The 121,896-nt window shown below is 42.3% G+C and overlaps 1 protein-coding gene across 1 annotated transcript; it reads right to left on the reverse strand.

Annotated features, from left to right (window-relative positions):
• Positions 1–55,386: 55,386 nt before the first annotated feature.
• Positions 55,387–121,481, reverse strand: sf3b3 (splicing factor 3b, subunit 3). The gene is made up of 27 exons (XM_080187239.1): positions 121,277–121,481; positions 117,893–118,030; positions 116,414–116,569; positions 114,760–114,930; positions 114,394–114,566; positions 112,693–112,834; positions 107,386–107,498; positions 106,082–106,219; positions 98,990–99,093; positions 98,064–98,229; positions 97,665–97,760; positions 96,952–97,024; positions 92,014–92,165; positions 89,553–89,708; positions 88,895–89,050; positions 86,450–86,593; positions 84,926–85,048; positions 84,007–84,161; positions 82,076–82,250; positions 75,160–75,365; positions 74,147–74,303; positions 70,516–70,641; positions 68,429–68,641; positions 62,892–62,990; positions 58,986–59,129; positions 58,050–58,154; positions 55,387–55,903 (listed from the first exon to the last, which is right to left on the reverse strand). The coding sequence occupies exons 2-27, from the start codon at positions 117,960–117,962 to the stop codon at positions 55,763–55,765; spliced, it is 3,654 nt and encodes a 1,217-aa protein (XP_080043365.1). The 5' UTR covers positions 117,963–118,030; positions 121,277–121,481; the 3' UTR covers positions 55,387–55,762.
• Between the last annotated feature and the right edge of the window lie 415 nt (positions 121,482–121,896).

Genomic DNA, 121,896 nt, shown 5'->3' on the forward strand with positions numbered 1-121,896 from the left:
GACCTTATTGAAACATATAAGATGATTAGAGGTTTAGATAGGGTGGACAGTGATAGCCTTTTTCCTCGGATGGAGAAAGCTAGCACAAGGGGACATAGTTTTAAATTTAGGGGTGGTAGTTATAGGACGGATGTCAGGGGTAGGTTCTTTACCCAGAGGGTGGTGAGGGATTGGAATGCCCTGCCTGCTGCAGTTGTAAATGCGCCTAGTTTGGGGGCGTTTAAGAGATCTGTGGATAGGTTTATGGATGGAAAGGGATTGGTTTAGGTTAGAGGGTCATTGCTTTTTAACCGGTCGACGCAACATCGTGGGCCGAAGGGCCTGTTCTGCGCTGTAATGTTCTATGTTCTATTTGTCATCTTTAGAATTTGTTGTTTCTGCACTAAAGAAAAGTTCAGATTCAGTGTCTATGTTGTCATCTGCAATTGTGTGCATTTTCTCCGATTTACACATTTTAGCTAAGTGATTTAGTTACTCAGCTCTTAAACTGATTTCCCCAGGGTTGACAATTATGTGGTACGTGCTGTGTTCTATGTCGCCTGTATTTAAATATTTTAGTATCAGTTTTGTATTTTTACTTTCAGGCTGTCTATTGTTTTTTTTGCGCAGTTTCTGTTTAACTGCACACAACTATTTGATGCATGCAGCATGTTATCTTCCACCATCTGTTTAATCTGACATTTTGTTATCTCTGCTGCTCTGCAGGTATTTATTGCTTTCTCTTGTGTGAGATCCATTTCTCCCAAAAGCCATTCTCTCAAGAGAAATATTTGTGATCCTACAAGTTATTCTACCTCAGATAAATGATTCTTAAAACTCTCCAAATTCATACGACTTAGCTCATTTTCTCAGCTCAGTTACGTACTGACTAAGGTTTTCATTACCTTGCATGCAGGTAAAGAATTTGTAACTTTTATGCATGATGTGTCTCTTAGGGTTACAGTAAGCTCCAAATTTTTCCATTTTTTTTTCAAATCATTTTATCTCATCATTTTCAAGCATGAATGTGTTATAAACTTTTAGGGTTTCTTCCCCTGTACATGAAGAAAGATGGAAGACTGTACCTGCAGGTCAGTCTTATCATTGCCCATTGCTGTGAGGTACAGACTGAAGCTACTGGAGTTGCCTCCAATGGGGACCTTGGTGGACCTTTGCCATGCCACATCTCCCATCATGACCCCTTGTATTACAGAGTGTACTGTACTAGATTAGAACATAGAACATAGAACATTACAGCGCAGAACAGGCCCTTCGGCCCACGATGTTGCGCCGACCAGTTACAAAAACAATGACCCACTAGCCTATACCAATCCCTTTTCGTCCATAAACCTATCCAGAGATCTCTTAAACGCCCCCAAACTAGACGCATTTACAACTGCAGCAGGCAGGGCATTCCAATCCTTCACCACCCGCTGGGTAAAGAACCTACCCCTGACATCCGTCCTGTAGCTACCCCCCCTTAATTTAAAGCCATGCCCCCTCGTGCTAGCTTTCTCCATCCGAGGAAAAAGGCTATCACTATCCACCCTATCTAAACCTCTAATCATCTTATATGTTTCAATAAGATCCCCTCTTAGCCGCCTTCTTTCCAACGAAAACAACCCTAAATCCCTCAGTCTCTCCTCATAGGACCTCCCCACCATACCAGGCACCATCCTAGTAAACCTCCTCTGCACCCTCTCCAACGCCTCCACATCCTTCTTGTAATGCGGGGACCAGAACTGCACACAGTACTCCAAGTGCGGCCGCACTAGAGTAGTGTACAGTTGCAACATTACACTGCGACTCCTAAATTCAATCCCCCTACCAATAAACGCCAAGACACCGTACGCCTTCTTAACAACCTTATCTACTTGATTCCCAACTTTCAGGGATCTATGTACACACACACCTAGATCCCTCTGTTCATCCACACTATTCAAAGTCCTCCCGTTAGCCCTATACTCGACACATCTGTTGCTCCTACCAAAGTGAATTACCTCACACTTCTCCGCATTAAATTCCATCCGCCACCTCTCGGCCCAGCTCTGCAACCTATCTAAGTCTCCCTGCAGACTATGACACCCTTCCTCACAATCTACCACACCTCCAATTTTGGTGTCATCAGCAAATTTACTAATCCACCCAACTATACCCTCATCCAGATCATTAATAAAAATTACAAACAACAGTGGCCCCAAAACAGATCCCTGAGGCACACCACTCGTAACTGTACTCCATGATGAATATTTACCATCCACCACCACCCTCTGTCTCCTATCTGATAGCCAATTCCTGATCCAACTTCCTAGATTACCCACAATCCCATACATCTGCATTTTCTGCAGAAGCCTACCATGGTGAACCTTATCGATTGGAGTACTGTGTGCAGTTTTGGGCACCGCACCTGCGCAAGGATATTTTGGCCCTGGAGGGAGTGCAGAGGAGGTTTACTAGGCTGATACCGGAGTTGAGGGGATTGAGCTATGAGGAGAGGCTGAATAAACTAGGCTTGTACTCGTTAGAGTTTAGAAGAATGAGGGGAGATCTCATTGAGACGTATAAGATGATGAATGGGATGGATAGGATAGAGGTGGAGAGACTCTTCCCGCTCAAAAAAGACACTAGGACTAGGGGGCACAGCCTCAAGATAAAGGGGAGGCGGTTTAGAACGGAGTTGAGGAGGAACTTCTTCACTCAAAGGGTGGTGAATCTCTGGAATTCTCTGCCCGTTGAAGTGGTGGAGGCTGCCTCGCTAAATATTTTTAAGAAGCAGGTTGATGGGTTCCTGATAAGAGAGGGGATTAAGGGTTATGGGGAGAGGGCGGGAAAGTGGAACTGAGCCACAACAGATCAGCCATGATCTTATTGAATGGCGGGGCAGGCTCGAAGGGCTAGATGGCCTACTCCTGCTCCTATTTCTTATGTTCTTATGTTCTTAAGTCTGCTACCACAATCATTGATTATCGTGACACAAGTCACTCACTACCCGGACTTAGAAATATATCGCTGTCGCTGAGTCAAAATCCTAGTACTCCGTCCATAACAGTGCTGTGGACATACCTATACCAAATGGACTGTAGCTGTTCAAGAAGGCAGCTCACCACCACCTTCTCAAAGGCAATTAGGGATGGGCAATAACCGTTGGCCTAGCTAGCAATGCCCACACCCCATAAATGAATACAGAAAAAAGCTCTTCATTCAACCATGAAAATATGCCTCTTAAAGTAATCCCAAAATAACTACTTGTTTCCAAAGATAAAAACATGTCTCTTTCGTCAGAAAACATGTGGTTGTAATTCAGCCTAATTATACAGGAATAAGATCAACTCTAATTCACAATCATACAAATCTAATAATCTCAAAAATGTAGAGGTGGTTTCTTTTTCAACCAAATCTTGTGATCTAAAATGTCTGCTCAGAATTGTGATCACTTTCACAAGTCTTCTCATTCATTAACATTCAGAACTTCTGTCAACTTCTTCTTCATCTGAACACAAGGCATCAGTGTCCTAGCTGTCAAATCTTGTCCATGACATGCCAGCAGTATCAGATGCGGTAACATCATATTCTCGCTGAGTTGGCTTTGGTTCCATCTGAGTACAACACCCATAAATCCAGATTTTCCAAGGTTTTTGACCTTGGAAAATCTGGATTTATCACACACCCCCATTAACCTCTGTAGGATATCAAGTTCCAGATGATTGATTGAGAAATCTGACCCTCAGCCAAATTGAACAAGCACCACCTCTAGCATTTCCTCCAGTTTGGCCATTACACTGAGCATTTTCTTCATTTATTATTTAAATTTGTTTGTGGATCACCATATTTTTATTGCTATATTTCTGTTCTCTCAAGCCACATAGTGGTGATGTTTCTTTATTTGGCTATAATGTGTTCAGCTTTCCAATTTACAAGTGAAGATTCGTGTTGGCAGTCTCCAGCTCTGTAAGCTGTCACCGAATATTTTGCAGTCTAATCGTCATAGTATGTTCAATTGTGTCAAATCTGTCCAGACAGAGCAATTTCAACTCTCGGGACTGATGTAATGCAGTCAGTGTGGCCTTCTGTACATTTTAGTGTAGTGCTGGCTTTATGCGTTGTGATGATCCATAAACCTTGACATACTAGTCCTGCCAACTCTGGGCCAGCTGTGACCACAATATAAATGTTGTAGTACTCATTCTGATTTCCCATTGCTACACTGCAAGGTTATTGTTCCAATGTATTTGATTGGTGAGCCATTCTCGGCAGTCAGCCCAGCATGATGGGTCATTCCATAGATTCCCTTTTCCTCAAAATACATGGCCTTCAACATTCAGTGAGGCAACATATTAGTATTGTTCTTGAATCAATTTTAATCTTAAACAAATGCTTACCACTCTTCTGTGGACATACAACCCCATTAGTGACAAATTTTTAAGATTTCATTATAGCATCAACATATTGTTTCTGTTACAGTCGGGGGCGGGGGGGGGGGAGTTGTTTAATTTTTGCAGCTCTAAATTTCTTCTTTCATCACCCATCTGTAAACCAAAAAATGTTTCTGATTTTTGATTTTTCCTTTTACAAGTGATGACATGCTTCCTAACCCCTCAGTTTTCTCTGGTAATTTTCCATGAATAACTCTGCAGCAAACTCAAAGTAGCATGAACTAAAAAGAGTTAGGCTATTTGCACACACTCAAATGCAAAAAGGAAGGTAGCAACTTGGTTTCCTTTTCCTTCAACAAAGAACAAAGAACATCCCAGCATGGGAAACAGGCCCTTCGGCCCAACGAACCCGCACCGCCGCATCTTCCCATACCTACCCCGCTCTGTGTGTATGTGAGTGGAACCCCTAATGTAGCCAGATTCAGGGGAGAATAGTGTAGGGTCAATTTGGTACACCAATCAGCCTAAGAGCACATCTTTGGGGTGTGGGAGGAAACCGGAGCGCCCGGAGGAAACCCACGCAACCACAGGGAGAATGCACAAACTCCCACAGACACAGGCCCAAATCCATGTATCTGCACAGCTAGCAGCGATAGTCACTGAGCTGTTGCGGTGCCCGTCTACCGGTCCACGATCAAGCACACACAACGACACGAAGTACTAGGCCACTCCCGGAACCTCCAAGAGCAGCCCACGCACGACCCACCGTGTGCATGCCCCTCGTTTGACAACAAGGTGGACCTCCACCTGCGGAATAAAAAGACAAAAACGCTCATACAACAAAGGCAGGATAGAGAAAAGAAAAAGGTACAAGGCAAAGACCACAGACAAAATAAGAATGATTGTTTCAATGAGTTCAGTTCTGGACAAGAATTAATGTCCAATGTTGAATTCTTTTACAGAATTGGCAGGTTGAAGTCTGATGCTGGATAATTCACTTTACCATATGGAGATGCTGGCGTTGGACTGGGGTAAACACAATAAGAAGTCTCACAACACCAGGTTACAGTCCAACCAGTTTATTTGATAGTAAACCCACAAGCTTTCTGAAACGGTGTTCCTTCGTCAGGTGTGTTACAGGATTCAATGTGTCATGGCTCATATGGAGCCAGCACAGACTTGATGGGCCGAATGAGCTGATTCTGCCATTCCAATGACAGTGTTGGGATATTCAAGGGGAAACTAGATATTTGGTAAGGAGCACAATTCAATAGCACAAGATTGAGTAATTCAAGGTGACCCTTGATCCTTGGAATGGGTTAAACAAATGGGTTTGATCTGTTTTGATCATGTAATTGTTACATTTGATGGACATATTTACCTATTAGTTTCAATTAACCTAACGCAATGCAGAAATTTTATTTTCAACACACCATTGGAAATATGTTCAGCACTATCATTAAAATAACAAAACCAAACCTCAGTATAATAACAATGCATTCTTTGACATTGTGTCAGTGATCCCAGTCATAAACAAGTCTATCTGACTTCCTCAAGTACTATTTGAGCGATGGTGAGTTTAATCTGGTGAGCATCAAATAGGGCACTATCATAGTCACAACTAGTTTGACAATATTCTGCCCTTCCAGTTTAGGATCTTGCACCCATGGGTCTCTTTATAGGCTGCTAACTAACTTTGCCTGAACTAATCAAAACACATTACTGACCTCAAAAGGGTGGTGTCAGTGATCAAAAGAAGCAACAAGGAGGCTCCATCTCAATGGAAGAAGAATTCGACACAGCCATGACTTCCTGAGTATATCATTGGACCTTGAAATATGGAGAGTTTAGTTTAATATAATCACAGAATTTTTACAGCACAGAAGGAGATCATTCAACCCATTGTGTCCACATCAGCTCTCCAAATCAACATTATGACTTAGTGCCATTTATCTGTCTTTTTCCTGTAGCCCTGTACCTTGTTACCATTCAGATAATCATTTAATGTCCTCTTTAATGCCTCGATCGCACCTGCCTCCACCACACTTCCAGACAGTGCCTTCCAGACCCAAACCATTAATTGTGTGGAAGTGTTTTTTCTTAGCATAGTTGCACCTTTTGCAAATTACTTTAAATCTGCACCCTCTAGTTCTTGATCATTTTATGAGCAGGAACGTTTACTCCCTATCTTCTCTGTCCAACGCCATCATGGTTTTGAAAATCTCTATCAAATCTCTTTGTCTTCTTTTCAAGGAGAACAATCCCAATTTTTCCATTGTATCCTCATGACTGAAATTTCTTATCCCTGGAACTATTCTTGTAAACCTCTTCTGCACTTTCTCCAATGCACAAATTTCCTACAGTGTGGCACCCAGAACGGTACAAAATTTTTCAGCTGAGGTCTCACTATGTCTTATATAAGTTCAGAATAACCTCCTGGCTCTTGTACTCTCTGCCCCTTTCAATAAAAATCCTCACAACACCAGGTTAAAGTCCAACAGGTTTATTTGGTAGCATATGCTTTCAGGGTGTCACTCCTTCTTCAGGTGAGTCACTCAGTAGCATGTTGATCATATCATTAGTGATTCACTTGGTAGTACAAGCTTTCGTTTGTAACATTCCGAAAGCTTGTGCTACCAAATACACCTGTTGGACTTTAACCTGGTGTTGTGAGACTTCTTACTGTACTACCCCAGTCCAATGCTGGCATCTCCACATCATGCCTTTCAATAAAGCCCAGGATGCTGGATGCTTTATTAACTGCTCTCTGCACCTGTCCCTCCACCTTCAATGATCTATGTACCCAGGTCACTGTGCTCTTGCAACCCCTTAAGACTTTTACCCCTTATTTTATATTGTGTCTCATGTTCTTGCCACCAAAATGCATCACGTCACACTTATCCTGGTGGATTTATTGTCCTGGTTATCGCAACTGGTTGAGGGATAAATATTGATAAATCTTGGTAAGAACATGGGGGAAATCTCTCCTGCTCTTCTTCTATACAGTGCCATGGGACCTTTTATGCCTACCAAAGAGGGCAGACAGAGCATTGCTTTAATATCTCATCTGACAGATACCTTGGAACTATATCATGCGTCATTGGAACTGCATCATTGTGTTCAGTGATAAACTAAGTTATAATAACATACGTATAACAGTTATGAAGCGTTGCTTCAAAAATATGTTTAGGGGTCTCAACTGATGCACTTCCAATCTAGAACAAGTTGTTTTTTTTACAACAGAGCAAAAGATGAGAGCAAGTGAGGTGGTTTTGTCCTCAAGCCCAGGGTTGCAAGAAAATATGTAATTAGAAAATAAAGTAAAGGGAGAAACTGGGCTGAAATAATTAAAAAATGCAGCCCTCCAAGCAACAGTGGATCACCTGCTCCCATGTCAATTTTAATTTTAAATGATTGCTTACTATTCTTTTGTGCATGTACAACCTCAATCATGGTCAATGCCTCAGATTGTACAATAACATCAATATGTTGATTCACATTGACAATGTGCAACATTTGTTCAAATGGTATCTGAACATGGTTCTCATTCAGATCTTATTCATATTTTAATTCCTCACAACTTGCCATATTTTCTTAGGCTTCTGTGTTTTGACAGATCTTTCACTGATGTTGCTGCTGTGCCTTGGGATGCTTTTCCTCTGTGTGTGGCCCACCACCATTTTTAGACGCATGCTCTGAGCTTGACCTTCTGCATTCTCTTAGCCAATATCCACATATGCTTTACATACATCCTGGTATGCCAGACACTTGTGTCAGCCACACTTATCAAAAGATTTGGTATATTTCTGAGTTGTGGTTAACGTACTATTGTTGTAGCTACCACCAATGCTTGTCATGGTTGACCACCATCCACAACAGATTCATAAGAACATAAGAACATAAGAAATAGGAGCAGGAGTAGGCCATCTGGCCCTTTGAGCCTGCCCCGCCATTCAATAAGATCATGGCTGATCTGTCGTGGCTCAGTTCCACTTTCCTGCCCTCTCCCAATAACCCTTAATCCCCTCTCTTATCAAAAACCCATCAACCTGCTTCTTAAAAATATTTAGCAAGGCAGCCTCCACCACTTCAACAGGCAGAGAATTCCAGAGATTCACCACCCTTTGAGTGAAGAAGTTCCTCCTCAACTCCGTTCTAAACCGCCCCCCCTTTATCTTGAGGCTGTGCCCCCTAGTCCTACTGTCTTTTTTGAGCGGGAAGAGTCTCTCCACCTCTATCCTATCCATCCCATTCATCATCTTATACGTCTCAATGAGATCTCCCCTCATTCTTCTAAACTCTAACGAGTACAAGCCCAGTTTATTCATCCTCTCCTCATAGTTCAACCCCCTCAACTCCGGTATCAGCCTAGTAAACCTCCTCTGCACTCCCTCCAAGGCCAAAATATCTTTGCACAGGTGCAGCGCCCAAAACTGCACACAGTACTCCAGCTGCGGCCTCACCAATGCCCTATACAGCTGCAGCAAGACCTCCCTACTTTTATATTCAATCCCCCTCGCTATGAAGGCCAGCATCCCATTCGCCTTCCTGACCACCTGCTGCACCTGCAAGCTGGGTTTTTGCGACTCATGCACAAGGACCCCGAGGTCCCTCTGCACCGTCGCCTGCTGCAGTTTTTCGCCCCGTAAGTAATAGTCCTTCCTACCATTCTTCCTACCAAAGTGGACCACCTCACACTTGCCAATATTAAATTCCATTTGCCATTTCCTGGCCCATTCGCCCAGCCTATCTAGATCCTTCTGCAGACTCTCCACACCCTCCGCACAATTTGCCGTTCCACCAATCTTGGTGTCATCTGCAAATTTTGACACCCTACACTCGGTTCCCTCCTCCAGATCATCTATATAAATGGTAAAAAGCTGAGGCCCCAGCACCGACCCCTGGGGCACTCCACTAGTCACCATCCGCCAATCCGAATAGCACCCGTTGACCCCCACTCTCTGCCTCCTATTTGACAACCATTCCTCTATCCACGCTAACACCCTACCCCCAACTCCATGTCCCCTTACCTTCTGCAATAACCTCTTATGAGGTACTTTGTCAAACGCCTTCTGAAAATCCAGAAAGACCACATCCACCGGCTCTCCTCTATCCACTGCCCTAGACACATCCTCATAGAACTCCAGTAAATTTGTCAGACACGACTTCCCTTTAATGAAACCATGCTGCGTCTGCTCTATCAAGCAACTCCCTTCAAGATGCCTCGCAATTTCCTCCTTAATGACGGATTCTAACATTTTACCTACCACAGACGTTAAACTAACCGGCCTATAATTCCCCGCCTTTTGCCTGGCACCCTTCTTAAACAACGGCGTAATATAGATTCAAATTCCTTCCATTGTTAAACAGCTCTGACCTGTGGACCTGGAAGTTGATCTTTATTTTGAGCAGACCTTCCTAAAGTGTCCGTATCTTGTTAGGATCCTTCTGATCCTCAGCCATCACTTCAGACATGTTGATCCATTGTAGTCCCTCGTTGCCTAGTGAGATGCTGATTTTTACAGTGGTTCACTCATATCTTGATCCAGGAAATGCTGTTCCATTCATAATGAAATACTTGATAATATATTCCATCTTATGAGTGGGCATTTGCCTTTTTGAAGTGCCAGCTCCTTTATAAATACTAGCATCTTCACAGATTTTCCTCCAACAGGCATAGTGTTTCCACAGACTTGCCCCTTTTGTTCTGCTCTTTTCTCCATAGGTGATAGTGTTTCTTTAGAAGATTGTACCTGGTGTTCAAAATATTTCCAGTGCTGTCACATTATTGTACATGTTGTTCCACAAAAATCACACCATTGCCACCATGTTGTATAATTTGCTCCTTGTGTGTGACTTAATTGGAAGTCACAGGAATACAAAGGGTACACAAGAAATATGTGAGTTGCTGTGATTTTAACTGGGATATATATGCATACCACATGTAAAGGAGCACATACTACACCTGTATTAGCCTATCAGTCTAAACCCATAGCTCTCTGGTCTTGTAACATAACATGCTTCAGTGACTCTCCGCATACGGCCTCTTAAAGTGATCCCTCAACAGGTTCCTCTTTGTGAAGTACAAGCAGAGTCTTTGAACCATTCTCAGTGAGCACATGAACCAGGATGAACACAGAGCATTCAATAGGGTGTCACAACTCTACCCAAAGAACACAACGGTAATTTAATTCTCAACTTGTAAACTTCTGCTCAAATATTCTAATGTATTAGGTCTTACTTGTTACAAATAAAAGCTACCCCTGTGGCCAATATGTCATTAGTTTTAGGTAATTGGTAAAGTCCTAAAGGGCTACAAACTGAAGCTAATTTTAGTGATTAACAGATGCAACGGTTATGATAACTGACTGATAAATGCAAGACATTCCCTATGCATTGGATTTTAAGGGGAGTTCAGAGCTGGACACCATAAATGTAAGATTGTCCATAATAAGTCCAATAGGAAATTCAGGAGCAACTCCTTTATCCAGAGACCAGTGAGAATTAGGAATTCTCTGGCAAGTGGAGTGATAGAGGTGAATAGTATGGATGTGTTTGAGGGGAATTTAGATATGTAGGTGAAGCTGAAATGAAAAGAAAAATATGTTGATAGGATGAAGTGAAGGGATTAGAGTGGGAAGTGACAGCTGTGGAAATAAATAAACACTGAGATTGACCAGTTGGCTGAATAGCCTATTTTTTTGCTGTAAAACCAAACCAGTTTTACGTACCACTACTCTGCGCAGTAGGGAATTAAACACAAATAGCTGATCAACTAACTACACACTTGATTCCTTTCTGTGAGCCGAAAAGACTGTTTGATCTTTAATTGCTTTTATTTCAGTCTGAGTGGTTGGATTATTTAAACTGCTGGCTAGTGTTGGTCAGCAATGTTCTGACCGACAGCTTGGGGTTGAAAGTAAATTAATTTTAAGACCTCTCTCACTTTTGATGAATATTCACATTCTTAGTCTACATGGAGGAGAATCTGAGCAGTATATTGGACTAGAAGTTTATTAATCAACTATCTCCTGCTTTAACTGTTTACAGCTCAACAGGGAGTGCATTAGATTGCACAATCCCACTATATCTCAGAGATTTGAGAGATGTCGAGATGTTGGTTGCATTAGTGGTCATCTTCCAAAATTCTATAGTTTGTGGAGTAGTTCCTACAGATTGAAGGGTGGCAACTATTTAAGAAAGGAAGGAGAGAGAAAAAGTTGAACTACAGATCGGTTAGTCTGACTACAGATCTGTTAGTCTGACATGAACAATAGAGAAAATGCTAGACTCTATTATAAAGGATGTGATAACTGGACACTTAGAAAATAACAGTAGGATTGGGCAGAGCCACCATCGATTTATGAAAGAGAAATCATGTTTGACAAACCTGTTAGGGTTTTTTGAGGATGTAATTAGCAGAATAGATAAGGGAAAACAAGAGGATATGGTATATTTTGATTTTCAGAATGCTTTCAATAAATCCCCGCACAGAAGGTTGGTTGGCAAAAATAGGGTACATAAGACTGGAGGTAATATACTGGAATGGTTGATAATTGGTCAACAGACAGAAAGCAGAGAGTAGACATAGACAAACCATTCACATGTTGGTGGCCTACAATTACTGGGGTATTTGGGCCCCAGCTTTTCACAATCTATATCAATGATTTGAATGTGGGGACAAAATATAATGTTTACAAATTTGCCAATGACCAAAACTAGGAGGGAATATGAGTTGTTTGGAGGGTACAAAGAAGTTTCAGTGAGATTTGGACAGACAGTTAGCAATTACATGGAATATAATGTGAAAAAATGTGAAGTCATTCACTTTGATAGCAAAAACTTCTGACAGCAATTCTCCCAAAAGGAAAAACTGTTCTAAATCCTGATGGTTTGTCAGTTCAGCTTCTCACCTGAATCTCCACGCTATGTGTACTGCAGAGGTCCCAGTTGTGAATCTCATTAAAAACCCAGAAGGGGCGGAAACTATTCTCACCAGAGTCTGTCAGTCCTGGAACTCTGTATGTGCAATGGTCCCAATTTGTCAGACTCTCCATTTGGTGGCCAGCTTAATCGCTGGCCAATCTGGGACCTCCGCAGTGTTGCCCCTTCAGCACACCCCCACAGCCCAATCACAGCCCCCACAACAATTCCCGGGGCAGCCCTGACCCCCTCCCTGTCTCAGAGCGTCCCAGTGCAAGTCCACCACCTTCCCCAGCAGTGGCGATCCCCCGGCAGACACCCCCCCCACCCTCCAGGGTCAGACTCCCCCCAGGAGGCAAACACACCTACCCAGCCTACCCCAATCACTGCCCTCCCTCCATCCCAGACCAATCCTTCCTGCAGAGTGGCGGTGGGACCCCCCCCCCCCACCCCTACCGATCGCTCCTAGGCCCCATCCACAATAGGCCCTGCCTCCTTGGCACTGTCCAATGCCCAATGGGCAGAGCCAATGTGCTCCCTGGGCATGGGCACTTTGTCCTTTGGGCAGCGCTGGGGGCACTGGCTAGCACTGCCAGGGTGCCCATGCGCAGGAGGCACCACCACCCTGACCCCCTTCATAACAGCGGGGTCTCCCGCTAGTTCCCCGAGTGTGGGGAGCTACTCTAAACCCCGCCAGAATGAAGTACTCCTGGTGGGGTGGGACACTGAGTCAGGACCTGAAAGTTCCTGATACTGAACCACCAAACATAATTAAAATATATTAAAAACAGATTTAAATGACTGACCTGTCTTCCCGCTGGTTTCCAGCGTGGACTGTTTGTCAGCTCTGGGAGATATACATTGCATTCCCTGCACATGCGCAAATCCCGGTACAAGGCCGGCAACATGCATCTCCCACTGCAACCTGCCAGAAAAGTTACGTGTCGCGATGGGAGAATCATGGCCAGCATTGCAGATTATTTCTTAAATAGTGAGTGATTGGGAAGTGCTGATATCCAGATGGACTTGGGAGTCCTTGCTCATAAAGAAAGCTAACATAAAGTCAGCAAGTAATTAGGAAGGCAAATGATATGTTAATCTTCATTGCAAAAGGATTTGAGTCCAGAGGTAAAGAAGACTTACGGATAATGTATGGAGCCTTGTTGAGACCACACCTGGAGTTTTGGTCTCCTTACCTCAGGAAGGATATACTTGCTATTGAGGGAGTGCAACAAAGATTTACTGTATTGATCCCTCAGATGGCAGGATTGTCCAAAGAAGAGACTGTATTCCTAGCATTAGAAGAATGAGAGGTGATCTAATTGGAGTAAATAAAATTCTTAGGCCGGAATCTTAACACCATTCATGCCGGTGGGATTTTCCCCTCCCACTGCAATGAACGGAGATTTGGTTGGCCGCCAAATTTTCTGACCTCACTACAACAGTAGCGTGTCATGAACAGCAGGTAAGCTCGCATCCCTTGTGTTTAACAAGGTAGATTCAGGAAATAATTTCCCTTGGTTAAAACCACAATCAAATCACAAAAGACAGATCCGTCCAATCATTATCACATCACTGTTTGTGGGAGCTTGCTGTGCATTACTATCTGCTTCCACCATTAGAAATGTCTACACTTCAAAAGTACTTCATTAACTGTAAACTATTTTGGGTTGTGAAAGGCGCTGTATAAATGCCTTTCTTTCAATATTATTTGAAAAGCAAAGATCACCAACAACATCATGGGTTGCAAATCCCCCATTTACAAGTCAGGTGAGTTATCGAAGCCTGTTTGACTTGTCTAACTCATGATCCTCATTCGCTGCAAAAGATCAATTGTAGTTGTCAACAGCTAGTTCAATAGCCTGCCAACTGTACAGAGATGTGGCTCACATACCTCTAATTATAATTGATTAAACCTTGAGAGAAATTTATTTCTTATTAGAGGTGCTGAATGATGAGATTGTTTCAAATTTACATTCTGTGTAAGTGACGCATTTGATACCTGGGAACAAAGTAATCATAGCTTAGTTATAACAATAACTAAGCGCAACACAATCAAACATGAACAAAAACAAAACGTGCTCAACGATCTCAACAGGTCTGGCAGCATTTGTGGAGAGAGAAGAACAGATTTATTGGTGGAGTTTTGCAGATCCAAGAGTGGTGGGTTTAATGGTGGGTGGCAGGGAGGGGTGAGGGTGCAGGGAACAATTCAATATGAGCTAAAGAATTCCACCTGTATGAAATAATGTTGTAATGGGCGTTCCCACCCAACATTAAGTCCAATATCACTCTCCTACAGAAATTTCGAAGAAGGTGATGGATTCTCCCATTGCTTCGACGGATGACTTTTCCGCAAGTACTAAAAAGACTAGGTCAGTGTTGACTCATGCCCTATTGCATCAAGTTTCAATTTATTTAACTGATTGAAAATACGGCATATGAAGTCAGTGTGGGAGAGATGGATGGTAGGTGGCATTGGCTTTGCGCCATGCTCACTTGCTTTGAAGGCACTTGGCACCATTGTCCTCAAATGTCAAAATTGTATGCTGTAAGGGACTTCCCCATTCTGATCTGTCCAAGGTTGTCTTTCACGTGTATTGGGATTTGCTTGCAAGCTCCAAGATTAGCTTTCAGGTTGTCTTTATACCTGAGTTTGGGATGTCCTGTGGTGCGGGTTCCCACGCTCAGCTGGCTGTAGAATACTGCCTTTGGTATGCGGGGTTCCTCCATAGAACTAGATAACTGGCTCAGCAAAACTGAGCTCTGATGAGCGTTCTCTCAGTGTCAAGTATGCAGCACTTGGCAAAGACCTCCATGCTTGGGGATTTTATTCTGCCACTTGATGTTGACATACATACCGATGAAAGCTATATAACCCATTGAATCCAATATGAAAAAAACTCCTAAAATCTCACCTATTTCTTTGTCATCACCCTCTACTAAGAACATAGAAGCATTAGAACTAGGAGCGGGAAAGGCCATTCGCCTCCTTGAGCCTAAGATCATGGTTGATCTAATTGTGGTCTCCACTGCACTTTCCTGTATGCCCTATATAACTCTTGACTCCCTTGTCAAAATTCTGTCTAATAGAGCCTTGAGTACATTCAATCACCCAGCCTCCACACTTTCTGAGTGTAGGGAATCCCAGTCCTCTGAGAGAAAAACAAGAACCCTTATATTCTCAGTCTTAAATGAGAGAATCCTTCTTTTGAAATTGTGCCCCTTATTTCCAGATTTCTCCATTACAGCATAGAACATAGAATCTCCACAGTGTAGAAGGAGGCCATTCGGTCCATTAAGTCTGCCACCAACTCTCCAAAAGAGCATTCAACCCAGGCCCTCCCCTCTATCCTCTCCCTCAAACCCTATGTACTTATTACAGCCATCCACCTAATCTGCATATCTTTGGACATAAAGGGCCAATTTAGCATTGCCAATCCACCTGCACATCTATGGACTGAGGGAGGAAATCTGAGAAAATCCAGGCGAACAAGGCCAGAATCAAACCTGGGTTCCTAGTGCTGTGAAGCAGCAGTGTGCCGTTGTACAAAAATCAATATCCGGGGGGTTACTATTGACCAGAAACTGAACTGGGCCAGCCATATGAATACTATGGTAACAAGAGCCAGTTAGAGGGTAAGAAGTCGTGGCGAGAAACACATCTCTTGATGCCCCAAAGCCTAACCGTCATCTACAAAGCATAAGTCAGAAGTGTGATGGAATACTCTCTATTTGCTTGGATCAGCACAACTCTAACAACTCTCAAGCTCAACACCATGCAGATTAAAACACCACATTCCTCCAGTATCAATGCACAGTGGCAGCAGTGTGTACCATATACAAGATACATTGCAACAAGTCACCAACGTTTCTTCAGTACGACTTTCCAAACCCATACCGTTTACCAACCAAAAGCACCGGTGCAGCAGATTATGGCAACACCAACACTTGAAAGTTCTCCTCCAAGCTACACAACATCCTGACTTGGAACTATATTAATGTCTCTTCATTGTCGCTAGGTCAAAATTCTGGAAATCTCTTCCTATCAGCACTGTGGGTGTTCCTACACCAACGAACTGCAGTAATTTGACAAGATGGCTTTCCATTACCTTCTCAAGGGCAATTAGGGATTGGCAATAAACGTTAGCCTAGCTTGCGATGATTGGATGTCCACACCCTGTTAACAAAGAATAAAATACTGATGTTTGCAGAATTTTGTGCCCTTTCCTTCAATTTAATACAATTCTTAACTTCCTTAGTTGACCAAAATCCAGGCAAACAAGGCCGGAATCAAACCTGGGTTCCTAGTGCTGTGAAGCAGCAGTGTACCGTTGTACAAAAATCAACATCCGGAGGGTTACCATTGACCAGAAACTGAACTGGGCCAGCCATATGAATACTATGGTAACAAGAGCTTATTTTTTATAGCGTCTTTCTTTCTTTCTCAATTGATTATATCTTTCTTTAGAGTCATCTTTTTAAATGTCTGTCACTGCTTTTCTACCACCTTAGCTTTTAGTCTATTTCCCCAGTCTTCTTTAGCCAGCTCAGTCTCCTTGGGCGTGCGATCGACCACTGCGCCCTGCTGGCACTGGATATCCGGAGAGGTCATTTCCAGCGCAAAGCTGAATAAATTATTGAAATTAAATTTAAATATAATTTGAATGAAATTAGTGTTATACCAGAAGGTTATCGTCCAGAGTCACTTACCCCTGTGGACTCGCTGGGAGAGGTTCTCTCCAGCAAGAATCATAGTTGGTCCCCAGCAACAGGGACCAGGCCTGATGGCCTCTCTGGTAGAACCGGAGGCCATTGAGGCTCCTCCGGGAGGCTGGGGGCAAAGGGGGTGCCCTTTGAGCACTGCCAGTCTGGCATCCTGGCACTGCCCATTGTGCATCCTGGCAGTGCCAACCAGGCACCAGGCAGTGCCAATAGGGCAGGGCAATGAGGGGATGGGGCCTACTGAGTTCTGAGCCAGACTGGGGAAGGGCGATTGATGATGGTGGGTGGGGGGCACCCGCTGCCACTCTGCAGACCTGTGATCGGTGGGGGAGGGAGAGGGGGATTGACCTGGGTGGGGACAGGGGGTCGTTGGGTGGACAGGATTACGGTCAGTAACAATGCAATAATTCAATGTACTCATACTTAACATGTGCTTGTGATACTTAACTGTGCCTAATTCCCTCAACTTAAGTAATGCACTCCTTCACCCATGCTCTCTTGGTCACCCGACAACTTCTTAACCTTAAGTGGCCCTGCACTATGTCTAGGTGTCCCCCAGGATGTACATCGGAGGTGGAGGCAGTCAGCTGCGTTCCATGTCCCCTGGCCTGTGATGCCCTTGGTGGGTATCCCATGGAGGACCAGGGCTTGGTGGCCCCTGGCCGGTTTTCTGGTGTCATGGACGTATCCATGCCTTGATATTTATCCCACTACCCTTGGCTCCTGGGTGGAAGGCCCCAGCATGGACTGCAGTTCTTCCTCCTCCCTTGGAATACCAATGGGCCCATGGGTCACTCCATGGGATGGTGGAGCTTCTAGAATGAGCTCCTGGAGGCCCACCTACATCCACCCTCATGGTATGTGAGCCCTCAGCGATGGCACTCTGAATCTAGGGCCACCTGACAATGGCAGCAGCAAATGACCTCTGCGACTGGGCCATACTCTGCAGTCTCTCAGCCATACCTTCTGTGAGTGAGCTAGGCTCTCAAGGGCTGCAGCCATAGCCCACTGTGTCTCACTGTTGTCCTGTTGGGTTTCCCGGAACCTCTTGAGCCTCAGTCATGGGGAGATAGCTGAGGAGGCACTGATGGCGATCTTTCAGGATTCACTGGAATCAGGGGAGGTCCCAGAGGACTGGAGGAAGGTTAATGTAACACCCCTGTTTAAGAAGAGAGGGAGGCAAAAGATGAGAAATTACAGGCCAGTTAGCCTGACCTCAGTCGTGGGTAAGGCCTTGAAGTCCATTATTAAGGATAAAATTGCAGAGTACTTGGAAATGCTAGTAAAATAGGGCTGAGTCAGCATAGCTTTGTCAAATCTGTCAGAACTCTTTGTAGAGGTAACAAAGAAGTTAGACAAAGGAAATCCAGTGATTTATTTGGATAAAGCTTTTGACAAGGTGCCTTACAGAAGGCTGCTAAAAAAGCTAAGAGCCAATGGTGTTAGAGACAAGGTACTGGCATGGATAGAAGACTGGCTGACAGGCAGAAAGCAGAGAGTGTGGATAAGGGGGCCTTTTCCAAGATGGCAACCGGTGACTAGTGGTGTTCCACAGGAGTCAGTGTTGGGACCACAACTTTTCACTATTAACATTAATGATCTGGAAGATGGGACTGAGCACATGGTTGCTAGATTTGCAGATGATACAAAGATATGTAGAGGAACAGCTGTGTTGAGGAAGTGGGGAGGCTACAGAAGGACTTGGACAGATTGGGAGAGTGGGCAAAGAACTGGCAAATGGAATAGTGTGGGAAAATTTTGAGGTTATGTACTTTGATAGAAGAATAGAGGCGTAGACTATTTTCTAAATGGGAAAAGGCTTTGGAAATCTAAAGCACAAAGGGACTTGAGTCTTGGTTTAGGACTTTCTTTAGGTTCTTTAGGCTATGTTCTTATGTTCTTAACATGCAAGTTTAGTTGGCAGTTAGGAAGGCAAATTCGCTGTTAGCTTGGTTGTGAAGTTGAGTAGAATAATTGTAGATTGATAAATATGTTAGAATAAGAATGTTAGAGTTTGGCGTTTGTGAATTTTTTTTTAATTGTCAAATGCTAAGAGGTGAAAGCATTGTATGGTCCCTTTAAAAATTGGTGCTTTTACTGTGCTTAGGAAGTTTTAAAAAATGCAAGTTTATATAGAGAATTCAGACTAAAACATTTGTATTGGAAGGCCAAGCAGCAGGGTTACCTTGGTAACAGGCTTCTGAGTTTTTTTGAATTTAGCCAATCAATTTGAAACAGAACAGGCTTTTGAATTGAATAAACCAGTTTAAAATCAGACACTTAGATACCTGCAACCTATTAGATTTGTATTTGATGGTTTTGACAACCTGAGACCAATCCTATTGTGGGGGATGTTGTTATGTCATCACAGGTATAAAAGAAGAGGGCAGTGAATCATAGAATCGTAGAACCCTACAGTGCCGAAAGAGGCCTTTCGAGTCTGCACCGACCACAATCCCACCCATGCCCTACTCCATATCCCTGCATATTTTACCCGCTAACCCCTCTAACCTATTCATCTCAGGACACTAAGGGGCAATTTTAGCATGGCCAATCAACCTAACCAGTGGGACAATAAGCAGAGAGAGCAACTGCCATTTGCCAGAGTAACAGCCTCATTTATGTCTTCAGAGAAAGCACCATCTTTATTAAAAAGAAGGTACCAAAGGAGACAGAAGTTCCAGACAGAAGAATCAACAGAGAAAGGCCAGAATATTCCGGAAGATGCCAAAACTTGTTATAATTTAGAGACTGACTAAAATTCTATCTTTGTGAATAAGTGGGAATTGTATTTATCTAAATAACATTCTATTAGAATCTTGTTTCATTCAGGTTTATTAATAGTTAACTAGTTTACTGTTCGTTAGATAAATATATTGTTACTTGTTGACTTTAGAGAGAGTGTCGCAGTTATTTTGATTTAACCACTAAAAGTTGCTGAAGCGCAGGTTATGCCACGTCACACTCACTTTTATGGATTATGAGGTGAGGCACTCCACTTTATGTGGTTAGGTGTTAGTTCTCAGAGGGGGATCTACCTCTGCTTCATAACAGTATCCATTTCTAGAGGGCTAGAATACAAGAGCAGGAATGTACTGCTGAGGCTGTATAAGGCTTTCGTCAGACCCCATTTGGAATATTGTGAGCAGTTTTAGGCCCCATACCTAAGGAAGGATGTGCTAGCTTTGGAGGGAGTCCAGAGAAGGTTCACAAGAATGACCCCAGGAATGAAGAGTTGGTCACATGAGGAGCGATTGAGGAGTCTGGGTCTATACTCAATGGAGTTTAGAAGAATGGGGGGATCTAATTGAAACTTACAGAATACTGAGAGACTGAGATAGAGTGGACATGGAGAGGAGGTTTCAACTGGTAGGAAAAACTAGGATCAGAGGGCACAATCTCAGAGTGAAGGGCCACTCCTTTAAAACTGAGATGAGGAGGGATTTCTTCAGCCAGAAGGTGGTGAATCTGTGGAACTCATTGCCACAGAGGGCTGTGGAAGCCAGGTCATTAAGTGACTTTAAGACAGAGAAAGATATGTTCTTATCAATAAGGAGATCAATGTTTATGGCAAAAGGGCAGGAGAATGGGAATGAGAATCATATCAGCAATGATTGAACGGTGGAGCGAACTCGATGGGCCAAATTGTCTAATTCTGCTCCTATATCTTCTGGTCTTATAGGCTGCAGAATCTTGATAAGGCTCCTGAGGACCTCAGTTGTGGCCTGCTGGGACACGGCCATGGCCTGATGTGCTGCAGCCATTATCACTCATGGCGATAATTTCCTGCCACAAGCTTTCCATCATGGACGCCTCCATTGCAGTGTTGGCCTGTGTACCACACAATACCAGCAATAGCTACTGCACTTGAAGGCTGTGGAGCTCTTCCCAACAGTGTCACAGTTGCTGCAGTGTTGCCGACTTCCCCACCTGAATTCTCCAGCTCTGCTGCTGCTACTGCATCTCTAGCAGCTGAGGGAAAACTAACCACAGAGGCCCAGCATCCAGCCTGGGCCACTGAGTCCTTGGCTCCAGCAACCCCCGGCATGCCAGAGGCCTCAGATGTTCCTGCCCCCACTTGATGCACATCAATAGCTCTGTGGTGTAGACCAGAGAGTGATCCAGAAGCCTCTCTGCTTTGACCCACCGAAGTTATGGTCTCTGGAATGGTAAACTGTGAAGTAGAAGCACGTGTCGAAAAACTGGTGCTGGCCTTGGAGATTTCCTTGTGCCCTTCCTCCAAAGTGTCTTCCAAACTATCCTGGAGAGTGTCAGCAGGAGCAGGTTGTGTGTGTGTGTGTGTGTGTGTGTGTGTGTGTGTGTGTGTGTGTGTGTGTGTGTGTGTGTGTGGAGGCAGCGATGCCAGACACGCCAGGCACATTGGGTCATTCTCTGTAGCATGGAACACAAGGTTGAGGGCAAGGGAGGCAAAGAGTCTAGGCTGCCTGCAACTTACTTGAGATGTCTCAAACAATTGGGGGAATGGCAGATGCTCACACCTATGGCACAGCCCAACCTGGCTGTTACTGATGGTGCAGTCATCAACTTCCTCTGGCAGATCCAGTGCCCACTCCATGAATGGCATGAGGACTCCGATATCGGGCACACAACACCCCAACATTTTTCACCCCCAATGTTGGGAGAGAAGGAGCCATATGGAGCCTGATGGCGGGAAGTCTGCAGGGTGTAGGGGGTGGCGGGGAGGGGGTGAGATGGGATGCAGATATCATGGGTCACAGAGTGGAATGTTGCAAGGACAGGATGTACACTTGGCCTTGCTGCCCAAGTGAGGCCATTGATTGTTTTGCCTGCACTGGTATCCGGTCCTCCATGCTGGTGCATGTGTATTGACTCTTACTGCCATCAACTCCCAGGCCGCCCTGCCTTCCCTTGTCCTGGTTTGATGACCATCCAAGGGAAGAAAGTGTCCCTCCTCTCCTCCGCCACATCCAGGGGATGTCCCAGTTCTCCCTCAGAAAATCTAGGTGCTGTTCTTCTGACAGCCATCTTCCTGCTATGCTTGCTTGAATGTCCAACCTTGGGGCTTGTATGGAGAGCTCCTGTGTTAAAGACAATTCAACTGCAGGCAGTTTGGGTGAGTCACTTGTCCATTAGTTTGAAGTTCATTTATTTATTAGCGTCTCGAGTAGGCTTACATTAACACTGCAATGAAGTCACTGTGAAAATCCCATAGTTGCCACCTGTTCAAAACACTGAGAGGGAATTTAGCATGGCCAGTGCACCTAACCAGCATGTCTTTTGGACTGTGGGAGGAAACCGGAACAGCCAGAGGAGACGGGGAGAACATGCACAGACAGTGACACAAGCCAGGTCCTTGGCACTGTGAGGCAGCAGTGCTAACCATATGAGATTACATGCATGTTGCTTTGTCTTAATGAGGGGGAAGCCAAGGCAAGATTTGCAGGTGTGCTGACTGGGGAGGTGGTGGGGAGCGGAAGAACGTGATCCGGTGGTAACCGGGGGAGGGGGTGTGACATGGACAGTCTGCATTGGATTGAGGATTGGCTATCTATCAGGGAGCAGAGAGTTTGGAATAAATGGGTGCTTTTCTGGTTGGCAGTTGGTGACTAGTGGCGTGCCGCAGGGGCCGGTGCTGGGGCCTCAATTGTTTATCATATATATATATATAGACGATCTGGAGGAGGGGGCTGAGTGTAGGGTAACAAAGTTTGCTGATACCACGAAGATGAGTGGAAAAGTGAATTGCGCGGAGGATGCAGAAAGTCTGCAGCGAGATTTGGATAGGCTGAGCGAGTGAGCGAAGATCTGGCAGACCTGACGAATAACATTGGCAAATGTGAGGTTATCCACTTTGGAAGGAATAATCGTAAAATGGAATATTATTTAAATGGTGAAAAATTACAACATTGCTACGGTGCAGAGGGACCTGGGGGTCCTTGTGCACGAATCACAAAAACCCAGTCTGCAGGTGCAGCAGGTGATCAAGAAGGCGAATGGAATGCTAGCCTTTATCGCGAGGGGGATAGAATATAAAAGCAGGGAGGTCTTGCTGCAACTGTACAGGGCACTGGTGAGGCCGCAGCTGGAGTACTATGTGCAGTTTTGGTCGCCGTACTTGCGGAAAGATATATTGGCCTTGGAGGGAGTGCAGAGGAGGTTCACTAGGCTGATACCGGAGATGAGGGGATTAGCTTATGAAGAGAGATTGAGTAGATTGGGCCTGTACTCGTTGGAGTTTAGAAGACTGAGGGGTGATCTTATAGAGACATATAATTAATGAAGGGGCGAGACAGGATAGCGGTAGAGAGATTCTTTCCACTTAGAAAGGAAACCAGAACTAGAGGACACAGCCTCAAAATAAGGGGGAGTCAGTTTAGAGCAGAGTTGAGAAGGAACTTCTTCACTCAAAGGGTGGTGAATCTCTGGAATTCTCTGCCTGTTGAAGTGGTGAAGGCTGCCTTGCTAAATATGTTTAAGTCACAGGTAGATAGATTTCTGATCAATAAGGGAATTAAGGGTTATGGGGAGAAAGCAGGTAAGTGGAACTGATCCACTTCAGATCAGCCACGATCTTATTGAATGGCAGGGCAGGCTTGAGGGGCTAAATGGCCTACTCCTGCTCCTATTTCTTATGCAATCAGGGGAAGGGGGTGAGTGGGGAGTGAGAGCCTCTAATCGGGGGAGGAGAGAGAGTTGGGAGTGGGAGACTGCAGTTGGGGAGGGGAGAGAGTGGGAGATTGCAATCGGAGGGAGAGGGTGAGGGACATTGTGCAATTGGGAATGGGGGTCATTGACACTCTGCAATCAGGGGAAGGGGGTAAGTGGGTGATGGTGGTGCACAGAGTAGCATGGCGGGGGGGGGAGTGATGTTAGTTGTGTCAGGGAGGGATTCTGGTATCTGTGAAGGGGACAGGAAGCCTCTGGTTTATGTCTGCATTGGGAAGCATTGGCAGGAAAGCTGCAGTTTTGCTGCTTCCTGTGCACATGACCATTTGAGCCCTCCAAGCTGAGTAAGGCAGAAAACAGATTGAGGATTATTTTGTTGCAGAGAACATCATAAGATTTGACTGGTGGCTTCGCCAAAATAACAGATCTGAAACTCTCATGTTTTCATGTTCGTTTAGACTTAGAATATTTTGGTAAGATCACCCCCATTGTGGGTCTGAATGCACTCCATGAACCCATCTGCACATTTACTGATAATTGATCATCTTCTGTTGCTTTTTAAAACAGTGGACCCAATTTTACTAATCAGAGCCTAAGGGCCGGATCCGGGCATAATATGGATCCGAGCCCGGAATCCTCCGTGCAGTACGCCCATACCCTTCTTGCCGGCTCCGATTCGGTCCACACTGTGGGTGGGACTTAGCGCTGCCTGAACGATCGGAGCTCTGAACTGCCCAATTCGAAAACAAATCTGAAACAGCGCGCCTGGGCACGAAAGAGAAAAACAGCAGAGAGAGCAGAGGTGGGGGGTGGGGGGAGGATGAACCGCGATCGGACCCCCCCCCCCCCCCCCGGGAGGCAGGCCACCCCGGCAGACATTTTCCCGCCCCCTCCCAGATCAGACCCTCTTGGGAGGCAGGCCCCTGCCCCCCCCCGTACGATTGGACCCCCCCGGGAGGCAGGCCCCTCTGGCAGACCCCCCCAAAATTGGGAAAATCTTGCAAACTGAGAACAATATACCATCTCCTTTGTGCTGCCTAATTATCTGTGTCCTAGTGAGCAATTAGTGACTGTATGTCCCTGTAGCGATGAGCTAGGTGCTCAAATGTTCAGAGTCATGTGGTGAACCTGGAATATTTGTCCCTCTGGTGGAACTTGGTTGGAAATAAGATTCAAGGAGATTTCTCAATGTGGGAAATCAACCATAGTGAAAAGAAGTTTGTATTAGCAACTCTTCTCTCACATTCCATGGCAGATGTGCCCCTACTTATGAATGTAATTTGCACGGGCAACGTTGGGTGCAGCTAATCCGCCTCTCGAGCAGCCTGGGATCCTTTCCTTCATCTTGTTTTCATCTGAACATTGCACAGAATTAGAGGAATTCCCTTTGGAAGACAAAGTCAAAATTATAATCGCAGGAATAAATTAGGCTTGTACTCGTTAGAGTTTAGAAGAATGAGGGGAGATCTCATTGAGACGTATAAGATGATGAATGGGATGGATAGGATAGAGGTGGAGAGACTCTTCCCGCTCAGAAAGGACAGTAGGACTAGGGGGCACAGCCTCAAATAAAGGGGGAGCGGTTTAGAACGGAGTTGAGGAGGAACTTCTTCACTCAAAGGGTGGTGAATCTCTGGAATTCTCTGCCCGTTGAAGTGGTGGAGGCTGCCTCGCTAAATATTTTTAAGACGCGGGTTGATAGGTTTTTGATAAGAGAGGGGATTAAGGGTTATGGGGAGAGGGCGGGAATGTGGAACTGAGCCACGACAGATCAGCCATGATCTTATTGAATGGCGGGGCAGGCTCGAAGGGCTAGATGGCCTACTCCTGCTCCTATTTCTTATGTTCTTATGTACTAAAAACCTGATAGTCAAAAATTTGGGAAACTATTTCAAAATATATGTCCCCATCCACATTTTGAAATATTTTCCCAAATTTTCGACTGTCAGGTTTTTAGTTCCTGCGATTATAATTTTGACTTTACCTTCCAAAGGAAATTCCTCTAATTCTGTGCAATGTTCAGATGAAAACAAGATGAAAGAAAGGATCCCAGGCTGCTCCAGAGGCAGATTAACTGCACTCAATATTGCCCATACAAACCAATTTCATAAGTACGGGCACGTCTGCCATGGAATGTGAGAGAAGAGTTGCTAATATAAACTTTTTGGTTTCCCACATTTAATAATTTTCTTGAATCTTATTTCCAACCAAGTTCCACCACGGGGACAAATCTTCCAGGTTCGCCATATGACTCTGAACATTTGAGCACCTGGCTCATCGCTACAGGGACATACAGTCACTAATTGCTCATTGGGACACTGTAGTTTAATTACCTTTCCCATAGATAATTAGGCAGCACAAAGAAGATGCTGCATTATTTTCAGTTTGTGAGGTTCTCCCAAGTCCATCCTCCCCCCCATCCTCCACCACCCTCCCCTTGCCGGGGTGGTTAGCAGCGGGGTCTGTGAAGGATGTTCAAGGAGGATGGGCTTCAGACTTTCCCCTGCAGAATCGGGATCGGCTTCAGATTTTTATTTTGCAGGTTGCCTACAGCACAGATCCGGAACAGACCAGAAGACGGTAAAGTGGGATTTGGCAATAGAATTGGGCGCGCGGTTCATTAAGTCAATTTAAATAAATGCTAATGCATTTAAATCGTCGGGCCGCCCGATTGCTCGGATTCGGGTGCAGATCACATTAAAGGCCCGACACCCGAATTTACCATGATTTCACGCCCGAAAATGGGCACAAATGTTTGGTAAAATCTGGCCAAATATTTTTTCGTCCTCAGGGTGATTTACAATATCTTCTATTTTTACACCATCTGCAATTATATTAAAAAAAACTGTCTGAAGCCCTACACCCAAATCATTCACAGTTAGTGAAAAGAAGCAATCCAAGGACATAGCCCAGTGATACACTGAAACACTTCTAACCATTGAGAAACTGCTAACCCTGCTCTTCAAATCAGGTTTTAATTCAATTTTGTCTCCATATCTGAATTTTTAATCACCAATAGTGTCCCTTGTGGTACCTTGTCCAAATCTTTCAAAATATCCGGCATATCCACTTCATGATCCCACATCTCAAAGGACTGAATCACATTTATCAAGCAGCTTCTGTTCGGAAATTCATTTTAGCTGCCTCTAACTATTTCCTCTTTATCAAGACAATAAATAGTTTCAGCTTCAATAGTACTGAAAACTTGTGTTCCAAAACTGGCCACATTCCTAACTGAGATATTCCAGTACAATTACAACACTGGCATCTTCCCGGCCATGTGGAAAATAGTCCAGGTATGTCCTGTCCATGAAAAGCAGGACAAATCCAACCAGATCAGTCGAGTCACAATCATCAGCCAGGTGATGATCATTGACAGTGCTATCAAGTGGTACTAATTTAGTAATAAGCTCATTGACAGCTTGTGTTCCATCAGGGACACTCAGCTCTTGATAATATTTATGTGGTTGTTTCAATTCAGCTTCTGGTCAATGGTAATGCCCAATAAGTTACTAGTGGGGGATTCAGCAATGGTAATGCCATTGAATGCCATGTCATAGTTACATTACATCTCTGTTCCAATGTGGACAAAAGAGCTGAACTCAAACGATAAGGTGAAAGTGACTGCTCTTGATATCAAGGCAGCATTTGAATGAATAAGGCATGAAGGAGCCCTAGAAAAACTGAAGTAAATAGGAATCAGGAAGAAAACTTCTCACTGGTTGGAATCATGCTTGGCACAAAGGAAGATGGTTGTGGTTGTAGGAGATAAATTATCTCAGGCTCAGGACACCTCTGCAGGAGTTCATCAGGAGAGTATCCTAGGTCCAACCATCTTCAGCTGTTTCACCAATGACTTGTTTCATAAGATCAGAGATAGGGATGTTCACTGATGATCGCACAATGGTCAGCACCATTTGTTAACCTTCAGATACTGAAGCAGTCTGTGTCCATATGCAACAACATTTGGACGATACTGATGAAATAATGTTTATACTCACTGGTTTCTTTAATAATTTTGGCAAGATCATTTATAGAGCACAGGCAAAGAAACACTGCACTTAATATTAATGACCCATGCTGCGTATTGTTTTAATGATATTTGTACCCAGATTCCAACAACGTACATTATCATTTTCAGTTTGACCTTTCTGTGATAATTTGATGAACTTATTGGTGAATCTTTAAATGTGTGATTGATTTGAAGGATTAGTGGGAGAGAGTGGGGGGGTGGGGAGGCTTGGGTTTGTGTGGGTGGGATAGGATTGCGTGGGGCAATAAGGGATTTGGAAACAGGAAAAGCACCAGAGGACATGATTTCTCTCCCTGACACTAAATCCTGGGAACAGAATATTCATCCAGTCCAAAAAGCATCCAATAAACACCAGTCTCTATTTCCTGTTTCTTGTGCGGTACTTTATCAATACCTTTTTGGATATCCATGTCTACCACATCACCAGCATTACCCTCACCAACCCTCTCTGTTACCTCATCAAGTAACTCCAGCAATTTAGTTATACACAATTTTCTCCGAGCAAAGAAATGCTGGCCTCTCGTGACTAATCCATATTTGCTCATGTGACTATTAATTTTGTCCCGAATTGTTATTTATAGAAACTTCCCCACCACCAAGGTTAAACCAAATGGCCTCTTGTTATTGGGCTTATCCATGCACTTTTATTTTAACAAGGGTGTAACATTTACAATTCTCCAGTCCCCTTGTACCACCTGAGTCCAAGGAAAACTGAAAAATTATGGCCGGTGCCTTAGAAATTTCCACTCTTACTTGCTTCAGTATCCTTGGATGCATCTCATCTGATCCTGATGTCTTTTCAACTTTAATGTGGAGATGTCGGCTTCAGACTGGGGTATGCATAGTAAGAAGTCTCCAACATCAGGTTAAAGTCCAACAGGTTTATTTGGTAGTACAAGCTTTCAGAGCACTGCTCCTTCATCAGGTGAGTGGAGAATTGGGTTCACAAACAGAGCTTATAGAGACACAAACTCAATTACAAGATAATAATTGGAATGTGAGTCTTAACAAGTAATCAAGTCTTTACGGATGCAGACACTGTGAGTGGAGAGAGGGTTAAGCATAGGTTAAAGAGGTTGAATTGTCTCCAGCCAGGACAGTTAGTGAGATTTTGCAAGCCCAGTCAAGTCATGGGGGTTACAGATAGTGTGACCCGTCTCATGTGTGTGGAACTTGGCTATCAGTTTCTGCTCAGCGATTCTGCGTTGTCGTGTGTTTTGAAGACCGCCTTGGAGAACGCTTACCCAAAGATCAGAAGCTGAGTGCTCTTGACTGCTGAAGTGTTCCCCAACAGGAGGGAAACACTCCTGCCTGGTGATTGTTGAGCAGTGTCCATTCACCCATTGTCGTAGCATCTGCATGGTCTCGCTGATACACCATGCCTCGGCACATCCTTTCTTGCATTGGCCAAGTCACAATAGTATGTACCGTGTACCTGGTGGATGGTGTTCTCACGTGAGAGGATGGCAGCAGTGTTGATGACCCGGCACATCTTGCAAAGGTTGCTGTGGCAGGGTTGTGTGGTGTTGTGGCCAATAGTCTGTTTGAGGTTGCGCAGATGTTTGAAGGCAAGTAGTGGAGATGTGGGAATGGCCTTGGCAAGTTTTCAACTTTAACCTATCCAATATCTCCTCTTCAACAATTTTAAAACTTTCAAATTCTGAAATACCCCATCATTTACCATGATCTGTGCAGCATTTTCTTCCTTACACAACACAGATGATGCAAGGTATTCATTTAATACTATGCCCCTGGCTCCATGCATAAATTGGTCCCAAATTGATCCCACTCCTCCTTCTGTTATTATTATTTTTATATCTATAGAAGACTTTTAAATTCCCTTTATGTTATCTGCCAGTCTCTTTTCAAACACTCTCTTTGTTTCTCTGATAATCTTTATCATTTTCCTCTGCACCTTCTTTAATCAGCTTGCTTTTTGGTTGTATTATTCACCCAATGTGTCATAAGCGTACCTTTTCTTCTTCATCTTAATCTCTATCTCTTTTTTTCATTAAGGGAGCTCTAGATTTATTTGCCCTGTTTTTCTACTTTGTGAGAATACACTTTGTCTGTACTTGAACTATTCCTCCTCTAAAATCAGCCAATTATTCAGATACCCTTTCATAATTTTGAAAATCTGTATCAGGTAATCCCACAATCTTCTCTGTTCTAGACAAAAGAGTCACTTTCTGATGGGTATGTTCTCCCAGCTATGGTGTTAATCTAGTCTGCACCAAACTGTCAATAACTGTTTGGTGCAGGCTCAATGGGCTGAATGGTCTTTTTTTGTTCTGTAGGGATTCCATGATAATTTGGAGATAAAAATTGGCCACCAAACTCCAAGTACATCAAGCTATAGCTGACAATGTAAAGAGCCCTCACAGAACCTCCATCCCATTACATCAAAATTACCACTTTGTTAAGTAAGTTTTTCTTTGAAGTAGGATTTATCTATTCATCTGAGGTGGCAGGTGGTCAGTGTCATGGCCTAGTGTGGTGGATGAAGAAGTCCAACACCAGCTGTAGGCTGCATTTTCCTTTGGGGTTGCATCAACTTAATTTTCCACCTGTCTCTAACTATATTAAAAAAATCATTAAAATTACTTTAAGACACTGGGAAATCAGAAACTAACAAACACATTTCAACTTGAAAATCTCTCTGACCAAAGAGTTAAACTGTGAGCCATCTTTGTTTGCTAATAATAATTCAATTTTCTAGCCTCAAGTACAGGCCAATTTAAACTCCAACTTAAGTATAATATTTTAAAAAATACGACCTGTCAGATATTTCTCGCGCAATCTCTGCTTAGAATCATGGAATCCTACAGTGTAGAACATAGAACATAGAACATTACAGCGCGGAACAGGCCCTTCGGCCCACAATGTTGCGCCGACCAGTCTTATTTTTAAAAAAAAAACATTGACCCACTAATCTAAACCAATCCCTTTTCGTCCATAAACCTATCCACCAATCTCTTAAACGCCCCCAAACTAGGTGCATTTACAACTGCAGCAGGCAGGGCATTCCAGTCCCTCACCACCCTCTGGGTAAAGAACCTGCCCCTGACATCCGTCCTATAACTACCCCCCCTTAATTTAAAGCCATGCCCCCTCGTGCTAGATTTCTCCATCCGAGGAAACAGGCTATCACCATCCACCCTATCTAAACCTCTAATCATCTTATATGTTTCTATAAGATCCCCTCTTAGCCGCCTTCTTTCCAGTGAAAACAACCCCAAATCCCTCAGTCTCTCCTCATAGGACCTCCCCTGCATACCAGGCAACATCCTGGTAAACCTCCTCTGCACCCTCTCCAAAGCCTCCACATCCTTCCTGTAATGTGGGGACCAGAACTGCACACAGTACTCCAAGTGCGGCCGCACCAGAGTTGTGTACAGTTGCAACAATATTCGATAATAAGAGATATTCGGTCCCTCGAGTCCTCATCAACCGCAATCCCAACCAGGCCCTATCCCATAAACCCATGCATTTACCCTAGCTAGTCCCCCTGACACTAAAGGGCAATTTAGCATGGCCATTCCATCTAACCCATACATCTTTGGACTATGGGAGGAAACCGGAGCACCCAGAAGAAACCCATGCAGACACGGGGAGAACCTGCAAACTCCACACAGACAGTGACCCAAGCCAGGAATCGAATCTAGATCCCTGGTGCTGTGAGCCAATAGTGCTGGCCACTGTGCCACCATGCCGCCCCTACAAACTTAGTACCTCTCCACTCAGATGTCTTTTCTCGTTTATATTTACTTATCACTTCACTGCAACACTTCTTGAGATGTTTTGAAATTCTCTTACTATATTGTCTTTATCCCTCTCTTAACCTTTTTCTGTACTTTCAGATTTTTAATTTCAGCAATTGTCTTCAATTTTAGTTTGTTTCTAATCTATTTATTCTGAAATGTTAGTTCACATATTTATAGAACATAGAGCATTACAGTACAGTACAGGCCTTCGATGTTGTGCCGACCTGTGAAAACCAATCTAAAGCCCATCTAACTTCACTATTCCAATATCATCCATATGTTTATCCAATGACCATTTAAATGCCCTTAATGTTGGTGAATCCACTTCTGTTGCAGGCAGGGCATTCCACGTCCTTACTACTCTCTGAGTAAAGAATCTACCTCTGACATCTGTCCTATATCTATCACCCCTCAATTTAAAGCTACGTCTCCTCATGCTAGCCATCACCATCCGAGGAAAAAGGCTCTCACTGTCCACCCTATCTAATCCTCTGATCATCTTATATGCCTCTACTAAGTCACCTTTTAACCTTCTTCTCTCTAATGAAAACAGCCTCAAGTCCCTCAGCCTTTCCTCAAAAGACCTTCCCACCATGCCAGACAACATCCTGATAAACCTCCTCTGCACCCTTTTCAATGCTTCCTATAATGTGGCAACCAGAACTGTAAGCAATACTCCAAGTGCGGCCGCACCAGAGTTTTGTATAGTTGTAACATGACCCCATGGCTCCGAAACTCAATCCCTCTACCAATAAAAGCTAACACACTGTATGCCTTCTTAAGAAGCCTATCAACCTGGGTATCAACTTTCAGGGATCTATCCACATGGATACTGAGATCTCTCTGCTCATCCACACTACCATATATCTTACCATTAGCCCAGTACTCTGTATTCCTGTTACTCCTTCCAAAGTGAATCACCTCATACTTTTCTGCATTAAACTCCACTAGCCACTTCTCAGCCCAGCTCCGCAGCTTATCTATGTCCCTCTGTAATCTGCAACATCCTTCCACGCCGTCCACAACTCCACTGACTTCAGTGTCATCTGCAAATTTACTAACCTATTCTTCTATGCCCACATCCAGGTCATTTATAAAAATGACAAACAGCAGTGGCCCCAAAATAGATCCAGTACACCACTAGTAACTGAACTCCAGGATGAACATTTCCCATCAACCACCACCCTCTGTCTTTTTACAGCTAACCAATTTCTGATCCAAACCACGAAATCACCCTCAATCCATGCATCCATATCTTCTGCAATAGCCTACCATGGGGAACCTTATCAAATGCTTCACTGAAATCCATATACACCATATCAACAGCTTTACCCTCATCAACCTCTTTGGTCACCTTCTCAAAGAACGCAATAAGGTTTGTGAGGCACCACCTACCCTTCACAAAACATGCTGACTATCCCTAATCAAATTTTTCCTTTCTAGATGATTATAAATCCTATTCTTATAATCCTTTCCAAAACTTTGCCCACAACAGAAGTAAGGCTCACTGGTCTATAATTACCAGGATTGTCTCTACTCCCCTTCTTGAACAAGGGGACAACATTTGTTATCCTCCAGTCTTCTAGCACTATTCCTGTAGACAATGACATAAAGATCAAAGCCAAAGGTTCTGCAATCTCCTCCCTGGCTTCCCAGAGAATCCTAGGATAAATCCCATCCGGCCCAGGGAACATATCTATTTTCATACTTTCCAGAATTACTAACACCTCCTCCATATGAATCTTAATCCCGTCTAGTCTAATAGCTTGTATCTCAGTATTTTCCTCGACAACACTGTCTTTTTCCTGTGTGAATACTGACGAAAAATATTCATTTAGTGCCTTTCCTATCTCTTCGGACTCCACGCACAACTTCCCACTACTATTCCTGACTGGCCCTAATCTTACCTTAGTCAGTCTTTTATTCCTGACATACCTATAGAAAGCTTTAGGGTTTTCCTTAATCCTATCTGTCAAAGACTTCTCATGTCCCCTCCTGGCTCTTCTTAGCTCTCTCTTTAGGTCCTTCCTGGCTAACTTGTAACTCTCAAGCACCCTAACTGAGCCTTCACATCTCATCTCAACATAAGTCTCCTTCATCCTCTTCACAAGAGATTCAACTTCTTTAGTAAACCATGGTTCCCTTGCTCAACCACTTCCACTCTGTCTGACAGGTACATACTTCTCAAGGACACGCAGTAGCTGTTCCTTGAACAAGCTCCACATTTCAATTGTGCCCGTCCCCTGCAGTTTCCTTCCACATCCTATTCATCCTAAATCTCGCCTAATCGCATCATAATTTCCTTTCCCCCAGCTATAACTCTTGCCCTGCAGTATATACCTTATGGCACAATATTTGACTGCTGTTTTAACATCAAACATTATGTTAGTGACCTACATTCCTGTGTGAGAATTTCGCTTTCCATCTCACTCCACATCTTTCTAAAATCTGCCCTATTCCAATCTGATGTTCTCGTTTTTTTTTCCTTTACGCTTCCGTGGAATGATGAGCTGAGCTTTTTGCTGCCCATTCCTAACGACTGTTGAACTGCTAGGCCATTTCAGAGAGCAGTTAAGAGTCAACCATGTTGCTATGAGTCTGAAGTCACATGCAGGCCAAACCAGGTAAGGACGTTAGATTTCCTTCCCTAAAGGACATTAGTGAACCAAATGGGTTTTTACAATATAGAACATAGAACATAGAACATTACAGCGCAGAACAGGCCCTTCGGCCCACGATGTTGCGCCAACCAATTAAGAAAAAAGCACTGACCCTCTAACCTAAACCATTCCCTTTCCATCCATAAACCTATCCACGGACCTCTTAAACGCCCCCAAACTTGGCGCATCTACAACTGCAGCAGGCAGGGCATTCCATTCCCCCACCACCCTCTGAGTAAAGAACCTACCCCTGACATCCGTCCTATAACTACCACCCCTTAATTTAAAGCTATGTCCCCTCGTGCTAGCTTTTTCCATCCGAGGAAAAAGGCTATCACTGTCCACCCTATCTAAACCTCTAATCATCTTGTACGTTTCAATAAGGTCTCCTCTTAGCCGCCTTCTTTCTAACGAAAACAACCTCAAATCCCTCAGTCTCTCCTCATAGGACCTCCCCTCCATACCAGGCAACATCCTGGTAAACCTCCTCTGCACCCTCTCCAAAGCCTCCACATCCTTCCTATAATGTGGGGACCAGAACTGCACACAATACTCCAAGTGCGGCCACACCAGAGTTTTGTACAGTTGCAACATGACGTTGCGGCTCCTAAATTCAATCCCCCTACCAATAAACGCCAAGACACCGTATGCCTTCCTAACATAAGAACATAAGAACATAAGAAATAGGAGCAGGAGTAGGCCAACTAGCCCTTCGAGCCTGCCCCGCCATTCAATAAGATCATGGCTGATCTGTCGTGGCTCAGTTCCACATTCCCGCCCTCTCCCCATAACCCTTAATCCCCTCTCTCATCAAAAACCCATCAACCCGCGTCTTAAAAATATTTAGCGAGGCAGCCTCCACCACTTCAACGGGCAGAGAATTCCAGAGATTCACCACCCTTTGAGTGAAGAAGTTCCTCCTCAACTCTGTTCTAAACCGCCTCCCTTTATCTTGAGGCTGTGCCCCCTAGTCCTACTGTCCTTTCTGAGCGGGAAGAGCCTCTCCACCTCTATCCTATCCATCCCATTCATCATCTTATACGTCTCAATGAGATCTCCCCTCATTCTTCTAAACTCTAACAAGTACAAGCCTAATCTATTCAGCCTCTCCTCATAGCTCAACCCCCTCAACTCCAGTATCAGCCTAGTAAACCTCCTCTGCACTCCCTCCAACGCCAAAATATCCTTGCGTAAGTACGGCGACCAAAACTGCACACAGTACTCCAGCTGCGGCCTCACCAATGCCCTATACAGCTGCAGCAAGACCTCCCTACTTTTATATTCAATCCCCCTCGCTATGAAGGCCAGCATCCCATTTGCCTTCCTGACCACCTGCTGCACCTGCAAGCTGGGTTTTTGCGACTCATGCACAAGGACCCCGAGGTCCCTCTGCACCATCGCCTGCTGCAGTTTTTCTCCACGTAAGTAATAGTCCTTCCTACCATTATTCCTACCAAAGTGGACCACCTCGCAACAACCTTATCGACTTGATTTCCAATCAATGATAGTTTGCTCACCATCACTGAGATAAGTTTTCAACTCCACATTTATTAATTAAAGTTTCACCAGCTGCCATAGAGGGATTTGAACTATGTCTCCACAGCATTGGCCTAGGCCTTTGGATTATTAGCCCAGTGCAGTGACATTACCACTAGGTCAGCAAAGCCCTACCATATTTGGTTTCTATTTGAACTTTATAGTTCATTACATCCTCGTCACCTATTTAGCCTGAAAGATATTGGGTGTGCTTTTTCTCCCTTTTCCCGGTATGCTTCAAGATGGATGGAGACAGCACACTGCCCACTGATGGCAGGACCTTATGGCCCCATTATTGTCAACGGGATTTCCTGCTAACACATCTCTCAATGCCAGGAAACCCACAGCAGATGTGCACTATCCGCAGGACCATAAGATTCTGCCAACTTGAATGGCAACAAGATTTTGGTGATTATTTCTTGTAACTGGACCTAACAACACCCTTGTGGGTACACTACTGAAATGTTCTGCAGGAACTCTTAGGAATGTAGGAATTCTTATTCCATCAAGCAGGCAGTGAAAATCCAATCAAGCAATTCCTCCTCCCCCTAATCCAGTGAAATGTTATTTCCTTCAATTTCCATCTGTTTCCAATCCAGGATTCTGTCATGCATCCCATTAATATTAACCCTCTTTATCTTTGCTCTTTACCCATATTGACTGTCGGAAACTCTTTGTGCACATCAGTCATTGCAGCACTTACTCCATCCTTCACTAATATTGACATTCCTCCTCCGTTTTTACCTACTCCTGAAACTATTATAATCCTGATGTTTATTTTCCGTTCCTGCCCAGTTGCAGCCAAGTTGCTTAAAAAGCTATTAAGCCTACATCTTCCTGTGATGTAATTGCTTCCAATTCCCCAGTTCATTTCTCACACTGATGCAATCCATGCACTTTATCTTTTTTAATAATAGGGATTTAAAGCTTCATTTTTATCCTTGACTTTTTAAAATTCCATGCTAATACCTCATTCCATTATTCATCCTTTTTCCTCCTTATAACTGATCAATTTGTTTTTCCTCTTTCTGCTTGCTGTTTAAATTTGTATTGTAATCTATCTCTACATAATCTACCTCCACTTTCTATTTGGTTTAATTTTCTGTGCTACCTTACTTTAGTTTAAATCAATCTTCATTGACCGTGTCATTGTGGTTGATCAAGAGTGACTTCATGATGCTTTAACTATATGAAGGCTTTATTTTCAGAAGAGTAGTTAAATACATATACAACAAGATTAGACTACAAGTCTGATTGCTCTTCTGGACTCCCAAGTTCTTTCCTCTGCCCATGATCTGTGCCCTCCTAACAATTAGTTCAACTTCCTGCCAGAGAGACCCATAGGGTCCCCACTGGTCACAATCAAAGGTTCAAATGGTCCAGGGCTTTCATGGCTTGATTACAGGCCCTGGCTTTGGTGGCAAGCTAGTCTGCATTTAAAGGGCCAGATGAGCCAACAAGAACAGCAGGCCCATTAATCTTGGATTTAGTGGCTCTTCAGCTGCTTCTGGCTCCTCCATCCCCTCATCCATGGGTTGCTCAGGCCTCACGTTCTCCCCTAGAATTCCAGTAGCCAGACTTGGCAGCCTTGAAATAACTGAAGGAATCACCTGTGTATACCTTGGGTCCATGACTGCTTTCCTCCTCAGGTACTCTATGAGTTTCCTACAGTCTTGGACCTCCACAAAGTAGGATCCCATTTTACTAGTTAGGGGTAAGTTTTTCACTCAGAGGGTGGTGAGTGAATGGAATCGGCTGCCGTCAGTGGTGGTGGAGGCGAACTCGCTGGGGTCTTTTAAAAGACTTCTGGATGAGTATATGGGGTTTAATGGGATTGGGGGTTATAGATAGGTCTATAGATTGGTAGGTGTTGATGTGTTCGGCGCGACTCGTGGGCCGAAGGGCCTGTTTGTGCTGTAGTGTTCTATGTTCTAGCCACTGATGACAGGCCTACTGCAAAGTAGCTAACCATGACTGAATCCTCCACTTTAAACACTCTGTTTTTCCTTCCTGAATCATGATTGACTTTCTGAGAGGCTTGTTTAGCCTCCACCCTCGGCACCAAATTTGGGAATATCATGTCCAATCAATGTCCCATCAGTAACTAGGTTGGTGTGACCCCTGTGGTGGTGATTGGGGTAGTCTTATATGATAATAGAAAATCCACTATGCGTAAAGGAAGGGAACTGTCCACTGGTTTTTTATCGACAACTTTAATGTTTGTAGCACATGCTCTGCCAGCCTATTTGATGTGAGAAGTCTCACCTCACAGCTTAAAGTCCAACAGGTTTATTTGGTAGCACAAGCCACAAGCTTTCAGAGTGCTGCTCCTTTATCAGGTGAGTGGGAGTCATGTTCATAAACAGGGCAGAAAAAGACACAAACTCAATTTACAAGATAACGGTTGGAATGCGAGTCTTTACAGGTAATCAAGACAGTGTGAGTGGAGAGAGGGTTAAGCACAGGTTAAAGAGATGTGTATTGTCTCCAGCCAGGAGAGTTAGTGAGATTTTGCAAGCCCAGGCAAGTAGTGGGGGTTACAGATAGTGTGACATGACCCCAAGATCCCGGTTGAGGCCATCCTCATGTGTACGGAACTTGGCTATCAGTCTTTGCTCAGCAATTCTGCATTGTCATGTGTTATGAAGGCCGCCTTGGAAAACACTTAACCAAAGATCAGAGGCCAAATGCCAGTGACTGTTGAAGTGTTCCCCGACACGAAGACAACAGGCAGGATTGCCGTGAATAGTATGAGAACTTCTGTATTGCCATGAATAGCAAATATCTTCCTTAACTTTTCGATGATGGCTGCGGCTGTTGTTGACTTCATCGCTTGCACATCTTGAGCAGTTGGAATGTGCATCCACCAGTATAAGAAACTTATGACCCATAAATGTCTCGGCAAAATCAATGCGTAGCCTTGTCCGTGGTCAGCCTGGGCACTCCCAAGGATACAAATCCACTGGTGGTGGTAAAAGCTGTTGAGCTTCTCAACTGAGGCATTGACCAGTCATCTGTTCTATTTGTTTATCAATGCACGGCCACCACACATAACTCCTGATCAGGGCCTGCAATCTACTCTGTCCTGGATGAGAGTTGTACAAATTTTGTAACAGGGGTCATCTCTCTTGGGGTGGGACTTAAACTCTGGATCCCCACAGTAACATTCCATCTTCACAAGTTATGTCTGACCTTTACTTTGGGAGGGTTTTAACAAGTCGGACTTCTCATTGTGCCACCCTTTGCAAGACCATCTTCTTTATCTTCACCAACACAAGGTCTCTTTCTGTCCGTAAATTTATGTAAAGCTAAGACTGGCAAGGTGTTTTTTCAGTTTATTTATTAGTGTCACAAGTAGGCTTACATTAACACTGTAATGAAGTTACTGTGAAAATCCCTTTGTTGCCACACTCCGGTGCCTGTTTGGGTACACTGACGGAGAATTTAGCATGGCCAATGCACCTGATCAGCGCATCTTTTGGACTGTGGGAGGAAGCTGGAGCACCAGGAGCAAACCCACGTAGACACGGGGAGAAGGTGCAGACTCCGCACAGACAGTGACTCAAGCCAGGAATCAAATCTGGGTCCCTGACACTGATGTGGGTATGCCGGCGTTGGACTGAGGTAAACACAGTAAAAAGTCTGACAACACCAGGTTTCAGTCCAACCGATTTATTTGATAGTAAACTCACTAGCTTTCGGGTTAGCCCCTTCGTCAGGTCACCTTTGTTGTCAGACTTTTCCCTGACACTGAGACAGCAGTGCTAACTACTGTGCTATTATACTGCCCTCAGGTGTCTAGCAAATGCAGCGCCAATATAATCTCTTGATGAACCAGTGGTAATGCTATTGTTTGTGGCAAAGGTAACCGACTCAGTTCGTCTGCGTGCAATATGTGTTTCAGGGCAATGCTGAAACATTTAACTGTAGGCCACTAACAAAAGAACTCATCTCTGCACCCTTGCAAAACATAAGAACATAAGAAATAGGAGCAGGAGTAGGCCATCCAGCCCTTCGAGCCTGCCCCGCCATTCAATAAGATCATGGCTGATCTGTCGTGTCTCAGTTCCACATTCCCGCCCTCTCCCCATAACCCTTAATCTCCTCGCTTATCAAAGACCCATCAACCCGCGTCTTAAAAATATTTAGCGAGGCAGCCTCCACCACCTCAACGGGCAGAGAATTCCAGAGATTCACCACTCTTTGAGTGAAGAAGTTCCTCCTCAACTCTGTTCTAAACTGCCCCCCCTTTATCTTGAGGCTGTGCCCCTTAGTCCTACTGTCCTTTCTGAGCGGGAAGAACCTCTCCACCTCTATCCTATCCATCCCATTCATCATTTTATACATTTCAATGAGATCTCCCCTCATTCTTCTAAACTCTAACAAGTACAAGCCTAGTTTATTCAGCCTCTCCTCATAGCTCAACCCCCTCAACTCCAGTATCAGCCTAGTAAACCTCCTCTGCACTCCCTCCAAGGCCAAAATATCCTTGCGTAAGTACGGCGACCAAAACTGCACACAGTACTCCAGCTGCGGCCTCACCAATGCCCTATACAGCTGCAGCAAGACCTCCCTACTTTTATATTCAATCCCCCTCGCTATGAAGGCCAGCATCCCATTTGCCTTCCTGACCACCTGCTGCACCTGCGGGCTGGGTTTTTGTGATTCATGCACAAGGACCCCGAGGTCCCTCTGCACCGTCGCCTGCTGCAGTTTTTCGCCATGTAAGTAATAGTCCTTCCCACCATTATTCCTACCAAAATGGACCACCTCGCACTTGCCAACATTAAATTCCATTTGCCATTTCCTGGCCCATTCGCCCAGCCTATCTAGATCCTTCTGCAGACTCTCCACACCCTCTGCGCAATTTGCCGTTCCACCAATCTTGGTGTCATCAGCAAATTTCGACACCATACACTCGGTTCCCTCCTCCAGATCATCTATATAAATGGTAAATAGCTGAGGCCCCAGCATCGACCCCTGGGGCACTCCACTAGTCACCAACTGCCAATCCGAATAGCACCCATTAACCCCCACTCTCTGTCTCCTATTTGACAACCAATCCTCTATCCACGCTAACACCCTACCCCCAACTCCATGCCCCCTTACCTTCTGCAATAACCTCTTGTGAGGTACCTTGTCAAACACCTTCTGAAAATCAAGAAAGACCATATCCACCGGCTCTCCTCTATCCACCACCCTAGACACATCCTCATAGAACTCCAATAAATTTGTCAGACACGACTTCCCCTTAACGAAACCGTGCTGCGTCTGCTCTATCAAGCAATTCCTCTCAAGATGCCTCGCTATTTCCTCCTTGATGACGGATTCTAACATTTTATCTACAACAGACGTTAAACTAACCAGCCTATAATTCCCCGCCTTTTGCCTGGCACCCTTCTTAAACAACGGCATAACATTAGCCATTTTCCAATCTTCTGGCACTTCCCCGGAATCCAGCGACGTCTGGAAAATAACCACCAAGGCATCCACTATCACCTCCGCCATTTCTTTCAGAACCCTCGGATGCATTCCATCCGGTCCTGGGGACTTGTCCACAATCAGTCCCTCCAGTCTGTCGAGCACCACCCCTCTAGTAACAATAATGTCATTGAGACCCTCCAGTCCTATCACCTTTCCATCGCTAACACCCGGCAAATTATTCACGTCTTCCTCCGTGAAGACAGAAACAAAAAAGTTATTCAAGACCTCAGCCATTTCCCCATCCCCTACCACTAAGTCCCCCCTCTCATCCTCTAAGGGTCCAACGTTCACCCTAGCCAGCCTCTTCCTTTTTATATATTTATAAAAACTCTTGCTATCCTTTTTTATATTAAGCGCTAGCCCAGCTTCATAGTTTCTCCTACCCTTCTTTATCAATTTCTTTGTCAATCTTTGTTGACATTTAAACCTCTCCCAATCCTCTTCTTGCCCACTACTCTTAGCTACTCTAAACGCCTCTGCTTTTAATTTAACACTTTCCTTCACCTCCTTCATTATCCACGGCTTATTACCTCTCCTCCTACGATCCTTTTTAACCATCGGAATAAATTTCTGCTGAGCACCAAGGAAGATCTTAAAGATCCTCCACTGTTCCTCAGCAGACCTACCTTCCAACGCGTTCCCCCAGTCAACATTCGCCAATTCTTCTCTCATCCTACCGTACTCCCCTCTGTTCAAACAAAGGACGCATGTCCGGGAACCCACTTTCTCCTCCTCCATCTGCACCAGAAACTCCACCATACAATGATCACTCTCCCCAAGAGGATCCTTCACCGCAAGGTCCCTAATTCTACCCACCTCATTACATAACACCAGATCCAAGGTAGCTCGCTCCCTCGTCGGCTCCAACACACACTGTTCAAGGAAACTATCCCGGCAGCATTCCAAGAACTCCTCCTCGAGCCCACCGCGTCCAACATGGGTCGACCAATCTATATGTAGATTGAAATCCCCCATAACTACGGCCGTCCCATTCCTGCACGCCACACTTATTTGCGCATTAACAGCCCACCCCACCTCCAGATCATTATTTGGGGGCCTATAGACGAAGCAACTGGTGGCACTGGCTTATCGTCTCTGAAAAGATCTAACAATGGCTTGTACTCTGAGAGTATTGTAAAATGCCAGCATAAACTATCTGATGGAACATTTTGACCATATAAATGACAGCTAAACTCTGCATCAGACAGCATTCATGAAGCAAGGTCAATGGGCCTTTCTGAACCATCAGGCATCCACTGGAACAAAACAGTTCCCACTCCATATGGTGAAGCATCATAGGTTAGTATTCAGGGTTTGTTTGGGTCAAAATGCACCAACAAAGCACATGACTGCAGAGCCTGTTTAACTTTTGTGAAATCTTCTTTCTGTTCTTCTCTCCATTTCCACTTTTGATGTTTCTTTTACCATCTCTTGCTGTGGTTCTGGAGGTGTGTATAGGCCAAGCCAGTAGGTGTGTCAGAGTACATTCCTGAGAGGGCATTAGTGAACTAAATAGTTTTTTCACCACAATCAACAATAATTGAATAGTCATCATCAATGAAACAAGCTTAACAATTCCAGATTTATTGAGTGAAGTTGAATTCCAGTAGTTGTCATGATTCGATTTGAACTCATATCCCCAGAGCATTAGTCTGGGCCTCTGGGTTAGTCCAGCGATATTACTACAATGCCACTGTATCCCCAACCAAGTCAATACCATCCATTGAGCATGTACAGGTACAGTATAAAGTAAACCAGTAAAGTTGCTTCATAAATGGAAATTCGGCTCATGTGGGAATCGTGTTAGGAAGAGAAGCCAAATAATAATTAATAGCCAAATAATACGTTTTTAAAAATTTGCTTTAGGAGTTAACCATGCCCAGAAATGATTTCAACTTGGATACATATGTCTTTTGGCTGTGGGACCTCCTTAATGGCTTTTACCTTTTCTTCCAAACTATGTAGGCCATTTGAATCAACCCTGAATCCTAAATAGGTAACTTCTTCTGACTGAAATGTACATTTCTCCCAGTTCAGCCCATTCCTTAAAATGTCTCAACACCTCTTCTATATTGGATCTGTGTTCTTCAGGTGAGGTTCCAGTGATTAGTACTTCATCCAGATAAACCATTACATTGGGGCTGCTTTGCAAAAGGCTCTCCATCGTATGCTGGGAAAAGGTTCAGGCTACGAGACTCCAAAAGGTAATTTGGTACAAACCCTTGTGTGTGTTGTTGACTTTTGTGAATCCTTACCCAACTCCAGCTACTGTTAGGCATGACTGAGGTCCAATTTAGTATAATTTAAACCTCCAGCTCATTTAGCATGGAGATCTTCAATTCTGGGTGTGGGGTACCTATCTATTATTGTTCCTTTATTGACAGTTAATTTGTAATCCCACAAATTCTGACTGTCCAAAATGGGGACAATGGATGCAGCCCATTTGGAGAAATGTACAGGTTTTATAATGCCCAAATCGTCCAGCCTGTTAAGCTCAATTTCCACCTTCTGATGAAGGGCATAAGGTACCAGGCAGGCCTGAAAAAATGTAAATGTCACATTTTGATTTAGACAGATTATAATTTTAGCTTTCCGTATATACCCTAATTCATCTCTGAAGTTCTGAGTATTTATAGGGCTTACCACAGTCTCCTCTGGCTCACAGATTGTCGAATGAAATGATTGTGGGATGGGGGCAAGATGATTTTTCACCAGCTCCACAATCTTGTCAAATGACTTTGTGTCTGGAGCATCTGGTGATGCTAATGTTCTCATTAAGTCGTAAGTCTGTGAGCCACAGGCTGTTAGCAAAATAACCTTTCTCTTGCCTTCCACGGTTATTTCATTTACAATGAATATCGCAGACTTTCCATATGTTGTTCCAAGTCATCAGCATCTGGGTTGAATGGCTCAACCTTTCCTATCATCGGCGTTGCTAAATTATTATACCTTACTCCTTTTTAGTCTCGATGCTCAAGTCTCCTTCTCTTGCTGGACACTTTGTGCCCCGAACAACTTTGATGTTTGTCTCATCACCAATGTAATACATCGAGGGGAATCGAGGCAGCTTTAACTATAAAGGCTTTATTGCCAACAGAATATTGATGTACATGTACAACAAGATAAGACAAGTATGACACTCTTCTGGATTCCTGGGCTCCAACTGCCAGTCCTCCTTCAACCCGTGGTCCATGCCCTCCTATCAATTGGCTCAGCTTCCTGCTGGTATGGTCCATAGGGACCTCGCAGATCACCTGGCTCTCAGCACAGGCCCGCCTTTCAAGGGCCATGCTACTACAGTCATTATTTTGCAAATTGATTAACTGTTTGTTCAGATGTTGTCCGTACTCAAGGGATGACATCCCATCTTCCCCATAACTGATACAAAAGCCTCCTAAAACATAACTCTTCTTGACATCATTTCTTTAGCCTGTGCTGGGCTTCCTAACTTTCTCTATTCTAGTATGTGGTTGTGGGAGTAATCTAGAGATTACTACCTTGGAGGCTCTCCTGTTAAGACAGCATTCCTTCACCTGCACTCTGAAAGATTTCAGGCTTTTCCTTTCCAGTATCATTGGTTCCTGTATTGACCACAATGACTGGCAGCTTTTCCCTGAAGTCCTTCCACAGCCTTTCCCACTCTTCCTGAAACATCCCTCACCCTGACACCTGAGAGGCAGCAAAGTAACTATGACTCAATTTGGATTGCAAGAGTATCCACCTGTCTGCCCAGGTTACATCTTAGCTAAGTTTTTAATTTTCACACCCACCAATTTCATTTTGCCCTCTTCCCTGCCCCCAAGTCATATCTTTTTGATGCCATTGTAATTTGTTTCAGGGTCCTATCTAGAATAATCATTCTTCTCAGAGGAAACCAGTGCTCCCAACTTAATGAGGACAACTTACTCTGCATGTTCTGACACAAGCCAAGCTTTGTCCAACCCACACATAACCTCTCCTGCACCATGCACTGCCAGTACAGCTTCCATTTCCCAATAAAGCAACTTCCCTCAGAAACTCTCGTTCAAAATCCTGTCTCCCTCCCAAATGTCTTGGATTGTCCTTAATTCTGTCTCAAGTTACAAGTTCTTTGAGCTCAACCATTTCAATCGGAGACACTTCCCACAAAGGAATTTGTACCAAATCACAGCCTGCTACTCAAAACTCCCACATCTTACAGGAACTGCACATTACCATCTCTTCCTGTGCTGTTAATATACCTAAAAATAGAAGTTGTCATAATTAACTTTTATATTCTTTATCTACTTAAGATTTAAATTATTATTTGGCTTCTCTTCCTAACACGATTCCCACATGAGCCGAATTTCCATTTATGAAGCAACTTTACTGGTTTACTTTATACTGTACCTGTACATGCTCAATGGATGGTATTGACTTGGTTGGGGATACAGTGGCATTGTAGTAATATCGCTGGACTAACCCAGAGGCCCAGACTAATGCTCTGGGGATATGAGTTCAAATCGAATCATGACAACTACTGGAATTCAACTTCACTCAATAAATCTGGAATTGTTAAGCTTGTTTCATTGATGATGACTATTCAATTGTTGTTGATTGTGGTGAAAAAACTATTTAGTTCACTAATGCCCTCTCAGGAATGTACTCTGACACACCTACTGGCTTGGCCTATACACACCTCCAGAACCACAGCAATAAGGGAATACTCAGCTGAAAGGGAATTAGGGATGGGCAATAAATGTTGGCCTTGTGCTGATGCCCACATTTTATGAAATGCTTGAGGGTAGAGATGGAAAGGTTTTTCAGAGTGATCATAGATCCAGATGCAGTAATCAGTTGCTTTCATCACTAACAATGCTTCTACATGAAAACTGTAATTGCCCTGTTGAAATTATCTACCTCCCTGGTCAACCTGCACCTTGGATGCAGTATTCAGTTTTGTTCAGGAAATTATTCAAGATGCCGAAGTTGTGCTGAGAAGGGGCTACAATACTGATTCTCCTGTGTCAGGGCAATGAGTTACAGGGGATGATTTAAAAAAAGCCTCGTATTCTTCAGCCTTAAAAGATGAATAAGAGGGAGTTCCGCTCACTAAATGCCAAAGGAATTAGAAAAGATTAATCCAGAGGACCACTTCAAATTGAACAGAACTGCAGGAAGAACACAGTGTGCAAGTTCGTAAAAGACAAGTTCAGGATTGAACTAAGGAAATGTTCCTTTAGAAGAATGATTAATAGCCAATCTTAACTATTATAGGAGGCAGCTGTTTTTCTAAACTTAATGCACACTCTCTTGACACGGCAACATTTGGATTCTGACTCAGATTTTAAATGGTACTTTAGTGTGCTAACAACAGAGAGCTCCATAGAACCATGGAATCCTTACAGTGCGGAAGGAGGCTGTTTGGCCCATTGAGTCTGCTCTAATTCTCCAAAAGAGCATCTTACCCAGGCTCACCCCCTTGCTTTATCCCTGTCACCCCATGTATTTAACATGGTCAATCTGCCTAACCCACATATCTTTGGACTGTGGGAGGAAACCGGAACACCCGGAGGAAACCCACACAGACACAGGGAGAATATGCAAACTTCAAATAGACAGTGACCTGAGGCCAGAATCGAATCCAGGCCCATGGTGCTGTGAAGTGCTAACGACTGTGCCACCATGCCACCCTCACCTGGAAACTTAGGAGGGTTGACAGCAGAGGGCAACAACAAGCCAATTGAGATAAAACATGGGGGAATAACTTACAAACTATGGTCCATAACGTTTAGACATTTGCTACAAAACTATTCTGCAATTTTACTGATCTGAGTCTTAGCCATAGCTCCAGTGCTCCCTACTTCATATTTCCATTCCCAAACAAGCCCTCTCACTGCAATCATCAACTTATTTAGAATAAATACAGTACTCATGTCCTGTGACTTAGCTTGCTCCAAGATCCTGCCCAAACGAAAGACGATAAGTGGCACAGGAGATAACCTCAAATGTGTCCTGGAGCAGTTTAAAAGACCCCACCAGAAATACTAAACCCCTGGGGAGTGTCAAAGATTCTATCTCCTGTGCCATTAACAAGGTATTAAGACAAGCACTTGAGGAGATGGGATGTTAAATCTAATCAGTTGGGCTATGACACAATGACTAAGATAACTTTGTCAACATGATAGTTTTTGGAGTACACACAAAACAGCCTTATTGGCATTCACTCACCCACCCCCCACCACCAACCCCCCCTGCCCCCCCAATCGCCCTCCCCACCAAAACACTGGAGACAGCAAGTCACATGACCAGCAAACGTTTCTATATGTCAATAAAGAGATTTTTGCAGAGAGTTTATATTGAGATACTGGTGAGCTGAAAACAAGCAGCTGAAGCTATTGATTCTTGCTGTCTCTGTATCCTTTCTGGTGAGCTTTGGATCCTGTTTGCTGATCGAGGCCAGCCACATGTATGCTGACATTTTAATGGCTGGGAATGTCGATATTTGAAAAAGCCAAGCTCACATAAGCCAACGTTTTTACTGATCACTCTTGCACTAGGATGTAGGGGAGTTAGGTAAAACTTGCTACATGCCAGGTTGTGGGGAAGCATCTACATCCCTAATCCACATATCAGCTATTGATGATCCACTGGATTGTGTAGGACCCCTGCCAAAAAGGGGCTACTGGTATATTTTCGTTGTTATGAATGTGGCTACTCAATTCCGAAAAGCCATTCCCCTTAGAGTTATTTCTGCCATGGAAATGGTGGAACAGTTAACCCAATTCTTCAGCCGGTATGGACTGCTGACTGAGAACCAGCCCGATCAGGGCACAAATGTAACCTCCAAAATTTCTCTTGAAGTCATGGATTAATTTGGGCACAATCTAGCTGAAGTCCTCAATTATCCATTCACAGGCACAAGGACCTTTATTCCTTTTACTTACTGACTCTGTTTTGATCAAACTACTCTTTCTCACACTGTAATCATTACGCATATGAGCCCTCTGAGACAGAGAGTGAGAGAGAGAATGTAAAGGTTGCTGAGTTTGATTATTTTACCCAGATCAGTTAAGTACAATAAACCAAACCTCTTTGTTAAACTCATGAAAACCTGTCCAATTGGTTATTTTATGATCACAGTGCATAAACAGCTAAACGTTTACAGAATTGCCTCGTACATCATTTTAAATTTTAGAAAACTCCTTTACAATCAAACCAATGAGAAGATGAGGCGAGAAATTCAACCTCACCTCATCTTCTTCTTAACAGTATGACAGCCAATACCCCAATACTCATCTTGCAGCCTGCAAAGATTTAGAAATGTATAGAATAATTTCCCCGCTTTTGTTCTTGATGTCTCTATTTATGAAACCTAACATCCTATATGGTTTCCAAACCACTCTCCCAATATGTTCTGCCATCTTCAAAGTTGAATGCGCATGTACCTTCAGGTCCCTCTTTTCCCGCATGCTCTTTAGAATTGTATCATTAATCTATATCACCTCTCTCCATCTTTCCTGCCAAAGTTCATCACCTCACTCTTCTCTGTAATAAATTCCATCTGCCGCTTGTCTGCTCATTTTGCTAGCCTATATCCTGTTGCAGGTGATACATTCACCATGTTTTGCCACTCCACCAAGTTCAGTGTCATTGGCATTTTGAAATATTTCTCAGTATTCAATATCATTTCTTTAAAGCAAAAAAAACAACAATCCGTGCAATTACATTTTGGGAATCACCCTCTACAACTCGCTGCTTTCTGTCATTAAGTTATTTTTTATCAAATTGGGCACTGATTCTACGAGACTCTATTTTGTTATCCAGCCTTTTTTATGTGCCACCTTTTTCTTAAACTCCATAGACAAGACTCACTACATTCTCTCCAACAACCTCCTCTGAAACTCGATCAAAACACTCCATTGGTCAGATAATTTGCCTCTTTCAAAACCATGCTGTCTCTCCTTATTTAACTCAAGCCTCTTCAAGTGCCCAATTGTGGACCCGTTCATTCCTCCCAACCCTCCCATTATGGATTTCGAATCCTTACCCACTGCTGATGTTAAACTGGTGGCCTCTCATTCCTAATACTATCCTTGCATCTTTTTCACATTTTCTCCAATCCTTTGGCACTTTCCCCATATCCATTTTTAGTCAAAAGATTAAGGTAAATGCATGCGCCATCTCTACCCACTTTCTTTAGCAACCTGGGTACAAGGCATCCAGACCAACTGATTTATTTACTCTTAAGCTTGGCCAACCTTTCCAGTTCTTCCTTTCGCACTATTCTTTTCACACTTCCTTTTCTTACTATCCACTGTCTGAATTATCTCCCCTCCTGTTGATAATTTGTATGATTCCTCTTTCTTAATAACATCAATATAAAGAATTCATCAAGTATTCTAGCTTTGTCATACATTTCTAAACATACACTGTCTTCTTTGCTCCCACAGGACTATTTACATGCTAACAGACTTTTTGGATCCTTTTTATGCTGACATTCTCAAGCTCTTCACATCCTCTGCCAACCTATTATATTTGACTTGGTTCTCACTTAAAGAATTCACCTGACTTACATTATACACCCTCCTCTTTTTCACTGTAATCTCCATTTCCTTCATTATCCAAGGAGCCTGTTTTGCTCTCTTCCCTTTCACCCTTGTTGAAATGTACTCAGCTTGTACAAATCACCCGCTGTCTCATTATTGTCAGTCTCTGACTCCATTTTACCCTGGCTACATCCCTTCTCATCTCATCAAAGTTAGCCTTCTTTCTAACTTAAGGTTCTTATTAGATTATTCCTTGCTCTCCTCAATTACTAATCTAAATCTTATGATACAATGATCACTCTTATCCAAATGCTCCCCCTTAGACACTTGGTACATCTCATTTCCTAGCACCAGTGCCTGCTTTCTAGTTGGGCTGAGATTAAGAAAGTTCTCCTGAAACATCAGAAATTCCCCCCACTTCTTATCCTTTACTCCACTGTTATCCCAATATTCAGATGATTTAAGTCTCCAGTGTGGCTGGGTGGTCAACGGCCTGAACCAGAGGCCCAATGGGCAATTGGACATAGTAAATTAAACTGTTGTAGCAGACAGCTCCTATGGCAAGGATTGTTGGGAACAGGCCAAGATTAAAAACAGTACAGATCGGGAAGAAGCAGTACATGGCCCAAGAACAGCGATTGGAAGGACTTGATCCTGACTATATTTGGCAGATAGTTGCATATTCCCTGGTTTCGGCTAGACTCTCTGGTGCCTCAGGTTCCCCACAACTTTATTTGGAAGAAGGCTACATGGAACATGCTCAGAATTTTTGGTCTTTAAGTCGAAACATAGAAAAATGCTTGCTGCAAACGTAGCAATCAAAAACAAAATTTGACCTTGGAATCAATTATCAAGCTACATTTGAGCTCCTGTGAGTTAGCCTTACAAATCTTCCAAAGCGGTCTCTGCTCCAAATTGGGGAATTAAACCTGACATTTAGCATCCTCCAAACAAGGGATTTGCAACCTCAAGGGGTGTCATGACCTCCAGCCGATAATCCCGATGGCTGAAAACTTCCAGAAGGATGCAGAGCAGGCACCTGGAGACCATTACCAGGGAAGACTTGGCACAACCCGCAACGAAGAAGACTACAGACAAGACTTGGTGGCAACTCAGAGAAAGACAGAAGAGGGTGTATAAGAATCACCTTCAAAGACGAGGACCCTGAGACAGCAGAGGCTCAGAGAATTGGATCCACGACGCAGTTAAGTTCATCAGCACAGGTAGTATTAGAATCTTAGGCAAATTGGGTTAAGATAATTTTGGAATAGTAACTGTTTGTTAATGTTTATTGAACTTGTTAACAAAATTGGTTGAACTATGAACCGAGTCTTGTCCTTTTGTTCATCTTATAAATAAGGGCATCAGGGTAAAGTGTTTGAGACATACAAACTGACCGAAGTGCTGTCCGTGTTTCACAGACAACACCAGCATCACCACTTTATGTTTCTTGCGCATCTCTGTAATTTCCTTGCAGATTTGTTCCTCTCGCTTCTCACTGTTTAGAAGCCTATAGAATAAACTCAGTAGAGAGATGTTCTCTTTTTAGCTTCTCAAGTCTAACCATATGGAGTCGGTCATTGCTCCCTCAAGGACATCCCCTCTTGCAACATTTTCCTTCAATATTGTCATCTCACCTCCCTTTCTTCCTTCTATTTGTTTCAGAACACTTTACACCTTGTATATTAAATACTGAGTCCTCACCATTTTATTCCATGTTTGTCATTGTCACATCATATTCCACACTATTTTCATATAGTTCACCAACCTTTATGTACATGCATTGTGATTCCTATCTTTGTATTTCTCATCGTCTTTTTGTCTGGTCCTATTTGATATGGCACTACATCTTTCTCCAGTGTCACCTAATACTCTCATTTTATATATCTTATTCCTCTTATGCTTCTATGTGCTTATGCCCACTGGCCTGCCAATCAACTTTAAACCTTCTCTAACTGCACTAGTGAACTCCCTGTGAAGACATTGGTCCCAATCCTGTTAAGGTGCAACTGTCCCTTTTGAATAGGTGCCTTCAGTCTCAGAACTGGTCCTAATGCCCCAAAAAATCTTTCCGTCTGCATCATGCTCCAAGCTTACATTGATTTTCCCCCCCACTTTTATTTTTTCTACTCTGGCTAGCAAGTGGCACTGGAAGTAATCCAAAGATTACTAACCTCAAGGTGTACATTTTAACTTCCTTCTTAGGTACTGAAAATCTCACCACATGACCCCAATATCTACGTCAACACATGCGGCTCCTGGTTCACTCCCTTCCCCTTTCTCACAATAACCTGTACCCTCTCCATGATATCCTTTATCCTGGCCCCATGGAGGCAATACACTGAGGGATTTTCAATGATGATTACCAAATGTCTCCCAATTACGTAATCTCCAGAACTGCTGCTTCCTCCTGTATAGTCCCTTACCTAATGGTATTGTGATTTGGACTGCACTCCCTTAGGGTCTTATCACTCCCAGCAGTCTATTATTGAGTTTTTGTTTGCGAGTGCCACACATCACAAAGACTCCTGTACTATTTGTCACTTCCAGATGGCAATCACCTCTTCTGTGATGTGACGACAGCCCAGGAAACTCATGCTCACTGACACACTGCAGTGAGCCCACCTGCCCAAGTTTGAAAATCCTGCGTTAAGCTGGAGAAACTTCTTGCACATGGTCACCCAAGACACATCTTTACACAATGAGAAGAGTTATGTCAGGACACAAGCTGCCTGCTACTTAATTTTGCATCAGTTTTTGAAGACTAGTGCAGCAAAGTTGACAAATAAACAGACTCAATACAAACTTTCCTGATCAGAATGTACAGGAAGAAAGATACACTCAAAAGAATGAGGAGGCTCTCATTTATAAGTGGATGTTCTGCCTCATTCATTCAATATTTGAACATAAATAAATTTGATTCAATATTTCTGATAAATGGAAAATACGAGCTGCAATGCCCACAACATCTGGAAGCATTAAATCCAGATTAATAAGCTTTATATAGGTCTCCATCACCCAAGATGGAAAATCCCAAATCTTATTTCCAATTAATAGTTGAGGCAGTAGACAAGGGTTGAGGGGATAACAAAGTGACCATGCCTACTGGAAAAGTTTTTGAGAGTGTGCACAGTGGAGCCTAATAGTGGTTCTCCTATCATTGATGAGAATATCCACAACATAAATTTACTAAAGAATCTGTGGCAGATTGAGTATGTTTGTGAAACAGTTCTAAGCATCAGTAAACCTCAAGCAAGGACTGCCATAAAAACTGAAAGTCAACAGGAATATAATTCCATTAGCTCATATTAGGTATGCTCAGCCTATTAATGGATTCAGCAAATAAATCAACCTTCACCCAAACAGGGTCTTCAGAACCAAAGTTGTACAATGCAGAAAAGGCCCTTTGGCCCATCACATCTGCACCAACAGTTATTACCACTGAAGTCACAATCCCATTTTTCAGCACTTGTCCCATATCCTCAAATGATATATTTCAAATACTCATCCAAATGCTTTTTAAAGGTTGTAAGGTTTCTAGCCTCCACTACCCTACCAGGAAGTGCATTCCAGGTTCTCACCGCCAAGGGGAAAAAAATTCCTCAAATCCCCTCTGAATTTCCTGCCCTTATCCTATAACTATGCCTTCTTGTGCTTGACCCATCACCCAAGGGTAAGAACTGCTCCCTGCTCAACCTGTCCATACCCCTCAATTTTATACACCTCAATCATGACACCCCTCAGCTTTCTTTGCTCTAAAGAAAACTAACCAATTCTATCCAGTCTCTCCTTGGTGTCATCTGCAAACTTATCATTCTCCCCATCTATGCCATTTATTTAAACATTAAACCTTGTGGTACACCACTGGCCTCCAGTCAAACAGCCTTCTGCCACTACCTTTTGTATCCTATTACAAAGCCAATTTCAGATCCATCTCACCAAGTTTCCCTGAACTCCATGTGTTTCAACCTTCACATTCAGACTCCCATATGGGACCCTGTCAAAGGCTTTGCTAAAATCCATATAACCTATATCAAATGAACCTCCCTCATTCACTTTTTTCAATACATCTATCAAATGTTAATTTTCTCCACGTCTGGAAGAAACTTGAACCATACCATGTTGTGGTTGCTATCACTAAAATGCACCCTCACTGCCACATTGAACACTTGTCTGGCTCCATTTCCCCAATCCTGCCCTGATCTATCCCTTGTTGGGCCTTCTACATAATGACACAAAAAACTCCCTTGAATATATTTCAAGAAATCCACCCCTGTAAACCTTTATACTGTGACTACCCCAAATTATGTTAGGGAAGTTGAAATCTCATTGTATAAAGTTACCCAATTATTATTCTTACTTGTGGATTATCTAAATATCTGCTCAGTTTCTTGCTGAAACCCATTATGGTAGCCCATAATACGCTCCCAGCAATGCGATTACCTTTTTTTATTTCTAAGTTCTACTCAGTCTTCATTTGAAGATCCCTCCAAGATATCATCTCTCCTTATGCAGAAATTAATACTCCTTAATAGTGCAATTTTTTTAAAACACGCTCCTGACTCACCTAAAGATCGTATACCCTGGAATTGAGTTGCCAGTCCTGCTCTTCCCTTAATTATGCCTGTGAGAAGGTAATAATATCACAGTTCCACGTGTCAACTCACACCTTTAATTCATTAGTCTTACCTATTACTCTTAGCACTAAAGACCATCCAGCCTTGCTCGACATAGCTGAACTCAGACTTGCTTCCTTTACTATAGCAGTGTCGCTATTTTACTAATGTGTTGCATCCCCTCCCCCACCAAACGGGTTGAAACTTCTCCCTTTAGCAGGAGCAAACCTACCCAAAAGGATGTTGGCCCCAATCCACGTCCTTAACTAATCAGCCTTACCTATTACATTCCTAGTATTAAGACCATTCTGCTTTGCCTTACTCTTACCTCCTTTACTATAGCAAGGTGTGTCTCTATTTTACTAGAGTGTGTTCCCCTCCCCTGCCAAACAAGTTGAACTCCTTTCTACAGCACTAGCAAACCCAGCCACAAAGATGTTGGCTCCAATCCATGTCTCAATCCACACGCTTAACTCATTAGTCTTATCTATTACATTCCAACATTAAGGCCATCCAGCTTTGCCTCACTCCCTTGACACTCAACATAACTGAACTCACTGACTTGCTTCCTTTACTATAGCATGATGTGTCTCCATTTCACTAATCTTCTGTCTCCCTCCCCTGCCAAACGAGTTGAAACCTCTCCCAACACCTATCCACAAGGATGTTGGTCCTAATGTAGTTCAGGTGCATACCATTCTGTTTGTACATGTCCCAACTTCCCTAGAAACGATCACCCAGAGATTGATACGTTCCTGATATAACATGCTATGATCCTAGGCACCTTATATGAACCAGAATGCATTTTCTGATCCCAGCTTACAGAATAGCCCTCGTCAGCCTTGAGATTAGTGTGGGCTAGAAAAGGGGTGGGAGAAGCAGCCAGGGTTGCCTCTTATTGCTATTCAGTGAGATTATGGTGACACCAAACTTACCAAATTGGTTTTGATGATTTAACATGATTAAACACATTTCTTCAAATGCAGGAGAGGCTGACATTCAGCATTCTTAGCTTTTCCCTCACATTATATCCTCTCAGAAGTCATGTCACGTGCCTTTTCAGCAATTCTGCTGACCAACGATCTGTTTAGTAAGGAACTGGCTTGCAGCTTGGAAGCAGGACAAAGCAAACACAAGATTTATTAAAACAAGACTTTTATTCTGCCGTACTAAACTGGAAAAGCAACAGGGTTTGTATTTTCTTTAAAAATTGGTGCTATTCACACAGCAGTCTCAAAATCATTTGCAAAAACATTCTAAGCATGCCCCAAGCCTCCCTCCCAACAAAACTTTTAAACATTTTCATGTACAAAACTATATTTACAAGAGAAAGTTCCAGTCCGTTCAAAAAGTGAAAAGAGCTTTGACTGAGTGAACACGATAGAGGTGTCAGTGTAATCACACTCTGCTACAGGTACTTTCTGGCACAGTACAATGCCATTAGTATAAGTAAAAGTGAACGTGGTTTAGATTCCCAACCGAGGGCCAGGGAGGTTGGGGCTGTGTACGCGCTCCTAAAATGCATAACGAGTTCGGATATCTTCCAGCTTTTTGGACACCTCAGCTGGTGTTCTGTCAAGCTCCTCTGCCACACTTTTTTGTTTGATTGGATCCATCGAGTTGAACTGTTCACATAAATCACCATCAATTACATTCTAGGAGAGAAGCAAACACACATTAGCTGTACAAGCTAGCTCTATTTTTATTTATTTCTTTAAGCTAAGGCCATGGACTTGGGGATAAAATAAAGAACATGAGCTGAAGTTTTGTTGCAAATCTTGAACTAATCAGCCAATCTGAGCCAGTAGCCCTACACTAGGGACACTTGGATCAAGAACAAGGTTATTCCCAAGCCACACACCCCATTATCCACCATTTCACACTCCTTTCTGGATAACGTAAGGATCCAAGAACAGCTGCACAGTTCCATGGCCTTAGTACCTACATCTGTTTCACATTGTTCCAACTTAAAACTGTGCTGCAAAAAAGCCTCTAGACACTTGGAAGACTTAGCCAGACATAAAACAGATCCTTATTCCCCCCAAGCAAGAGCTTCATTACAAAAAGTGCTTATTCTCACGTGGTCAATTAGCGTTATCTGTATGATTGGGATGGGAAATGTGGGGGAGGGGAAGGAGAGAAACAGTAATCATCACAAACTATTTATTAATTGTGTCAATATATCTGCCACATTGCATCCTCTCCATCCATGATTATATCTAGCCCAAATCTGCTTTTGAGGATATGAGAGTGAGCAGACTGGGTCTATACTGACTGGAATTTAGAAGAATGAGGGAAGGGGGTCTTCGAGAAACATAACATTATGAAAGGAATAGACAGAAGCAGAGAGATTGTTTCCACTGACAGGTGAACATACAACTAGTGGGCATAGCCTCAAAATAAGGGGGAGCAAATTTAGGACTGAGTTGACGAGGAACTTCTTCACCCAAGGGTTGTGAATCTTTGGAATTCCCTGCCCAGTGAAACAGTTGAGGCTACCTCATTGAATGTTTTTAAGGCAAAGATAGATAGATTTTTGAACTGTAAAGCAATTAAGGTTTATGGTGAGCGGGAGGGTAAGTGGAGCTGAGTCCATAAAAAGATCAGCCATGATCTTATTGAATGGCAGTAGGCTCAAGGGGCCAGATGGCCTACTCCTGCTCCTAGTTCTTATGTTCTTTCACTCCCTGCAATTGGAAATCTCAGCACTTGCAGCAATTACATAATGCCCAATGGACAAAACATACACAAGGGAGTATGGCTCCTTGGAGCATTAATGTTTTTCTAAAGGTGAAATGCTGACTTTTAAACTTTTAAAAATATATTTTGCACCTCATTCAATACAATTTTCAGTTTTATAGCTCCATGAAATAATTTCATTAATTGATCATTCAACATCAGTATTAAATAGAAGGAAGGAATATGAGGAAACAAGGGGTTTTGCTGGTTTATTGGTAAGCAACCCAAGCTGCATGAACTCAAAAATCATAGATTGGACAGCCTCAGATATGATCACCTAGTCCATACTGAGCAGGTAAGGAAGCAGTATGAGGAGTGCTGTATTTGGCCACAACGCCACAATGCACACTAGGATCGGGAAGGGAAGTCAGCTAGGACTCCCAGTGATCCCAAGTGGAAAGTCTACACCAGGTGAAGACCAAGCTCAAGCTCAGTGATGACAGCTGTATAGATAAATAGCCTACCAACTTAGTGGTTCCACAGGGCTTCTCTATAACCAGCAGAATTCCGGAGAACAACAATAAAGTTCACTTCTAGATTATAATCACAAACTTATGATGTGTTTTTCGTGGTATTTGCAAGATACAGCCTGTGAGCCACACACGACCTCAACGTAGCTTACAAATGGCTGGCAACTAAGTTGTATGTATGTGCGTGCTTCTATTTTCTGTTCACTGGTTTGTCCCATTTTGGTTTTCCGTGGCTGTGCAATCATTGATGCATAGATATCAAAATCAGGCCATCAAGTTATCAGCTATTTGAAATCTATGTAAATGAATAAGAATATGCATTTAAAGCATTAGTTGTGGTCCCTTTGCTTCATAGTGCTATCCACACAACTTGACAAAAAAGCCTAGACGTTGCCTTAGTTACAGGTCTGAATCTGATGCTTTACAAGATATGTAGCAGACATCTAATCAATTACCTTAATTTAGAACATCTAGAATCTTTACTGGTGAATATGGATAGTTGGTGCAAAATGAAGCAGTTCAATTTTTAATGTGCAGTAATTCAATCCTTAAAGCAAATGCTGGCAGTGAGAGCAGCTGAAAGAGCACCTACCTTCACAGGGAAGTAATAACAGCGAAAACTAAGGTGGTCACGGCCACAGAGCGGAGGATGTTCAGATCTCATGTGCATCTCAAGGTGCTGGAAGAAATCATGATCCTGTGAAAAAACAGATCAATTGTCAGAACAACAAGAGTTAAATGCATCTTATGGAGCACAAGATCTACATGAGCAAATGTCCTTCCTTAACATCAAGGTGGGGCTTACCATCACTCAGGGTTTTGGAAGACATGGCTATTCAAAACGCAACAGGAAACAAGAGTCAACATGCCAAGTTCACCAATCAGGGCACAAGATTGTGCTTAAGCCCAGTCATTGGGAAGCCATTCTCAATGGATTTACCAACATGCTGAATTGGACCATTGCATTTATTTAAACTTGCTGTTTGTTATTTGGGCCACCAATGCAGAGTGGAAAACTACAGAGCAAAAGTTCACTCAGTAAGTCAAACCACAAGATTCACTGAAATCAAACAACCTGGAAATCCAAAGTAGCTGAACAAACTAAATAAAAAAATTAGCTAACAGTGCAACTTATAAGTGGTTACATATGGAAACACCAAGCTTTATTCAGGTTTTTTTTAGTTACTAAGTCTCACATGCTCGAGTATGTGCCAGGTTTGAACTGAGTAAGCTGGTCTCATTCAGCACAGCAGGTGACCGTGAACCATAGTCCGCTGATCATGAATTTTTACGTGGGTTTGGGGACTAGGGGGAGAACCTGCCAACGTCGTTGTTCCTGGCGTCATTAAACAAAATCTGCTATTGGGTGATGCGATGAAAGGCCAGATAGGTTGATGATGATTATTTAGGCCATTTTGCATACTCCAGCAAGAGTCTTCATCTTCAAGGGAAAAAAAAATTGAGATCCAGCATCAACAACCTAACTCCAAAGGAAAGCTAACAACGATAACAAGAATATTTGACCCACCTCATGTGACGTGAATGGGACCAGGATCCCGATGCCTCCAGACAGTGTTGTGTACACAAGCGATTCGGAACCACCAGGAATTAATGTGGTCTTCTGCAGTGAAAGGACTGATTCTCCCACATGATAATTGACAATGATCTCAGCCTGAACAAAGAACACAATAGCAATTATGCAAAGGTTGCCTCCTTTTACTCAGGCCCTGATCTCACAAGTAACCTACCCTACAATGAGGCTAGCATCTGATTCCACAAACTGGCAGCTTCTCATTTTTTGTTGTTTTCAGAGGCACTGAATACTATAACAGGAAAGTTGTCTGACTTGTCTTCAGACAGCCTAGCAGAGAAACATAACCAAAAACCCAGACAGGAGGCTATGAAGGAGTGTCATGAAGAATACTGGTGGATTACATTGCACAAATTTAAAAATGTTTAGCTGCTCAAATATGGATGCTGTCGTTCCACATTTGGGCCACGAGAATGTACGACCTCTGGGTGAATCCAATGGTTCTATGCCTGTCGCAGGTGATGGCAGGACTAACTTGAGGCAATGAATGAACATCATGAGAAAAACAGGTTAGTACAACTTTGAAGTGCGTTGGCTGAGGCCATTTGTCTTATTGAATCCAAAATAACAGGCTAATGCCAACATTATCAACCTACCACCTTAGATGGGAAGTGGCGACAAAAAGAAAACAAAACCACATCAGCCAAACACTGAAGGTCAGAGGCACAAGCCCAAGACCTGGGGCTAAGGGGCCAAACCATTTTCCATAGCAGCATTGCATGCATCTTCCTTATAATAATTTATTACTACAGCGGTATACAATATATGATTTTTGTCGCACATCTCCATTCCACCTATTTTCAGCACATTTTCTGCAATGTGCATCTCCATTTAGAGGTCACCTGCCTAGCCTCTGGATGTTGACACCATGTCATTCGTCTCAGTTTTTCTTACTTCAAAAAGCTATTCAGAAGCAGGCCAATCTCAGCCTCTTTCTACAGTTTGTAATGGAACCTATAAGGGAGCAAGCTACCGTAGATCTGGTCCTGTGTAACGAGACAGGAATAATTAAGGATCTTACAGTTAGGGATCCTCCCAAAAGAGATGATCACAGCATGGTTGAATTTAAAATACAGATGGAGCATGAGAAGGTAAAATCCAACACCAGTGTCTTGTGCTTAAACAAAGGATACTACAAAGGGATGACGGAAGCATTGGCTATGGTAGACTGGGAGCAAAAATTTTATGGTGGGACAATTGAGGGACAGTGGAGGACTTTCAAAGCTATCTTTCACAGTGCTCAGCAAAAGTGTATACCAGTGATAAGGAAGGACTGTAGAAATAGAGATAATCAGCCATGGATATCTAAGGAAATAAAGGAGGGTATCAAATTGAAAGAAGATGCATACAAAGTGGCAAAGATTAGAGGATTGGGAAATCTTTGAAGGTCAACAGGAAGGCACAAAAAAAAAGCTGTGAAGAAAAGAAAGATGGATTATGACAGTAAACTAGTTCAGAATATAAAGATAGCAAAAGTTTCTACGAATATATAAAATAAAAAATAATGGCTAAAGTAAACATTGGTTCTTTAGCAGATGAGAAGGTGGCTGTAATAACTGGAAATGATAAAATGGCTAAGGCATTGAACAGGTTTTTTGTGTAGGTCTTCACAGTGGAAGACACAAATAACATGCCAAAAATTGATGACAAGGCAGCTATGGCAGATGAGGACCTAGAATCACGAAAGAGGTAGTGTTGGGCCAACTAACGGGACTAAAAGGTAGACAAGTCTCCTGGTCCCGATGGAATGCATCCCAGGGTACTAAAAGAGATGGCAGGGGAAATAGCAAATGCACTAGTAGTAATATACCAAAATTTGCTGGATTCTGGAATGGTTCCCGCAGATTGGAAAACAGCAAATGTGATGCCACTGTTTAAAAAAGGTAGACAAAAGGCATGTAGCTATAGGCCGGTTAGCTTAACTTCTGTAGTAGGGAAAATGCTTGAATCCATCACCAAGGAAGAAATAATAAGGCATCTAGATATAAATTATCACATTGGTAAGACACAGCATGGGTTATGTTTAACTAATTTGGTGGAACATTCTTTGAGAACATTACATGTGCAGTGGACAACGAGGAGCCTGTGGATGTGGTGTATCTGGATTTCCAGAAGGCATTTGACAAGATGCCACACCAAAGACTGCTGCATAAGATAAAGGTGCACAGTGTTACGGGTAATATATTAGCATGGACAGAGGATTGTTAATTAACAGAACGCAAAGAGTGGGGGAAAAGGGTGTTTTTCTCGTTGGCAATCAGTGACAAGTGGTGTGCGTCAAGGAGCAGTGTTGGGACTGCAATTGTTCGTGACTTACATAGATGATTTGGAGTTGGGGACCAACAGTTTGCGTCAAAATTCACAGATGGCACTAAGATGAATGGCACAGCAAACTGTGTTGAGGACATAAAGTCTGTAAAGGGATACAGATAGTTTAAGTAAGTGGGCGAGGATCTGGCAGATGGAGTACAATGTTGGTAAATGTGAGGTCACCCTTTTTGGTAGAAATAAAACCAAAATGGACTATTATTTAAATGGTAAAAAATTGCAGCACGCTGCTGTGCAGAGGGACCTGGGTGTCCTTGTGCAAGAATCACAAAGGGTTGGTTTGCAGGTGCAGCGGGTAGTTAAGGCAGAAATGAGATTTTGTCCTTCATTACTAGGTGGATAGAATGTACAAGCGAGGTTATGTTGCAGCTGTACAAGGTGCTGATGGACCACAACTGAAATACTGTGTACAGTTTCGGTCTCCTTCTTGAGAAAGGATATACTGGCACTGGAGAGGGTGCAGAGGAGGCTCACTAGATTGATTCCAGAGTTGAGAAGGTTGGCTTATGAGGAGAGACTGAGTAGACTCGGACTATACTCTTTGGCATACAGAAAAACGAGAGGAGATTTTATAGAACCATATAAGATTAAGAAGGGAATAGGTAAGATAACAGGGAAGTTGTTTCCACTAGCAGGTGAAACTAGAACTAGGGGCCAAGGTCTCAAAATAAGGGGGAACGGATTTATGACTGAGTTGAGGAGGAACTTCTTCACACAAAGGGTTGTGAATCTATAGAATTCCGTGCCCAGTGAAGCAGTTGAAGCTACCTCATGGTGTTTTAAGGCAAGGATAGATAAATTTTTGAACAGTAAAAGAATTAAGGGTTATGGTGAGCAGGCAGATAAGTGGAGCTGAGTTCACAAAGAGATCAGCCATGATTTTATTGAATGGCGGAGCAGGCTCAAGGGGCAGGATGGCCTACTCCTGCTCCGAGTTCTTACGTTCTTAACGTGCAGTGTGACAAAGAATGTTAAAATAAACTTTGGTCCTTTTATCCATCTGCTGTGGGAAACAATGTTCCATTAGACTGTGGTTCACGTTGCATTTCTACATGGTGCAGAGTAATGCAGGGTACTCCAACTCAGAATTATGGCTGAATAACTTTCACTGTAAATATGAATCCATACAGATTCTTACTACTAATCAAAAGCCACACCTTCCCAACAAATCTCTAACATTGTGCATCAGACTGCCCTAGACAGATTCACACTGGACTGTGGGGAGGCCAGAATCAGCACAGAGGGGAGATCGGCGCATGCACACTGCACCCCAAGTTATCCCCGAACCACCACCACCATGATCACTGGCCTCCCAACCTTTGGGAGGGAGTGTTCGCTAGCAGGCCGAGAGAATACCGTCCCAGGCCTGCAAATCATATGGAAATGTCAATGACTATGCTGCAAAAAGGGTCTCAGACTCTGAGCTGGATCTGGGAGAATCCTGACCTATATTACCAATGTTGTGTTGTAGGTCAACACCAGAAACCATTTGCGCACATTAAGACACTGCCTTACCTTCTGGGAAGCTCCATTGAGCAGACCTCTGTCCCACAATGCTTTGTTCCCTGTAGGATCCTCGTCAACATCGTCACTTGTGTTTGGAGGCAATCTCACCTGCAACAACCAAAGTTTATTTTTAATACACGATAGCCCGCTCTCAAAAAGATACATGACCAAGAATTCTGACTGTTTCATTGTTTGGCAGGCATACTTAATCTAAACAATCACTGCAAATAATCTGTCAATTGCAACATAACTGCAAACCAGTGGCAGAAGCAGATTTAAATGATATTAGCAGTTCTGACCATGTAAATAGGGGATCTGATCACTTATAACAGTCTGTGCCACTTAAAACATCTGGGTTTAAAATTAACAATTATCTATTAGCCATTTTCATCAAGTTGCAGGTTTCAGCGACTTAAGCTGTCCAGTTATTTCAGGCAGAAACAGTGCTTATTTGCTATAAGTTTGTGTGTACCTGTTCCAGACCAAGCAGGAGGTTTTAGGTTAGGCAGCACAGCTGCTTCACAGTGCCAGCGACCCAGGTTCAATTCCTGCCTTGGGTGACTGTATGGACTTTGCATATTCTCCGTCTGCTTGGGTTTCCTCTGGGTACTCTCGTTTCTTCCCACAGTCCAAAGATGAAACGGTTAGGTTGATTGGCCATGCTAAATTTCCTTAGTGTCCCAAGATGTATAGATGTATATGTTAGGGGAATTAGTGGGGTAAATGCATGGGGTTACAGGAATAGGGCGTGGGCAAGATGCTCTGTCAGAAAGTTGGTGCAGACTCAATGTACCAAATGGCTTCCTCCTGCACTACAGGGATTCTATTGTATGAATCTCTCAATTACTTCTGCAGCTGATAAAAGTTCAAAAAGTTGGGATGAAACTTAAAAAGACAAGCGGACAAGGTTTCGCTCCTGCTTAGATTGTCACTCACAAATAGTGATAACATTCAGCAACAGGGGCTAGCTAATCGACATTATCAACACACAGGTATCTCTTCCGGATACTAATGTTGATTCTAAAAAAAAAGCCATCGGCCCAGATCGACACGCTCCCAATTTTAGCCTCTAATATATCAATTTTAATCGTTCCATCATTTGCAGCCTGGAAATTCCCTCTCTTTTAGGACTCCAAAACCTACCGCTCTGCCCCTATGTCTCATGCAGCTAAGCATCCAATTTTATTTGATAATGCTTTGAAACACTATCGGACCTTTCAATACATTAACACTGCCACATAACTACAGACTAGTCATTGTTATTTAACCTACCTTGCACAACCAGATTCTTTTTTAAAAAGGGGCAATGATAGGTGATCATCAAAACAGAAAACTAAAAATCTTCTCCACAACCCAATATTAAGGAAAAGTCCAGATATAAATTACCCAAAACTGCTTTCTATTAATCATTCTTCAACTATTAAGTGATTAAATTGGGATAAATATTTTGTATATTAATGTTCATCTGCCATTATGTTTGTCCAAAGTTATAAAATAATTGTCTGCTTTTGTTTTGAAGAGGCTAAAACCAGAAAGCATTTGTAACATTTGTTCTACCAGCTATCTAAAAACCAGCAAATCGCATTCCAAGTGAATGTGTTCACTGTAAAGCTTATACATATTTCGTAGATTTGGTCATTGTAATAACACTCAACAGAACAGTTCCCATTTACTCACCCAATGATAATTCAAATACATCTGGGATGCTGGAGGGAGGTGTAGAATAGATAGCTGTCCTGCACAAATCTCAAACAATTCCTTAACAACTGGAGTTTGCACATTCTCCTCTTTTATGCGTGGGTTTCCTCCCACAATCCAAGGATGTGCATGTTAGGTTGATTGGAAATTTTAGCATGGCCACTAAGTGTCTTGAGATGTGTAGGTTATGTAGCCAAACAGGCCATCTAAAATGGCGTTTTGTAAAGCACTCTGGGATAACCGGGCAAGAAACTAAACCGACAGGCTGCAGTTTAAAGACAGAGACAAACAGGCTGCAACCCTGATGAGTGAATACACAGGATATGGGCCATCTCCAGGATGAAAGAGACTTTCTGATCACACTGGGTTGTGTGCCAGACGTAAAGGCACCGTGAATCCTTATTTAGGAGGAAGGTATGTGACCTATGTGCCTACAACACATACAGGCATGGCCGCCGGGGACACACCCAGAGATCGGTGTGGTAGCACCTGATTGGACTCTTATCGATCAGGGTGATCAAGTCCTGATCGATTGATTGGCAATGGCCAAAAAAAGGGCGTGAAACCAAACGGGGCATAAAGGATGCTGCACAACCAGGAATCTCTCTCTCTCTCTCTCTGATCCCACGAACGAGCTACAACAATGGTGAACATCGCCAGCAAGAGGAGAGCCACCACACCCAAGAAGGAAGAAAGAGAGACTACAGCCAGAATGCCAGACCAGAGCAAAGGACCAAATTACACAGACAACTACCAAGACCAGCACACAGATAAAGGCCAGTATCTGTTTGGGTATTTGTCAGTCACACACAGTTAAGTCAAGGTCTTGTATTGTACTTGAATTCTAGTATTTTCTGTAAGATAACTTATGGTTGGTCAGGTGGGTGATTATTGATTGTGTGGGTTTAAATAAATATTGTTTGTACTAATAAGACGTCTACTCAAAGTTATTTGTCCACTGTATAAGGGTTAAAACAGGCTGATTTTTTTTACAACAGTTAGAAGGATTAGCAGGTAAATGTGTAGGGATATGGAGATAGGGCCTGGTTGGATTGTGGTCGGTGCAGACTCAATGGCCAGATGGCCTCTTCCTGCATGTAGGGTTTCTATATATAAAAATAACTCTGCATAGATTTCCTCCAGGTGCTTCTGTTTCCTTCCACAGTCCAGAGATGTGCAGATTAGGTTGAAAATGCTGAACTGCCCCTAAGTGTCAGGGGATTAGCAGGATAAATAAGTGGAGTTATGGGAAAAGGGCCCAGATGGGATTGTTGTCAGAAAAGGCTCAACGGGCCAAATGGCGTCTTTTTGCACTGTAGGTATTCAATGAACAGCCAATTAATCTAACAATCTATGCGGGTCAGAGGCAATTTTCTATGTGAAGATAGTGAAGACACATGGAACCTCTGCCCCGATCGGGAAGCATTTGTGCTTTACAGTTAAGCAAAGGTCCTACCATGCCAGTGGACATGCTTTCTGTAATTTGTTTAGAAACAATTTCTCATGGTCAAGTATGATGTGGAGATGCCAGCATTGGACTGAAGTAAACACAGCAAGAAGTCTCACAACACCAGGTTAAAGTCCAACAGATTTATTTGGTAGCAAAAACCGCTAGCTTTTGGAGCGTCTGCTGTTCCTTCGTCAGGCAAGTGGGATTTTAGTTCACAAACAAGCATATAAAGACACAAACTCAATTTACAAAATAATGGTTGGAATGCAAGTCTTTACAGGTAATCAAGTCTTAAAGGTACAGACGATGTGAACGGAGAGAGGGTTAAGCACAGGTTAAAGAGATGTGTATTGTCTCCAACCAGGACAGTTAGTGAGATTTTGCAGGCCCAGGCAAGTTGTGGGGGTTACAGATAGCATGACATGAACCCAAGATTCTGGTTGAAGCTGTCCTTGTGTGTGAGGAACTTGGCTATCCAAGGAACCTGACTATTTGATAGTCAAGTTCCACATACATGAGGACGGCCTCAATCGGGATCTTGGGTTCATGTCACACTGTGACCCCCAGGGCTTGCAAAATCCCCCTGTCCTGACTGGAGACAATACACATCTCTTTGACCTGTGCTTAACCCTCTCTCCACTCTCACTGTCTGTACCTTTAAGACTTGATTACCTGTAAAGACTCGCATCCCAACCACAATTTTGTAAATCGAGTTTGTGTCTTTATATGCTCTGTTTGTGAACTGAAATCTCACTCACCTGACGAAGGCACAGCAAGCGCTCCAAAAGCCAGTGGCTTTTGCTACCAAATAAATCTGTTGGACTTTATCCTGGTGTTATGAGACTTCTTACCAAGTAAATCTAGGCAAGGCTCGTTATCTACACCCATTCCCTCAATAACCACCAGTTTTCATTTGCTGGGAAAGTCTTGTGAAAGCTCTGATTACGGTAACACTGGACTAATAGCCTCGAGGCCCAGGTTAACGCTCAAGGGATATGGGTTCAAATCCACTGCAGCTGGTGGAATTTAAATTGCATAATTAATAAATCCAAATAATAAAGCTAGTCTTAGTACTGGCTGTCATAAATGTGCCTACTAACAAACAATACCAAAACTGTAACAAAATTAACAGGCAGAAGCCACCAGCATTTCAAAACGTATTTCACATGATGTCAAATCTCCCAGTAATAAGATTAGCAGGTTTTAGACAGAATAGGAAACACCTTGGTCAGACAATTAAACCATCAAAAGGTGTCATACATGTGTTAATTTTTAGAAGCTGAGAGGACAAACAGCAAGCACAGAGAGAACAAAGGGAAAATAGTGTAATTGCCAAGACTCGGGTGAGCAGAAAGGCAGGTTGTATCTGACTGCCTGTAACTGTTCTATTGAGTAGAAAAGATGCGAGTGCAGAATCCTTTGTAGAAGCAGTTTAAAAACAGTATCTTTGTTGAACCAAGAAAAGACGTTTCCCCGAGTAACTCCTCAATCGTGTACAGCGTGGTAACTATAAGTTGGTCTTTATTTATAGATTTATCGAAGTGGATGTTGTGCGGAAAGAGGGAAGTCCTGAAAGTTCAGATCCCTTAAATATATTTTGGATCAAAAAAACGGTTTAATTTCTACATAAACTGTGTGGGTGCATATAGTTCCTATACATAACTGTGTTAGGTCACTGTAATCCTGGTCATGTATATATGTCTTTTCTTTATTGTAATGAGTCTTTAATTATTGGTTACTTTCTCACTGGGTCTTCCACGTGACTTCTTGCACCATCCCTGTAAGCAAAACTATAGAGCACCAAAACCGCTGTTGCAAGTTGGGACACCCTCATACCAAACATCAACCAGGTATGACACAGCTGTCACAAAAATCCTACCTGATTTACTCATTACTTTCAGGGAAGGAAATTTGCTGTCCTTATTCAATCTGACCTACATGCAACTCCAGATCCACAGCAACATGGATGATTCTTAACTGAATGAAGCACTCAGGATCAACCTTGGGACTAGAAACAACTAAGGCTCATCCTACCCACTTGACCCTCAAACGTCATGCTTATGAACATATCAGGCTGTCGGTCAAAATTAGGAGAGCTGTCTCATAGATTAGTCAACAACACAGTCACACTCACCAAATCACATCATACAGCCAACGTCTCAGACTCCTTCATTAAGGATGGGCCTTGCCAGCAATGCTCACATCCCAAGAATGAATATTTTTTTAAAAAAATGGTCTGTAACTAGTTCATTCCATTGCTGTGGTTCTATCTTCAGTCAGGAAAATCAAATGCCAGCACCATCAGGGTGCACCCAGACTACACTGTGCCCCAAAACACTAAGTATTCAGCTGGCTGCAGAAGTTTGCAGGGATAGGCAAAGTCCAGTACACCACCTACCACACTAATGTTGCCAAATTTATCAGCACCAGCCATGGTTTCATAGTCCAACAGACAAGCTGTGGTGATCCAGCGGGGCAACGTGTCATCAGCAAAGATAATCAGCTGATTCTCATTTCGTTTGTAGCGAATCCAGAAGAAGCTTTCCTGAACATCTGAGACAATGACTCTGTGTCCTATGGTGTGGATTGCCACTATGAAGTTTGGAATGTGCTGAAGAAAGTAAAACACAGCAAGTTACAACAGATATTCATTTCTTAAGATCCTTAATGTAATCCCAATGTAATATCCTAGCATTTTGCCACCACCCCTCTTTCCCCTATACACCAATCCTGCAGGTTGCACTGCATTAGCATAAAACCACACCTTGCAAAAATGCATTTGAAGGGCTTTCGATTTCTTTGTCTCTACTCCTCTTTCCCCCATCACTTTTTCAACACACCAACGGAGCGAATGAGGGGTTTTGAGCATTCGATCAGCATCCCTTCCCAAAGTACCAAAAAAATTGGAAGCACCAAAAACATACAAGAAGAATCTATTTGAGAAACATTGCAGGAGAGGTTTAAGTTCTAATTCTATCTGGAAACTGAAATGCTGGTGCCTAGCATCTTAGGGAGACCAGAGTACACAAAAATGGTTCCTGCATACAGCAGCCCTTCTGATATCCAAGTCATCTACATTCAAGGCTCTGGTTTACAATTTTGTAATCTGAATATACAGATGTTTACTTTTGAAATCATTTCAAGCTGAGAAGCAGATACATTTCCGTTTTATTCCATTGGAAGTGTTTTTTAAATTAATTCATGGGATGGAGGCATCACCACCTAAGCCCATTTATTTATTGCCCATTCCTAAGTGCCCTTGACAGTCCATGTACCGGAGGAATACCCAGAGTGCTGTTAGGCAGACAACAGCTGGGGCAAACATGTGCCACAATTTTCCAGGTTAGATCATTATCTTTTAAAATACAGACTGCTGTCTTTTAAAATACACACTGCTGTCTTTTAATGTTGCAGCATAGACATCTTCTTAAATCTCAAGAGAGCTCAGGTCTCCATTTATAGTTCAGCTTGGTGAAGAACTGTTGCACTCGAGCTGGGTGCTCAGGAGCTAAGAACAATCACCTTGCATATCTCAGTTGTAATCAACAACATATCCCATTCTGCAGACACAGTTAACTATGGTGCAAGTGGAGAAGAGTTCTACTCTGAAGATCAAGGTTCACAATTGTAAATATCCCCCTCCCAAATTCCTTATTCAATGCTGTGTCTCAAGCTCAATCCAGTGTTATGCTAATAAAGGGCATCAGGTATTAAATGACAGTGTCCACAGCATCAATCCCTGAGACAGACCATTCAATCTGAGTTAGTGCTTTCTGAAATAAAGCCAGAAAATGCTGGATAAACTCAACATCTCTGGCAGAATCTGTGGAGAAAGTTACTGTTGAGTCCATCTGATTCTTTTACAGTATGGGTGCTATGTGAAGAGTATAAAAGCCACAGCTTTCACAAAAGCTGCTGCCAACTTACATTGATCTATACATTTAACCTTATAAGAACATGTAGGCAGAGATGGTTGCAAGAGGAAATGCCAGTAATTCCAAATCAAGTGTAAACTTCCAATACTTGCAACATGCTCCACACTGTAAAAAAGGCTGGTGGCACTAAAGGTTGGCTGTACTTCATAATTTGCAAGTGTCTATGGTGTCTCCAAGAATTTGCACATTTTACCACACAAGTTTTTCAGTCTCTCAGAAAATGTGCCTTTTGGGAATGTCCATTTATAGGTGCTTTACTGTGTTTTTTTAAAGCCACATGTCTGTTTTGTTGCCTTCTTTTTGTTCCACTCTTGCACTATTGTTATGCAGTAACAACAGTGTCCAAGGTCTCCTCCAATACTGTCCAAGTATTATATGGAGTCAATTACCGTTCCTATGATTCAGTGTTTTATCTGTGCCCTGTCCCTCTCATCACCACTGCAAGAATGGTACTTAGCGCTTTTGTACCACCTGGATCATCGATTGTCACCATCAGTTCCAAGCATAATCACAAAAACCCACTACCTTTAGAAAATAATAACAGCTCTACCTTATTTTCACATTTCCTCAGTAGTTTCTTCTTCCCCAGGTCATAGATGCGCAGAAGTTTTCCCAATCCAACCAGAACACGGCCCTGGAAGGGGGCAATGGCTGTTGGAACGTCTTCAATGGATGTCTGTTGGGGATGGGGTGTAAAAAAGAAATCAGAGATAAAGATACAAACAGAACAATCTAATTTATAAGAACATAAGAAATAGGAGCAGGAGTAGGCCATCTAGCCCTTCGAGCCTGCCCCGCCATTCAATAAGATCATGGCTGATCTGTTGTGGCTCAGTTCTACATTCCCGCCCTCCTCCCATAACCCTTAATCCCCTCGCTTATCAAAAACCCATCAACCCGCGTCTTAAAAATATTTAGCAAGGCAGCCTCCACCACCTCAACGGGCAGAGAATTCCAGAGATTCACCACCCTTTGAGTAAAGAAGTTCCTCCTCAACTCCGTTCTAAACCGCCCCCCCCCCCCCCCCCCCCTTTATCTTGAGGCTATGCCCCCTAGTCTTACTGTGCTTTCTGAGCGGGAAGAACCTCTCCACCTCTATCCTATCCATCCCATTCATCATCTTATACATCTCAATGAGATCTCCCCTCATTCTTCTAAACTCTAACGAGTACAAGCCTAGTTTATTCAGCCTCTCCTCATAGCTCAACCCCCTCAACTCCGGTATCAGCCTAGTAAACCTCCTCTGCACTCCCTCCAAGGCCAAAATATCCTTGCATAAGTACGGCGACCAAAACTGCACACAGTACTCCAGCTGCGGCCTCACCAATGCCCTATACAGCTGCAGCAAGACCTCCCTACTTTTATATTCAATCCCCCTCGCTATGAAGGCCAGCATCCCATTAGCCTTCCTGACCACCTGCTGCACCTGCAGGCTGGGTTTTTGCGACTCATGCACAAGGATCCCGAGGTCCCTCTGCACCGTCGCCTGCTGCAGTTTTTCGCCATGTAAGTAATAGTCCTTCCTACCATTATTCCTACCAAAGTGGACCACCTCGCACTTACCAACATTAAATTCCATTTGCCATTTCCTGGCCCATTCGCCCAGCCTATCTAGATCCTTCTGCAGACTCTCCACACAATTTGCAACGGCAATTTACAACGGCACAATTTGCCGTTCCACCAATCTTGGTGTCATCAGCAAATTTTGACACCATACACTCGGTTCCCTCCTCCAGATCATCTATATAAATGGAAAATAGCTGAGGCCCCAGCACCGACCCCTGAATTACTCAATTTGCTTTAATGCCAAATTCAGATGTTTGTCTTGGGCTGGGGTATGCATTATAATTAAGATTTACATAGCCAAAGATACTCTAGGTTTGTTGTCAGTGCTGAACTACAATAATTAATTTGTGGACTTTGGTGTCCTGTATTTGAGCCACAGGCTCATCTCTTTGTCTTTGATATTCTGTCAACACAGCTGAGCTCATCACTCCTGTGAGTTTTGTTAATTAGGGCTGTGGCTATACTGTCCAATTTCTAACTTTATATCACCTAAGAATGTGGTCTGAACCAGCTAATCATACCTTTCATCTGTAGCCCCAAGTCCACCGCTCCAATCTTTCCACAGACATGTTGTGAAAATGTCCAGTACAAGACCAGACACACATTGCTAATTTGCTTTATTTCACAAAGTGAAGGTACAGAGCGTAAGTTATGGTCAGAATCACCGATTTCAATCGATACAATTTATTCAGACCATAACACGCACGCTGTGTCTGACAGCATCATTAAGTCACCTTGCCTGACATGAAGTAAGTAGCCTCTATTGGCTCTTCTCAACTAGACAAAATTTTGGACGGATAGCTTTTATTAAATCTGACCCTTGCAGTATGTTTTTGTTTCTGCTTTCCTGTGTTCACAATGTGAGGGGAATGGCCCTGGACCAAGAACTTTCCAGTATAATACATTGACGATATTCATCAATTATCAAAACCAGACAACTAATTAGGAAGGTCACTTCACGATCTGGCCATTTAGAATTTTAATGACATTTTTGTCTCAGTATATTTTAAGCTTCATGAATTTAATTTCTTCAAAAATTCAGCATTTAAATGCAGCCCTTCCCACTCAAGTTTGAGAGATTTGATTCTCCAGGCTTGCCACTAAGATCCACACCCATAAATTATCTGCCTGCTGCACAGATTGCTCATTTTATTTAATAATAGTCTTGGATTTAAAATTAAACTGCAAAAGTATCACTGGAACCAGGGCAGATCTAATTATTTACAATTTACATAGATTTGGAGTTGGCGGCCAAGTGCAGTGTGTCAAAATTCGCGGATGACACTAAGACGAGTGGCAGAGCAAAGTGTGCAGAGGACGCTGAAAGTCTGCAAAGAGGTATAGATAGTGTAAGTAAGTGAGCGAGCAAGGGCAGTACAATGCTGGTAAACATGAGGTCATCCATTTTGGTAGGAATAGTGTCAAAACAGACTATTATTTAAAATGGTAACAAATTTCAGTATGCTGCTGTGCAGAAGGACCTGGGTTTCCTTGCATATGAATTGCAATAAGTTAGTTTGCAGGTACAGCAGATAAATAAGGCGGCAAATGGAATTTTGTCTTTCATTACGAGAGGGATGAAGCTTAAAAAACAGGGAGGTTATGTTGCAGCTGCATAAGGTGCTGGTGAGGCCACACCTGTAATAGCGGTTTTGGTGTCCTGACACTGCAGGGGGTGCAGAGGAGATTCACTATGTTGATTCCGCAGTTGCGAAGGTTGGCTTATGAGGAGAGACTGAGTAGACTGCGACCATACACATTGGAAATTCAAAAGAATGCAAGGAAATCTTATAGAAACATATAAGATTATGAAAGGAATAGATAAGATAGAAGCAGGGAGATTGTTTCCACTGGCAGGTGAAATTAGAACGAGGGATCACGGCCTCTAAATAAGGGGGAGCAGATTTAGAAACAAAGAGGAACTTCTTCACCCGAAAGGTTGTGAATCTGGAATTCTTGCCCAGTGAAGCAGTTGAGGCTACCTTATTGAATGTTTTTAAGGCAAGGATAGGCAGGTTTTTGAACAGTAATTAAGGGTTATGGTGAGCGGGCAGGTAAGTGGAGCTGAATCCATGAAAAGATCAGGCATGATCTTTATTGAATGCCGGAGTAGGCTCGAGGGGCCAGATCGCCTAATCCTGCTCCTAGTTCTTATGCTATGTGTAATGACAGTGACGTAGCTATCAAATTAATCATCTGATAAGATTTAAATGGAACCCCACATTGGTTGACTGCTGGTTATGTTAATTGATCTTAGGCAGTATACAGCAGTGGATGATGCTCCCACTAACTTCAGCAGTCTAACAAAGGAACAAATCAGCCTGGATTTCTGCTCCTCATCACTGGTCAGTAGCTGAAGATGCACATGCATAGTATGCAGGTGAGGCAGAGCTGTGAAACTCTTGTTATATACATTAGGCTCACACATTAAGAATGACCACTGAAGCGTGTTACCGGGTGAACAGGAGCATAGGGAAGAAAACTGGAGAACCTCCACAAAAATTACACAGGCTGCTTTTTGAACTGCGATGGGGTCACTAAGCACACAGGACATTCAGGTCACAACAAAGCTACAATCCAAAACCTCTTACCTCCAATTGGTACCAATGTCTCACCTTGTGCACAAATTCCAGCTTTTCTCCACTGTTGATTAGCTTGTAGGTGTAAATATATCCACCTCCAACTGAACGAGGATTGAGGATCAGATCCTTGCCAACTCCTACCAGCACATACCAATCATCGCCACCATTGCCAAACTTACAAACAGCAATACTGGAAACACAATACATCCACATTACTACAACCTAACTTCAACAAATGCCCAATGCATGAATGATTCATGTTGTGCACAAGTACAAGAAATAATTAGTAAAACACATGAGCCACAATCTATTATTACAGCCAAAATCTTCAAACATCTTTTTGTGAAAATGTGTTTCTAGTAATCAAAGACATTCTCTTCCCAGCAGCTAACTGTGTCAAAGAGGCACAGAATGGTTAAACAGATACCCATGTCAGTAATAATAAACTTTTGAGCTACTAATAGTCAAGGAGGCCAAGGCTTATTTTATGACTTGCTGGATTTTCACACAGATCACAGCTGACATCATTAAGTATAGATGCACAAACAAGTGCTATAGATGAATACCAAGCCAGCAAGCCATGTTCATGGTTGGAATAAAGAATTCTGATTAAGTGTGTACAGGTAGATAAGACATATATCTGGATGAAGTCTGGTCACATAACCTAAAGCATATGTATTTTATCTATAAGGTTGTTGTGGCAAAACCTTTTTTTTGTTCTTCATGGAACGTGGGAATTGCTGGGAAGGAAAACATTTGTTGCGTATCTGTTGAGAACAATTAAGTGTCAGCCACATTGCCAATGGCAGGTAAGTATGGCAGATTTCCTTCCCTAAAGAGCATCAGCGGTCCGAGCAGATTTTACTTCAATCAACAATAGTTTCATGGTCACCATTACAGAGGCTAACATTCAATTCCAGATTTTTTTAAATTGAATTTAAATTTACCAGATGTCAAGATGGGCTACATACCCACAGCATTAGCCCTGGCCACTGGATTATTAGTCCAATCATATTACGAGTAAGTCATTGTTTCCATTATTATACCTGAATGCAGCTTCATTCTGTTCCAATTGGATCTGATCATACACGTTGCCCTGGATAGGGTTCATTACTCGAACAACAGATGCCCATTGCCCACTCCCTGCCTTAGGGGATCCAAAAATGGATTCAGGTAAATTCTCGTTCAAGAAGGCAGCTGCCATCTCTGCTGCCAATTCACGCTCATCCTCTCCAGCTGCTTCCACCATTTCCTTAACAGATAAAATGGCAGCATTAACATCCTGATGACATGTTAATGTTATGAATGCAGTTCATTCCAAATATGCACACACCCAGCATTTTCTGCTTTTCAACACATTAAAAAAAATGTACAAGAACAAAGTTTGTAATTTAAAACTTCCACATTGTTTATCTTATGCAACAAAGTCAGATATATGTCAAGAAACAGCTTTGCTGTCAGCGTCCAATAATCTATCTTGGAATCAGGTTACGCCTTTCAGCACTGACGAAGAAATTCGTAATAGGTTAGAGAAAATTCAAACAATTAGAGATTTAAGACACTAATAAATTATTAGTAGAGTAAAATTACCTCAGATCAGACTCACAGGAGAACTGTCTACGTGAAGACAGTATGAATATGGTCAGAGATTTAAACAAATAAAAGATTTGAACAAGTATTTCTGATTTAAGTATGTATTTTGGATTTTAAAATGTATTTTAGCTGTATTTTTTTTGAAGTAATTTTATACTTCAGCCAAAGGCAGGCTACTCTGAGGCATACTGGTATGAAAACTTAGTGAGATGAACCACATTCTTTGGAACAATGAAACCACAGAATGCATATAGTTTTATCAGAAAAAGTTGCAAATGAATATGATGCCCAAAGCCATTGTATGAATAGGGCTATTCCAAGATGTCCTGATAAGACAGCACTCCTTAGATACAAGAACTTCAGCCGGCTTGTTCAGCCATTGCGTAAATGGGAGGTGGTGGAAACAGTAACTTTGACCTTTGTGTCTGAGGTTGCTAAGCAACAGGGCAAACCAGCATCTGGACTCTACGGACCAATGAAATCCCATGATGTCAGAGGGTAGAATGTAATTGACTAAGATATATGACAACTGCTATGTGATTGACTTGTACTAATGTTGACTGGTTCATAACTACCGGAAAGGCAGGAAAAGTAAAACTTGAGGAATGTATAATTGATCTGAATAATGCACTGTAACTTCACAGTGGAATGCTCAGGCTCTTCTCTTTAGAGGCGCGTTGGAATGCCCAATGCTAATCTCTCTCTTTGAACATTGTCCCATTTAAAGACGTACCTTTATTTGGCCATTGACTTTGAGAGTCTTTGTATTGGCTGAAGTTTTTGGTGATACCTAGTTTCTGAGAAACCCCACAACTTTGGCGTTGTGCAAGCAGGGCCGAGTGACAAGAATCTGGTCGCAGGGCACGTCTCTGCACACGCGGGGTTGGGGATTGGGCGGAACATGACTCCTGCAACTCTCCTGCACAGTACAGCGAAACGCTACACGGAGGACAAAGACGTTAAGTCTTTGATACACTTAATGCGGGGGACCAGGGACGGACTCCTGGAACACTTCCAGCAATAGAACTAGAAGCCACACACCAGGGAGGCATCAAGGGATGGGGACCAGGCCCAGAAGCGTGGCAGAAGGTCCCAACATAGAGGTCTCATGTCTCTAGAGAGGGACTCAAGAAAAACACAGAAAAGCAGCTTGTCTTACGGAATTGAATGGGAAAATTTGAAAGTTTGAGCAAGTTTCTGTATTTCAGTGTGTTTGTGTGGTCTGGAACTCCATCAGTATTCTTGTAGAGGCACGGGCAGACAACATCCAGTGTGGAAGTTGAGACTGCTGTGAAATGAATGATTGAAAGCTTTCATTTGCATCTGAGATGCAGATATTAAATTTAGTTGGAATGAGATTGGATTAAAGTATATAGCAGAATAAGTTCTTGAAAATCCTCAATCTTGAGAGCAGTCAATGGCCATGGTTGTCTTTTAAGAAAATACAGAAATTTAAAAAGATATTGAGTTCAGTCACTTTAAGAAGCTGGAAGTGGGAAGTGAAAATTTATGAGCTGCAGCAATCTCAAAATGGCATTACGTTCCACTTGAAAGGCTGCAGGGAAAATTAAACTTTAACTATAAAATCAATGTAATTTGATTTTACATTGCACCAAAACTTGTGCCTGCATCAGTTTATAAAGGCAGATTGGTGGAGAGAGAATTAAGTGCAGGCCTTTTCTGATTTAAAGCAAGCTATGGCAAAGGCTCCCACATTAGGATTACCAGATCTCACTAAGCTATTTCATGGAATACAAGCCGCTTTAGTAACCCAACAGTGTGGGGATAGCTTAAGACCAGTGGGGTACTACTCCGCCCAAATAAATTCGGTCTCCAACGGTATGCATCGATGTGTAAGAGCACTAGCGTGCACCTCGTGAGCAGCAAAGTGTTTCAGAGCCTCTCTGAAGGGGAAAAATAATCTCCCATAGACCTCACACAAAAGACCAGTTCCTGGAAGCTGGGAGATTGAAAGGGGTTTCTGATGGAAGACATTCAAAATGGGAAGCGAAGTGCAAGGAACAAAGCATGAATGTGTTGCAAAAGTGATTGAAGGAACAAGTGAGAGTTTAGCAGAAGAACAACTTGTAGGAGAAGGGGTAATTAACCTATGTAGGTGGAGCGAGAACCCTGCACTGCGTGGGCAGTGGTAGATGAAGAAGCAGTAATTGCAGCATAACCAATCCCCAGGAACAATTTAGCACCAGTAGCAGAGTTGTTAGCTCTAACCAAAGCTTTACGACTGGGGCAAAGGGAAACAAGTTCATGTTTATACTGACAGCAAATATGCACTTTGTGTGGTACGTGACAGCCCAGAGTAGATGTGGTTTTGTGACCTCTAGTGAAGGATACATACAACCTAAGAATTTAATCAAAGATTTAATCCAAGTTGCCCTCAGCCCTCTAAAGGCAGTTGTAATAAAAGTGCAAGCCCTTAGGAGAGCTGAAAGCCAAGCACAGAGAGGTAACAGCTGGGCAGATTAAGCTACAAAAAGGGATTGGGAATGGATACAAAGTCCAGGGGTAGATGCATTGCAAGTTAGGTATAGCAGACATTGATGTGAAACAGATATGAGAACAGGCATGACGCAGCAAGAAACAGAGATGGGAGAATTACGGAGGACAGAAAGGCCATGATGGAGCATGGAGAAGGGAAGGAAAAGTAATAGCCCCAGAAGCAGTACAGCAAACTTTGTTAAAAGCATACCATGGACTAGCACGTACAAGAAGAGATAACATGACCAAATTACTTCGAGGTTGTTGGTGGTGGAAAGGTATGGGAAGGGACATAGCCAAATTCTGCCAACAATGCATACAGTGGAACCAGGTCAACCCTCCAAGATTGAAATGGGCAATCAGCCACAACCCAAAGGACCTTGGGAAAACTTACAAATGGATTTTACAGGACCATTGCCCCCTGTGAAAGGGGAAACGTACTGTTTAATAACTAGAGGTAAGTTTACCCGTTGGGTAGAAGCATTTCCGTGTAAAGATGCCACAGCCAGAACTATGGCTTTGATAATGGCAAATGAAATAATACCAAGGTGAGGAATGCCTCTTCACTTAAAGACTGACTGGAGAATTCACTTTACAGGAAGTGTGTTAAGGGAAGTTTATCAGATGTTAGGGATAAGACAAATGTTTCATATACTATACCACATCTGGAGTTCAGGAATGGTAGAACGATTGAACTGAACATTGAAAAATAGTTTAACTAAAACTATTTTAGACGAAGGAAACAATTGGGTACAGGCTTTGCCTGCAATATTGCAGCAACAGAGAGCTACTCCTTCTCAAGGAACAGGATTAACCCCTTTTGAATTAATGACAGGAAGAGCAATGCAGCTCCCAGAGGAGGCAACAACAGCAGAGGAGAACTTGAAATCAGCCAAGGAGCAGTACTTCAATGTATAAGGGATTTAGTAGACCACCTATATTCTCTCAAACATCATTCACAGACTAGTTGAAAATGGCAGAGGAGAGCACCCCTAAGTTACCCATACCAGGAGATAAGGTAATGGTGAAACTTGTGACAGACAAGAAAGAGTTAGGGGTTTGATGGGAGGGACCATATGAAGTGGTTGTCACAGGACAAACATGTGCCCCAGTTAATGAAAAATACAGTCTGCGATGGTGGCACTGAACACAGCTGAAACCATATCCTAATGAGCAATCCAGTAACAATAAAATTGCCCCAGTGGATGAATGATCCTATAGAACAAGGCTTATTATGGCTTTTATAGCTATCATAATGATAATAGGAATTATTTGGATCTGCATAAGTTACTAGATTAGGCCAGATCATGGTACAAGAAAATCAGGAGTGTATCAGAAAACAGGAGTAGAAACAATTCAGGAGATAAGATACTAATAAAGCCAAAAGGCACTTTCTATATATTTACAGAAACTCACCGGTGCTCCAAGGATTCTGAATCAATAACAATAACAAGCAAGAATCAACAGACAACACCCAAGACAGATAGCAAGTAAATAGCATGTAATAAAGTGTAAAGTGGTTGCTATGCAAATCTGTAAGTTTCACTTGCTTGACCAATGGCTGGGATATTTTAAAAAAAAGGAAAGAGAAGGCTGTAGGAACTGTTATGTATTTTTAATATTGGCTATACAGATTCTGGCTCAGATAGGATCACCATCTAAGTTCATTCAATGTTCCCCTCAGGAAATAAGTGTTAATACTTACTATTAACTGGCACATACATATGCTAAATTGTCCAATCAAAGTGTTGGATTCGCTCACATATCTCCATCCATGCAGGGTCGGTGCAGAGAGGGACAGTAAAGGGTGGAAATACCTTTACAACCATTACCTCTGGTCAGAGTTAATAACAGCTGACCAAACAGCCCAGAATTCCAAATTTCCTGGACACTGAATACCAGGATTCTCTAGCATAGAGATAGGGCAGGAATTTCACAGCAGTGAGCCTTGTGCAGGACAGTTAGGCTATTTGAAAAGATACACACGTATCTATAACCTAAAAAGTTCCCAGCTAGCTAGTTTTAAAACAAACACCAAAACCAAAAGGGATATATTGTGCTAAGAATATGGAAAGCTCCAGGAGAAACTTAGGCATAAGTGAATGTCGCTACACAATAGATCAAACGAGCCAGCTATGCCTGAGTCTTCCCAGTAATGACTAATCTTGCAACATCTCATTGTTTTAAGGGAGGCAACACTTACCCAACTCTCAAATGTACATACTGGATTTGTGGGGATAGGGCATACCCTTGGCTCCCTGTCAGATGGAAGGGATCGTGTTACCTTGGAATGTAATCCTATACGTATACAAAACTCCCTCCCTTTGCAAGACATCGACGAGTTATTATAGAGACAGAACAGTTTCCCTTAGAGGTTGGGAGGGTGATATGAGAAACTAAGCTTATACGTTTGATTTGGGACCATATACCCAATGATGCAGCCACTGCCTTTACTAAGGTCAATATTGAGATGATTGCCATGCGCACTGTGGCACTTCAACAATTAATGGCATTGGATTAGGTCTTGGCAGTCAGGGGTGGAACACATGCAGTAACTGCACATACATTCTAGATAATACAGAAAACATAACCAAACTGGTTGCCCACATCAAAAAAAAAGGAATGGAGAAACTTAAGCAGCCTCAACCATTTAGTCTAGATGGTTGGTTATCAGGCTGGCGAGGCTCCCTGGGAATATTAATCCTACAAGGAATTGTACCATTTTACATTAGTGGTAATTGTAAACCTACTCAAATGTGGGTCTACACAAGTAGATAAGTCCACAAAACATACAACATCAGTGACAGCAGTCAGAGTAAAGAAGAAAGGATCCCAGAGGGCAAATCACCCTTCCGGATTTAGGGATATTTACTTCGATACATCTATATAGTAGCCTAGTCTTGGGCTAAAGGACAGTAGGGGGGAAAATATGTTGGAGAAATTCATAATAGGTTAGAGAAATTTCGAACAATTAGGGATTTAAGATACAAACAAATTCCCACACTTAGCAAAATGACCTCAGACTAACAGGAGAATTGTCTGCATGAAGACAATACGAACACAGCAAGAGATCTGAACAAGTATTTCTGATTTAAATATGTATTTTGGATTTTAAAATGTATTCTAGCTTTTTTTTCCAAGTAACTGTATATTTTAGCCAAAGGCAAGATGCTGCGGGGCATGATGGTATGGTAGCGAGATGAACCACATTATTTGAAACAATGAAACCACAGAATGTGTACAGTTTTCTCAGCAAAAGTTATGAACAGTATGGTTCCCAAGGAATAGGGCTGTTCAAGTTGTCCTGATAAGACACCGCTTCTCAAACATGAAACGTTCAACCGGCTTGTTTGGACATTGACACAAATGAAAGCTGGGGGGAACAGTAACTTGGATCTTTGCAGCTAAGCATCTGGGGTTGCAAAGCGACAGGGGAAGGAGCATCCGGACTCTACAGACCAATGAAATTCCATGATGTCAGAGGGTAGAATGTAATTGGCTAAGGTAAATGGCAACTGTTATGTGATTGATTTGTACTAATGATCATTGGTTCATAACTACCAGAAAGGTGGGAAAAGTAAAACTTGAGAAATGTATAATTGACCTGACTAATGTACTGTTAACTTCAGAGTGATATTGGAATGCTCAGAGCCTTCTCTTTACAGAGGTGTTGGACTGCCCAATGCTCATCTCTCCCTTTGTTGGTCAAATAAAGATAGGTCTTTAACCAGGTCACTGACTTTGTGAGTCTCTGCATTGGCTCAAGTTTTTGGCAATACCTAATCTCTGAAAAAGCCCCACAACAAGCACATTATGCAATAAGAACTCTTTTTCTGTTAAATTGTGAATTTGTAATCAGTGAGTACAAATTACCTCTGCCATTTGCTGTTTGCGCTGGGCTTTGGTAGCCTCTGTGTAAGCATTGTGATCAGTTTCAATGGCGATGATGTTGTTGCTCTCCGGGTGAATGACAAATTTCCTTGGAGTATATTGCAGAGAGAAGGAAACCTGGTTGAACACTGCTCCCAGTTTCTCAAGAGCCAAGATTCTGGAAAGATATTAAAAGAAAAAAAAACAAATGGAAACCCACTCCTCTGCCACTACACCCATGCAATAACAAAAACTTAAAAGCATCCTGAGCCAAGATAATGTGATTTATGGAGTCATATTAAACAAACAGGAACGACACCTATTTTTGGGAATCTCGTGTCTATACTATTCTGCAGATGAACAAGTAAGTAAACAATTTCCCATTCTTTCCTTTTGAGGGAATTGTTCAGGAGATAAACGAGATGCCCTTGATATTTACTGGAAAGAAATGGAAACCATCATAAATACGTAACACAGCTCCCTGAAAAAAGTATATTGTCTTATAAATTTGATTTGAGTGGATATGGGAAATTCAGTAGATGTTGTTTATTTGGACTTTCAGAAAGCCTTTGCTAAGGCTCTTCATACTAACACACTGCCATATACACATTCTACAGCCATTTAAGGAATCGTCAGATTGAAATGGGGTTAAGTTCAGCTCAGTCATGGCCTACTGGACATAGCCGAAATTTACACCACAAAGGACATGCACGGTCAAAACAGTGAAGGCCACTGAAAATCAGCTTGAGATCAGTGACAAGTCAACTTTTAATCAGAAACATTGCAGTAATCATAAGACATCAGGTGAAACACGAACTGAATGGATCATCATTTTAAAAGTTGCTCACCTTTAATTCTATGCTGATGCAACAATTATCAAAGCTAAATGCCACTTGCCACAGAACAGCAAAATGTCTTCGCATTTGATTGTATTCCTCTATCGTCCTAACCCACACGCAGCTTCTGGTATCATTCAGAAACTTTGAGATACTCTCAATGCTATTATCTAGGTCATTAATAAAGACTGAATAAGAGCAGGCAAAGAACAATCCCTGGGGCCACAACTTGCAGCATGCTTCCAGATTGATCCACAATTGTAACCATAACTTAGTGGCCATGGGATTGAAGCAAATTCCTAATGTAGCTTAAAAAAATTGCTGATACAAAGATTGCTTCTTAAGTGACAGTGTATGTCACTGCAACATAGAGCTTCTCCAGGATTTGCTCCTAACAGACGACCTGACAACTGTAACCATGCGGGGTGGCAGTGGTTACAGTGCTGTCTCGGAGTGCCAGGGACCTGGGTTCAATTCCTGGCTTGGGTCACTGTGTGGAGTTTGCACAATCTCCAAGTGTTTGGGTTTCCTCTGGGTGCTCCAGTTTCCTCCCACAATCCAAATATGTGCGGGTTAGGTGGATTGGCTATCCTCAATTGCCCCTTGGTGTCAAGGGACTAGCAGGGTAAATACATGGGGTTAAGGGATAGGGGCTGAGTGGGATTGTTGTTAGTGCAGGTTTGATGGGCTGAATGGCTTTGTCCCACACTGTAGGGATTCTATGCCTCCAGGATCACAGCATCCATGCCAAGCAAGGCATATTTTATTTAAATTATAAAATTTAAATTATATGCATACATGTCAGGGATCTTATCCATGAGGCTGCAATCAGCAGCAAATAGGAATTTACAAATGAGCTCTTCTTGCGCCTTTGCTTTAGTTTGTACTTTAAGGCTGAAATGCTGCCTTTCAGCCCTGAATGTAATTTTAGATCCTATTTTGAGATTATTAAAAACTATGAGAAATATACTGTCAAACAAAACTCTGAAGAGTGATGGTTCAACAACAGATCCTTGATTGACACTAAATGGAGAATAGTGTCCATTACTAAGCCATTATGAAATTGTTCCACTATTTTATTGTTCAGGTGAAATCTACCTCAGTGTATTCGTGGAGATTGCCACAATACCCTCAGGACACTGTTCAGAGGCAAAGCCAGATGCATACTCCAGAGTTTCATAGGACAGGGGTGTCAAGTGGAAGCGGGACTGGTATGAGTAGCTCAGCCATGACCTGCTGGACATTGCCAAAACCTATATGGGTTAAAGGAAACAAACACAGAATCAAAAAAAAACAAATACCAATGAGAGAAAGCACTGCTTGAGATCAGTAACCACTCAACTTTAAATCAGAAACATTTCAGTAATCATAATTTATCATGTGAAACACGGACTGAATGTATCATCATTTTAAAATTCACTTACAAAGACTGGACGATAATAACTTCACTGGACTTCAAACTGCACCAATGTAGCACTGTTTCCATACTCCTCCCTTGCACAAATATACAAGATCACACAAAAAGGTGCTCCTGGGACTCTGCCAATTTGTTTTTAAATATCCAGGTCTGAATACAAAGGCAAATCCAGGTAGCTAAAGATACACTGCTGTGTTCAGAAGCTACATTCCATCAATGCACAGGCAGCTAACAAATGATTTCAGCTCCCAGCATTACTAAAACAGCGGAATACATTAGGGATAGGATGAAATCCTTCATAGTAGTGCATTAAAAGTAACTAGGAAGGAAATTGTGAACAATTAATCAAACTTTGTGGAATGCTTAATGCAAAGCAAAATAGTAGAGAAGAAATATTATTGTAAGTGTCAGAATTAACTCTGACATTTTCCAGTCATGTCATGCATTTTTCTTCAGGCTGTATTGGATTTTTGACAATCCTTTGCATAAGATTACAACCCATGATCAGCATGTGCAACCAAAAAGTGACTCAATTTTCATGTTATTTATCGTCCAGTCCATCAATTTGTGACGGTCAGGAATATAACTGTGCGCACTCACCGCTTCTTGCCCTTGCATCCTGACTCTGAAAAGCTTGACAGGCCGAGATCCAAGATACCTGGTCCTCGTGTCAGACAAGTCTCCAGTAACTGGGTCCAAAACTGTTCTTAATAATACTCCATTCTAAGTTAACAACAGAAGAATCTTAGAATGTACTTACTATACCAGGAAATAGATACTCAGCTAAGAATAAGGGACACAAAAATGCAGCAGCACATTCAGAATTCGTATTTATATATGAGACTTGTTGCCAGTGCCCTTACATAAATGAAGCAGCTCCTCACCCTTGCAAACGACGCTGTGTTGGAATGAATCCTGCCACATTGTGATAGAATTAGTGTCACAACTAAACAGTCACACAGCAAACCCTGATTTCAACTGTGTACCTGGGCTTTGGTGTTGGCATGAAAAGGTTGGAGCAGATGCCAAGGACGTGGTTCCAGTGAGAAGATGGGGAACCAAAGAGTCACAAATCAGTCACAAGCATCTCCAATCTCCAAGCAGCAGGTTACAGATCAACTTAAGACGAGGGAGGAGCAATTAGTCTCTCTACTTTCTTTCAGCTGTTCACTCCTTGCCTAGTACCGCTCCACAATTTACTCAAGAGTTCCAAGGTCTCTTACAAGTGAGCATCAAGTAGTTTATTTGAATCCTTAAGTTACATCTTCCATAAAATGAATAGCACATAGTGCACTGGATAAACATCAGTTATATCAAATGACCAAAGTCCCTTCCCACACCAGTTACTTAAATACACTCCCACAACACATCCTTCAATGCTTTTATCCCCATTCATTTATCTAACATCCCCTTAAATAAATAACTATTCACCTCAATTACCTGTGTAGTACAAGTTTTACATTCTTGCCACTCTAGTTCAAGAGTTTTCTGTTAAATTTCTAACTGGAGTTATCAACATCTTTTACATATGTGGTCCCTAGTTTTGGATTCCCCCCAGCAAGTGGAAACATCTTCTCTACACCTAACCTACTAAACTCTACATTTTAAAAACCTCCAAAAGGTCTACCCTTTTCTAGAGTCATAGCCTATAAATGGTGGAAAACTGAAGCCAATGTTTAAGTACAAGAAGCCAATGGAACCCTTCTTTCCCAACTCATCCTGTGTTTCCGCACCCCCCATTTCAACTATACGAAGAGATCGCATACTGAGAGGCTGCAGCCAGTCCTGAGAATGATAAACACAAGTTAATAAAGCTCCCTAAATAGGATAATCGGTGTGGCACTAGCAATGGGGACTAGGCAATAGGCTCCAACTCTGGTCTATGCAGTTAATACTGTGAAAACTGTTTCCATAGCTTGGACATTATCTCTTGCTGATAGCAGGGACCATCACTGACATACTGCTAAATTTCACCTGTAACTGCAGCACCATCAGGTCTCTCAGCGAATGATTAACTATACTGAATATCGTCACACATTCAGGTTCTAACAGAATACAGGATTATGCCACATAGTTCGTACCCAGTAATATTCCTTGGCCCAGATGGCTGTTGCATTTACTCACCTGTAAACCAATGTTTAAGTACAAGAAGCCAATGGAACCCTTCTCTCCCAACTCATCCTGTTTCTCCGCACCCCCCATCTCAACTATACAGAGAGATTCAGGTTGTGCAGGAAGAGCTTGCATACTGAGAGGCTGCAGGCAGTCCTGAGAATGACAAAGACAAGGTTAATAAAGCTCCCTAAATAACATAACCGGTGTGGCACTAGCAACGGGGACTCGGTCCTAGACTCCGTCTCCGGCCTATGCAGTTAACACTGTAAAATAGTCCTAATAACTTTGGCAAGTTTCTGAACATTATAGTCCAGTTCCTCATGCAAATGTTTAAATATCCATTAGAGGCAGAGTGCAAAGTTACAGTCTAAGAGTTGCAGGCAATGATTCCTCTATTTGTCCTTTGTGCACACAGCCTGTTTGCTACACTTTAAGATTATTGCGTGCACCTTAATGGAAAAGTTGGTTGTGTGCAGCCCGTCTGTTTCACTGCATGGCTACAGGGAACACTGACTAATGAGCTCAGTGAGAGAAGGGAGCTGAGGGCCAACAGATCCTCATTGCATCATTGTGCATCGGGGGACAAAACTAAGACAATAAAATACGCAAAGGAGGTCACAAGATCAATTCAAAAAAGTACGTGACAAATCTATTTTCTTTCTTACTTTGAGAAATCATAGTGGAAGATCAAAGCTGGCAGCACTTGGGCAAAACTGATCAGAAAACAGCAATTCAAAGATACCAAGCTTAGGTTATAAAAGTTATTAAGAATGTTTGAGGGATTGCTTTCCAGTACTGCAACCCAGGGAAATGAAGTTAGAATGCGAATCTGAAATGATGAGCATGATTTTGAAGCAGTGAGGATACAAAGAGAAAAGTAAACTTTGGAATAAGATAGGGTCCTGACTACAGGAAAAACTAACAAAATAGGGTAGGAACAAAAATTCAAACAAAGGAACTGAAGGCTAAAGATGAAAGTAAAACAAAAACAGACAAGACTTTTCTTACGGAAGACTTGTTCGAAAAGCCAATACGAGGGCATTATCTCTACCTCAAGAGTGCGCAGGTTTTAACAGTCAAAATGCTTTGAGTAGAAAAAACATTCAGCAAGAAGTGAGGAAACTATGGCCAAAGTATTTTTAAGGGGTGTGTTACATGAAGTGAAGGACATAGTGGGATTAAATAATGTTGACAAATAGGGCACATCATATCAGATCAAACATAAAAATGTAGGGCACACATACAAGAGACATGTTACAGCCTCAGGACACAACATTGAGTTCAACAACTTTAGACTGACTTTTCTCCTCCAGCTGTTGGTGGAGGAAAACACACTTTTTGCTCCAATGTAACCACGCACCCCCCACCCTCTGACCCACTTGTTTTTCAGTTTTGCTTTCACTGAGCACTAACCTTTGTCCCATAAGCACAATTTGATGTCTTATCTTTATGCCACTATTAGCACTTTCTACAGGCCTTCACACTGCCCTGAACGTTTCCTGTCTTGTGACCTACACATCTTTGCTGCAATGCCACCTATCCCTGGCCTTCTGTTCTGTCCCAGCTGCTCTATCCCCTCTTACACAGTACATAATCCATCACCTTTCTCCCTCTCTAGCTCTAAACAGTCATATGGACTTGAAACATTTCCTCGATTTTCTCTGTCCATAGATGTTGCCAGACCTGTTTTTCTAGAATTGTCTATTTTTGTTACAAAACGTGGGGACTATTCAATGAAAAGATTAATCTGAAAAAGTGAATTTGGATAACAAAGTCTAAGACTAAAAGCCAACTAGTTTTTTTGTACACCATTTCACTAAAAGGAAGTAAACATTTAATAGCTCTTTAAAATAGTACATCTCCATATTTCTATCATTTTGGTATTTAGTGGCAGCAATGCAGTAGCGCAACAGCAAGCTCCAAGTCCCTCATCTTCCAAAGGCGTTGACTCGAGGGGTGATTATTCAACTAATGACTCAAAAAAACCCACATAAGATTCTGATAGAATTTACAGGTGGAACATTTCAAAGAACAAATCCGAATCAGCTTCTGGAAAAGGCTTTCCAACCCCAAACATGAGACTGATGTTACAACCAACCTTGCCACATGGTCTAAGTTTCAATGGCTATAGCAAATACCAGAAAGCCTGATTAACAACTGAATGTCAGGGCCAGGCTTGAAAAAAGTATCTTCAATCTTTATCAGTTAAAAAAAAGTCAAGGGTAGCAGATCCAAAAGGAACACCACCACCTGCAAGTAACTGCTCTCCAAGGCTCAGTACCACCTTCTCAAGGGAAATAAATGCTGGATTTACTAGCAAACTCCACATCCCATGAACAAAAATATCTTATAGAATTCATTTTAAGTAGAAAAAGGAGTTAATAACAGTCCAATAAAGACTACTACCCAGCACATAACATCAGCTTTACCAAAAAGCAATTGGGTAAAACTTACCGAAGGGTCCAGAGAAATAATTCTGACCGTATTGTCAATGAGACCAACAGCTAAAAATCGAGAACGTTGTTCTCCTGGAGGAACATTTGCTAAACTCATGCAGACCACATCAGTTGACATTTCTTTCCGTTCCGTGTACTCATTCAGTTGTCCAGACTACAAACAACATTTTGCAAATGTAACACATGAAAAATCTGATGCACAAGTTAATTATTATAGATATAAAGTTAATCCAAAAAAAAACTAAAATGTTAAAATTCCCCTTACCCACCCTCCATCCTCTTGTCTCTTCCCCCCGCCATTTCCAAAACTTACTGCCTGATACAAATTAACCCATGCCTTCTAAACATTCAATCTTTTACTAAACTGGTTTTTTCCTTCTTCCTGACTCCCACTAGATAGTTTGAAGTGAGAAATTATTTAAAAAATGGATCTTGAACCTACTGAAAATACTGTCCTTTCGTTTTTGCTTAGTTGCAGAACATAGAGATGGGCACAGTTATAGTTGGCTTTAACACTGCTGTCAATCCAGGAGCAGGCCACAAACTTGGAAAGGGAAAACTTAAGGAAAGTGAAACTGCTTGCCCAGACATTCACCACTTTATATCGAGAGAAAAGATTTCTAACTCTCTACTTAATATATTGGCATTTTACTCACCGGATCCATCTCAAAGTAGACCAGTTCCCCGCCAGTCAGAGCAATCACCACCTGCCGCTGGTTCACAGCGCATTTCACAATCGTCTTTTTGCCAGGAGTCTTCCATTCATTGACTCTTTTATCAGCACGGATGTGACGGATTCCATCGGGGTACACCTAAAAATCACAAAGGCATTTTTCATTGGGCTACATTACAATACATGCATTTTTACAAAGGCTCTTAAACGCAATCCGATATCCCAATTTAGAATCATAGAACGAGGCCAGTTGGCCCACTGAGCCTTCACTGACAACAATCCCACTCCAGGCCTCATCCCTGTAACACCACATATTTACCCTGCTGACACTAAGGGGCAATTTAGCATGGCCAATTAACCTGGTCCACACATATTTGGATAGTGGGAGGAAACCAAAGCACTCAGAGGAAACCCATGCAAACACAGAGAACGTACAAACTCCTGAGACTGACCTGACTCCAGAATGGAACCCAGATCCCTGGCACTGTAACGCAGCAGTGCTAACCAGTGTGCCACTATGCACCATTTATAAAAGGCAACAGGTTTATATTACATCAAACCACAATATTCTTTAAAGAATACACTGACAAAAATTCTCTCAATCCTTCTACCCCTCATTTTGGGTGATCAACCACAGCAAGAGTTCTGCCTAGTTTAATCTGATTCATCATAAAATTACAGTACTCAGTGGAAGCTAATTACTCTAATTCAGCTTAATTTTATTTTGTGTAATTTTCAAATATTCCGAATTACAATTTCTTCCTAAATAGTTATGTTTTAATAAAACATCTGTATCCTGCTTGCTTCTCCAGTGACAACCTTAAGAATTTGTTAACCGATGAGAAGCATCTTTCACTATTTTTATACGAAACACTTCTGGTCAAGTTCATCCACATCTTGCTTATGCAGAGACTAAAATATTACCTCGTGGATAACAAAGACAAAAATAATAATGGTTACATGAGATTGGAAAATGAAGATTATTCTCCGAAGGAAAATCTTTTATGCAATATTAACCATTAAAATAGATGCCCAATTGAATACCTTCTGAGTTGTGGGGAACAGTAAAATAAATTCCACTTTTAAAAATATACCTTTCTCTTTTGAAAGGAACTTCTCTCTTCAATAACTCAAGTCATGTGATTGCATGCACTGAAACAACAGTCCATTCGGCTGCTTAAACAAGTACCAGATTATCACTGGTCTGAATTTTAACTCTACCTTGTCTTTGTAACTTTTAAGAGTCTAATCAATCAACAATCCATCAGTATCAGTTTTAAACTTTCAACGGTTTAGTCTCAACAGCTTTTGTTTGGTAGGGCTGAGAAATTTCCAGATTTCCATTATCCTTTGTATAAAGAATTGAACATGGAGTCACTCTGAACTCCCTAGCTAATTTCAAGTTATACACCGGTGCTCTGGACTCCCTCCCACCATAAACCTCTCTCATCTAAAATAATCACTCTTTAATCTTCTATACCCAAAGGAATACAATTCCATCCACAGAATCTGGCCTTGCAATTTAATCCCTTTAGACGAAGGATCATTCTGAGAAATTGCTACTACATCCTCCCTCCAAGGCCAGCATGTCCTTTGAGATGCAATTGCCAGAACTGAATGCAGTATTCTAAATAAGCTCCAACCATAGCTCCAGTTAACAATATAATCTCTTTGCATTCTAGACTGCTTGAGGTAATAACAAACATTTTTAATTATTTGATACTGTAGGAGGGTTCTAATTACTACAAGGACGTCACATTTCAGCAAAATACCAAAACAGGACTGTGAAACTATCACTCCAAAGTGCAAACTTTCCATTTTCACTAAGATTTTGGCACACATTGTGCTGAGAATGTAACATTTTTATAAGAAAAGACTAGTGTTAAAGAAAAACAATTGTACAACTATGAATCCTGTTCTGCCACCTAGAGGTGTTTTGATTTATCAAATTCTGGAGAAGTAGCTGTAGTTGTATGGTGAAATAATTTGAGATGACCATCTCATGTCACCTGAAGCTCTTTAGCTTGAGACTTCTACACTCAAATAGAACAAATACTCCCCTTGATGCTATTTTCAAAAAAAAGGTCAAAATTTGATAAATTTTATCCTTAATAGATATTCTTCAGATGAGAAGCTGCAAAGTGGACTGAAATAAAGGCAGACAGTTACACTTAGCATATTGAACTCAGATATGGGCAACAGGAAAGACACCAAAGCCATACCAATATACAGGTCACAACTAGTTACAAGACCTATGAAAGCGCACTTTGTACATCATTTTTACTGTAAATTGGAGGAACAATATTTAGCTTATCAACAATAAAGCAATTATTTCAGCATGGAGAGCTTTATAGAGATGAGCAGAAAATTAAAGGAGCAGTGAGAGCACAAGCCTAGCTCAATATGAAATTTCCATTAAACCAAATCAAATTCTATACCCCTACCTGGACTAGTGCATCCTCACCAAGCAGGGAGCAGGAGAGGGTTGGGGTGGTACCCAGAAATCCAGAGTCTGTCACTTCTTCTACGGTCTCACCAATAGACAGTACCAGCGTGGCATTCACGAAAGACACAATGATGTATGCATCATATTCATCTAAACACACACAAAAGAAAGGTGCAAAATACACTTGCAGGTTAACATTCAACACTCTCAAAAGGTGCATTAGTGGCAAATACAATTACGCATTTAAAAAGATCTAAAGTCATTTATGGCACAGGCCATTTGTCCCATCAGTCAATACAAGCTCTCTGCAGAACAATTCAAATAAGTCTAACTTTCCCACTTCATCTCTGTAGCCCTGCGAGTTTATTTGCCTAATGTGCTCACCCTATTTCCCTTTGAAATCAATAATCTCCATTCCAGATCCACTTGCTGTGTAAGGAAGTTCACTTTCATATTTCCCTGCATCGCTTGCCCAAAGCTTTAAACCTGTGCTCCCAGTCCTTGTACCATCAACTAAGAGAAACAACTTTTCTTTGTCTACCTTATCTGACCTTGTCATAACCTTACACACTTCTTTCAAATCTCTCCTCAATTTGCTTTACTTAAAGGAACACATCCAGCTTCTCCAACTGAACCCTGCAGCTGAAATCCCTCATCCCTGGAGCATTCTGATAAATTTGCTCTGCAATCTCTCATTTTTTTTAACGTATGGTGACCAGAACTGGTATATTCCTTCCAACAACCTTCATCAATATTCTAGTTGTGGCTCAACCTGAACTTCATAAAAGGCACAGCATGACCTTGTTGCTTTTTTATTCAATCTCTCTATTTAGGAAGTCCAGGATCCAATGTGCTTTGCTAACTATTGACCTTTAAAGATCTATGCACATGAACACCTATCCCCCTTGCCCCCCAAATCTCTGTCCCTGTACACTCTTTACAACTATGCCATTAATTCTTTATTGCCTCTCCCTTCTGCTAAAATGCCTTACCTCACACTGATCTGTATAAAATTTCATCTACTTGTCTGACCTATCTGCTCGCCTATGACCTGTTTCAGTTAATTGGTATAACCTTGTTTGCTTGCCAAACGTATCATGCAAACTCTGAAATTTCACTCTTTATTCCAAAATCCAGATTATTCATATACATCACAAAAAACAGTAATCCTCCGACTGACTCTTGGAGTTCATCACTGTCCACCATCCTCCAGTCTTAAAGAAAAAATATTTACTCCAACTTGCTGCTTTTGTCTTTAAGCCAATTTTTAAAATTCCAAGTTGACATTGACCTTATCAATCCATATTGACATCCATATATTCCTATAATCAACCACTTCCTTAACTGCTTCAGAACTCTCAAATCAGCTGTTTCTGTTTGTTTTTGATTATTGTGCAGGGTTAAGAGGAAAAGGCAGTGGAATGGCATTAAGTCATGATGCTCATTTTGGTGAGCCATTGCAGACACAATAAGCCAAATGGCCGCTTTCTGCGCTGACTGTTTCTAAACCACACCCACTACAGATGTTAAACTGACTGACTTGAACAAGGGTGTCACATTCACCACTCCCCAAATCTCTGGCAACTGTGTCTAGGGAAGATTACTGCAAGCTCTCCCTTAGAAACTCCAGAACATGCAAGTTATCTAGTCAAAGAATAGCCAGTCTTTTGAGTACATCCTGCCCATACACTTTCACCCCATTTCATCTTTAAATGCACCTGCCTACAATTAATCTAATTAAGGTCCTTTTAAACTGTAATTCATTTTTGTATTACATGAGTTCTATTCCTATTATGCAAATTCATACTCCCGCCTCACTTTAAAATATTAGCTCCAGACTAAAACTAGTTAGGGCAGTCGTAATTTCACTGAATGCAATTGAACATGGGCAGCACGGTGGCACAATGTGAACATTGCTGTCTCACAGTATCAGAGATCTGTGTTCAATTCGAGCCTCAGTGGTGTGGAGCTTGTTTACTCTCCCTGCATTTGCGTATGTTTCCTCCAGGTGCTCCACTTTCCTTCCACACTCCAAAGGTGTGCTGGTTAGGCTGACTGGCCATGGTAAATTGACCCTTGGTGTTGGGGGATTAGCTGGTAAATATGAGATGTTACAGGGATGGGGCTGGGCGCGACTGTTGTCAATGCAGACTCAATGGGTAGAATGGCCACCTCCTGCACTGCAAGGACTCTATGACTAAACAGCTAAGAGATGACTGGGGATGAGGGTGGGCACAACTGAAATATTTATGGCACTTCTAGTTAGAAAAACATAGCCAAGGAAAGCCTGATCAACACTTGGAAAGTTAAATAGCTCTTAGTGCAGTGATCAGCTCGGGAGCTATTTTCACCAGAACACAAGCAGTACTTAATGTAGGACCATTAGTTGAAAGCTAAAAAGGCACACAAGGACCAGGAAAGAAACCAATGACTCAAGGCTGGCAGGTAAAATAGCTAATATTAAAATGTTTCAGAATCAGGAGCTGGAAACATTGTTATGGAGAACTGCCAATAGTTTTTAATGTGGGGGCTGGTAGGCTACACCTGAGAACAGCTAACAAATGCGTCGCTAAGCTATTCATTTACAACAAAACCTATTTGACTATCAGCAACATAAAATTAATTTATCCTCACGTCAATAACATGGAGCTTCCTAAACTAATCCAGTACTAGATTCCAGCATTCCTTGTACTTCCTTGGCAAATTCAGCAAACCCTGCATTTTACATTTCCACTATACCATATCATGAAACCAACTGACAATTCTCATAGTTAACCCACATTCTGTTGTACCAACCAAAATCTTGACGTAAGAAATATTGTAATAACTAATTGCATACTGCTTAATCAAATTTTCCAAATAACCCCCATTATCTGAAATCGAGTCAAATGCCCCATTCCTAATCAGAACAAACACTGTTTAGTATATACAAATGCTAAAAGAATACAAGGACCCCCTAATTCTCCCACCATTGGATGTAGTGTTGTCATTAGGATTTCAGGTACAATTATTGCCAAAAGGAACATCCATGATAACTTGAACCGTGTAGCACAATAATAATCCTACGCTTCCAGACTTGAATAACATTTAACAAAAGAATTCTGAGCAGCAAATGAAGGCTGAGGTTCTGATGGTTGCAATTTGTGATAAGAATTTTCGGAAGTAAGCATTACAACATCACAGAGCTTTTGTTTTGTTGATGTAAATGAACTACACAAACCTAATGACAACACTGACACTGATAACTGCTGACCCTTATAATATTCTATTGTTGGGGGTGGAAGGGGGATATCACAATTATCCAGCCAACATCGTTTAATGTAGAATATCTGCATCGGCAATACTTTGCTTCACGAAATCGCTGGTTAGGACCGTTCTTTTCAACATCTGTCCTAAACCAGTATCCAAGAGGCCCTATCAGCAGGTACGCACCTAGAGTGAGTAGCACCTTCCCCGGCCACCTGTGGGAGAGAAACAGAGGCTTGGTATTGGTAGAGATTGAGCCACCACATACCAGCCTTGGTTAGTACTGCTCTTTAGACTCAAAAGAGGACAACCAGGGTACAAACTGCAACAGCAAAAAAGATCACTCGGGCTAGGCAAAGTCTGTACTGTCACACCCATTTAGGGCAATGCAGGCAAGCAAATATCAGTATGAGTAAAGCATTTACAATTATGGGAAAGCCAATGCCCATGCAATTAGGTTGGGGTACAAATGATGGGTACCTTCAGATTCAATTTGAAAAATATATTCTCATTAACAAGTCACCACTTCAGCTTTTCTATTGCTTTAGCAATTCCAAATTTAATATACTTCCAATGAAATCTCAGAAAATTTGTGTATGACAAAAAATATTCTTCTTTCCAATTTTCCTGGGTTGTGATTTTGAACCAGTGATTATCATGTTTTTCAACTTGTAAATGTAATCAAGACAGAACTTACACTGGGTTTGATCATTTATAGGATGTGCCCAGCCTGAGAGATCATTATTGCAGTTTTCACATCTGTACATCTTTCACAAATTTCAAGAAATACAATGACAGGAAATCATAGCATGCCTTCCCACATTAACCCCATTTTATACTCCATTATTTAAGCTCAATCTTGGTTACGGCAAACAACCAAGAAATACACTAGGCTAGAATGGGAAATGCATCTGATGGCTCACTCATGTTTGCCATCCAGTGGCAACTGCTGGAAAATTCAAGTGCATGTATTTCAGATGATGGTAGAAACATATTCAATCGCAATACCTCACAGTCACATAGACTGTTGATATCTACGGAGGCCAGCACATGAATAATGGCCATATAGGCAAGATAGTTGAGGACTGACACCATTTGTGGAACTGAATCATATGCTAGTATGAGCCAACACCACTAGGAAAGGGAACAGAAAAATGGGGTGAAACAAAAACAAATTAGAATCAAGGTGAGACTTTGAAAGTGATCACGAATAGATATAATTAAAATAAACAGTATTTTATTTGTCCTTTGAAACCTAGAGTCTTTCATACGTGAAATAACCGCAGCTTCAAATAAACCATGTTTCAGCGTTAGATCAATGTGACTTGGTTGAATCCATCTGTTACTTTCAACCCTGCTTTAATGACTATCAATTTGATTCCTTCCCAGCTGTTTCTGTGCTTGTTTTATATGCATTTCAGGGTTGTTGCACATGTTTGTTTTATGAGAACAAACTGTAGAAAAGTTGTTAAAAAATTAAATTTGTAGCACCAAAGGCTTGTATCACCAATGTGTTAAACAAAGTGTACGTTCAACTATATAACATGGAAATTTTTGAGATAAGAATTATTGTTTTCTTCAAAAAATATTACTTTTGGAAAATTAGTTGCTAGCGCTATATATTTGCTGGAAATGGTTAGGCAAACACTGGCCAAACAATTTTCTGCTTCACACGTTATTCAGGTCATACCTTCCACATGTCTTCTTACAGTCCATACTGCATTAGGGTTACCAGGCAGCTCTGAGACAGCCATTTCTGATACCTGTGAAGGAACAAGTGGGGAAATTGAACATACCCTATACACTTTTTAAAAAAAACAATCCATTTTAAAGGAGGATTCAAAGAATTTGCATCAGTACAATGAGATCCAATTCAATAGTGAGAAGGGAACAAAACACGTGGTTAGGAAATACAGCAGAACAGAAGATCATGATTTTGGTCTTCCTAATATTTAATTGGAGGAAACTTCTGCTTCCCAACAAGCAGTGTGATAAATCATAGGTAATGAAGAGCTCATGGACTGCTGAATCAGAGAACTAAAAACTTTCCCCAAATAATTTTTCGGAGAAGAGACATGATTCACATCATTTAATCAGCAGTGCAAACAATGCTCAACCAAGCTTGATCCTTTCCTAACCAGACATCCCTATGCAGGACATTGCTATCAAGAATTGAAACTTTGACTAATTTTTCTGCACTGTCCTCTCAGTCAAGCCAACACACTAAAACTATTTGTAACTTCTCAACTGAGATAAGCACAGATGAAACCTGGAACCTTCTAGACAGCATAGCTCAAAATACAGAATACTTCTATTGAGTTTGAACTAGGGGAACTTCTCACTAGGTTTTTAAAGACAGTCACTGGCATCTTGATGCAACCCAAAATTCCACTCATGTCATACCTCAAGACCATGCCTCAGGACCCTCAATGATGACCGTGGCCCCCTCCCACAGGCAACATATAACTGCGGTGTGTCTTCATTGGCCAGATCGGCAATCTGCAAATAAAAATATAAGCAACAGCTAAACACCAGTGATAGATGTAATTGTCATGACAACACACAAATGGCTGAATCAGAGAAATGAATGTTCCTCAAATACATTTTGGAGAAGAGACATGATTCACATCATTTAGTCAGCACTATGCACATTAGTCATTAACTGTGTCAAAATAAGCACACAACCAAAACCTGCAAATCTACACAATCCAGGTGATCTGATAGTTGGTGAAACAAGTAAGAGTCCAGTTCCATTTAAGAATGCCTGCAAAGTGAAAGATTTAGAATGAACTCTTTTTCTACCTGGCATGTCAAAATTGGTGAAAGGCTATCCAGCTCATCCACTAGCACCAGGTTCTTGAGAGGTCGTGGCTGAAAGAAAAAGGTATCTCCTTCTTCCAAAGGCATGGCTGAGGAGAACTCCGGCTCATCATCATCATCTCCTAGATGTGCAATCTGATAAAGATAACTGGAATAAAGGCACAACATTTACTCATCTCCATAACAAAAGCTTTATACAGCAAATTATAGTGACTTTCAATGCACAGCCTGAAATTTTCAAAACAAATTTGCATAAATACTTAGGAAAAATCTGCAAAGCTACGGGGAAAAAGCAGAGTTGTGAGGCTAATTGGATAGCCTCTCAAAGGCATCACAGACATTATGTAAATCGACAGAAGCTGGGTTAAAACTTTGAGCGAGCCCATGAGGCTCCATAATAGGCACACAAGAGACCCAAATCATTTGTGGCATTGTTGGATGTTCCCCAAAGAATTCAAACATTTAGCCACTTACAAAATAAAGTTTATTTATTAGTCACAAGTAGGCTTACATTAACACTGCAATGAAGTTACTGTTAAAATCCCCTAGTCACCACATTCCAGCACCTGTTCAGATACACTGAGGGAGAATTCAGCACGGACAATTCACCTAAACTGCACATCTTTAGACTATGGGAGGAAACCCATGCAGCCACTGGGAAAACGTTCACACTCCACAGAGACAGTGACCCAAGCTGGGAATCGAACCCAGGTCCCTCGTGCTGTGAGGCAGCAGTGTTAATCACTGTGCCATCATTAACATTGCCGCACCATCAGATGCTTTCAAGCAACTCATTATTCATCATACTGGTCATGAGTAGTGAGGGAGATCTCGAAGATACAAACAAAACAGCTATTTAATTGCTGCATCATCCACTGCGACTAAGAGTTAAAACACCCCACACTCACTGATTGCCAAATTCTGATGCAACAAAGAGAAATCCAGTCTTCAGGACACACATGGCAGTCGACACAGGAACCGTGTCAAAATACTTCAGCCTGATTTCAGTAACCTATAAATATACAAAGAACATAGCTTTAGAAAATAGGGCAGAAATTCAATCACGGTAAAGGGAGGTAAGGGGAGAAAGAGTGATACATACAACAGAAACAAAAGGAATCACCATCAGTTTTTTCAATGCACCGCCCAAGCACAAGATTAAAAACAGTCTCTCCAGACATCAACAAATTTTTAATTCTTTATGCAATAGGGCTTCTCAAAATAATTTGACAAAGAAAAAATGTTTGGTAAAAAAACAGAAAAAAGGAGTAAAATTACAACTATTAAAAAGTAAGCATCAATATTTTAAGGTGAAATGCATGATCAAAGATTTACTCATTCTTGTATTTTACTAAAAATGAGAAAGCATTAATTATTTCCAGCAAAACGATCCTCATTTGTTGAAAACAACTGCCTGTATGAACATAAGAACGTAAGAAATAGGAGCAGGAGTAGGCCATCCAGCCCTTCGAGCCTGCCCCGCCATTCAATTAGATCATGGCTGATCTGTCGTGGCTCAGTTCCACATTCCCGCCCTCTCCGCATAACCCTTAATCCCCTCGCTTATCAAAAACCCATCAACCCGCGTCTTAAAAATATTTAGCGAGGCAGCCTCCACCACCTCAACGGGCAGAGAATTCCAGAGATTCACCACCCTTTGAGTGAAGAAGTTCCTCCTCAACTCCGCTCTAAACCGCCCCCCCTTTATCTTGAGGCTGTGCCCCCTAGTCCTACTGTCCTTTCTGAGCGGGAAGAGCCTCTCCACCTCTATCCTATCCATCCCATTCATCATCTTATACGTCTCAATGAGATCTCCCCTCATTCTTCTAAACTCTAACGAGTACAAGCCTAGTTTATTCAGCCTCTCCTCATAGCTCAACCCCCTCAACTCCGGTATCAGCCTCGTAAACCTCCTCTGCACTCCCTCCAAGGCCAAAATATCTTTGCGTAAGTACGGCGACCAAAACTGCACACAGTACTCCAGCTGCGGCCTCACCAATGCCCTATACAGCTGCAGCAAGACCTTCCTACTTTTATATTCAATCCCCCTCGCTATGAAGGCCAGCATCCCATTCGCCTTCCTGACCACCTGCTGCACCCGCAGGCTGGGTTTTTGCGACTCATGCACAAGGACCCTGAGGTCCCTCTGCACCGTCGCCTGCTGCAGTTTTTCGCCCCGTAAGTAACAGTCCTTCCTACCATTATTCCTACCAAAGTGGACCACCTCACACTTGCCAACATTAAATTCCATTTGCCAGTTCCTGGCCCATTCGCCCAACCTATCTAGATCCTTCTGCAGACTCTCCACACCCTCCGCGCAATTTGCCGTTCCACCAATCTTGGTGTCCTCAGCAAATTTCGACACCATACACTCGGTTCCCTCCTCCAGATCATCTATATAATCCAGTCGAGAGTTATTCGATCCTTTATTAACTGGCATTAGTGAACCATTCAAGACCTGGATTCTGATCTTAGTACACTAATAGGTCAAGACATACCCAAGCTCCTAATTAAATACATACTCGTGTCTTAAAAATGAAAAACAGAAGTGGCAGTTTAGTTGCACAAGACAGGCTGGTTGATGCAATGCATCAAGTGTTAGTGTACTGGATGGTGTGTAATGGTCAGCCTGCTTGGCAGCTCTTGTTTTTGAGCTCTCTCTACTGGCTAACAGCATGAAGTAGGGAAAGAGTTAATGGATTTTGTATCTAGAAAATGTCACAAATATAACCCTTCATCACAATTAATCTTCTCAAGCTTATACTGCTCCTGGGAGTAATGTAAGTTATTTGTTCATGTATTACATGCTTTAACTTTCATTTTTATAAAGACAGATAGTTTAATGTGGCTGTTATTTTGTAGACTTTGTAAATCTTACCCACGTGTGTTAGCTGGACATCGTTACACAGATGGTAGTTTACGATACTGGCTTTTGACAGCTGCAGATTGCAATATTGGCTTTTAACAGGAAGAGTCCTGCTGGGACAGCCACGATCGCACAAATAACTTCAAAGACAGGAATGCCGGTTCTGCTGCAGAAGGGTTTTGAATTGTGACCAGTGTCATGACTGCAGCTGCCAGCTGGACTGTGAATTGTGATTAAATCTGAGGCTGCATCACGACCAAGGAAGGAAGACCTGGAGTTCTGGCCGGAATGGGAAACTTGTGTCGTGATTGACACTAAGACTCATGATGTATAAATGCCTACTTGTGTTTGTGTTCTATGAGAAGTCTGTAGTCCTACTTCTCCCAAATTTCTGGAATAAACCCCAGAAATAAAAACCACTGTATTTTGACTCACTAACAGTCTGAGGTATTACTTTACCTACAACATTTGGTGCTGAAAGCCAGGATCTGTTTGTGGGCTCGGGCTGAATGGCCACAATCTGGGTACTGGAATAGATCACCAAACTTAATAGGGTGAGTCAAACTGCAGTGGGGAATGATCTGTGATGAGAGACTATGAGAGCGTGAAAGAGGTCTGAACTGAACATATATGGACAAGGAGGCATTTGTCTTTAAAACACCAGCTTTAGACTGATTGTTAAGAGGGGAAATCCCCCACGCGATGGTCAGAAGTTTGAAGTGGGTGTAAAAGGCTAGAGAAAGATGCCTAGAGTGTGATGTTCAGACATGATTGGGAAGAGACTGTCAGTGATCACCAGAGTTGAAGGAAAAGCCGGTTTAAACTTATGTTTAATGGTGTAAGTTTACAAGTGTAAGCAGTGGTACGAAGGGCACTGATCGCCCCTAACAAGTATTACCAGACTCTGATAAGAGCAGCCTAGGAGTGGGAGAGCGAGATGGGAGATTAGAAGACTCCAGGTGGTGAGCACAAACTTATCTGTGTTATGGTGGGATCACAAGGACCGTGGGGACCCATCCCTGATGAATGAATATATAACTGAGAGGGACAAATTCATTAAACAGATGAGAAAAGGTGGGTGGAACTCATCTCATCCGTTAGACCAACAACAGAAATGGTAGGAAAAGGAAAAGAAAGACAGGACTAAGAAAATTGGGAGTTCTCTTGGTTCACCAATTGGCTGGATTAACTGAACAAGTCTCAGTCTCAGATAAGAAATGGGCTGACGACAAAGCAAAAATCAAAATGTTGGAATTGCGCAACAGAGAACTAGAAAAAAAGAAACCAAATTTTTGAGAAGCATCCGAATTTGGGAAGCGACTCTTTGGAACATATCAAGAATGTTCAGGAATGCCCGAACCTGCCTGAACAGATAGAGCCTTTTCTCAAGTGTTTAAAGATGGGCCGTCACCAATTCACCAGAAATTCCTTAAAATGGGAATTCTTAGCATGCAGAACTATGATGAATTGGTAGAATGGGCATCTGGAATTAAAGATGGACCAGATAAGAGAGCCCAAGGAGAAATCTTAGGCTTTATATTTCAGTGACTTTGTGGTATCTGGTTGCTTGTTGAATGTAGGTGGTTGTTGTTATATTTGATTGAGAGCAGAAGTTGTTTGTTCTTGTGGAGTATTTATTGTGGACAATAAATGCAATGTTTTACACTTTGGTTTAACTTCAAAGGGACTGAGGAAGTGTTAGAACTGTTAAATTTTAAGTATGAGATTTCTTGAATTTACTTCGTTTTTGAGTTTAATTACAGTTTGGAAGAAAGAAGAATGAAGGCGACTGTCTTAATTTGTTTTCTTTCAAAGTTTTATTTTCATCCCAGTTTAGAATGTTGGATTTGAATAAAGGATAACGTGGGATGAATGTTGGAAGTTTCCGCACGTGTGTGTGTGTGTGTGTTTGGTAAAATAGTTGGGATGTTTATGTTTTTGTTGTTTTTAATGTTTAAATGTTCTTTCCCTAGTTGTGATTTTACAACAGTGGGTTTGGTACAGAGTTTAAATAAAATTGGAAAGTAAACTGAAATTTCAAAGCTAAAGTATATAAATTGAAGTTTGAAATAACCAGTTCGAATTTTGAATAATCCTGGGTTCAAATTTTGTTAGGAAAGGATTTAAACCTTGGAAGGAACCATGTACTCATTCCTTTGTCTTGAAGAAGTCGTTTAAGACTAAGTTAATTCATTTGGCTCCTAGCCGAAAATATTTTTGTGTTTTGTTTTAAGTAGATGGTTCATGGATGACCAGCAAGATTTGTTTATTACAACCTAGTGATAATTGAGACTTGAAGAGTTTGATTCATACAGATTTTCTCATCGTTAACTTTCAAATTAAAGTGAGTGTAACACTTAAGTGTTACAGTTTCTGACATTTAAATTGATAGAATAAATTGAGTTTACGAAATAACCAACTTATAAATGGAAGAGTGCCTGAATTTACAAGAGGTAAACAAGTTTAATTTTGACAAATAAATGGTAATGGAAATAAAATCTGTATGGGTTTTGTGTTTCAAAGAGGGATGTATTGAAATGCATTCTCAGTTCATGATGTAACCATTTGAACGTGAGACAATGTTACAAAGTAATATCTGTTTGTTTTATGACTTTCCTGTACTAAATAAATGTTATCTGTAGTAATCTTCATGTTCACATGTTAACATTTCCCAAATCGATATATGTAACTGCTAATATGTTGGGAGTTAATTTTTCTGAAAAGTCAAGGGCTCTGGACAGTATCGATGACTTTACAACAAATGATGGTATTTTTCCTTGTAATTAGTTATTTGGAGTTATGAGAGTTAAAATGCTTAAAGGGGAACAAATAAACCATTTGTGCAAGTTATGTCATTGTAAAGTGGACAGAATGATGGAGGAGTTTCCTCCATAATTTGTTAAACTGTTGGAAACTTTTGAATTACTTTCAACTTGTACTTTAATTACATTATGTTAATTGGGTCATAAAAACATATCTAGGAGTTAGATTTTGAACTGTGAATGTGGAAGTTTAAATCTGAAATGATATCTGTGACCAAAAAAAAGGGTGTTTGTTATGCAAATTTTAATCATTTTTAAATGATGAATACTTTGGAGAGTTAAACCTACCTCTTCAACACTTTTTGGGTGCATGACCCTCCAAAATCCAAATTTAAACGTCATTTCCCTTGCATTTGTATCAATGATTTATTATTGTCTTATGCATAATTCTGAACTTAAAATGGGGTTTTAGAATATGTGATTATTTGTATTTGTAGCGTGTTGTTGTCTGTAGCTTCTGGAATATCAATATGTTGTGGGGATGTATTATTACTGTGCATGCCAATGTCTGGGCCTTGCTTGACTGTTAAATGACTGGGGAAGTCCCGACAGACACTGGCCCTGAGTTTGTGATCTGTCATGCTTCGCGTTCAGGATGAAAGGGAGATGTGTGCCTCCAGTGTCTACAGATATGGCCGATACCCAGAGATAAGAGTCCAGTCAGGTGCTGCCACACCTATCAATCAGGAGGATCAAGTCCTGATTGATTGATTGATAGGCAATGACCAAAAGGGGCGTGAAACACAACCAGGAACAAGTTACAGCGATGGTGACCATCGCCAGCGATGACCAGCAGCTGGTGAGCCGCCATACCTGAGAAGGGCAGAAGGAAAACCAAAGCTAGAGTGCCAAGCCAGACCAAAGAACTATAATACGCAGAGGACGACCGACACCGATGCACAGATAAAGGCCAGTGTTTGCTTGGGTACTTGCCAGTCACTCAAGGTTAGGTCACGGTCTTGAATTGGACTTTGCTATTTTCCTGTAAGATAACTTATTGCTGGTTGAGTGAGTGCTTATTGAATGTGTGGGCACAAAGAACCCCAAGTCATCTTTTGTTTTTTAACTGGGGGTGGGCCCATATGCTGGTAACATTCGGTTTTGGATTGGTCATGGGGCCATGCTTGGGTCTGGCCCAGACCAAAGGCGGGGGGGGGAGGGGAGAGGGGGGGGGGGGAGAGAGAGAGAGAGAGAGAGAGAGAGAGAGAGAGAGAGAGAGAGAAAGAAAGAGTGAAGTAGGGAAAGGGTTAATGGATTTTGGACCTAGAATATGTCGCAAACATAACCCTTCATCATGACTGATCTTCTCAAGCTTATATTGCTCCTGGGAGTTATATAAGTTATTTGTTCATGTACTACATTCTTTAACTTTCATTTTTATAAAGACAGATAGTTTAATGTGGCTGTTAGTTTGTAAATCTTACCTATTTGTGTTAGTTGGACATCATTACACAGATGGTAGTTTACAATACCGGCTTTTGACAGCTGCTGATGGCAGATCACAATACTGGCTTTTAACAGGAAGAGTCCTGCTGGGATAGCCATGATCGCACAAGTAACTTCAAAGACAGGAATGTCGGTACTGCTGCAGAAGGGTTTTGAATCGTGATCGGATTAAGCCGGTGTCATGACTGTAACTGCCAGCTGGACTGTGAATTGTGATTAAATCTGGAGCTGCATCACGACCAAGGAAGGAAGGCCCAGAGTTCTGGCCGGAATGGGAAACTTGTGTCGTGATTGACAATAAGACTCATGATGTACATACGCCCATTTGTGTTGGTGTTCTATGACAAGTTTGATAGTCCCTGCTTCTCCCAAAGCTCTTGAATGAACACCAGAGCTTTGAAATAAAAATCACTGTATTTTGACTCACTAACAGTCTCAGAGGTATTATTTTACCTACAACACAGCATATAACCCCTTTACCAGCAAACCCCATGTAGTGCCTCTCTGTGGTGACATAGGTGCATCAACATACATCCCCGGGCACGTTGCAGATCCAGACTAAGTGACAGGGAAGTCAGAGAATGCCTATCCCCACACAATTGGCATACAAAACCACCCACAAACCAAAGCCCCAGAAATGATTAAATAGCCCAAATGTCTTGTGGATGTTTCAAGAGAAGGCAGCTAAGAGACTAAACCCTGACTCCAGACTGGAGTCCTTAAGGCAGTACTCTTTCAACTGTCAAGCAGCTTTTGAGCAACTTCTGCAGCAGGACTGGTAACAAACAGTAATTGTTTCACTCTTTCCTTTGGGCAACACTAGCAATGTCAAGCAGAGTTGCTTTGGTAACTAAAGGTCTGCTTACCATGTCCTCATCTGTTTCCAGTGTAATTTTGAAGATGTCTCCTTGTTCAGTCTGTGCCAGAAAGAAGAACATGGACTTTGTCTTATGCGTGGCAGAGCAGACAAAGATCATTCCTCGTTCAGGATCATCCAGGTCGTTCTGGAAGAGAAAGTAGCAATTATGTTCCAAGTGTCACATGTAAACATGCTTCTACTGAAATCATTCCACTGAAATTTCATTACAGGTTAACGTTCATAAAACATAGTGGTATTATTTGTCTCATTTGCCTGTCCCACTTGTTCTCTATCCTGTCTCTCAAAACTACTAATTGATGCTGGGCTGCTGTTTCACAGGTTGGAACAATCATCAAGCAGCTCACAAAAGTTATCATGTTTTATTTTTCAGCTGTGAGCAGGATTAGGTCAGTTTGCACACGTTTTCACCAGGGATCAATGCATAGTGATCAGATAAATAATGCAGATAACTTTACACCTCCTTAGCTCAGGGAATTGGTAACTAAATGAAACAAATGTTAGCACAGGCTAGGACTGGCAACTTCATGGACCAGGACACTAGGGAAGGAGTTAAAATACTAAGAAATTGTAATTTAAAAACTTACCACCCCCTTCCTCAATATAGGAAAGAACATGATTGGCCAAACACAATAGAATCAGTATGAATCAGTCCTTGTCCAAATGCAGCAAGACCTGAACAATATCCAGGTTCAGCTGACAAGTAGTTTCTGTGTCACAAATACCAGGCAATGACCATCTCCAAGAAGATAGAATCTAACCATCACCATTAGTTATTCAATGGCATTACCATCGCTGACTGCCCCACTATCAGTGTCCTGAGGGTTACCAGGGATCAGAAACTAAACTGGGCATATAAATCCTATGGCTACAGAATTAAGTCAGATGCTAGGGAAGGTGGTACGGTAATGGTATATTCGTTGGACTAGTATTCCTGAGACCTAGGGCAATGCTCTGGGGGACTTGAGTTCAAATCCCCCTTTGCAGCAGATAGTGAAATTGAATAAAAATCTAAAAGTGGAATGATGATCATTGTCAATTGGTGTAAAAACCCAACTGGTTCACCAATGTGAACTTTGCTGTTGCTTCACGAGGAAGCAACAGTTTTGACGCTTTAAAAGTAACTCGCTGACTGTAAAATGCTTTAGGACATCCTGATATGAAAAATGAGATTATAAAATGCAAATTACTTCCCCAGTATCCTTAGCTAAGCTGAGCTATCTTTTCTGTACTTTGGCCATGAATGTTATATTTCTGCGAATCTGCATAGGCAAGGATGCATGAACTTCTTACCCTCCTCCTAGGAATGGGGCACCGGATATCAGGCTGGTCCCCAAAATTTTTATAAGTGATGTAGTTTTCAGAGCAGATTAGTACACCGCTAGGTCCATCAGAGCCTCCTGGAACTGGAGTAAAGAAATATTCAATTTAGATTTCCAAAGCGAGGACTGGACCCTATTCTTGAATTTTCAAAATTGGGAGAAATTTAAGAGGGACAGAATACAGAAACTCCTGGGCACAAACAGCAGGCCGATCAGTATCCAAAAAGCTTATTCATTGTTTTCAGTAGAAACTGTGTCAAGAGTTTGAACGTTTTCCTTCCTGAAAGCGGACAGCGGAGTGAGAGGGAAGCAGAGTGAGCAATTAGGGCTTAATATCAAAAGGGCTGGGGAGAAAAAGGGCCAGGTGAGTTCGTGTGGAAATTTTCAAAATTACTGCAGTGAATAATGGAGGGGCATATGATGTGTGGTTTCTGTATGATGTGGGAACTGGTGGACCCCAGGGTCCTCCCCAGTGACCATGTCTGCAGTAAGTGCAGGTTGCTGGAGGAGCTCCAGCTCAAGGTAGATGAGCTGGCCTCTGAGCTACGGACGCTGAGGCTCATCAGGAGGAGAGAGGGTGCCATTGTCAATGGGGTGCAAGTAACATCCACCCCCCCTAGACTGGCTAACTCTAAGGGTCAGGAACAAGAGGGGGCTGCTGAGAGGAGGAAGGAGGGTGGGGAGAGGAGGCCTCAGCCTCTCAAGCTGCATAACAGGTTTGAGGTTCTTGCTTCCAGTCTGGACGAGAACGAGGAAGGTGATGTCGGTGAGCAGACTGCACACGGTACAGTGATGCAGCAGGCCATAGGCAAAGAGAAGGGGAAAAGGAACGTAGTTGTAATTGGGGATAGTGGGGTGAAGGGTATTGACACTGTCCTTTGTCACAATGACAAAGTGCACAGAAGGGTGTGTTGTCTGCCTGGTGCTCGGGTCCGGGATGTCACATCTGGGCTGCAGAGGAACCTGGAGTGGGAGGGTGAGAATCCGGTCGTAGTTGTTCATGTGGGTGCCGACGACATAGGCAAAATGCAAACTGAGGATCTGGGGAGGGAGTATGAAAAGCTGGGAATGGAATTAAAAAGTAGAACCGACAAGGTGGTCATCTCTGGGCTACTGCCTGAACCGAGTGCAGACAGGCGTAGGGATGATAGGATTAAGGAAGTGAATGGGTGGCTCAGGGATTGGTGTGGGAGGAATGGGTTTGAATTTATGGGGCATTGGCACCAGTATTGGGGTAGGTGGGGCCTGTTCAGTTGGGATGGGGTTGGTCTGAACCGTGCTGGGATCAGAGTGCTGGCTAATCGTGTAAAGAGGACTGTAGACAGGGCTTTAAACTAATTGGGGTGTGTGTGTGTGTGTGAGAGAGGGTAGGTGACATTACGGGGTCTAAAGTTCAGGAGACGGTACAGGTAAGGATAGAGGCCGAGGATGTCCCAATAATAGAGGGAGTAAGGGGCGTGAGTATGGTTGGTGGCGTTCCGGCAAATAAGGTCCAGGTGAAGGCTGGGATGAAGGTGCTTTATCTGAATGCGTGAAGCATTAGGAATAAAGTGGATGAGTTGGTGGCGCATATCAACACAAATGGATATGATCTGGTGGCCATTACAGAGACGTGGCTGCAAGGTGACAGGGACTGGGAGCTGAATGTACAGGGCTATTAAGTGTTTAGGAAGGACAGGCAGGAGGGAAAAGGGGGGGGGGCATAGCTCTGCTGATTAAGGATAGCATCAGGGTGGTAGCGAGGGATGATATTGGAGCCAAGGAGCAGAAGGCGGAATCGTTGTGGGTAGCAAAGGGAGGAAGACGCTGGTGGGTGTCGTCTATAGGCCCCCCAATAATGATCTGGAGGTGGGGCGGGCTGTTAACGCACAAATAAGTGCGGCGTGCAGGAATGGGACGGCCGTAGTTATGGGGGATTTCAATCTGCATATTGATTGGTCGACCCATGTTGGATGCGGTGGGCTCGAGGAGGAGTTCTTGGAATGCTGCCGGGATAGTTTCCTTGAACAGTGTGTGTTGGAGCCGACGAGGGAGCGAGCTATCTTGGATCTGGTGCTATGTAATGAGGCGGGTAGAATTAGGGACCTTGCGGTGAAGGATCCTCTTGGGGAGAGTGATCATTGTATGGTGGAGTTTCTGGTGCAGATGGAGGAGGAGAAAGTGGGTTCCCAGACACGCGTCCTTTGTTTGAACAGAGGGGAGTACGGTAGGATGAGAGAAGAATTGGCAAATGTTGACTGGGGGAGCGCGTTGGAAGGTAGGTCTGCTGAGGAGCAGTGGAGGATCTTTAAGGAGATCTTTCTTGGTGTTCAGCCGAAATTTATTCTGATGGTTAAAAAGGACCGTAGGAGGAGAGGTAATAAGCCGTGGATAACGAAGGAGGTGAAGGAAAGTGTTAAATTAAAAGCGGAGGCGTTTAGAGTAGCTAAGAATAGTGGGCGAGAAGAGGATTGGGAGAGGTTTAAATGTCAACAAAGATTGACAAAGAAGTTGATAAAGAAGGGTAGGAGAAACTATGAAGCTGGGCTAGCGCTTAATATAAAAAAGGATAGCAAGAGTTTTTATAAATATATAAAAAGGAAGAGGCTGGCTAGGGTGAACGCTGGTCCCTTAGAGGATGAGAAGGGGGACTTAGTGGTAGGGGATGGGGATATGGCTGAGGTCTTGAATAACTTTTTTGTTTTGGTCTTCACGGAGGAGGACGTGAATAATTTGCCGGATGTTAGAGATGGAAAGGTGGTAGGACAGGTGGGTCTTAATGACATTACTGTTACTAGAGAGATGGTGCTCGACAGACTGGAGGGGCTGATTGTGGACAAGTCCCCAGGACCGGATGGAATGTATCCGAGGGTCCTGAAAGAAATGGCGGAGGTGATAGTGGATGCCTTGGTGGTTATTTTCCAGACGTCGCTGGATTCCGGGGAAGTGCCGGAAGATTGGAAAACGGCTAATGTTACGCCGTTGTTTAAGAAGGGTGCCAGGCAAAAGGCAGGGAATTATAGGCCGGTTAGTTTAACGTCTGTTGTAGGTAAAATGTTGGAATCCGTCATCAAGGAGGAAATAGCGAGGCACCTAGAGGGGAATTGCTTGATAGAGCAGACGCAGCACGGTTTCCTTAAAGGAAAGTCGTGTCTGACAAATGTACTGGAGTTCTATGAGGATGTGTCTAGGGTGGTGGATAGAGGAGAGCCGGTGGATGTGGTCTTCCTGGATTTTCAGAAGGCGTTTGACAAGGTACCTCACAAGAGGTTATTACAGAAGGTCAGGGGGCATGGAGTTGGGGGTAGGGTGTTAGCGTGGATAGAGGATTGGTTGTCAAATAGGAGGCAGAGAGTGGGGGTTAATGGGTGCTATTCGGATTGGCGGATGGTGACTAGTGGAGTGCCCCAGGGGTCGGTGCTGGGGCCTCAGCTATTTACCATTTATATAGATGATCTGGAGGAGGGAACCGAGTGTAGGGTGTCGAAATTTGCTGATGACACCAAAATTGGTGGAAAGGCAAATTGTGCGGAGGGTGGGGAGAGTCTACAGAAGGATCTAGATAGGCTGGGCGAATGGGCCAGGAAATGGCAAATGGAATTTAATGTTGGTAAGTGCGAGGTGGTCCACTTTGGTAGGAATAATGGTAGGAAGGATTATTACTTGTGTGGAGAAAAACTGCAGCAGGTGACGGTGCAGAGGGACCTCGGGGTCCTTGTGCATGAGTCGCAAAAACCCAGCTTGCAGGTGCAGCAGGTGATCAGGAAGGCGAATGGGATGCTGGCTTTCATCGCGAGGGGGATTGAATATAAAAGTAGGGAGGTCTTGCTGCGGCTGTATAGGGCATTGGTGAGGCCGCAGCTGGAGTACTGTGTGCAGTTTTGGGCGCCATACTTACGCAAGGATATTTTAGCCTTGGAGGGAGTGCAGAGGAGGTTTACTAGGCTGATTCCGGAGTTGAGGGGGTTGAGCTATGAGGAGAGGCTGAATAGATTAGGCTTGTACTCGTTAGAGTTTAGAAGAATGAGGGGAGATCTCATTGAGACGTATAAGATGATGAATGGGATGGATAGGATAGAGGTGGAGAGACTCTTCCCGCTCAGAAAGGATAGTAGGACTAGGGGGCACAGCCTCAAGATAAAGGGGGGGTGGTTTAGAACAGAGTTGAGGAGGAACTTCTTCACTCAAAGGGTGGTGAATCTCTGGAATTCTCTGCCCGTTGAAGTGGTGGAGGCTGCCTCGCTAAATATTTTTAAGACGCGGGTTGATGGGTTTTTGATGAGAGAGGGGATTAAGGGTTATGGGGAGAGGGCGGGAATGTGGAACTGAGCCACGACAGATCAGCCATGATCTTATTGAATGGCGGGGCAGGCTCGAAGGGCTAGTTGGCCTACTCCTGCTCCTATTTCTTATGTTCTTATGAAAGACTGCTCTTCTTAATCTCCTAATGCTAATGGGCCTATGTCTTTCTAACATTTTCATTTGCAAATCATAAAGTTCAATGCAACTTTGAGCTGGATCATAATGCCTGCACTTTGAAATAATCACCAAGGGCTGAATATGCATGGAATTGGCTGTGAGGAGCAGCTAAGAGCAGAATCCACAGGTAGCTGAACTCACAACCGCTCACAGGAGTCTTGGAATAGCAACGCATTAACTCAATTCCTGAATTTTAATTTTAAAATACTTGTACATTCCATGATATTGCTTAATGAGGGAGAAAGTTTCCCTTTTGTTAGGCCCAACAGCAATGGCCCATTCCACACACAACAAAGGTAAATGTGTGCCCCTCCTGCTGCATTGGTGTTTTCTCTTTCTGTCAACATGCTGTAGATTCAGACGCAGAGCAAAGTTTCCCAAACTCTGCCAAAGAATATTTGGAAACTATGACCTCTCAGTGACACTCCATGCCACACTACTATAACATTGTTCATTTCCTGCAAAAGTGACCGTTGTAAAATTATTTCAAAGGAAAATTGTTTTTTATTACCCAGGATAAGCAGAAACAGTAAAAAGTGCTAAGATATTTACAGCCAGACATTTTTCGCCCCAAAAGAGAAAATGCTGGAAAATCTCAGGTCTGGCAGCATCTGTAAGGACAGAAAAGCGCTGATGTTTCAAGTCCACGTGACCGGTCAACTGTCCCAGTCAGTCATCCTACATTAACTCCAAATTCATCATGACAAAGCAAGTTAGCATCTAAAAACACAGTAAATGTTGGGAGGATGTTTGGTTTGGCTCACCAACTGAGTTATTCACACACTCCAATCTGAATCCATCACAAACACTCTCAGCATACCTGTAATTAGGAAGTTGCCATGTTCCTCCAGAGGTTCACTGTACTTTCTTACAACATGATTCAGGCCCAAGTCCAACTCGTAGAATGTCAATGTCTGTTGAGTGTTAGCAGCTGCTTCACCAGTAGGATCACTGTCTGCCTCCTAGAAATAGGGAGAAATTTTCAAGCAAGGAATATGGTCCTTAGTTTAACCAATCCAAGGCTTTTAATTCCCAGAATTTTATCACTGAAGGTACAAAGTGATTTCTCATTACAAAGCCATTAATTTGAATTTTGAACATTCTACGGAATCCAACTATTGAGATAATACGTACTTCCCTTCTCTATTGAAGGCACACAGTGGCCATCCTTTATCTCTGAACCTTAAGGTTAAGGATGAACTCTGTCTATACTCTTATTATTGTTCTAGTTTAAAGATAAAGGAGGAAGCCTAGACATTTAGGCGAGAGTTCCAAAGTGTAGAGAATAAACTGAAGGCACAGTGACGAACGGGTGAGAAAAGGAAGTTGTCAATCTAGAAAACAAGAGTTTGCAAAGGGCACGATGTTACAGAGGTGGAGAAGAACAAGACTTTAAAAGGAGATAGGAAATTCAAATTTGACATGTTCAGAGGCCTAGAGAAAATGTAATTCACCCAGCAGGAGTGACAGGTGAACAAGACTGGCAATGGAAAGGAAATGTGCTTTGTACAACCCCAAGTTCGTAGAGGCTGAGATAGAGAAATCTGGCCAGGGAGCAACGGAATAATCGGGTCTAAAGGCAACAAAATGAATGAGTGAGAGTTTTAGTTGCAGATTGGCTAAAGCAGAGTCAAAGACAGACAATGGCACAAAAAGTGGAAACAGGCAGACTTGATGAAGAGGATTATGAAGTTGCTTAGTTTGCAGGTCAACTGAGATTGAATCAGATCGTTGTCATTCATGTCTGTGGTCAGGTAAGGGAATGGAGTCATACATCTGAGATAGGACCAAAGACAATGGCTTCAGTCTACTAAATATTTAATTAGGGGAAATTTATGATCAAAGCATAAAAACATTGGGGGAAATCTTAGGCAATGACAAGCTTATAGCTACTGGATCAGAAAACCAGAAATATCCCCAAATATTTTCCAGCAATGAGACATGATTCACATCATTTAATCAGTAGTACTGAATCTCACCCCAGCCTTATACATTCCTCACTGGGTACCCATACTCAGGATATGTCAAGGGTCCCTAACTTACTATCAAGAGGGGAGGCCTTTGCCAACTGAATCTGAAGCGGGTAAAGGATGTGAATTTTGCCAGATGAGGTTCAAGGGATAAAGGATGTGAATTTTGCCAGATGAGGTTCAAGAGATTGGCAATGTTAAAGAAAGGGAAGTAAATAATTGAATTCCCACAATATTCAGCCATTGAGCTGTAGGCCTTGCTGTTTGAGGTTTTTAATCTAAATCAAATATTAGCCTCTGGAGTTAAAATACCTGGTTTCATATTGAACCAGATTATTGATCTCAAGTTTAACGAAGTCTGTTTGAGATAACTAATCTCAGCCTGCTCCTGTAATCTACCACAATGCCTGCTCCCTGAACCACAGAACTCCAATTTCATTAACAATAGACAGTGGCATAGGCATCAGATGTGTCTAGCTTATTTAAATTTTGTTTTAGGATGTTATAATAGTTGTATTTAGCTACATCAATATGGAAAACTAGCCGAATACCTCATAATCCATCTCAAGACAAGCAAACATAGGATTCTCAAAGCCCACATCCACACCAACTACATGATACACCAGTGTGTTTGCTTTGTGTGCTTCCAGTGGTGAGGAGATGGTGAGACGAGCAGCAGCATCTCTGTTCAGGATATAGACTAGCTTTTGTTTCTCGATGGCCCCTGGCAACAAACAAATCATTTCAGTCATGGAACCACAGGATACAATAATCAAATAATTTGCTCCTTAAAGACACATATATCCTCCCAAAGGCACAGTAGATAAATGTGAATAGTGCTAAGCCGCATGTTAGTTGGTTTTACCGGTTATTACTATTTATTACTAGTTAGTTTTTACTGGTACATTATCACTCACCTATCATAACGGCACGACCTTTAGGATCAACTGCCAGGTACTGTCCAGGCACAATACGGCGGCATCCACTTTTCCCAAAGGTTTCCTGATGGACTTTATCAAAAATATTCTTGGATGGCTGATACTCCAGGATAACAATCCTGCCAGAATCACTACCTACAACTATGTAATCTGCAGACAAAAAGAAATGAGGTGTTTGGCAATTGCTTGCAATGCTTTGAACCAAACAAACGGCAATTAAAAATCCAATAACAAATGCATTTATGGGAACAGTAGCAAAGTTCCACCACTGTGGTTTCAAAATCTGAATTTAATAATCTAGAAATAAAAATCTGAGATCAGTTTTCAGATTATCATATAAACCAAATTGGCTCACTAATATATTTTAGGAAATCAGTCATTAACTGGCTTACTTTATATGCAATTCCTGTTTCACACCAAAATGACGGACTATTAACCATCCTCTGACATGACTCTGGACACTGCCACCTCCTCAAAAGGCAACAAGAGGTGAACAATAAATGCCAGCCTCATTACCTATGTTCTGCTGCTGTATTTTGAAACTGAATGCTGGAGCCAGATGCTGTGGTAAGCTAAATGTTGGGATCAAAATGGGTGGCAAGTTTCTTTTGTCGGCCAGCACAGACACAATAGGCTAAATGGCCTCTTTCTGCACCATAAAACTTTTCTGTGGTTCTATTTTCAGAATAGTTGCTGGAGTACTAAAAGCAACCTAAATATAAGTTTAAATATTAATATTGCCATCTGGACAGATTTCGTGGCATGTTTCTAAAAGCCCTTGGACTATGACAAATATGACTGCAAAATGTTAAATTAAGGATTTTTCTAGTTAGTACGAGACAATTACAAGTTTATCTAGAAATTAACAAACCTAAATAATTCTGACTACTGTCCAGCCTACAGTTGCGAAGCGCCCACAGCTTGTTTACTTCAACTTCTATCACCGCGCCCTCCCATGTTAAACAATTTGATAGCACTGATCAAGTTTTCAAACATTTTCATAGATGCTCGCAGTGCTGACCCATCTCATGCTTTCTGACCCGAGAATCAATCAAAAAGCAATTGGAAATCCCAGCCTCACTGACAGCTGCACCTGTTTGTGTGACTGTGTGTGCAGAAAGCCACAATTAAGTAACTGATTATGGGTCACCAAAACTAGCCACTCATACATGTTTCTGCTGGAAAAATACTATTCCATTCGTCACTGACTAATATAGTCTTAAGATACTCAAGGCCAGCAGAAACTTTATTCAATTCCCTGAAGCAGAGCAGAATTAAATGATCTCAACCATAGCACCCACTGAAACACTCCATCTTAGCAACCTGACTTAGTAATATTTATTTTAAAAGTCAACCAAAGTTATTGTACCTGATTAGGTAGGAAAAATATATATATGAAATCAAGGCTAGCTCAGGTTCAGCTGTGATGCTGTTCGTGGTTAAACTGCCTTCTACGATTTACTGACCACACAAGCCATTTGGAGGAAGCACTGGAGGACATCAGGACTAAATATGCTCAGGAATTCGTACTCTTGGGCTACTTTGACAACAAGGAGGATGGAAGCAGATAGGGGGAATTTTAATTTGCCGAAATAACAAACATAGGCAAATCCACATTTCCAGAAGTTCTTACCTTTGGTACCTCCTGTTAACCTGAAGGCCATTAGAGAACGAATTATCCCAAAGGCCTCCACTGTGAGCAGTGTATGCACCTTCCCAGTATTTGCATCTGGGCGGAGTAACTCCAAGATCTTCCCCCTGGAAACAACAATCTCCTGCATTTTGGTGCCTAAAATACATGCACAAGTGTCAATCAGGATATTTCAAACCACATTTCCCATTCCTTAAAATTGCACGTTATGGAGGATTGGCACTTGGAATGGTTTTGCCACTGGGACAACGGACATTAAATGGCAAATGATTGATTTTGCTGGAAGTCAAGTTTATTTTGTATAAACGGTTTAAAAGATACAGAAACAAGTATATTGTGCGAACTCCTTATAAATCACTGATTAGACCTCAGATGCAATAATGTGTCCAATTCTGGGCATCACATCACAGGAAGCCTTAGAGGTTTACTATGGAGAGACTAGTAAAGCTTGGAGTGTTCTCTTTATTAAATGTCCTTGTAAATTTCATCATAGATGCTCAAAATTGAGAGATTTCAGTAGTTTCTCCCAACTTCCACCTGTTTCCATCAGAAGAAGTTTTTTTTATATATGTAAGCTATGATCCAGAACAGTGATGGGCAACCTAGGCCAGTGAGTGGGCCCCATAAGTGCCCTTCATCATCTCAGTGGGCCGCAAGATTGAAATCGGGCAGGTTCACTAACTGTGAGCCTTGAATACATTTAATATGTACCTAATATTTTATAATGAATTATAGAAAAGGCTTTATCCTTCATACATTAATAGAATTGTCAGCTTCTTCCAATGGTAAAGAAAAAATATTTACACTTTGGACACTGAAACAGCACACAGCTTTCAAAGTCAATGTTATATGCAATCAGCATACTGCTGGAAAGGGCGTTGGAAGCAGATTACATAACTTTCAAAAGATAATTGGCTGAGAACTTGAAGAGGAAACGTTTGTATGGATTTGGGAGACGTCAGAATGTTGTGTAACTAATTCGAGAGCTCTTGCAAAGATGAGTTAGATGGTGTTCTGCTCACGATTCTAGTCACAATGCATTCATACGCATGGCACATTTCAAACAGCGACTTTTTAAATATAAAAATATTGCAGTGGATGCAACTTCTTTTAAGTTGCTCTGGCCTATGTATTTGTAATGTCAGAAATGTTCCAAAGAATGGAGTGCAAATGGTATCTTTTTTACAGCAAGTGTGGGGCAATAAAAGCAAGTCCTTGATGAAGAAAGTATTTCCCCAGGCCACTTCTTAAATTTCTAATAAAATGGATACCCCCTAAATATGCTCTGACCCCTCTGAGCATAGTCAGCCATTTCCCTGCAGTGGTCAGTGCACTGTCTCAGGAGAGGACAGAATAAAATTGGGTTGAAGTAAAGCAATATGGAAATATGAAAGGACTAAGTTTATAAAGTAAGTTAGTCATAGTTAATTGCAGAAGTTGAAAACAATTACTGATTCTCACCTGAAAAGTTTCCATGAATGGCATGCGATATGCCAGTTGCTCTCTGAAGGGTCAGGTTATACAAAAACATGATTACGGTGTTTCCGTTATCACGAAGTATGAACGGTCACATCCAACTTCCAGCTCTTAAAGGACTGGCTTCAGAGAGAAAGAGAAAAAATTGAACTGAGGTCATAAGTTATATAATTACCTGAAGTTATGGAAAACAGATTTAACAAGAGAGCCAAAAAACAATTGCAATACTTGATGACTCAGACCCCTTTTCAGAATATCACTAAACATCCCACTAAAACAAAATGGATCAAATCAAAGCTGTCATCACAAAATTGATTGTATTTCTATATTTATTCAGTATTTTAACATACAATTGTCCCTGTTTAAAGTACTTTAATTGCTGTGTAAATGCCTAATAGACCTAACCCAGACAGAGCAATAAAAGGGGTATAGGTCAGACTCATATGGTCGAGGTTTTAAGAAGGAATATCAAGTCTGCTTCTGATTCAAATTACTTTGGCTGGACATGACCATCAGGTGAGAGGAGAAACAGGTTTATCTGTCATGCTGGTTCCCTCAAGAACTTACATGATGAGTGGCCATGTGGACAAGGGAAGAGAAGGTAGACATGGAATCACAGACTAAAATTAAACAATTTCAGACAAGAACAGCAAATGTCATCAGTTGGATAGGGTTAAAGAGAAACCTGAACTGCTGGTTTTACAACAGATTAATGAACTGCTATTCCAGATCAAACAGTAAACTTCAAGTTCTGAACACTAAAATCTCTAACCTACAAAGTTCCTCAGTTCAGAATGAATTATTAGACACTGTCCCCAGAAGAGAATCTTGACAGGTGACCAAGAGCAGGGACTTTTGAAATGTGCTTCAGTAAACTGTTTCAGAGCAAACTGCTGGTGGCATAGAGAATAGAGTGACACATAGTGGAACATCACATTTGTCCTCACTTTCTATTGGAAACAAGTAAGTAAAGATTCTGGTTACCAAACTAAGCTCAGAAATAAACAATTACAGCTACACAACATCGGACAAGAAGGCAAAACTCACAACAGGCTCCCAACATCTCCCTATAAATGCAGCTGTAATTAAAAATTGCCTCAAAAATTATCCAGGGACACAGTGTGGCTCTCAATAAGGATGCAAAACTCTAGATGTTTAAACATAAATCCTCATCCAGGGTCAACCGTAAAATGTGCTCACTACACACATGCCAAGAAGCAACCTGGCAGCTACGACATATCTTGCTCGGCAAACCATTTACCCATTATGGTCATATTAATGAAGTATTCTATTTACGAGGTGACAGTTTTATTCCTAAGTTCTTGAGCAATCACTGCCCTCACTATCCATATGTACTGTGCAGAAAGTCAAAAATTTATTTAGTTACTGTAACTGCAGGGAGATGGGGAACCTGTATTACGAATTGCTTTTACACCATTTTGCCAGCAAATCAATTTAACACAACATATCTGCAGCATAAAGGTCACAATTTATGCCATTTATACAATACATGACGAGTCTTCAACAGATCCATTGTTCTATTCTGACCTTCAATTGGTAATATAAATGAGATAAGAGAGCCTACGTCGTACAGAAAGACAAGTTTTGAGTAGACTAGGATTACAGTGCTACAAATTTAGAATTAGAGGGAACCTAATTGAAACATACAACTCAGAAGTAACTTGAAACAGTAACAGATGTGGGCAACATGTTTCCTCTAGCTCAGGAAATCTAGAACACGGAGTCTAAAAATAAGGGCTCAGCCATTCAGAGCTAAGGTGGGGAGAAATTTCTTCACTTGGAAGGAAGGTTATGAATTTTTGGAGCTCCCAATTTCAGGGAGTAAAATGCTCAAACATATCAGCCATAATTTTGCTGAATGGCAGAACAGGCACATGCTTATAAGAATTACATTTTAGCTCGAATTCAAGGAGTCTGGCCTTTGAGCCCAATGTGTGCACTGCCACATCCAGCTCCCTTATTCCAATAGCAGATTCATTGACCTACATATTTTGTTGACAAGCATCTAGCGGCCCTGAATCCAAACTGAAACTGCTCCCATTAGTCTTCTTCTGTTTCAGAAGCACAGAAAACATGTGCCTTTGAGAAAACATTAGTGAGGATGGGGCATGACCATGCTTCCTTCCACATGTCTGATCTCCTGAAGGTCGTAAAAAGTCTGACAACACCAGGTTTTAGTCCAACCTATTTATTTGATAATATACTCACAAGCTTTCGAGGGACACCCTCTTCGTCAGGTGAATGCATTCACCTGACGAAGAGGGTGTCCCTCGAAAGCTTGTGAGTATATTATCAAATAAATAGGTTGGACTAAAACCTGGTGTTGTCAGACTTTTTACTGTGTTTACGCCAGTCCAACGCCGGCATACCCACATCATGACTCCTGAAGGTCAACAAGTCTAACAGTGGAGCCAGGAAAGAGGTTAACAAACACCAAACCTTCCCTCCCCATGACTGGCAGAACTGGAGGAGGGAGGGGGTATTTTGCATGGGCCTGCAGCAAGAACAAGTGAAATAGAACAAAACCAGGCGTGAAATAATTTCAGGGCCATATTTAAGATAGGCAGCTAGTGAATTACAGCTTATAATGGGTCCATGGCTGACAGAAACCATCTCCCAGCATTTCACAAACCCACATCTTCCAAAAACTTTGGAAAAATTCAGCAGGTTTGACAGCAATTAATTTTCAGGTCCAAAATGACTCTTCTTTGTAATCAAAGAAATCACGCCAGACTTGAAACATTAATTCTATTTCTCTTGACAGATGCTGCTAAATTGCTGAATTTTTTCAACATTCCCTGTTATTAGTTCAGATCTCCAGCATTCACAGCATTTTGCTTTCCTTCAAAAGTTAATTCGCCCAATCGAACCTACACCAACAACAATCTCACCAAGGCCCTATCCCCATAAACCCCATGCATTTATCATGACAGTAAGGGGAAATTTGGCATTGCCAATCCACCTAACCTGCACACCTTTGGATTAAGAAAGCTGGGAAGATGCACAAGGTACGAGTGAACCCTATGGGTCGAAGTTTCCTAACAAGCTGAGTCCACATTTCCACCTTATATTTTGGATTCTACTCGGAGGGATTTTTCCTGCAGCTCCAACTCTATTCCAGATTTAACATTCCCATCTGAACAGCGCATGCGCAAACCCCCAGGCAATTGGCCGCCCTTTTTTAAAAAACTATTTTTTCAAAAGCAGCCACCAGCACTCCAGCTGCTACTTCAAATCTAATCCCACCTACTTCTGCAGACCTCACCGGGCTCCCGCCTGAACACGATTTCCCACCCCCACCATCGCTGCTCTGTAGGCCCCAAAGCCCGCCCGCCATCCGCGGCTCACCAAACAATCCGCCTCAGCGCGTCCGCTCAGAGTCGCATCGATCGCCAATACTGGAATAATCAGCACCGCCAGCGATCTCGGAGTCAGCAAGGGCCGCGGTGTCCGCCGTCAAAGGGAGGATGCTGCCGATATCCCTTCAGATGCTCCACTCCATGTCGCTGCGTCCCATTCGCCTCACAGCTGCCAGGCCGCCGTCAACCTGGGGTCCTTGACACATGGATAGGTAGCCAGTGCGGGCCTGAGTAAGGCTGCACATGCGCAGAGCAGGCAGCTACTCTAAAGAGAGCACATTAAATATTTTAAAAATTATATCTAACAACAAGTTTTACAAATATGAACACAATTACAAAAGAAATTGCTGCATAATATATTTTTCAGGTACCCGTTTAAATAATGTCTCTGTATGGCTTGCTGTGTTGAGCAGACCTAAGAAATAAAATAAATTATACATAACTGATGCATGTTATCAAATATTTGCATTCAAACTAGTATCTTTATTGCAACGATACTGCTCTAAATGCAGGGTTTCAGTCATTCTTTCACCAAATACTTCAACAGAACATAACCTTTTCATTCTGAATTCTATTAATAAAGCTGCCCATGACAGACTAAGGAAGATA

This window comes from Carcharhinus amblyrhynchos, chromosome 4, assembly GCF_965287045.1.
Source record: "Carcharhinus amblyrhynchos chromosome 4, sCarAmb.v2.hapA, whole genome shotgun sequence".
Lineage (NCBI taxonomy): Eukaryota > Metazoa > Chordata > Chondrichthyes > Carcharhiniformes > Carcharhinidae > Carcharhinus > Carcharhinus amblyrhynchos.

Bases quoted from the DNA above. Each gene is read 5' to 3' on its own strand.
- sf3b3 (XM_080187239.1), bottom strand. From the start codon at position 117,962: ATGTTTTTGTATAACCTGACCCTTCAGAGAGCAACTGGCATATCGCAT. The intron at 112,835-114,393 runs GTATTCGGCTAG...CCCTATTTCTAG, and splicing joins GTCTTGAGATGGATTATGAG to GAGGCAGACAGTGATCCTAC. The intron at 82,251-84,006 runs GTAGATTTCACC...ATATCTTTCCAG, and splicing joins ATCTCCACGAATACACTGAG to AATCTTGGCTCTTGAGAAAC.